Source organism: Cucurbita pepo, chromosome LG15 (assembly GCF_002806865.2).
Source record: "Cucurbita pepo subsp. pepo cultivar mu-cu-16 chromosome LG15, ASM280686v2, whole genome shotgun sequence".
In the NCBI taxonomy this organism is placed as follows: Eukaryota; Viridiplantae; Streptophyta; class Magnoliopsida; order Cucurbitales; family Cucurbitaceae; genus Cucurbita; species Cucurbita pepo.
Genome location: NC_036652.1, coordinates 6,162,538 through 6,301,169, shown reverse-complemented (window position 1 = coordinate 6,301,169; position 138,632 = coordinate 6,162,538). Strand labels below are relative to the sequence as shown.

Sequence of the window (138,632 nt, the reverse complement as noted above, 5' to 3'; positions counted from 1 at the left end):
CTTAACCTAGTTTTACGAGAACCCATAAATCAACTTAACCCATAAAATTTTTATTTATCTGAATTCATTTCTAACTCAAATAAGTTGAAAGGTGGGTGGATCCAATTTTCTTGCTTGATCATCAATTAGTGGCACTAAATTGGGAGCTATTACCTTAATCATCATCAATGAGTAGCATTAACTGCCTCTTGAGCTTCGATAAGGAAAAGGAACCTTGCCAGACTCAATATGCTTAACATCCTCCACAAGAACTTGGTAATGCCTTTTCACTTCCTCTTCAGTTTTTCCACCAATGGCCTTAGCAACATTCAGCCATCGATCAGGCCTGTCTTGATCATACATTGCCAAAGCCTCCTCAAACGCCTTGTTTTGCTTTGCAGTCCATACACCCGACCCATGAGCCGACATTGAAGCCATTGATGATAGTGCTAAGTTTGAGGAGATTTGGCTAAAAAAACAACACAAAAATGGGAAAGCTTTAATGGGTTTGAAAAAGAATTCAAATTTTGCAAGGAAAAGATGAATGGATTTGTGCCAAAGAGCTACACATTTGGTGCTCTTTATAAGAGGAAGCCAAAGGGTCATGAACCAAGTTGGGGGGTAAAGGGAAATCTTTTTGTGTAGTTGAAAAGGGAATTTCAATGATTTGTGTGTTTATAAACCACAAGATGTAGTAAGGACAAAACACAACAATTGGGTGATGGAGAATCAGTATCTTGCTTCCAAAATTTTGAGAACATGCAATATTATAATGATGTTTTGAAGAAATTGATATACTTAGAAACTAGAACATATCAATTTATTTTGTTTGATGATTTTAGGTTAGGGAATAAAGATGAGAAACCACACCAAAACAAGAGAGAGGTCCATCTTAAAGGTATATTTTTTATTATTATTAAAGATTTCAAGAAGAATGAGATGCTTGAAAAGGGTATGTATGGTAAAACTAGTGCTACAATTTCCTCAAAATATTAATGAAGTTAAAGTCATGAGAATAAATATGAATTTTCTGGTTAAAAGAAATTAGTTGTGAAGTCTCAGTAAATGAATCGAGACTGCTTTTAAATGAGAGTGATCATAAGAATAGGATGTCTATGAAAGGTTTAAAAGAATTGAAAGTTATTACTTAGTAGATATTGTCCGCTTTGACCCTTTATGTGATGTCCCACATTGGTTGGGGAGGAGAACAAATCACCAAGGGTGTGGAAACCTTCCCCTAGCAGACGCGTTTGAAAGCCTTGAGGGGAAGCCCGAAAGGGAAAGCCCAAAGAGAACAATATCTGCTAGCGGTGGATCTGGGTCGTTACAAATGGTATCAGAGCCAGGTTCCGGACGATGTGTCAGCCTTCTCGCTGTTCCCCGAAGAAGGGTAGACACGAGGCGATGTGCCAGTAATAACGCTAGGCCCCGAAGGGGGGTGGATTGTGATGTCCCACATTGGTTGGGGAGGAGAACAAATCACCCTTTATAAGGGTGTGGAAACCTTCCCCTAGCGGACGCGTTTTAAAGCCTTGAGGGGAAGCCTGAAAAGGAAAGCCCAAAGAGGACAATATCTGCTAGCGGTGGATCTGGGTCGTTACACTTTACTTATCGTCGTCAACTGTCGGGCAAGCCCAAAGAGGACAATATCTGCTAGCGGTGGATCTGGGTCGTTACACTTTACTTATCGTCGTCAACCTCACAGTTTTAAAACGCGTCTGTTAGGGAGAGGTTTCCACATTGTTATAAGAAATGTTTTGTTTCCCTCTCTCCAACTGATGTGGAATCTCACAATCCCTCCCCCTTGGAGGCCCAGTGTCCTCGCTAGCACACCACCCGATGTCTAGCTCCGATTCCATTATAATAACCCAAGCTTATCGCTAGTAGATATTGTCCGCTTTAAAGTCTTACATATCATTGTCAGTCTCACGGTTTTAAAACGTGTCTATTAGGGAGAGGTTTCCACACCCTTGTAAGGTTCACCTTTTTTTTTTCGGTAGTTCAATTATAAGAATTTCAAAGTCAACAATTCTATGTCGAATGACCTGTTCGGAATTTTCCTAAGAAGCATGTAAAGAGAAGTAAGTAACGTGACCATCTAATAGGGGATGTTGGAAAATGCCGGAGTTATCAAATGTCGAATCCTAGACCTGGGGCGTTACACTAGCAAGTGAAATAGTTTTATAGAAAAAAACAACCATTAGTTTTGGAATATCAATATAGTCCCTCATAAAGGTTGTATACTTCAATCAAATTGGGAATAATTTATTGATTTATATGCCCACTTTATGAATTGTATATGATTGGGGGAATTCAATCATACTCACATTATATTCTCTACTTATAAAAGAAAAGGAAACAACTTCATAAGGTATAGGGTTAGACTAAATATCTGTTGGAATATGAAATAGGCTTAGGGCAAATAAAGGCATCAGAATCGCAAAAGCTTGGTTGTCCTACTAGTGCTTTACTGCTGCAACTTGCCCAAGGATAGTCCCAACCCTACACGAATATCTTGTCACATTTGAGTTTATTCTATTGACTTTTAACATAGAATTCAAAAATTTTGTTGGGACATATTTAGCATGTGGAATAAAAAAAAAAATTAGGTTAGACGTGTTAAGATCAAAACTCTCGAGATAAAGAACAAGTTTAATGATCCAAGATTCTAATACTCTGTAAGATATAAACAATCCTACTTGAATGCTCTCAACTAGACGCGTTTTAAAACCGTGAGGCTGACGATTATATGTAACGAGCTAAAACAGACAATATCTCCTAAGATTCATCTTATTTTCTTTTTCTTCCCTTTAGATGTGCTTTCTGTGACTGAAAGAGAAAGAGAGAGCTGTTGGAAGGTCTTACTTTCGATTGAGATTCTTGGTTAATCGTCTGATCTTTGAGTTCAAAGGGACGGTTTGGTCTAGTCTAATCTCTTTCTTTACCCTCGGGATGTCTGTGCAAGCCTCCACAAGAATGAAACTCAAAGGAATTGACGGGTCGTAATGGCTCTGTTCCATGCCTCGTGTGAATCAGGATGCAGTGGGCTTGGGCTATTATAAATGGTATGAGAGCCCAGACACCGAGCAATGTGCCAGCGAGGACGTTGAACCTCAAGGGGAGTGGATTGTGAGATTCCACATCCGTTGGAGAAGATAACAAAGCATTCCTTATAAGAGTGTGAAAACCTCTCCCTCGTAGACTTATTTTAAAATCGTGAGGCTAATTGCGATACGTAACAGGCTAAAGCAGACAATATCTGCTAACGTACAAAACTTTTTATTTGCTTAACATAGAGAATTCATGGCACATACAAGTTATACTCTTTTTCAATAGACATATATGTATACAAGGTATGTCCTCTTTAGGTACCAACAAAAGAAATCAATACAACTTAGTTAGGTTTAACGTGTTATGTTAGGTTATTTAAATTTGTAATGACTCATACCTAGGATTCACAATTTGAATTCAATACCTGATGGTCCCGACATTTTCGTGCATCTCTTGTGACATGGTCACATTATTTATTCCTCGTTTTTAGGACAACACTAGCTTTTCGGGGATGCTTTGTCGTCACTTACATGCATTCTGAGAAAATTTCTAAGATATTATCCGACCTAGAATTGCTCCAAGCAAAACACGTTTAACTATGAAGTTCCTATAATTGAGCTACCGAACATATAATCAAATTATATCTTATTCAAATTAGATTTGTTTTAGCTTAAGCTATCTAAATTATTTGAATTTATGATTTTAGATTGCATAGATGAGTATTTTGTTCGNAGAGTTAGAATAGGAAAGACCGCTAGCAGATATTGTATTGTCTGTTTTGGCCCATACATTCCAGGAAAGACCGCTAGCAGCTACTGTATTGTTCGTTTTGGCCCGTTACGTATTGTCGTCAGTCTCACCGTTTTTAAAAGAAGTCTACTGGAGAGAGATTTCCACACCCTTATAAGAAATGTGACATCCCCTCTCCAACCCTTTGAGGCCCAGCATCTTCACGAACCCCTCGTCAGCCAATGTGAGATCTCATAATCCACCCCTTTGGAGATCGAGCGCTCTCATTGACATATCGCCTAATGTTTGATATCATTTGTAACAACCCAAGCCCACCGTTAGCCGATATTGTTCTTTTTAGGCTTTCCCTTCTAAGCTTCCCATCAACATTTTAAAATGTGTCAAATGGTTAGAGGTTTACACATTTGTAAGAAATGTTTCGTTCCCCTCTTCAATCGATGTGGGATCTCACAATCTCTACCAACTAACACGAGTTCTTTAGTTCATTCATATACACCACATCATTAGTGAAACAACTTATAATAACTTTAAGTATTCAGTGAGTTTATCTAACATAATTAACTCGAGCTAATTCCAAACTACAATAGATCATGCAACTAGCTCTTGTTGTCACATAATTTCACTCGCTATCGGAGTCTTGATTATTAACTTTTGGTAATTAGTCAAGGACTAAAGCTCTCTCATTGACAATGAACATAGTTATGGCTATCAATTTCCTTCGATTCATAGCTATTTAAGAAATTCTCCATTTAATTTTGAGGACAGAAGGACATAGTATTTTGGTCATGCGATGTTCTTAAACTCTTATCTTAAACTAAGTCTAACGTGACATAAAATATACAATGTCTAAGGTGGATCGCTTCGAAAATTATAATCATAGATGGATTGATCAGTTGTTTTTATTAGTAGTATTTGCTGATAAACTTTGGAAGGTCAAATAAAGTGGATCTTATTCGTTCAATGCTACGTTACAGTTAGAAGTACAATTGGAAGCAATTGGTTCTTCGTCTTCCTTCCTTTATTCTTCCATTACTGCATGAGCTAGCTCAATTGATCTTCGTGTTTCTCACGACCTGAGAACAAGGAAAAAAGAACAATTATTTGGTTAGGATGTTATATTCCTTAAGAAAAATGCAAGGATGTACAATGACATGAACACGGTTCGACAAGAATCGCTGAACCGGTACTCAGATCAACTGGAATATAGCTCAATTGATTCATGCATAAATACTCGATCAGGAGTACGAGTTCAAATCTTCCACCCAAACAAAACGGCATTGTAAAGTGAGAGTGATTTTGAAGCAAACTAGCATTGTAAAATATTAAATTTACTACTCATTCAAACTATCTCGAGACTATAGCGAGTAGATATTGTTTTTTTTTTATTTCCCTCAAGGTTTTAAAACGCATCTACTAGGGAGAGGTTTCCACACTCTTATAAGAAAATGTTTCATTCTTCTCCTCAACCGATGTGGGATCTCACAATCCACTCCCCTTTGGGGCTCAACGTCCTCGCTGACACTCATTTATTTCTTCGATCGATGTGGGACTCCCCAATCCACTCCCCTTTGGGGCTCAACGTCCTCGCTGACACTCGTTTATTTCTTCAATCGATGTGGGACCCCCCAATCCACTCCCCTTTGGGGCTCAACGTCCTCGCTGACACTCGTTTATTTCTTCAATCGATATGGGACCCCCCAATCCACCCCCTAGCATCCTTGCTGACACAGGCTCATGTCTACCTCCCTTTGGAGCTTAGTCTCTTCGTTGGCATATCGTCCAGTTCTGATACTATTTATAACAGTCCAAGCTTACCGTTAGCCGTTATTGTTCTTTTTGGGCTTTTCCTCAAAGTTTTTAAAATGTGTCTAGGAGAGGTTTTCAAACCCTTATAAAAGATGTTTCGTTCTCCTCTCCAATCGATGTGGAATCTCATAATTTCCTCTTCGATTAATACTCATATGGTAAGCCAACGAGTATGAAAAGGTATTAAATATTGATAAATAGTTAAACTTATCATAATTCATGGACTTAAGCTTTTGAATTCCGTTTATCGAACATATATTACCTTGTTCATCAGCACAATCTCGTAGAGCTTCTATAAGGAAAATTGATTTCACCAGACTCAATATGCTTAACATCCTTCACAAGTAGTTGATAATGCCTCTTGACTTCATCTTCAGTTTTTCCACCAATGGCCTTAGCAACATTGACCCATCTCTCAGGTGTGTCTTGATCAAACACAGCCAAAGCTTTCTCAAACGCTTTGTTTTCTCTTGCAGTCCATGCACTTGACCCATGAGCAGACATTGAAGCCATTGCTTAGTGCTATCTTGTGGCAAAACAAATGGAAAGCTTCAATGGGTTTGAAGTGAAGAGAATGATTGTGTTGTAAAGAGAAGAAATGGTAGGAGCTCTTTATAAGGAATAAGCCAAGAGGGAATTCATTGTGTCAATTGGGAAGTGGGAAATCTTTTGAATTTGAAAAGGAAGTTTGATGATTTGGGTCCTTAGCAACCACATGATGTTGTAAGAACAAAAGACACCAAACAATTGGAGATGGAGAATCAGGACCTTCCAAAGGTGATGGAAACTTTAGAACAAATAAGATTTGGTACCTGATGGTCCCGACATTCACCTGCACTACGTGGTCACGTTACCTACTTCTCACTTCTTAAGAGTGAAAACTATTCTCACATACTATCACGAGTTCTTCAAGTTCTTAAGCGTGAAGACTATCCCCACAGACAATCACGAGTTCTTTAAGCATGTTTTGTTCTCACTCACATGCATCTTATGGAGCTTTTATGATTGAGCATAAAAAAAAAATGTGCATCTTGTTGGTATAGATAGTGTCTTTAAATTCTTTTAAGTCTTTGTTTGTCATCTTATCCTTAAGATTACTTTCATTCAAATGTGGCATTGGTTCATTCATGTACCATTTTTTTACTCGGGTTCATTCATATCTCATCGACAAATGCACCAAATCACATCAAACAGTAATCATGAACCCACGACTTCAAAACCCATATGTGTAAGCCCCTCACGAACCCGAACAATAGCAACTTGAGCATATCCTGTGATGACCCATACAGATCTTCAACGAGAACTCTAATTCAAAACTCACTATTTTTTTATTAACAAAAAACTTAAACAAAGGAGGAATAGAAGTAATTTCGATAGCAAAAAGGGACTAAGACATGATTGGCCATGAGGTTCGTTTTTAGATTCGTTAGAGATGAAAAGTAGAAGTAATTTCGAGATGAAATGAATAGTGATGATTATTTGAAAACTACATGAAATAAACTTTATGCAACGAATATTTTCAAATGAAGTTGATAGGCTAAGGGCTTAGAGATACCCTCCTACCAAATGCTTAGAATCTTTTGTAATCCCTAATTCTCCTTCTTTTAGGGACTATTCCCTATTATTGTGGTCCTTAAATTGTTTAGTTCAAGCTAGAAAATGGTTTGTTCTTGACTTCTATTTCCCATATTGATAGATAATAAATACCACATTATGTTGACATACATGACGAGTCTGTCATTGACGACTCGAATAAGGACCGAACGATCAGTTCTCGAGAAAATCAAATTTTTGAAGGAAGATGACGTTTTCTCGATACTTATTCATCAAGCATTTGATTCATAAGGTTGTTTAATCTCATAGAATACAAATTCATATATTACACAAAATCAGCCTAATACGTGTGAATTTTACACTTATTAGGCTGATTTTGTAAACAATACTAATTTTAAAAGTTCATGAGTATTTTGTAAACATTGTACGATCAGTAGAATTGGTCTTGCCCGCGGGTTGGGGACGTCCCTAGGCCAAATTGTGTAGCATAAAGTCATGGCATAATTTGTGATCTTGATATCATTGCTTCCCTACATAGCCATTGTGAGTATCATTTTCTTATATTTAGAGTAGGCTATATAGCCTATGAAGAAGTGTCCTTTTCATTTGTAGGTAGAGAATATAAGATGAATGTGATTGAATTCTTCCCAATCATATATGTAATTCAAAAAGTTGATTGTAAATCTTCTCAATTTGACCCATTAAATTCATGATTAATTTTAAAGATTCAAAACTCGTGTTAGAAATGAGTATCTTTGTTGTGCTTGATGTTGATATGAGTATCTTATTGTCCAAGTTTTATTGACTTTTGTGAGAATGTAGGGTAAAGATTTCACTTTTTTTTGAGATCATATATACTCATTCTTATTGAAATTTATGTGAGTTCAAGAATAAAGTGGTTTGTTCGTCAAAATGAAAGGGTTACAAGACATTTGTTTTGATACCATGTTAAATTATTTGAGTTGTTGACGTCGAGTCGGTCTTATGCCGCTAGCTATGCCCTGAATTAAAAGCTAAGCCGGGTTGGGAATTCTGAGTCGACAACTCAATTTGATGAACTTACAAACTATCTCTTACCACGTGGTCACATTTACCTACTTCTCACATCTTAAGAGTAAAAACTATCCCCACATACCAACTCGCATCTTAAGAGTGAAAACTATCCCCACAAACCAACATGTTTTGTCCTCACTCACATGCATTCTAGAAAAATTCCTAAGAGGTCACGCAACATAGAATTGTTCCAAGTAAAACACATTTAACCGTGGAGTTTTGTTGGTATATGTAATAACTTTCATTTTCTTTAAGTCTTTCTTAGTCATTCTATCTTCCGAATCACTCTCATTTGAATGTGATTTCGTTTCATTCACGTACCCCTTTTTTATACTCGAGTATCACATTGAAGTTATTCAACTCATGTTACATGTAATTGCATAATCTAGTAACCTCAGTAATGAAGGTGCTTACCGGGTATTTTTGTGAGATTCCACACGGTTGGGGAGAAGACCTCTTCCTAGTAGACACGTTTTAAAAATCTTGAGGTTGGAAGCCAGAAACGGAAAGCCCAGAGAGGACAATATCTGCTAGCGGTGGACTTGGGCTGTTACAAATGGTATTAGAGCCAAACACCGAGCGATGTGCCAGCAAGAAAATTGTTCCCCAAAGGGGGTAGACATGAGGCGGTGTGCCAGCAAGGATGCTGACCCATAAGGGGGTAGATTTGGTGGGAGTCCCACATCAATTGGAGAAAGGAACGAGTGCCAGCGTGGACGCTGGGCCCTGAAGGAGGGTGGATTGTGAGATCTCACATTGGCTGACGAGAATAACAAAACACCTTTTATAAGAGTGTGGAAATCTTTCCTTAGTAGACGCGTTTTAAAAATTTTGAGGGAAAACTCGAAAGGAAAAGTCTAAAGAAGACAATATCTACTAGCTGTGAGTCGTTCCAATTCTTAATACTCAACATTTTATTTTAAATTTTTTAGATAATGATAGGAATGTATCGGGCGCATGGCGAGGTGACCTATTGATGGTGTCATAGGACTAGACAAGTTGTAGTTCAAATTATGAGTGATAGCTCACCAGAGGACATCCCTATCTGTGAAATTCAAGATTGAAAAAGGAAAAATTCTCCATCTACATCCTTTCCCCCTACTCTAAATTGGGAATTCCCTACCCATTTGAAGTCGGTCCACCAAGAATATTATGATAGCTTTACTCCAACAAACTTTAGATCACAAACTTACTATATAAATATACATTCAACTTCATGATAATTAGCTAAATTAGGAATTTTTTTTGACGTTAAGCGAAAGCGGGAGAAACTTTTCAACGAAAAATGGTATACCGTTCATCAATCCAAAAGCTTAAGTTGATAGGTTACACTCTTCTCGTTTATAGTCTCGAGTCGAACACGTGGAAATCAATGCTAATTAGAGAGTAAATGACGGTATAGAAGTTCAAAAACATGACTAATGTTATGATATAGTATTTATTCATCGCTAAATCGAAAAAATTAAGCTAATGGGTTATGTTAAATATAATTATATCAATACTTTAACACTCCCTCTTGTGGGCTTGAAAATCGATAGAAGGCTGACTATGTGACGCCCAAGTAAAAGAAGGGTACATAAATGAACCGAGACTAATCTGAATGAGAATGATCCTAAGGATAGAATGACCTTCCTTTTCCGTGTAAGAGCTTCAAAGTTAAGTATGTTTTATTTGGAGCAATCTTATGTTGAGTGACCTTCTATAAATTTTTCTAAGAATCATGGGAATGAGGACAAAACATGTTAGAAATGATCTTGATTTGTGAGGATAGTTTTCACAAGCGAGAAGTAACAAAACCATGTCCCTGAGGTATGTCTATAAGATCCCACATCGACTCCAAAGGGGAACAAACCATTCCTTATAAGAGTATGGAAACTTCCCCTAATAGACGTATTTTAAAACCGTGAGGCTGACAGCAATATATAACGGGCTAAAGGAGCTGTTACAAATAGTATCAGAACCAGACATCAAGCGGTATGTCTGCGAGGACACTGGACCCTCAAGGGGAGTGGATTGTGAGATCTCACGTCGGTTGAAAAGAGAAACGAAACATTCCTTACAAGGGTGTGTAAACCACTTCATAGTAGACGCATTTTAAACCCGTGAAGCTGATGACGATACGTACAGAGCGATTAGAGAAGAAAAAAGGTAAAACACTTTGAGAGAAGATGATTCTACATCTCAAATAATTCCAATTGTTTGTGCCATCTCTTTTGTTCTTACTATATCTTGTGGTTTTTAAAGATACAAATCATTAAAATTCCCATTCTCTCAAATGCAATAGGTTTCCCACACCTATAAACCCTACCATTTTTTCTTGCTTATAAATTGCACCAAATCCTCAACTCTTTGCCACAAAACCCCATTCAAACTTTGCTTCAATGGCTTCAATGTCCTCTCGTGGCTCAAATGCATGGACTCCAATGCAAAACAAGGCCTTTGAAAAGGCTTTGGCTGTGTATGATCAAGACACCCCTGAGAGATGGCTCAATGTTGCCAAGGCTGTTGGGGAGAAAACTGAAGAGGAAGTCAAGAGGCATTACCAACTTCTCCTACACGATGTCAAACATATCGAGTCGGGCAATGTCCCGTTTCCTTATCGAAACTCTAGCGATGATTTGCCGAGGAAAAGAGGTAACTTATAAGATTTTGTTCCCTAGGGAACGTTTCGTTTGATAACATTCGTGATTTAGAGGTGACACAGCTTGTTTCGTTAGGGTTATTCGAGCAGAAAACTGAATTGCGTACGGGTGAAACTTAGTCCTTTAGACCTTTTAAGTAGCTAAAACACGAAATAACGAAAAACATTATCAAATCAGCTCGTATTGTGTTACATTATCGTGTATTAAATAGGCGAATAGATTATATTTAACTTTTTTTTCTCTCTCCTCAGGATGAGTAAGAAGTTCTTCATTGATCCAGCTAGTGCAATTGCTGGAAGAATAAAAGAAAGAGAACCATTTGAATTTTGCTTCATGAGTAACCCTTTATAGTAAAAGAATAAATAAGAGTTTATTTGAAGTCTTGTTTCTCCCAAAATCTAGGAGATATTTGGTCTTGTTTTTCTCCCAAAATCTTGGAGATATTTGGTCTTGTTTTTCTCCCAAAATCTAGGAGAGATTTGGTCTTGTTTTGGTTGATATTCATATCTATGAGAAATGTCTAATTTAAGAGAAATGTTCGTCTTACTTTGCTAATTTGCTAGCTCGATTACACCCGACTCGAACTGAACTGGGTTTCGTTATTTTTGTATTTCTTATTATGAGTTGGGTCGGGTTGGGTTGTTTTTTTGGAACTGAATTGGCAAGGTTCGGATTTTGGGTTTAAGAAACAAAGTTTTGGGTCAATCCGAATCGAATTAGTCCATTATAATAATAAAAATGAATCATAACATATACTTCGAGTAGACCATAGTTTTACGGTTTTCTTTTGCACGCTACACCTCTGCATCACACGCTATCACCCACGCCCTCGCCACACTACCCCTCATATCCATCGCATCACACGCCGATGCATGTCACACCATCCCTCGCAACTGCATACTAGCACGTCGCTCGCTCACCATTGATTGTGTTAAATAATTATATACTGTAGATAAATATAATTTTTTTTTTAAATTGAAGAACCCGACAACCTAACCCGAAAATAAATTGTGGAATTTAGTTGTGAAACCATTTCGAGTTACTAATCCAACCAACTCGAAAATCGTGTACCCTATTTTCCTTATTTTTAAATTACACAAGTCGATTTCATGAGTTTTTATTTGTAATCGTAAAGTAATTGACCTTTAAAAAGTCATAAAAGTCGGGCAAAGCGAGGTCAAATCTATATTAAAAAAATAAATAAATATTCAAAAAGTCAAAGATATATATTAAACACATATTAAATTATTAACTTTTTTTTTTTGTATTTTTCATCTATTATTTTAAATACGCAATTAAATAGATACATGTATAGTCGACCGATAAAAATATATCTATTAATTATAGGTTCGAGGCTCGAATCCTAGCTGAACGAAAGATCTGATAACCCGTTTACAAACTGATGGGCTTCATGATATCCAACACCGTCGGGCCCATTTTTACCAAAAAAAAAAAATTATGGTTTTGGTATATTTATCTTTCAATTTTTAAATAAAATTTATTGTCGTTTAGACTACCAGAAGAAAGAAAAACGAGTTCAAGATCAAGAGCCAAAGAAGCGGACCGAGAAAAAGGAAGAAGTGTTTCATTTACTGTAAGCTCGGTTGCATTGTCTACCTCAACTGTCACTTACCTAATAAGCTTGTGGAAGACGAAGTCGTGTACGTTTTGATACTATATTTGAAGCAGTTATCTGAATTCATGAGTAAAAAATCAAACAAATCTGTAGGACAGTATACGACCGGGCTTATTTGGTAAATGTCCCGACTCCCTCCATGTTCCACACTCCCTACGAATCTCCTCGATGCTCCGACCATGTGGGTAAAATTGACATATCTACAAAGGCGTGAGTTGTAGTCTCGACCTAAACTTCTTGACGAGAGCTCCTTTGCTTCTGTGTTTTTTTTTTTTTCAGAAATAACGGTTAAAATTATTTATATATTAAAAAAATATATGATTAGATCCAATTTCTTTTATTAAAATAATAAATAAATAAATAAATAAATATACTTCCCATTGGGCAGTTGGATCTAGATATTTAGCATTAAATATTACAAGTAATTATAGAAGAAAAATCAGAGCATGCTTAACCACTCATTGGCAATGCATTAATTTATATTACCAAATATTATTATTTTTTAATATTTTTTAAAAATTCAATTTTAAATTTCCTACTTTTATTTCTTTAATTACCACAATAATATTCATTCATTTATTTCTTTTTTCAATTATTTAGATAGAAATATTTGGAATAATATATATATATATATATATATATATATTTTGTAACGACCTAGATCCACTTGGCAGATATTGTCCTCTTTTAACTTTTCCTTTCAGGTTTCCCCTCAAGGCTTTAAAACGCGTCTACTAGGACAAGGTTTCCACACCCTTATAAATGATGGCTTGTTCTCCACCCCAACCAATGTGGGATTATCACAATCCACCCTCGTTCGGGGCCAGCGTTCTTGCTGGTACTCTTTTCTTCCTCCCATCGATGTGGGACCGCCCCCAAATCCACCCCATTTGTGGTCCAGCGTCCTTACTGGCATACCGCCTCGTGTCTACCCTCTTTTGGGGAACAGCGAGAAGGCTGGCACATCGTCCGGTGTCTGGTTCTGATACCATTTGTAACGACTCAGATCCACCGCTAACAGATATTGTCATTTTATATATATATATATATATATATATATATATATATATATATATATATATATTTGGATCTAAATGCCATTTAATGAGGATTATGAGTATAAAATTATTTTGGCCTGAAATTTCAGATGCATCTTGTGTGGCTAAGTCAAACTAAGAATAAAATATTGGATGATAAATAATTTAAATTATAGGTGTAAGGGCAAATCTTATTTGTTTACATCTCGATATGGTCGTTTACGGTCAAACCCGTCGTTTGAAATATATGAACTACTATATAATCGAACGACAATTTGATAGTGTGTTTGAATTTAACTCGTAGAAGATCACAAAATAATCAACACGATCGTAGTTTAATGGTTAAGATAGTCTTAATTCCTCTAAGAACGGTTCATTCAAATTCCATCATCCTTATACTTAATCCGAGCATTGTTCAATAACCCGATAACCTAACCAACCCAAAAAATTGGTTTGGTTTGCTGGTTGACTTTTTGTTTTGTTGGGTCAACTTGACCCACCTGAAAGTAGGTTACAACCCAACCCTACTTTTGAAAAGATTAAGAATATTTAATGTTTGTAATTGATATCAGTGGTGTGGGATTTTAGTTATCAATGTAACATGTATTATAGATAAGTATAATTTTTTAAATAATTAAAAAAAAAACGACTCAGCAATCAGCATCAGCTCAACCCAACTCAAAAATAGAGGGTTGGGTTGTGAACTCTATACGGGTTGCTCGGGTCACCACCTGAACTTCCTTCACACAAGCTAATTTTGAATAATTCAAATACATTTATAAATCCAACCAATAAAAAACCGAAAATATGTTCCAATTTAATTTGGAGATAACATTTAAATTTAATATTTTGATAATTAATTTATATTAAATTAAAAAAAAATAAACATTAATATAAAAAAAATCAAAGGTATTTACTACGAACTGAAACTATATGAAATTACTGTAAAAAAAAATGGTTACTTATACCAACCAGATACAAAATTTTCTTAAAAATAAGTAAAAATTAAAGGTTAAATTTAATTTACTGTTGAATTCACGTAATGTGTCAAATTCGAATGATTTAATAGGACGGTTGGATTTCGATCCAACGGCTATAAACTCTCCATTTGTCTTCATCCTTATGGATCTTCATAGACTGCCATTGGAACATAGCCATGTGGTCCAACTCTTGGGCGTTGACTGATCTTATCGTTTACTTTTTTTTCCCTCCAAAAGACATAAATGTTTAGATATTAAAGGAAAAGCAAAGCAAAAAAAACTGATGGATATGGAAGCTAGCTATTCCATGTTTTAAATATCTTTCAAAGATCGGTCGATAAATCTACTTCAGATCATTAAAGACGTTTGATCTGACTAAGTCTTCAATACAAGGAATATACATATGTAGTCCAACCTCGCCGCTAGTAGATATTGTCTGTTTTGTCTCGTTACGTATCACCGTCAGCCTCAGGGTTTTAAAACGTGTCTTTCAGAGTTACGCAACGGAACCGAGGCTTTCCTTGAAAGTTTTTGGGTTTTCCTTTCTGGGTTTTTCGCTTACGCGTATATTGAGAGATCAAACTGCTCCGAGTAAAACATGCTTAACTATTGAGTTTCTATGATTGAGCTACCGAAAAGGAAGGTGTATCTTGTTGGTATAGGTAGTGACTTTCAATTCTTTTAAGTTTTTCTCTTAATCATCCTATCCTCTGGGTCGCTATAATTCAAATATAATCTCGGTTTATTCATGTATTTCTCCTTTACTCGAGTGTCGTACTTATAATTAGACATTATAAGTGTCGAGAAATACGAGTCGACTTATTAAAAAAAAAATTGTTAATGAGACAAAAGTGTTAGTGGCTTCACACTCACTAATTTCTTAGAGTGTTGACCACTAAAGAAATTATTGTCCCTTTTTCAACCACTTTCCAAAAATCACACACTTAAATTTAAAATAACAAAAAAATATGATGTGATTCATGTATTTATTAAAAGCAATATGAAGTTGGACAACTTTTTATGATTTTTTTTTTAAAAAAAAGTATTTAAAAAATAGACTTCAAATGATCGTTACGTGTTCGTTAAAAATTATTTAAATTGACGAGTTCGATTGAAAAAAAAAACATGAAATTAAACTAAGAGTTGTTGTGTCCGAAAAGAGGAACCAATGACCTAATCTGTAGACAATATAATAGAGATGAGTTTTTATGTTCTAATTTTTCGTAATGTAATTTAGGTCCTTGAGGGTATTACCGGTCTTTTATCTGTTACAATAAGGGTATACCTGATCCGATTTTGGTGAAAACTATAAACCAAAACCGACCCTGAAGGTTTAGAACAAGTTTGAATAAACAAAAAATTCTCATATTTTTCGGTTCATGTCTCGGCTTTAGGGAGGAGATGATTGAGGGAAAAGGAATAACGTCAGCCACAAATGCAAGTTTGTACAAAATATTGTGCCAACAGTAATAGTCATACTGTAACGTCTCATACCCAGAATTTGAAAACTGAATTTGGCACTTGATAGCCTCTATATTTTCCTGTATCTCTTGTGACTCGACCATGTTATCTACTTATCTTGAACTGTTACTAAGCTCGGTGGCTTGAAAAACACGATCAACTTAACCAACTATTTGAGTTACGTTATCAACTTATTTGAATTGAGTTGATTCAACTACACGAAAAACTTTATGAGTTGGATCGGTTCATGAATTCTCCTAAAATATTAACAGTTCAAGGGTACTAATGAAAAAAATGAAGTTCATGGATTGAGTTGGATCGATTAATGGCACTTTTGAATTTTTTTAAAAAGTTGAAGGGTATTAATGGAATTTTTCAAAGTTCAAGAATATTTTTAAAATAGAATATTAACAGTTTTCATCCAAAACTAACTGAAAGGGTATTTTTGGAACTTTTTTAAAGTTTAAGGTTCTTATTGAAACTTTTGAAAGGTTCGAGGTATTGTTCAGACAAAATACAACGTTTAAGAATATTTTTATTGATATGATCTTATTTTAATTTTTTTATTTTTAAAATTGAATTAAAATTTTTAATTAAACATCTAAAAAATATATACATTTTAAGAATAATTCAATATTTTTTAAAATTTATAAATACCTAAACATAAAAATTTTATATCCAAAAGATCGGTTATTAAATTTTTAAATATGTCAATAATTATATAATTTTAATTATATAATTGGTTGGAAATATATTTTAATTTATTTATTCCATATAATAATTTTAAACCCCAATATATTTTATTTTGGTCATAGTTAATAAATTTATTATATATATATATATATATATTGCAATGTGCTTAATGATTATACATAAAAACAATTGACTTATTATTATTATTATTATTATTATTATTATTATTATTATTTCAAGAATGCGTAAGAACAATTGACTTAGAAAACATTAAAAAAAAAACATTTATATTTTCTACTATTTTTAAATACATATCTTTAATAATAATTTTAAAATAATTACAAACGTCAAGTATTCCTAATCTTCATAAATATTTTAAAAGTACGATTAGGTTGTAACTCTATTTTTGAGTTGGTCGGGTCAAGTCGAAAACCGACCAAAATCTTTTCAGTTTTTCAAAACTTCAATCCAACCGAGACTGAAAAAAATCTAACCTAACCCAACCTTTATGATTTGAGTTAGATAGTCTAAGTTGGTCGAGTTCACGAGTCATATGAACACCCGTAGTTACGATGTTTGATCTAAAAATCCCCTCAACCGCTACATATTTTTTAGTCAATAATTTAAATTACTTTAGTCTTTGTTTAATTAAATCAAAAGTGACTTAATTTCGATCTTACAAGCAATCCATATGAAAAATTCCAAATAACATATATAATTAAAGTCTATATATATATATATATATATATATATAAAAGTAAACTATTCATGACTTATTGGAAAACTATTTTATTTTATTTTTTTATTATTCTAAATGGGTATATTTGATAATTTTTTTTTATCATTTAAAGATAATTAAAAAATTATTTTTAATTTTTTTTTCTATTTTAAAATAGTGAATAATTTTATTTTAATGTGATTTATTTGAATTTTATAACAAAAATAATGGAATAAATCAAGTTAAAATGTCATTATTAGGTGCAAATTGATAATTTTTAAAGAATAAATAAGCTTCAAAATAATTCTCACCTACCTAAAAATTTAATATAATAAATAATAATAATTATTATTATTATTATTATGATTGACAAGTTCATTATGTAAAAATAACAAAATGATTATAATTTGGACCTTAATTGTAATATAATTATAATCAAATCATCGTAATCAAATAGATTAGATGGCTCGAGATTTGGATCAGGATTCGGTACTTGAGGGTCCCGACGTTTTCCTGCGATATGGTCATGTTACTTACTTCTCGCTTCTAAAAGTGAAAGTTAACCCCATAAACTAACACGAGTCATTCCAACATGTTTTGTCTTCACTTATATGCATCTCAGTAAAAAATTTAATAGATCATAGAATTGCTCCAAGTCTAGCACGTTTAACCGTGTAGTTCCGTATGATTGAGTCACTGAAAAAAATGCATATTGTTGGTATAGATAGTAATCATCGTTTTCTTTAAGCTTTTCTTAGTCATTCTGTCTTCAAGATCGCTCTCATTCGGATTTGGTATCGGTTTATTCATGTACCCCTCTTTTACTTGGCTGTCACAATAATTTTTTTTTTTTTTTTTATTTTTTTNAACAGTAAGAATATCGAGCATTAATTCGATTGAGAACTCCTAACAAATCGAATGTATTTATGTATAAATATAGTGTAAACCGAACTGTAACAGTCCAAGCCCACTATTACCGGATATTGTTCTCTTTGGGCTCTTCTTTTAAGTTTCTTTCAAGGTTTTTAAAACGTGTTTGGTAGGGAGAGATTTCCACACTCTTATAAAAAATGTTTTGTTCCCCTCACGAATTGACGTGGGATCTCACAAGGGAAAACACCTCATATACGCACCACCGAAAGCCCGCCCAGGCACGAGGAAACAAAAACCGGAAAGATTAGGGATAGGAAGCCCACCTAATCCACACCCTTTCGGGGCCCAGTGTCCTCGATAGCACTCGTTCCCTTTCCAATCGATGTGGGATCTCACAATCCACCCCTTTCTAGACCCAGCGTTCTCACTGGCCCTCGTCTCTCTCTTCAATCGATGTAGAATCTCACGTGAACGAACGGAGGGATATTAGAGAGAATGTACAAAATGGAAGATATAGTTTTCTCATAAAATCAAAATCTACACTTACTCTCATTATCTTCTCGGAGGCATTTCTTCTTCACGAAAGGTAAGAATACGTTCTCTCCCTTCCATCTCTACCACTATCAGATAATACCCTTCATTATCGCTAAGGCCTCTCGACCTTCCATGTCGTTGCCAATAGCAACACGAACAAGCAAGGTGACGGGACATAATGGGAGGGAGCCATCGTGACAATAACAATAACGAGCTCATGTTCTAACTCCTCAAATGTCATTTATCGTAACGCTCAAACAAACACCACATTCGATATAATTTCGAAAAGTTAAGATAACCAAATGTTTGTAATATCTTGAAAGATGAGAGAGAGAAAATGGTCATACATGTTTTTATCTTGAAAGACAAGAGTATGAAAACCTTAAAACGGTGAGGTTGCAACAATACGTAACAGGCTAAAACAAACAATATCAGCTAGCAGTGGGCTTGAACTATTACAAATGGTATTAAAGCTAGACATCGGATGATGTTGCAACGAGAACATTAGGCCCCAATGGGGTAGATTGTGAGATCCTACACATCAACTAGAGAGGAAAACAAAACATTCCTTATAAGGGTGTGGAAACTCTCTCCAGCGGACGAGGCTACAACAATGCATAATGAGCCAAAACAGACAATATCTGCTAGCGGTGAGTTTGAGCCGTTACACGTAAGGTCTCATACAAAAGCCGAAAATATTATGAAATAAAAACGAGAAATATGATATATATATATATATATATATTAAAAAAAACTATATGATATGTAAAATTAAGATCTTATTATAAGAGCTCTAGATGGGAAAAAAGGGGTAAAAATATGTCTCCTTGGAAAGTACACCCACAACTAATAAACACCATGTGGCATGAATTATTTAATAATAACATTATTACTTTTATATATATATATATATTTTTTATGGAAAGGTAATTAATTTTATAATAAGAGTCATTTGGTCATCATTAAGCTCCCCTCCACCATACATCAAGGTTCATTATATTATAATTCTCACATGTTTTTATTTTTTCCATTTACTTTATTAATATATTTTTTAAAAGAATTATACAAAATAATTCATATTTATATTTTTTATATAATTTTTCCATCTTTAAAATAAAAAATATATATATAATTAAAAGAAGGTTCTAGATTCACTTAATTATATTTATATGTTTAAATATTTTTTTCGTCTATAAATTAAATTAAAAATTTAAGATTGATAAAATAATTTTTAAAGTTTAGAGTCGTATTAGATATGAAAGTTAATAATTTAAAATTTTATTAAATATTTAAAAAGTTTTTTTTTTTTTTTTTTTTTTTTTTTTTTTTTTNTTTAATGGCTTTAACCTCCCACACGATCAAAATTCACAACCCCTCTTCCTTTTTCTCCATCCACCACCATCAAATCGACAGCGACACAAACAAAGAGGGAAAAAAACAAGCAAACCCCACTTCATCGGCCCTGTTTTTATGCCCTCCTCCGCCGTGAACGGCTGATTTTCACTATCCTCACTCCACATTACCGGCCGGAGAATTGAAATTTCGTCTTACTTACTAAAATCCGCCGTGGACGGTGGCGGAGGTAGCTCGAAGTCGCTGTCGGCGTTTGAAAATCAAACCCCTAAGGTTTCTTCGTTCTAACTTTCCGGCAAGGCAGTTGGGGAAAGAGGGTTGGATTGAAAAGGAGAGGGAGAGAGAGTGATAGTCCACTCTTGTATTTGACTAATTTATCTCTCTCTCTCTCTCTCTCTCTCTCTCTCTAGAATTATTATATTACTGTGACTTTCTGATTATTTGGGGTTTTTTATTTGGGGGTTTTCGTTTTTCTTTGATACCCATCTCTGTGAATCGAAGAAATTTAGGAACGGAGGGTTTCTTAGAGATGAAGATTGAAGTGGAGAAGCAAATAAGAGGAAAAGGGTAAGAATCGTTATGGGTTTTTGATGAACAGGGGAAGAAGGTAATGCAATTTTGGGTGTTGGGTTATTGTAATCTTATGCTATTTGATATCTGTGATGGTAGAATAGGTAGCTATGTAGATATAGACAATGAAAACTTGTAGGATTTTAGCTTCCTGTTTATGAACAATCATGGTTTATAAGATACACTTTGTATTCTGGTTGTTCTTGTTGTTGTTGCTGTTGTTTGAGCCCACATTTCAACAAGATTCACCGGTTGAACGTGTTGAACGAGTTGCGTTACTTGAGCTCAGATCGTCGTTAGGTTTGAGAAGCAAGGAGTGGCCCATAAAGGGTGACCCCTGCTTAGTTTGGAAGGGTGTCAAGTGTCAGAATGGTAGGGTAACTGAGATCAATATTGCTGGATTTAGAAGAACAAGAATTGGTAAACAGAACCCTCAGTTTGCTGTTGATGCCTTGGCTAATTTGACTTTGTTGCAGTCCTTTAATGCCTCTGAGTTCTTGCTTCCCGGAGTCATTCCCGAGTGGTTCGGGTTGCGTCTTGGCTTGCTACGAGTGCTTGATCTGCGGTCGTGTTCTGTATTTGGTTCTATTCCATTGAGTATTGGGAGTTTGAACAACTTGACTGATCTGTATCTGTCTGATAATAATCTTACTGGGACTATACCTTCTAGTTTAGGCCAATTGTTGAGCCTTTCGTTGCTTGATTTATCTTGTAATACACTCACCGGAATGATTCCCTCGTCGCTTGTGTCTCTTGTTCATCTTTCTCTGCTTGACCTTTCTTCTAATTACTTAGCTGGGTCCATCCCTCCCGGTGTTGGGAGCTTATCGAAGCTTCGATATCTAAATCTTTCGAGAAACAGTTTATCTTCTTCGATACCTACTCAGTTTGGAGGGCTTGTTAGTTTAGTTCACCTTGACTTGAGTGTCAATTCTTTGTCTGGTTCATTGCCTTCGGAGTTAAGAGGATTAACGAGCTTGCGAAATATGGTACTCGGGAGCAATACGCTCGTTGGTTCCTTGACTTACGATATGTTCCACACTTTAACACAGTTGCAATACTTGGATCTGAAGGATAATAGCTTTACTGGCTCAATCCCTGATGGGTTGTGGTCTATGCCTGGATTGCAGCTTCTTGATGTGTCTGGGAATAATTTCACTGGGACACTTCCTAATTCTAGCTCGAGTTCGAATATTACTGGTGCTGTACTGAATATATCTAAGAATCTGTTTTATGGGAGGCTTACACCCATATTGAAAAGATTCAGTGTCGTCGATCTGTCGGAAAATTACTTTGAAGGCAAAGTTCCCGAATATCTACCCGCCAACGTATCTTTTGTGAGTAACTGCTTCACAAATGTGTCGAGACAGAGGACGTTGGCTGTATGTACATCGTTCTATTCTGCAAGAGGCCTGACTTTTGATAATTTCGGCTTCCCTAAGGCTACGCAACCTCGACAAGCGGAAGCGTTGAAGAAGAAGAGCAATAGAAAAGCTATTATCTTGGGCAGTGTTATTGGGGGAACTTCTCTTATCTTGCTAATAGTATTGCTGATGTTTATCTTCCTTAGGAGGCGAGCAAGAAGCACGACTACTCAACGAGGAGGAGGCGTCGTGGGACCAGTTCTTCCCGAGGACACTATTGAACCATCTCCTGGATTGTTGATTGACTTTGCAAGTTTAGGAGAAACGTTCAAGTATCAACAAATGCTTCAAGCAACGAATGATTTTAGTGATTTGAACCTTATCAAACATGGTCATTCAGGGGATCTCTTCCATGGCGTATTGCAAAATGGGGTTCGTGTTGTTATCAAACGGGTCGATTTGCGCGTTATTAAAAACGACGCTTATTTGGTCGAATTGGAATTCTTTAGCAAGGTTTCGAGTGTACGATTGGTTCCTCTTATCGGGCACTGCTTGGAGAATGAAGATGAAAAGTTCTTGGTGTACAAATATCTGCCGAACGGCGACTTGTCAGCTTCGTTGTTCAAGAAAATCAAGACAGATGATGATACTTTGCAGTCATTAGATTGGATTACAAGGCTTAAAATTGCATTAGGAGCTTCAGAGGGCCTTTGTTTTCTGCATCATGATTGTAGCCCACCCCTTGTGCACAGGTATTACAGAATCTTTCCTTTTCTATTGTCGATAATCATCGTTGTTCGTGTTCTTAGCGTTCGTTTGGTTCCTCGATATCATATTGGGCACCACGACACCTCCCGAACAATCACTAACATTGCTTTCTTTTGGTAATGAAGAGATATTCAAGCAAGTAGTATACTTCTTGATGATAAATTTGAAGTGCGACTCGGAAGCTTGAGCAACGTTTGTAGCCAAGAAGGCGATGGCCAACCGAGCAGGATTACAAAGCTTCTCAAATTGCCACAGTAAGTACATTCTTAAGATGAATCCCTTTTTATCGTTTTATGGTCTCAGTTTGAACTAATCGAAACTAGCTAACCCGTAAGCTGCTGAGCTTGAGCGACGTCTGTATCGCTCTGTGTTCTTACTAAAGGGTCTAGAAATGGATGGATAGCTTTATTTACTCTATTCTGTTTTTTAAGGAAGAAGTTCAGAAAAGAACATCGTTAGCAACCATTATATCGATGTTGTGGCGATCACGTTTCGTTCCGTTCATTCGGATGTTGTTTTTTGTATAAACGTAGTTTCGTGGCTGTATCTGTCGATCGGACTACAACTTGCATCTGCTCATATATATATATATATATGTTCCTCGCTTTGCGAAGACTTGATTATTGTGTAACGTTGTTCGTAGATTATTCTCTGAAATTAAACTTCCCTAAATGATGTGCAGGTCATCGGAGCAAGGCGCTTTAGGTACGTAAGAACTTGGTTTTTCGTTGTTATATCTATTTTTCGATCACGGTTCATGATTCGATTCACACGAGCAATTCATTTAACTTATATCATGGTCTTGATTAGCATGTAAACACTTGAAGGAAGAATTCAGCTCAACCATCTATTTTTCCTTAATGGGTTGTCTAATTAGGAGTGGAGTGACGTGTGGGATCCCACATCGGTTGGGGAGGAGAACGAAGCATTCTTTATAAGGGTGTGGAAGCCTCTCCCTAGTAGACACGTTTTAAAAACCTTGAGGGGAGACCTGAAAGGGAAAGCCTAAAAAAGACAATATCTACTAGCAGTGGACTTGGGCTGTTACAAATGGTACCAGAGCCTAACTCCGAGTGATGTGCCAGTGAGGAGGTTGAGCCCCGAAGGGGCGTGGACACGAGGTGGTGTGCCAGCAAGGACGCTGGACCCCGAAGGGGTGGATTGGGGGTCCCACATCGATTGGAGAAGGGAACGAGTGTCAGCGAGGACGTTGGACCCCGAAGGGGGGTGGATTGTGAGATCCCACATCGGTTGGAGAGGAAAACGAAGCATTCTTTATAAAGGTGTGGAAACCTCTCCCTAGTAGACACGTTTTAAAAACCTTGAGGGAAAGCCCGAAAGGGAAAGCCTAAAGAAGACAATACCTGCTAGCGGTGGACTTGGGCTGTTACAAATGGTACTAGAGCCTGACACCGGGTGATGTGCCAGCGAGGAGGTTGAGCCCTGAAGGGGGGTGGACATGAGGTGGTGTGCCAGCAAGGACGCTGGGCCTCGAAGGGGTGGATTGAGGGTCTCACATCGATTGGAGAATGGAACGAGTGTCAGCGAGGACGTTGGACCCCGAAGAGGGGTGGATTGTGAGATCCCACATCCGGTAAGGGAGGAGAACGAAACATTCTTTATAAGGGTGTGAAAACCTCTCTCTAGCAGATGCGTTTTAAGCGAAAGTATATACTAAATTCATCCATTCTAACAACCAGGTTTGCAGACAGCAGTAAATGCCTATGATGTTTACTGCTTTGGAAAGGTGTTGTTGGAGCTAGTAACAGGAAAGCTCGGGATTAGCGCCTCCCCCGATGCCGAAATCAAAGAATGGTTAGATCAGACGTTACCGTGCATCAGCATAAACAACAAGGAACTCGTGATGAAAATCCTGGATCCATCCTTGATTGTAGACGAGGATCTGTTGGAAGAAGTATGGGCTGTGGCTGTCGTCGCCAAGTCGTGTCTCAATCCGAAACCTTCAAGGCGACCCTTGATGAAATACATTGTCAAGGCTTTGGAGAATCCATTGAAGGTAGTAAGGGAAGAGAATTCGGGTTCAGGACGGTTTAGATCGACTTCCATTGGAAGTTCTTGGAATGCTGCTTTGTTCGGTAGCTGGCGTCAAAGTCTGTCGGATCTAACCGTGCTTCCATCAGCCTCAATGTCAAAAGTAGGTGGAAGTAGTTTCAAACGATCAGGAACAATGGGTTCGCAAGGAAGCGGACAGAACGGTGGCGGGGAACATTCGTCTTCTCGTCGACAGCATTCGAAGGAGATATTCCCGGAACCGACGGACGTCGAAAGATTGGAGAACGAGTAGCGGAAATACATTGGTTTGGTGTTTGATTCTTTGTTAATAACACAGCACACTCAAATTGGTTTTGGAGCAACTGAGAGAGTGAAATACAGAGAGAAAGAGAGAGAGAGGGAGAGAGGGTTCTGTTTGATTACTTGTTTTCTATGAGAAAACAAGCTGCATTTTTTCTGTAATTGATCCATTGGTTTCTTGTAGCTTTTGGAGTGTAAATTGTAAGTTGTTTTATATTCTCCATTCAAGCCATAAATGGCCCGGTTTTCGGCTGATCCCGTCGCACGTAAATCAATTTATGGCTCGACCCACGTAGAAAGCTTAGTTGGTTTGTCAGGGTTCTAGCTAGTTACACGGGTAGATTAGTTAAGGTATGGATATTATGTTTTAGATGAGGGTCGTAATTAATGAGTATCAGGAGTCCACGATTTTACTATGTTGAGGTACCAGTGGCCCACTACTACTTAATGAGTGTACTCGTCAATGCTACTCTTTTCTTTTTAGATGATACTCGAGTTTTCATGGCTTGTGGTAGATGATATTACGAGCTATGTGAAAAATATGATATGTAAATATTGACAGTTCAAATCCCGAATCACAATAAGAGCAATGAAAAACAATATAAATATCGACATTTCTTGTATCTGTTCTTAGAATTCATTATGGTTTTCTCCGAGAAAAACGTATTCATTTTCGTTGGTCTTCTCCTTATTAGCACGAACTTTATTGAAATTACAACAATGAAATCGAACGACTATGGAGTATCTCGAGATGGATGACTAAGATAAGATCAATGGTGATGGATATAGATATTCTTAAGATGATAAACCCGCGTAATTATGAAAAACTTAGAGAAAAATAGTAAATTCCACTCCTGTTTTGTAATTTCAATAGAAAACCATAAGTTTAGAAGAGATATTGGGAGAGTTTAATATTTGAACCTTAGAGGTCGAAAGCTCATCGGGGGAAGGACAAAGGAAAGCGTGATGCCTAATTAAATCAATCGATTCATCATGGTAGAGAAGAAAATCGTGACCTCATTTTTAACAAGGCATTCCTTCTCCAGAAGTTATGGGGCTATTCCGACCCCACAACAAAAGAAGAGTTTACTGGGTGAAGCTAGATAAATTCAATTATCAGACATTCTCGACTCAGTAACCCACCAAACGAAATCGGTGGTCTCTTAGTCACGACCCCGAACTATTTACGAGCCATGGCAAGGACTAGGAGGTTTGATTTTGGAACCCAATCCCACGAAAACCCAAACCCAAACCCATGCTCCAACAAATCCAAACTTGACCATAGTCCTATCTTCTTGACAGCCGCTGCTCCCGCCATTTCTGAGCAGAACAAAGCCATAATGTTATCTTCTTCATCTCTATACTCCAACCCACATCCCCACCTCCGTCCTCTTCATTTCCGCCCTCCCAATCCTCTCTCCAATGTCGTCCTCCACCTCCCCTCCAACCAGAAACCCAACGCCACCGTCGCCTCCGCTGATCTCCGCCGCAACAATCCGACGGAAAAACCATCCACCAACGTCTCCGATCCTATCCAGCCGGAACCCCGCAAACACAACTCCAAATCCGCCGCCCTTGTCAACCAGTACCTATCATCCGGCGAATCGCCAAATCCACAAAACCTAGAACCCCCTTTGCCCGAAGAAGAGAAAGTGAAGCTTCTCGAACTCTCGCTTGTGAGAAAACGAACCCCTCAATTTCCTGGATCGATTTATGTTCAATCCCCGAGTGATTCCGATGTGGGTTCTTCTCTTCCTCCCCTGCAATCTCTGTTTCGAAATGCAGGAAGTGAGTTCGATGGCGAAGATGACCGGAAGATAATAAGGAGAGCTCTAGAGATTCGCCGGAAGGTAACCTCCGAGATCTTCAAGGAGGCGATGCGGAAAGGGAAATTTGGAATCACTTACACCGACAATTTGCTCGGTTGGTTGCCTGATTTCATCGATTTTGTAATGATTCAAGCGGCGTCGATGAAGCAATTGCCTGAATTCGCTCATTTGTCGTTCAATCTTCGTGCCAAGACCGTCATTGAAGAATCAAATGTTGTACCTCTTATCAGGTAATGGCCTATCTCCAAGTAGTTCAAAATCTTTAAGCAATTTGCACCTTACCAAACTCACCCTTCTTCTTACAGGTGGTTGAAGCATAACTCATTGTCATATCCACAGATAGGGAAGCTCATATGCATGTCTAAGGGAAAGCTTGAATCGATTAGACGTCTTGTGGAATGGCTGAAGGGGATTCATGTAAAGGGAGGATATCTTGGACTTACACTCACTAAAGCTGGAGGGAATATATTGGAACGCAGCAATGATGAACTAGATGAAATTGTGAGCTACTTAGAGAGTAATGGAGTTAGAATGGTTTGGATTGGCTTTGTTATGAGTCGATGTCCTTATTTGCTGTCTTACAGTTTGGAAGAACTGAAAAGTCGTGTGGAGTTCTTCTTGAATATGGGTATGAATGAGAAAGACTTTGGTACAATGGTCTTTGATTTCCCTAAGGTGCTTGGTCAGTATACTCTTGAAGATATGAACCAAAAGGTATGTTCTCTTAAATTGTAACTTAGCATTTGAATTTTGAGTATAGTTTCTACTTAATCCATGAGGAGAGGGAAGTTTGGATGATAATGATTTAAGGATTTCTAGTTGTAGTAATGTTTTTGTAACGGCTCAAGCCCACCGTTAGCAGATATTGTCTTCTTTGGGTTCTCCATTTCGGGCTTCCCTTCAATGTTTCTAGAACGCGTCTGCTAGCGAGAGGCTTCTACACCCTTATAAAGAATGTTTTATTCTCCTCCCCAACCGATGTGGGATATCACAATCTACCCCCTTTAGGGCTCAATGTCCTCGCTGACACTCATTCCCTTCTCCAATCGATGTGGGACTCCCCAATCCACTCACTGACACATTGCCCGGAATCTGGATTTGATACCATTTGTAACAACCCAAGGCCACTTCTAGCATATATTTTTCTTTTTGGGCTTTCCCTTTCGGGCTTCTCCTCAAGGTTTTTAAAACGTGTCTACCAGGGAGCGGTTTTCACACCCTTATAAATAATGTTTCGTTCTCCTAATCAACTGATGTGGGATCTCACTCATTTTCTTGTCTTTGCTTTCTATCATCTCCAAGCAGTGGGAATAATGTAACTTAAGATTTTCTGTTCTATAACATGTAGTGATATATGAATCACTTTTCTGATCGGGTATTCGCTAACATGAGGTGCTAGTCGTCGTGTTCATCCAGGTCAACTATTTAAAGGAGTTCGGGCTTGAGATTGAGGATATAGGCAGATTACTGGCATACAAACCACAGTTGATGAATGGTAGCATTGAGGGTAAATGGAAGCCTCTTGTTAAGTACTTCTACTATCTTGGAATTTCCAAAGATGGTTTGAGGAGGATGCTTACAATAAAGCCAGTGGTTTTCTGCCTTGATCTGGAGACCATCATTGTGCCAAAGGTATTCCTTTCATGTTTCATGTTTCATGTCAATATTTTACGACAAAAGATGAACTGAGTAATGAAGAACGAACGAATATCTATGATTAAGATGTGTTTTTTCTTTTTTTTGTGTGTGTGTGATGAAGGTGCAATTCTTCAGAGACATAGGAGTTCGAGATGACGGGATTAGTAACATGCTTGTGAAGTTTCCATCATTATTGACATTCAGCCTGTACAAGAAAATCCGCCCTGTTGTGAGTTCATTAACCTCTGTATTCTGTCTTTTTATACTATAGTTCAGACTATTTATTTGTTGAATTGAACCCGAAGAAAGAATTCCCATATAAAGAGGTTGGGAAGTTATCTCCATAGTATCTTTATGGTGCGTGCATCCTTTCGTAAGATCCCACATTGGTTGGAGAGGGAAACAAAGCATTCCTTATAAGAGTGTTGAAGCCTCTCCCTAGCAGAAGCGTTTTAAAACCTTGAGGGGAAGCCTAGAAGGAAAAGCCCAAAGTTGACTATCTAAATTATCTGAAATATTTACTAGCAGTAGGGCTGGGAATGTTAAAACATCATTATGTTACAACGACTTTGTATAAGGAGTAGACTTTGTTCAAAATGTTCATAAAAGGCTGGTCATAATGTGGATCGGAGGGTTCAATGGGGCAAAAACTTTGAGATAGGGGGCGAGATAGCCCTCTTAAACGGTGATAACATGAGTGTCTTCTCTATGATGGCAATATAATCTCAAGATCGAGTTCATATGCTATCAACAAATGTACACTATAACACCCGAGCGAGATGGTAGAGAGTGCCTGAAATGTTTAGATGTGGACTTCCTTCGTCCTACTTCGTGTTACTTGGTTCTATTGGACTGATCATATCCATTTTTCACATTGTGGGCGACAAATAAGACATTATCTCATGCCAAATATGTTGAATGTTCGATGGTTTTTCCTTCCCAAGAACACAATATTGTCTCTTCTCTACTACTATAAGAGAAAGTTAAAAACTTTCATTAAGATATGCTCAACAGTCTTGACTGTAAAACCATGCAGGTCATATTCTTGATGACTAAAGCAGGAGTCAGGGAGAAAGACATTGGGAAAGTTATAGCTTTGGGACCGGAACTTTTTGGTTATAGCATAGTGCATAAGCTTGAGGTCAATCTAAAGTATTTTCTGTCACTCGGCATACATACCCGGACTCTAGGAGAAATGATTGCTGATTTTCCTATGCTGCTACGATATAATATCGACATTCTTCGACCAAAGTATCAATATTTGCGGAGAACCATGGTTCGCCCTCTGCAAGATATTATAGACTTTCCAAGGTAAGAATCAGCATATGCATATACTAACTTCTCATAAGCTTAGTTTGAAAATAATTCAGCTAGAAAACCGAAAGCAAAGGATCGAAAAGGTCGTTTGGTTCAATCGTGTTCATTTGATGTACAATGAAGCTCATAATTTTGTTGAGCCAAAAGTTCTTATGATATTATATACAGGTTTTTCAGCTATTCTCTGGAGGGGCGCATCATTCCTAGGCATCAAGTTCTGGTTGAGAATTGTATAAATCTCAATCTGCGTTCCATGTTAGCTTGCACAGATGAAGAGTTTAAGAACAAGGTTGCAGATATAGTGGAAAAACGCCAAAGATTTGAATCCGGTAATGTGGATGGTTCTCTCACCATTGTCCATACGACTCACAACTCTATCGACTCGACTACACTAGATGACTCGTCGGGTGAAACTATAGAAGATTGATTTGATGGTCTTGAGCTTTCAACTTCCCTCCCCACTTAAACGAATTTGACACAGAAGAAGAGCTCAAACTTGTTCTTATTCCACAACTATCGGAATGGATCGAGTCTTGTTTCTGTGATAATTCATAGCTATCCAAAGACATTAAAGAACAAAAGACTTTCATCCCAACAGAGAGAAGGTAAGGAATGCTAAACACCTATCAACTTCTTTCACCATGCTGTATACATATTGTATCAAATGATTTTCTTTCTGTGTGAATAGTTAAAGGTTTGAACAAAACTGTGATGATTTACGAGTCCTGATCAATCTGTAGCAGAGCGATTGCATAGCAAAAAAAACGCTATAAAAGAACTACGAGGACAAGTTAGACCAGCAGTCTCAACTCTAGACAAGGGTGGACACAACTGTGGCTGCAAGATATCACAAATGTACATGTCATAAAGTTCTCTGTTTTTCAGATGGTGCCACATTTCTTCTGTTTTTCAGCTCTTCATATAGGCTGAGGGCAACAACTTTCAATGAAAACAGTAATAGCTTCTATAAATGTTCAAAAAGAAAGCAAAAATGGTATATTGTACTATGAACAGACGCATGCAAATTCCTTATAATTTAATGCCTCAAAAGTGTTACTCTTATCTTAATTCTAACAATCACAGAGATTGATCCGTGAAGAACATTGAGGATATATTGATGACATTTTTCATACTTTAGGTACATTGCAACTGCATGAGAAACCATAACGTTCCCATTTTTATTGGGAAGAAAAACAGAACGCACCAAGAAAATTCCCAAACTTGGATCTTAGTAAGCAGCAAGAATTATGTTCTCAACTCATGTTTACCAAGAATGCAAAATAATTTCAACAGCATGCTCAGGTTTATCCTATTGTGAAGGCACTAAGAAAATTCAAATGTAGAGTGCACCGTGGGTAAATGTCTCAGCGATAGAGACTTTCAGATCTGAGGTTCTCTGCAATCTCGGTCTCCCAGCGGTCTCCGTTCTCGAGCAACTTTTCTTTGTCATAGAGAAGCTCCTACAACATCACGAAACTATGAGGCTAATATTCTTCAGCAAGTTTAGAAGCTTATCATAACATTCAAAACATAATAAGATCAACCTCGTGAGTCTCTGTGGCAAACTCAAAGTTGGGGCCTTCAACAATGGCGTCAACAGGGCATGCCTCTTGACAGAACCCACAGTAGATGCATTTGGTCATGTCAATGTCATACCTGAAAATTAAGAATATTTAGGGACATAGATATGACGATAACGAGATCGTGGGGAGGTGATCACCTTGTGGTCCTACGGCTACCATCTTCCCGTTCCTCAGCTTCGATTGTGATTGCTTGGGCAGGGCAAATCTAACAAGAAAATCAAAACAGAATGACAGACACAAGTTCAATGCCACAACTCGAAGTAATAATCAGCCAAACTTATGCACAAATGTAGCACGTTTCGAAGTAGCTAATTTATCTCCATGTGTACTTAAGAGATCAAAACCCAAAATATTACAAGCATTATCAAAGTTCTTTATAAGATTTAAAACGTGAAAATCTTATTATCCACAGTGTTACGAGGATACAGAGCAAAACTACTCTGCAGATGTAATGCAACCTAATAAACCACTGATGAGAAATATGAGCACAAATAGTTTTCAAAGTTTCATCTTTTAGAGAACTCATAACATTGTGCTCTACTGTGAGGATAACAGTGACTGAAAGTGCGCTTCAATGCATTAAGAGACGGTAAAACATCAACCAAGCTTTACCAAGCTATAGTGCTCTACTGCTACAGTCTAAGAGTAGGTAGGTGTAACAGCCTAAGTCCACCGCTAGCAGATATTGCCCTCTTTGGGCTCTCCCTTTCGGGTTTCCCCTCAAGGCTTTAAACGCATCTGCTAGTAAAAAGTTTCCACACCCTTATAAAGGGTATTTCGTTCTCCTCCCCAACCAATGTGGGACTCTCACAGTAGGAGTCCCAGAAGGACCAGAAGGAGCAGCATTTATTTTCACATTCAACTATGAGGATGGTTAATAGACAATATATATTATAAAATCAATGATGGCAAGAAATATACAGACTTCTCCAACATTTCGTTGTAAAATTATATTGTCCGAACAAAAATGACATAAACTAAAAGTTAAAAATATAGATTCAGATTCTATTCAGATTCTTACAGCTTCACAAAGTTTACATGCAATGCATCGTTCTTCTCCAGTTGCATATCTTCGGAGGGCATGCTCACCTCGAAAACGAGGGCTTAGGGGGCCTTTCTCGAATGGATAATTGATCTGTATAATACATGTACAGTAATCAGAAATCAGGATCAACAAGAATTTTAGCTTAGTGCCAAAGAATGTTGATTGGAAGACACTTACAGTGACTTTTTTCTCAAAGAAGTATTTAAGAGTCAGCATCAAACCCCGGACCATTTCAGTGAGAAATAACGTGTTTATGCTACGCTCAAAAACTACAAACGACCAGGAAATTAATTTTTGTAAGAACCATAAAAAATAATAGAACAAACAATTGAAAAGTATTTAAAAGTAAACAGTGAAGGAAGTATGGAAGGAAATATAAAATTACTTGAACTCCAATCCTTTGACATCTCCTTGGCAAGCTGCTCTCTTTCTTCATCTTCTGTACAAGTAATGAGATGGAAAAGAATTTTAAGCAAAGAAAAATCCATAGCACCAAGTATATGTCATGTGGATCATATACAAACTGCTTAAGTTCAGCTTCAGCAGTGATTAATTAGGCCAATATGATGAGAACCAGAAACAAAACCTCTTTTGGTACTGTACAAGTGTGCACTTGACCGTAGATCACGAAAAGGAGAACTTTGCAATGCTTGTCCAGAGACGGCCTAACAACAGTAGATTACACATAATAAATAAAACAAAGGGCAAAAAAGTTGTTACAACTTGAAGATACCCATCAAGTAAAGCTAAAGCTCAGGAGATAATATTCTTCATGAAATATCCAAGTGAAATATTCACAGCAAAGAAAATAACACAAAAGGGCCTTCAAAGGTTAACATTGAACAGAACCGTCCACCCCAGCATAGAAATAGATAAATAATGAAGATCACAGAATAAGTAACTGTTAAAGAAAAAGTCCAGAAACCATCTACCGATCTTGCGTGTGACGGCCCAAGTCCACCGCTAGCAAATATTGTCCTCTTTGGGCTTTCCCTTTCGGGCTTCCCCTCAAGGTTTTTCATTCTCCTCCCCAACCGATGTGGGATCTCACAATTCACCCCCCTTCGGGGCCCAGCATCCTCGCTGACACTCATTTCTTTCTTCAATCGATGTGGGATGTCACAATCCACCCCCCTTCGGGGCTCAGCGTCCTCGCTGGCACACCGCCCAGTGTCGAACACTAATATCATTTGTAACAGCCAAACCCACTGCTAGCAAATATTGTCCTCTTTGGGCTTTCCCTTTCGGGTTTCCCCTCAAGGTTTTTAAAACGCGTCTGCTAGGGAGAGGTTTCCACACCCTTATAAAGGGTGTTTCGTTCTCCACCCCAACCGATGTGGGATCTCACATTGCGATGCATATAGTTAATAGCCTACATTTTTTTCATAAAATTTCAGGAGATTCCATTGCATAAACACCCTAACCATCAACTGCCTAGTCTTCCAGTAGTTAGTACTCCAAGTTCCTTGTTCTAAACATAATCTGCCTCCATATGGGACATTTAAAATAACAAATCCATCATTGTTAGGGGAAAGAAAGAACAGACCGTCCCATTTCCAGTAGTTAGCAATGAAACACATTTACCATAACGATTCCGAATAACAATAATTGTATGATTAAATGAATACCCCATCTATTCTACGACTCGATTATCTAAACTAAAACAAACAAATTGTCACCCAGAAAACCTCGATTCAATAGAAAACGCATGAAATCACGAAACAGAACAAAATCTCAACGTAATCGATAATCAAGCAATTAGCTCTTATAAATCCATAGCCGGTAGAGTACAAAAATTTGGGCAAAGAGGAGAAGAATGCTTACAAGCTGACGAACACGAAGAGCGAGAAGGGATTTCCGAGCTAAGATCGCAGCCATCGCCAATGGTGGCTCTTTCTAAGCAATATTTTTCACCGCCACTCACAGGGTGGGATTCCGAAATGCTTCGGCAAAGGCTAAGCTCTCAGCTATGTGATCGCTGGAGTCCCGGCATCGCTCCGATTCCCGGTCGATAAAACGCTGCGTCTTGGGCTTGGGCTTGGGCTTCATACAGAAATTTGAGTAAGCCCAAATATAGCCCCTTTACTGGCCCAAACGGCCCATAATTTTTTTATTCTTGCCCAGATTTGTAGAGGGGAAGTTACCTTTTTACCCTTGAATTTTGGATTTATTTCTATTTAGTATTTAAATTTAAATTTTATTTTATATTTTTATAATTATATTTTGAATTTTTTTGGTCTTTTTTGTGGTAATTTTTATCGAAATTAGTTAAATAATTATTATTATTTTCACATCCGAAAGTTCCGACGTTATCAATATGAAACAAAATTTAATTTTTATTAATTTTATATAATTAAATTAAAGAAAATAAGTACATGTCAATTATCGTTGAGTTATGCTGACGTTAATTTATTTTTTTAATTAAAAATAATTAATAAATTAGAAAAATAAAATAAAAAGTAAAAATTTTATAATATGATTTAATTTTCAAAATTTATATATTTAAATATAAAATTGAATTTATATTTTAATTATGTAATTTCGAAAAATAAATTTATAAATAACTCCATTAAATATAAAATTATTACAATTTTTATTACTTATTAAATAATTAAAATTTTACTTAAAATATCTTGAAAAGAAAAGGCAGGAAGATGCTCACTATAAAGCTGGTTCCCAAACCCGCGCCTGTCGAAGCCTCCATTTGAAGATCAGAAATGGCTTCCGTTTGCCGATCACTTCTAGCGGCGGCGGCGGCGGGGGGTTCGAGGTCTATGGCCGGCCGTACCAGAACACTGGCTCATGTAACCCTAAAACCAGTGCCTGTTTCTTCTTCCTCCAGGGGCTTCATTTCCGTTTCCAGGTACTCCAAAGTTTGTAATTTCAATCAGTCGTTTACGTGCCGGAATTTCTTTGCGATCTTTATTAATTCTTAGTGTTTTTGGACTTTTTGGATCCTGAATATACTTGATTTGCTTCCAATTTCACTGTTCGTTCTTTGTTTTTTTTCAGGATTGCTTCATCTTTGGCTTCTGTGGACTCTCTGATGCCACTCCACAGCGCCGTCGCCTCAGCTCGGCTTAAGTCTAAAATTGCCGTCGACTCGCATTGCTGGAGCTGGCTTTCTGAAGGTTGTTTTCTTTTCTTTTCTTTTTCATTTCTTTAATTACGTTGCCCTTATAAACGTGAGTATGATCTGCGTAGGGAGAGGTTTTTTGTTCATATGATTTGGTTTTTGCTTTGTTATTGCATCCAATCTTCTTACTATCTGTTTGATTCTCGATACACTGCAAAAGTTTAGTTGAAGCTCCTCTAAAATTGATTCTATTTCCCAAACTTATCTCTCAACTTCCATATTTGATGTAAACGAAGTAAAAGAAGTTGGGAAATGAACTTCCTAGATCTGTATAACATGTAATATGCTTTCAGTTTGATTTCCTTGAACTCCGAATGCCATTTTTCTTGGACTCCATTCCATTCTAAGTTCATCCCGGTCTGAGAAGAATTTTGTTTTTGAATTTTTGTTATTTTTGAAAAATAAGATAGCTTTCCAGCTGCTTTATTTAGTTTTTTACATATAAAATCCTTTCCAAATGTTTGCCAAATTTCAAAAACCAAGAACATAAGAAGCACCGAAAAAAGATTTTATACTATAAAAAGTGAAAAATGCAAAACAAAATTGTTACCAAATGACCCATTGGTTACTGGCTAAGATTGCATCTTTTGTGTATGTACACTTCGGTCTATGAATTGCAATCAAGAAATGATACTTCATAACTTTCATCTTGAATGGTCAACCATATGTCTCTTGTATATCATATCAAGTTCATTTCCTAACTTCATTGTCTTACCTTCTCTTTCAGGATTTGCTACGCCTTTGTGACATAACAGTCGGTGAAGACAAATTGTAATTGCTAAAACAGCTTAGTGACCGGTAGCTGAAACGACCTTCCTTAGGACTTGCAAGGTTTTTCATCTTTTCAACTTATCTTTGCAAGATACCTTTATCACATGAAAGAATCATTTAGTTTTGATCATTGTATAATGCAATGCGGCCACATTTTCTGGATATGCAGAGAGCTATTGTTTTGAGCCTCTGACCACAACCCCTGAGAGATTGGATTTTCGTTAGGCGTCTCTTTGTTGCTCTTGACTTTGTTCAATACCATGCAATTGATTTTCTCTATTCTCTAAGTATGGGGTCTTGGGCTGATGTCCATTACTTTTACTACATTGTGCCGAATTGAAACTTCATAATTCTGTTGTAACTGGGTAGATTATCATTTTTCAGGCGTTCTTTATCCTTTAACGGTCATTAGATTAGATTTTATAGGGGGTGCTATAAGATTAGAATAGAATGATCTTAGCCAAAGATAGATGGATCTATTCTTTCAGTGGTTTTTTTTCTAACATTATCAATGAAAATCTGTTTCAGAGCCCTACTTGGATTTGGAATTAGATAAGTCCAAGTTAAAGGAAGACTTCGCCCCATCCCTATTGAAAACCGTGTAATGGGTTTTTTCTAATTTCTAATAGGCATGAGGCTGGATACTTGTAACAGCTCAAGCCTATCGCTAGCAGATATTGTCCTCTTTGGGTTTTTCCTTTCGGGCTTCTCCTCAAAGGTTTTTAAAATGTGTTTACTAAGGAGAGGTTTCCACACCCTTAGAAAGAATGCTTCGTTTTCCTCTCCAACCGATGTGGGATCTTACGCTCATATGTGACTGAGTTTGTATGATGAATTGTGAGAGGGAAGTAGTTGCAAGATGGAATTTGGCTAATAGGATAGGAAGTGTTTGCAAGATGACCTCATTGAATAGTTTTTCCCATCTGAAATGTTATGCAATGGATTAGGAGATGGAAATTTGTTGCGAGATGCAAGGGTGCAAGTAAAAATAAATGTTAACAAAGAAAACCCTTGAAATGAAAACTTTAAATTTTGATTGGTTTGACCAATCAGTATCAGTTGGTTCGATGTTCGATGTTCAGTATCAGTTGGTTCATATTTACACCTGAAAACATTCTGGCTGTTTTAGTTTGTTTGATCAATTTGGTCGCTTTTTTTTTTTTTTTTTTTTTTTTTGTAAGTTAGTTTTGATGTTCGAATTTATCATATCTGTCAGTCATTTGTTTGAGATTTTACGATTATGATATTTGTTATTGATAGTCTTAGACTCTAGTGAGAGAGAGATTATTGATGAGTTGATACGAAATATTAGTCCACCAATTTATGAGACTTGAAGGTATAAAGGCTATATTATATTACAAAAATCACTTTAAACTATAATATTACCTTTGACATCTCGTGAATATTTACAAACTTTATGCACATCTGTTAGAATGTTTAAGAAAAGTATCTTTGGGTTGAAATTATGATTGTTGTGTCGTTTTAAATCATTGTCATTAGTGTTATGAAGACAAATGCAAGAAAATTCATGTTTTTTCATAATTTAGTCTAATATAAATAAATTTATAGAAAGTTGAAATCCATCTCATGTTTCACCAAAAACCAAACCACAAAAATGTCAACGTTTTTGCAGTCTTTCTCTCGAAGCCAAAGACTTCACACAAGTGTTTGCATTCCTCCAAAAAGTTTTTTAGTGAAGGTATTGACATAGATGAGGTTTTTCAATATACCATCACGCTTAGATAGGCTAGGTAAATGTACCTCCCCCGCCTCTCTATCCGCCTCTCTATCCGACACAGTAAGATGATCGTTACTACCCTGGATTGTTACCTGTTCGCTGCAGTGATACGTAACGAAATTATGGTAGTAACAAATAACAATATTGGAGAACTCTGTTCTGAAATTATTGCCCAAGATGATTTGTACATGCTCAAAGGAGGAGACAAAGATACTCGCCAAACGATCTACATAATTACCAGCTTCTTAACTAATTACATCACCAAAAAGAAAGGAAAAAAAGAGTTTCCACTTCTGTTGCAGAAGGAAATCTTTCTGGGGTTTATATACAAGCTTTTAATTTCCACTTCGTATATGCACAATAGTGAAGAGATGAGAAGAAATCACCTCACAGTTCCTTTTTCGATTAAAGTTTCTCGAGCTGGGGTGGGTGTGTTGCACGTCGGAACCAGGTGTTAAACGCCTTGAACAGGTGAGGGCAATCGTCGACGTTTCTGGTGAAGCTAAGACACTGCTGCAACAACTCCTGTGCATCTGACAAGGGAAGTGTGGAAATGATTCTCAGGAATGTTTCCTCCAGCTCTATACATAGGTTCTTGTTGCTGGAGAGTAAAGGTGAATGGTCTTTGCTGACAAGCAGAACCGGAAGCCAATGCTTTACGAACCTCTTCCTAACCTGAGAAGTTGGAACCGGAGAACCAGGAACCACAAGAATCCTTAGTTAGAATGGGATTTCAACCCGAATCAGTTTTCGAATCAAGCAAAAACGTCCCAGTGGTAACTCTACTTCTGTAATCAACCGTTTTACAATGGATCGTCTTCGAAGACGAGGCAAAGCAACCCATCAAGGAACAAAAGTTAAGACAGTTGGGGGTCAAAGACAGGTTTGAATAAGAGCCTATCTTCTAATTAAACCAAAGAGAGAACATAATGAATCAACTAATATTTACAAAAATCCAAAAGACTAGAAGAAAGGATACTGTGACTAATTGTATCGCCTGATTTTGTTCTTTCCTTCATCTTCATGATAATTTGGTTTTCTTATAATAAATATAAAAAAAGGGATCTGTTACTTCTCAAATCTGCCTCTACACTAACTCATTACTCTCGACCTTTCAATTGTAAACACATGAGAAATAAATCTCTAGCAACGCAGCTCAAGCCCGCCACCAGCCGATATTGTTCCCTTTGGTTTCCCTTCCAAGCTTCCTCTCAAGGTTTTTAAAACGCGTTTACTAAGAAGAGATTTCCACACCCTTATAAAGAATGTTTTGTTCCCCTTTTCAACCAATGTTTTTTCTCACAATCCACCCCGCTTCAGGGTCCAACATTCTCACTAGCACTCGTTCCTCTCTCCAATCGATGTGGGACCTCACAATCCACCCACCTTCGGGGCCCAATGTCCTTGCTGGTACACTGCTCGATGTCCACCCCCTTCGAGCTCATTGTCCTTGCTGACACACTGTCCGGTGTCTAACTCTAATAGCATTTGTAACAACCCAAGCCCACCACTAACAAATATTGTCCTTTTTGGGTTTTCCCTACGAGAGGTTTCCACACCCTTATAAAAAATGTTTCGTTTCCCTCTCCAACAAATGTGGGATCTCACGCAAAAAGTTGGTAAAAGAAAAAATGGTGGGTCCAATTAGTTGAATAATTTAACTGGCGTGATTCAGAACACAAATCTGAATATTGATTCAATCAATTTCCAAAAGACAGCCTAGGTACCAGGCAACCAGCATCTAAATGCCACAAACCAGCCAAAGACAGAACTAATCCCAACTTAAAATGTCCAATTGGGTCAATGAATAAATAAAAGTATCCATGGTGTAAACTAAAGACTTATGTACAAGAACTTTAGAAGACTCAAAGACAAAATAAGAACTATATAAAGAATCATGAAAAGACTCCAAAGAAACATATAGAAAAGAGCTAAAAGCACAAGATATGCTCTACATCATCAACAGACAAGCTTCAGACAACGAAAATTTGATCTGTCAGCTTCAATTGCAATTCCAAAATATGAAAACAAAATCCTACCCACAATGTATTGAGACAATCAGATTAACACCAAAATAGAACTTTGACATCTTTCAAAAATCACATAGAAAGCACATGAATACCAAAAACTCAACTTAAAACAAAAGCATTTTACTCGTGCAAAGTGATTAGTACCTGTTTGGTGGCCAAAATGCTACCAGCAGCAACCGCATTGGCAAGCTTGGAGGTACATCGCAAAAGAACTGAAGGAAACCCCGGCACAATGCCCCTCCACCCATCGTCTCGAAATGCTCGTTGTAAATCTGCAGTGAAAGAAGCCTGTTCACTCCATGCATCCACAGCAACATCAGCCACCCTCAATTCTATCATCCTCTCAACCACCCACGACAAATGCTTAGCATTTGTCATTGCAGTGTGCAAATTGAGCCTTTGAATGGCCTCCGTCTCGTTATGATCTCCTCTAAAATTTGGGCTTGAATATTCCTCCAAAGACTCTTTCACGACCTTCAAGCTCATCTCGAATGCCCTCTTCAGCACTCTCTTCGCGGACTCCCTTGATGAAAAATCCTTCAAAAGCTTCGCCACGAATGCCTTCACGAAAGCCATATTGGGATAATTATGAATAGCAGCCAAAATCAGTCCCTGCAACATTTCGTCGCAAGAATCATTTCGGCCCGGCGAAACCCTAGCAAGAAGCTCCCTCGATTCTTCCTCCTGCAGAAATGGAATCAATCCCATCACTCTCCTTTCCTCCTCATCGGTCCACGGCACGGCCTCCAGAAATCGAACACAGGACTTCACACAATCCTCAAAAAGAAATTTAAGCGCAACAGGGAGGAGATCCAACGCAGCCTTCGTGCTATCAATGGATTCCGACATATCATCAACATAAAGAAGCTCAAGAACAGCCAAATGACTATCCATTGAGCCCTGCGCCGCTGGAACACTGAAACTCAACCTCAAAGGATCTGAATCATTGTCCTTCTTAGGCTGCCATCGGTCCGACAATAGCGCAGAAAAGTACTTCGATCGGCGAATAACACACGAATGAAGATAAATCTGAACATCGGAGGACGCCGGAGACTCAGAACCAGACGAATCAAAAGGAGCAACCTCCAAATATAGACGGAGGACAATATCAGCAGTAGAGGCGTCGTTGAAGGCGGCGATGGAGGAGAATGATGAAGTACGAGGGAGAGTGTGGGGCTTTTTCGAGACTTCGGTTGAGGACTTATCTGATAAAGGAAAACAGTCGGCGGCGGCGGCGGCGGCGGCAAAAACAGAGGAGTGACGGCTGGTGGAGGCAGAGTGTTGAACGTACTGCCTCTTCCTCGAAGATCCGACGGTCATTTCCAAGCAAATCGCCGGCGGAATATACAGTTTGCTTGCGGAATCAACGCTGCAAAATCAACTGCAAAGAAAGGAAGATGAAGAATGCATCACCTGAGAAAGAATCGGAGATCGTTCTAGATTTGGTCCTTCCATTGAACCTTGAAAGGAAGAAATGGGAAATTGGAAACTCACCGCAGTCTTTGATCCCTTTTGGGGGATTTATATCCAAATCTGTTTTCAATTTTCTTTTTTGTTTTTTTTTATTATTATTTAATTTTTTTTTATCGGGTCTAAAGAGCTCCTATAATAACACTCTCGTGCTCACTCGAACCCTTGACCTGGGTCGATGCAGCGTGTCTAAAGAGCTCATATAATTATAGTGTTGTGTCTATTTGAACCTCCGGCTACTGTTATTTCTATCTGAACCTCCGACCCCTGTCGATGCAGCGTGTCTAAAGTGCTCGTATAACTATAATGTTGTGTCTATTTGAACCTCCAACCTCAGTTGATGCAGCTTGTCTATTGTTTGAACCTTCGACCTCTATCAATCTAGCGTGTCTAATAAGCTCATAAAGTGTTGTGTTCATTTGAACCTTCGCCCAATGCAGTGTGTCTAATGAGCCCATAAAGTGTTCTGTTTATTTGAACCTCTAACCTCTGTTGATGCAACGTGTCTAATGAGCTCATAAAGTTATGTTGTGTTTATTTGAACCGACCACCTCTATAGCACGTCTAATGAGCTCGTAATCTCCTAATATTGTGTTTATTTGAACCTCCGACCTCCCGTGCAACGTGTTTAATAAACCCATAAAGTTATAATACAGTATTTATTTGAACCTTCGACCTATGTAGCATGTCTAATGAGCTCGTAATCTCCTAATATCGTGTTTATTTGAACCTTAGACCTCCCGTGCAACGTGTTCAATAAACCCATAAAATTATAATACAGTATTTATTTGAACCTTCAACCTATGTAGCATGTCTAATGAGCTCGTAATATCCTAATATTATGTTTATTTGAACATCTGTCCTCCCGTGCAGCGTATTTAATAAACCCGAATATTTGGCCGCAATAAAAATTTGAAGTTTATAAATCATAATAAAACAGTTCAACAAATATTATAAAAAAAAAATAAATTAAAAAAAAAAAAGTTTAATTATTTATTTTAATTTCAGGCTGTAATAAAAAAATAATTAAATATTTTCACTTTTTTTATTATTATTATAAAATATCTAGATGCAGTGATCCAGATAAGCATCAGACCAACAAATCATTATTTATTTATGTGTCTTATTTATTTATTTATTTATTTATTTTCCTTTTTTTTAATGATATGATACAGAACAGAATCACAGATGCTCCATAAATGGTAACCTTATCCAATCCAATCTTATCAACAATAACATATAATATAAAAAAAAATAACAACTGATTTGACCTTAAATTGAATAATTTTTTATTTCTAAAATTACCTTTAAATTATTTTTCCATATAAATAAAATTTTAGTGTAATTAATTTTTTTACTAACCTTTTTTTTTACTATTAAACAACTTCCACATACCCCGCTTATTCGACTCGAGCGAACGTCTTTCTTGTTATGTTTTGTCTCCACTTCTCTAAAAAGTCGCTCGATAAAAGATTATTCCAAATCGAGCTTGGTTAATTCGGGGAATGATCGTTTTTCAGCGTAAGTAGTAATTAATAATTTTTACCAATTTTTTTCACCATGCTTGCATAATTTGATCGATATAGTGTCGGTTTATTCATGTATTCTTCCATCTAGGTGTTAAATTTACTCGTGGGTCGATTTTAAGTACTCAAGGTTTGACTTTTACGGGTATTGGTAAATTTAAACAAATGGTAAAAATTGATATTTTTATCGTAATTTAAAGCCAAGTTACCACATCTAATATTGATTTAATTAATTATTTTTTTTAATGTGTAAAAATGATGTGAGTTAATGGGCCGAACCCACTGGCTGAGTTGGGCTGAATGGAAACATGGAGTCTAATGGGCCAAGCCCATCTTCAAATGTCCAAGTTGATGGTGAGCTCACAAGGTTCCCATTGAGTATTTTAATTAATAATTTTGTTTTAAAAAATTCATGTAATTTATGATATTATGGAAAATTAAAAATAAATATTTTTTATATACAAAAAATATATTATTTGGTAGAATGAACAAAATAAGCACTTTTCTCGTTTCATTTAATTTATAATTAATAAATATTGTTTAATGAAATTTTTTATATTGAATATGCCTCAATAGGTTAAAGATTTGTTTTTTTTTTATTGATTTAAATATTTTAATCTAAAAATAAATAATTTTGATGTGTATATATATATTTAAAAGTTTTTTAAATTATTTTTAAAATTTTAAAAACATGCTCAAATAATTAGTTTAAATTTAAATATTTGATCTTTAGAATAAATATTTAATTAGTTAAGTAGGTTAAAGTGATACTCCCATTCATATTTATATTAATATATTAATACATATATTTTAAGCCACGTCATCCATATATTAAATAAATAATTGATGATGAAATAATGTAAAAAAACTTAATTAATTAATTAATTAATTAATTAATATTATTATTATTATTATTTGAGAATTTGAGAAGGGAATTTGGAAAATGATATATATATATATATATATATAAAGAGAGGAAAAGGAAAGAAGAAAAAATAAAAGGAAATAAAGGAAAATAGAAAAAAAAAGTAAAAGAAAAAGAAAAAGGAAAAAAAAAAGAAGAATTAAAAGGGGAATTAGAAAAAAGAGAGAAGAAATAAGGGAAAAGGGGAAGGGCATTCTCGTAACATTAAGTTAATTAATTAATTTGTCGATTTTGACGTTTTATGACTCGATAAATGGATAAAAGCACGGAAATACCTTAGTCGGCACGGTCTAATTTCATTAAGTTTGGCTTATAGTTTAAGCATAGTATAAATTTTTATTGAATTTAAAGCATTCGAGACGCTATAGGTAGTAACTGGATTGTAAATAGACTTTTGTTTGAGGGACTCTATCAGCTACACGTTTCTATTTAGTTACTCGATTTTTGTTGACTTGTTGATTGTTACTGTAATTTAGCATGTTTATACTTCGTTATGCACGCTACAGTACCCTGATCGTACCTCCTAAATAAGTTAATACGAGGAGTCTATTAGGGGCTAGCTAACCAATCTCTAATAGCGAACTTGTCTTTAGGGATAAGGAACCACATAACATGGTGTAATAAACAAAGGCACGAGGTCCTCTCCGTTTGATTATGTTATCATATACATTGTGAGGACTATTAAAGGGTTGTCGGTTAACCGTAGTGAATTATCTAGATAGACGAGGTCCACATTGGTATTAACAAGTTGGTCGTGTTAGGGTTATGCCTTAGATGAATATGTCATGGTGTGCCATCAGGTTTGATTCAACTTGGTTCGGTTTCAATTTTCGGTTTACTTGGGCACTCCTACGATTCGTATCCCTAATCGTACATATTGTTGAACTAAAAAAAAAACATCAAGCAACACGAGTTTTATATATCATTGTACATCTCAAAACTCGAGAAAATAAATGAGGTAACAAAAAAAAAATTTACCGCAGTAAAAGAAGTTGTTACAAATTTTGAAGTAAAGAAATGAAATCTTTATATAATAAAGTTTAAAAAGTATATCAATAAAATTATTATTTTCACAAAAAGTTCATAAATAAAAAATATATTTTTAACTTTTTTTTTATATTAAAAGAAAATATGGGTTTGGTTGACATGATGTGGTTTTGTGGGAAGCCGTAGCCTAGTGCTTTGGGCCCGACCAACCACACCCAAAACATAATTACCGGTTTTTTTTTTGTTTTTTTGTTTTTTTTTTTTTTATATAATTCTTTTTCTTTTTATCGATTTTCGGTAATTCTTTCCGTAATTTTTAACCAATTCCAACGGCATTTTCAAAATCACGTTTCGAATTTGAATTTTAGATTTTCGAACATTTAAAATAATTTTTTTATCTATATATATATATATATATATATATATATNCACCCAATTTAGTCCTAATATTTTGATATTTTTTAAAAAAAATTACACATTTACTCGATAAAATTAAAAGCTTAGGATTATATTAAAAGTAAAATTCAAATTTATATCGGATTATTTAATATATATATATATATATATATATATATATATATATATATATATATATATATAATATGTATATGTATATATAGTTGAATTTAAAAGTATAAAACAAAATAATAATTATTATTATTATTATGTTTTGAAAACGGTGTAAATGTAATGTTGGTTAACGGTCTGTTAACGTTAAGGTCAAGATCAAGGGCAGTGGAAAAAGTAGAAAATGAGATTAGAGTAAACTGACGGCGTGAGGTAATGGTTAACGGTCCGTTAACGTTAAGGTCAAGATCAAGGACAATGGAAAAAGTCGAAAATGAGGTTAGAGTAAACTGACGGCGTGAGGTAAAAAATTGACGTTAGAGAGAATCAGATGGAGACGACATGTCGACAAATAACTAGTAGACCAAATAAACCACAAATCTTATTATTAACTAGGTCTTACCAAATATGGCTCATTAATTGAACGTTAACTAATATTTTATTTATTTAACCCCAAATTATTATTATTATTATTAAATAATACAGTAGGTGAGTTTGATAATGAAATTAGGTAAAAGAGAGAATCGGGTGTGTTTGAAAAAAAAAAATCTCGTTTTATTGCATTAATTTTCAAAACTACTAGGCTAGATGTCACAATCCATGGCAGATTGTGTCCTCGAGAAAGTCATTGAGGATGCTGACTCTGAACTTCGATTCCCCTTAAAGATTGTCTTACGCGTGTTAAGATCACGACACTACACGGTTAAAAATGTACGACGGTGACATTAGACATACGTATTTTGTAAAAAAAAAAATACTATGAAATAGTTTCGTTCTTCGACTATTTTTTAGGCATTTTCCACACGGGTAGATGATTTTTTTTTTTTTTTTTTTTTAAATGAGTGCCACTAGAACGTTCAGAAAATCTTATTTCTTATTTTGAGCGGTTACTATGTTCACTAGATACTGTACTAAGATTATTGCACGTCTTTCTTAAAAAAAAAAAAAACATACTCTCACGCGATCCACTTTTTCTTTTTTACCGTACTTAAAAATCAAAACGATGTTTGACTTCTACCGTATTTAAATATAACACGTCATATTAAAATCACGTTTGGCTTGAAATATCTAAAGATTGAAATTATAAATTAATCCAAAAAAAATATGAGCAAAATAATATATATATATATATATATATATATATATATATATATATATATATATATGTGATTTAAATTTAGTAACATTAATGCTACCAAATAAGTTAGTAGTATTTAATGGCCTCCATTAAAAACATTTAGTTATATATAAATTTTAACAAATTCTCAAATTAACTCAAAATTAAATGTGCCCTATCCCCCACAAATTATTCTCCATCTTGGCTAACAAAGTCAACGAATCTATAATAATAGTCAACCTTTATTTATAACATAAAGTTTATTAATAATGACTATAAAATTATTTATATAACTTTAATAAAATTATATATAATTTTAATATTATGGATTAAATTCCCTCTGTTTCAATGTTTTTTTCTGTTAAACAGGTGATGATGATTATTCTCTGTCCCGATTAATTAATTTTTTATTTTTTTATTAAGATAATTTTTTTTTTTCGTTTTTAAGCCGTTAGAAATATAAAAATAATGAAGCAAATTAGATTATGCTTTATTTTTTAAAATCCAACCATAGGTAACATCATTAGCATCTTTACTTTATACCATAGGGAATATATTTTTATGATGGGCATTTTGGGAACAATTATTATTATTATTATTATTATTATTATATTTTTATAAAAGTTTAAGATAGGCAAAAATTCTACATACATTTGTTTTTTATTTTTTTATTCAATAAAAATAAAATAATTATTTTTAAGTATAGTTTAAAAAAAAAAAAAAAATCTTAGAGTAAATAATTGTTTTAATGAAACTTATTAAAATAATAAAAAATGTCTCATAAATCTATAAATTTTTAAGTTTGTGTTTAATGAAATCTTATAATTTGACGTGTTTCGAAAACTTTGAGGGGAAGCTCAAAAGAGAAAGCCTAAAGAGGACAACATCTACTAGCGGTGGACTTAGACTGTTGCAAATGGTATTAGAGTCGGACACCGGGAGATGTGCCAGCGAGGTGGTTGAGCACTGAAGGGAGTAGATATGAGGCGATGTGTTAGTAAGGATGCTGGATCCCAAAGAGGAACGAGCGCGAGCGAGGAAATTGGGCTTCCAAGAGGGTGGACTGTGAGATCCCACATCGGTTGAGAAGGAGAACGAAATACCATTTATAAGGGCGTGACAACCTCTCGCTCTCGCTAACAGACATGTTTTAAAAACAAAGAAAAGCAGGGTGGTCAATTCATGTCCCACAGCCCTCCTCATGGCCGTTGCGACCATCGCTATTCAGTGGCAATTCCGTAATAATTTACTTTCTCGTACCCCAAAACTCAACAACGTTCCTTCTCTTTTCGCCTTCTCCTCTGTCACTTTTTTTTTTTTTTCTTTTTTTCTTTTTGATCTTCATATCCGTTGAATCCGCATTTCTCAATCTTTCAACTCCCTTCTTCTTCTTCTCCTCCAAATTCATTTTTCCTGCAAATTTTCATATTTTTCTCAACAACCCACGTTCCATCTTCTGTTCTGCTGCTTGTTCTCATTTCTCCTCGTTTCGCCGGGAACAATGGCGGTTTCCGGTAGCAATTCGACCCAGATTCATCCCTCCGACGAATCTTCCTCCAGTTCTTCCGAGAGTTCACTATCCAACTTGAAAGTCTACGCCGCGATCGGTATAATTACTGCATGTGTGATTGCAGCGTCTGCTCTGATCTTCCTCTGTATCCGTAAAAATAGGGACTCGAGGAAGCACAAAATGCGGGTGAAGCATAGTTCCGGATTAATTCCGTTGTTCTCCAAGGAGATCGCTGAGATCAATGAGTCCGATCGGAGTGTGGATTGCGAGAAAGGGGAAGTCGTTAGGGTTGAGAATAAGAAGGAAACTGAGTTCGAGACTGGAGTAGGTAAGAAGAGTCAAGAGAGCGACGTGTCCGGCGGCGGTCGAAGCGATGTGCCGGTGGAGGATCAGAACTTAGGGTGGGGACGGTGGTACAGCTTGAAGGAACTCGAAATGGCAACCAATGGGTTTCTGGAAGAGAATGTGATCGGAGAAGGAGGCTATGGCATCGTGTACAGAGGCGTTTCGCCGGACGGCTCCGTCGTCGCCGTGAAGAATCTTCTTAACAACAAGTAAGTGAATCAACGACATTCGCTGTAAGCCATTTCAGAGAAACTCTGCATTGTGTTTGGCAATTATTTGCTCAATACTTTACTCGAAAATGAAGAATTGCACGTCATTTTTGTAATTCTCAATTGTTTATTGTCATCTTGGTGGGTGGATAGTGGATTACAAAGATTCAACCATTTCATATTTGTTTATTGTATCTTGTTGTCTGGGAAAACTGCGTTGAATATCACTCTGTTTTGTTTATTATATTCCCTGTTCTGCTGCTGTGTTCATGCTCTAGTCTTCATTTTTCTTCCATTTTTTAATTTCCCCATGAAATTCTTGCTTTGACTGAAGAAACTTGGATCCGAACTTATTGGTACTGTGTCGGTAGTGGGCTTCCTTTGTCACTTTGTTCTTTACTCCAATGGTGAATTCTCATGAATTCTCATGAATTATCAGCAAATTTTTCTATTTCAAATCACAGAACTTCACCATATCGCTTGTGATTGTTACTTTTACCTTTCTTTTTCTTCCTGGTTATGAGTAGATTCTCTCTCAGAAACTAATATGGCCTACTGGATGGTGCTTGCTATATTTTAAGTTAATGTCTTAGGGCCGCTTTGGTGGGCAATCTAGAAACAAAATTTTGCATAAAGCGATGGAAACAAAGTTGCATTTCGTGTTTTAAATACGTGTTTGGTAATAGATCCATGAATTGTATCCCAATTTAAACCATAAAACTAGTTGTAGTTACCTGTAACACCTAAATCCACATCTAGCAGATATTGTTCGCTTTAGCCCGTTACGTATCGCCGTCAGCCTCACGGTTTTAAAACACGTCTACTACGGAGAGGTTTCCACACCCTTATAAGGAATGTTTCATTCCCTTCTCAAACCAACGTGGGATCACACGTTACCACTAAACATTGGGCGGAATATAAACTATCCCTGATGATTATGTATATGTTTAAAATTTTGTGTAATTATTAAAAACGAATTGAGTTTACATGCTATATTTATATAAATTTCTTTTAATACAATGTTTTCATAATTTGCACTATTTGTGGATAACAGAATCGAGAACAGTTCTAAAAACATCCCCAGACAACGAATCGAATAGCAGAAAATGAATGCAAATTGGCTACCAAACGTACCCTTAACTGTTTTCATAATTTTCTTACAGGGGTCAGGCAGAGAAAGAGTTCCAGGTTGAAGTAGAGGCCATTGGAAAAGTAAGGCACAAGAACTTGGTGGGTCTGATGGGTTATTGTGCCGAAGGAACACAGAGGTACATTGTTTTTTGAATTCCTTCAAAAGTTAACACGTGAGTCCAATAAAATAAATTTAACATCTGGGATTTTGTGGCCATTTTAGGATGCTTGTGTATGAATTTGTTGATAATGGCAACTTGGAGCAATGGTTACATGGTGATGTGGGGCCTGTTAGCCCTCTAACATGGGATATTAGGATGAAAATTGCCCTTGGAACAGCAAAAGGGTAAACTGTTTTACATTGACATAGAACATCTGGTCGTATTGGAAGTTGATTGTAATTATGTTTTGGTTGTGTTTTTGTTGCTGATTGACTCATTTCAATAACAGTTTGGCTTATTTGCATGAGGGTTTAGAACCGAAAGTTGTGCACCGTGATATAAAATCTAGCAACATTCTCTTAGATAGAAAATGGAATGCGAAAGTGTCTGATTTTGGACTTGCGAAGCTCTTACAACCCGAAGCGAGCTACGTAACTACTCGTGTAATGGGGACCTTTGGGTATGTTTCTACGTTACTACATTCTATCCAGTTTTGCAACTTCAGTCGTTCTGGTTTGCTGAGGTACTTTGTTGTGCTGTAGATATGTTTCCCCTGAGTATGCAAGTACAGGCATGCTTAATGAGGGGAGTGATGTATATAGTTTCGGAGTTCTACTTATGGAGATAATTACTGGCCGAAGCCCAATCGACTATTCCAGGCCTCCAGGAGAGGTAAGACCGTTACGCTCTAAGCACCATGTTAAGCCAAGTTTCTCACATGTTCCATACATATTTAAGTTTTCCAATTTAATTTACGATGATTCCCGTGTGCTAGAGGGAAGACCGGAAAGTTTTTGTTAAGCAGAAAGAAAGTAGGTTTTTGTCTTGGTTAAGCATTTGGTGAATGTATCTGCAGATGAACTTGGTGGACTGGTTTAAAGGAATGGTGGCGAATCGACGTGGTGAAGAGGTTGTCGATCCGTTGATTGAGATTCCACCCCCTCCAAGAACTCTAAAGCGAATGTTGCTTGTTTGTCTACGCTGCATCGACTTGGATGCCAATAAAAGGCCAAAGATGGGGCAAATCGTTCATATGATAGAGGCAGACGACTTTCCTTATCGCTCGGTAAGCACTTTCGTCCACCTATACTCTTTAAATTATTTGACTTAAGATGTGCTGATTGTCATCCTAGTTCATCTACATCAGCTGTTCTATCTACCCCCTGATTTCCAAAGTTTCAATAAACCCAAAGAAGATTATGCTTTAAATATCTGAATAAGTTATCGGCTCGTGTAAAATCTAATCGATTCAATGATGAGTTATTTACCTAGACCTTTCTGAATACAATCCAGAAAGTTATCTTAAGGGAGAATATGATGGTTTCAATTGTAAATTTATGTAGGTTAGTTGTGTACTAGTGGAATATGAATGATACTCTATCATACTATTGCAAGCCTGATGTTCTCAGACATCAATCACTATTCCAGAACAAAGTGATTGTATGAGTTTCAAACATGTGTTCAAATTGGAGAGTGAACCTATCTTTTTTTCTCCAGGAGCTTCGATCCGTGCGAGAGAAAGATAACCAGCCTTCTAGCTTAGACGTGCCGAGTAAACTCCCAATGAAGCATGCTGGTATATAGAGGACATGGAAGCAAGAAAGAGATGAACCTCATTGCTGCAAGAAAGAAGCCAGTTCTTCCAAGAGGTCAGATTATTTTGTACTATAATTTCTTCCCAATCAGTTTTCGAAAATCTAATACGAGGCAGCGCGGTGTATATCGATTATTTGCCTAATGTTTGTGCTGTTGTATTGGTGTTTATGGTTCTTTACAAACTTAAGACGTGAGTGTTTCTTTTGTATATAGGATGTCCTATTTTTTATATATATGAAATTTGTAGGCTTCTTGCAATAATTCTCTATGCGTTTCTGTTTGTGAAATTTTGAAGTTTATTCAAGAACTCTTAGGTTCATTCCAATTCAATGTGAACTTGTTCAACATTTAGTGAAGTCATTGCTTTGTTTCATCAACTTCAACTTTGATAGGTGAACTTGTTCAGCATTTAGCGAAAATAGTTCTCTGAGTTTATACTGATGCTAGATTGCGAGTATATGATTTTGAATCTCCGCCTATTAGTTTAGTTAGCGTGACATGTCATCGTGAACCATAATAGTTCTCTGAGTCTCTGCTGACACTAGAGTGCGAATATATGATTTTCAATCATTGCCTATTAGTTTAGTTAGCTTGGCATGTCATCGTGAACCGTAATAGTTCTCGGAGTCTATACTGATACTAGAGTGCAAATATATGATTTTCAATCGTCGTGTATTAGTTTAGTTAGCGTGCATGTCATCGGGAACCATAATAGTTCTCTGAGTCTATAATGACACTAGAGTGTGAATATATAATTTTGAATCGTTGCCTATTAGTTTAGTTAGCGTGACATGTCATCGTGAACCATATAATGACACTAGAGTACGAATATAGGATTTTGAATCGTTGCCTATTAGTTTAGTTAACTTGGCATGTCCTCGTGAACCATAATAATTCTCTGAGTCTATACTGACACTAGAGTGCGAATGTATGATTTTGAATCGTCGCCTATTAGTTTAGTTAGCGTGACATGTCGTCATCAACCATAATAGTTCTCTAAGTCTATACCGACACTGGAGTGCGAATATATGATTTTGAATGGTTTCTTATTAGTTTAGTTTACGTGACATGTCGTCGTCTAGGTGATAGCTTCCACCAACAAAATCCACTTCTCAGCAAACACAATGGGGCCATCATCTGCTACATTTCTACATTTCTACATTTCTTTCTCTCTTTGGCTACTTCACCAAAGAACCAAGCTTCCCTCTATTTGTCATTTGCTTCATCTCACTTTTCTTCTGTTGGTTCATAAATATCCATCACCCAAATCCACCCTAATTTGCTTAGACATATGCACATGCAATTTGTTTTATCCTAAACTCGACCTTATGTAGATTTCGATGATCTGAGGTCCCACTTCGGTTGGAGAAGAGAACGAAACATTCCTTATAAGGGTGTGGAAACCTCCTCCTAGTAGACACGTTTTAAAATCATGACGCTGATGACAATATGTAATGGGTCAAAGTGAATCATATATGCTAGCGGTGAGTTTGGCTGTTACAAATGGTATCAAAGTCAAACATCAGGCGATGTGCCAGCGAAGATGCTGTGCCCTAAGGAGGGTGGATTGTGAGGTCCCACATTGGGTTAGAGAGGAGAACGAAACATTCTTTCTAAGGGTGTGGAAACTTTTTTCCTAGTACATGCGTTTTAAAACAGTGAGGCTGATGGCGATATGTAATATGTTAAAGCTAATAATATCTGCTAGCAGTGAGTTTGAGCCATTACAAATGAATATTTCGATCTTTATCGAAGGCTACTGTCTTTTATGTGTTATGAAAAATCGCTATTAAGTTATTTTGACGTGAGTTTAATGAATTATAGTATGAAATTGTTGAGACTTCAAACAAAATTGACTTTTGAGTTAGACTTTTGCTTAAATTTGTTCGAGCTTTGTTCAAACAAGCCTTTCATTCCCTTAGTTCGTGACAAAATGTTAGTTATCGTTTAAATTAAACGGAAACAACGAATATGTGATAATTTGATTCAACCGTGAATTCAATGGTTTAGATATTTTCTTTTGGAAAAGTGTTATTAAGCAAAACATTTATTTTTGTTGGCACGTCTTAAAGAAAACTAATGAAGTATTTCATTAAATTTTTAAGTGAAACATTCCGATCGAGTTGGTTACCCGAGCAACTCAAATAGAGTTTACAACCCAATCTTGAGTTGGGTTGGGTTGTCCAGTTATTTCTTTCCCAAAATAAGAATATTATACTTATGTACGATATATGTTATATTAATAACTAAAATCTGGTAAATGTCAAATATTTTTAATTTTTTTAGTAACTTAAAAAAAAAAAGGTAGGGAAGTTTTTTGAATCACGAATGCGACACGTGGCAAGCAATTATTAGAAATTGAGAATAATCGTGCTGAAAAAATTGAGAAATTGCCACGTGTAATTCTTCAAACTCCCGGAATTGCCCTTCTGAAACCAAAACGAACGACCCCGCGCAAAGTTGTAGTAACTCTTCATCATTGAAACCGCCAAAAAAGAAAATCAACGAAACAACAACAAAAAGCCGAAGCTAAAGCCTGGATTTCGATTCCGAATCATTGAAATGAAATAGTCATCTTCTTCATCTTCATTGCATTTCTCCGTGGATCTGATCTTAGATTGAGTTTTGCGGTTGCGGTTGCGGTTGCGGTTGCGGATATGGAGGAGAAATTGATTCAACGCCTTGAATCCGCCGTGTGCCGGCTTGAGGCACTGTCGACCGGATTCTCCACTGGCAGTCGTTCGTTGGGAAGTGGCGACGATGCGGCGTCGGATCCTTCGATTTTGGCTTTTGAGGATCTGATGAGGAATTGCGTTCGGAAGGTGTCCGATGCTGCTGAGAAGATAGGAGGTCAGGTCCTTGAGGTCACGAGGATTGTGGAAGAAGCTTTTTCCGTTGAGAAGGAGCTTCTTGTCACGATCAAACAAACGCAGGTAATCGGCTTTTTTTTATGTTTTTTTTTTCCCTGTTTGAACGACGATTTGATGAATTCGTTGATCGATGAGGTCGTTTATCCTGTATATTCGTTTCCGTGGATGTTTAATCATGATTGGATGCTAAACGAATGAAACAAAAATTTGAGAATCTTCAAAATGTAATGTTAATTAACAAATTTTGGAGTATTGCTCTCGTGTTAGTTGTTTGGGGAAGATAGCGTCGCTATCTCAAGTTTGCAATGTCTCTCGCTCAGAACGAATTGCTTTATTAGGTCGAATTTTTTCCTATGATTTGCAGAAACCTGATCTTGCGGGATTGGCTGGATTTTTCAAGCCACTGAACGAAGTTATTCTGAAGGCAAACGCATTGACAGCAGGGAGAAGAACTGAGTTTTTCAACCATTTGAAGACTGTTGCCGATGCTCTCTCGGCTTTAGCCTGGATTGCGTATACAGGAAAAGAGTCTGGTGTGACGATGTTTTTAGTTATTCCTTCTACATTAGAAATGAAAATGTGTAGTTTCACTCGAACCTTCTAATTCCCCGATGATACTTTTCGTAGGTATGAGCATGCCTGTTGCACATGTTGAGGAAACTTGGCAAACGGCTGAGTTCTACAGCAACAAGGTACACTCAACGTGGCACATTAGTTGATATATTCATGATATAACAAGGAACACTAACCAACCTATGTAAATGTGTAAGAAAATTTTCCTATGTAGCAATACAAACATGATCAAAATGGCATTCGTAGGTGCTAGACTGAACCTTGTTTATGAATTTGTTATAATTTACAGACTCGTTTTATCATGTTTTCTCCATGGTTTGTCTTCCTTCTACTCTTAGCCAATTCATGATTCAACATAAAGAAATAGATGGGTGAACAGCAAATTTAAGAAGTGGATGTATCATTTGAAATTGATAGTCTTGATGCTCGTAGCTCTCTGTGAATTTATTATCTGTGCTAAGTAGCTGGACAAAGTATTTCCAAGGCTGTATTCATTCTTTGTTTTCCTAAATCCTAATCTAGATTCTCGTGGAGTTTAAGAACAAAGATCAAAACCATGTCGAGTGGGCCAGAGCTGTGAAGGAACTGTTCTTGCCAGGTTTGAGGGATTATGTTAAAAGATTTTATCCTTTGGGACCAGTTTGGAATCCTGCTGGCAAAATGGCGAAAGCTCCTACCCCAAGTGCTCCTGCTCCTCCACCTCCCTCAGCTCCCCTCTTTAGCACTGAAACTTCTCAAGCGTCAACACGTCCAAAAGAAGGAATGGCTGCTGTGTTTCAAGAAATTAGCTCAGGAAAGTCTGTCACTGAAGGTACAATTGATTATGTTTACAGAATTATATTCTTTAGCAAAAGGGTCAATTGATGTGTATACCAATTATAGATATGCTGCCCTACTTCTTACATATTTTTGTTGCATTACAGGTTTGAGAAAAGTTACTGATGATATGAAGACGAAAAACCGTGGAGATAGAACTGGTATTGTCAATACCAGTGAAATTGGTCGAAGAAATTTGCCTTCTTCGTCGAAGAAGTCAGTTGTCGCTCCCAACCCCAAGTTCGAGCTTCAAATGGGTCGGAAGTATGTCTGCTAATATTATCATCCCTACTGAAGAAAATGACATCCCTCTGATTCGTACACCTCATATCTTGCATCCTTGCAGGTGGGCCATTGAGAACCAAATCGGAAACAAAAATTTGGTTATATCAGAATGTGATGCAAAACAGTCAGTATACATGTATGGATGTAAAGATTCTGTGGTTCAGGTTCAAGGTGATTTCGCTACTTTACTCTCTTCTCTCCCACCACTCATTTGACATCACTAGCATGATATTGCGCAGCCACTTCAAAATTACTCTTGTTCCATGAGCAACTTACATCATCCTTAAAAACTATGTGCAGGAAAGGTCAATAACATAACAGTTGACAAGTGCACTAAGTCAGGAGTTGTGTTCACTGTAAGTGTGAAATAAGCAATCCGCACACTATTTCAGTTCATTGAAGTCAAACTCATAGGAACTAATTTAGGCTCGTTTGTTTATGGCAAAAAATAACAGGATGTCGTGGCTGCATGTGAGATTGTAAACTGCAACGGCATTGAGATTCAATGCCAGGTATCTTTTTTCCAACGATATGCTCCCATTTTGCATGGCCATATGATGATTTATTATACAAGGCATAAAGCATATAATAAAGGGAAACAAAATTATGATATCCGTAGTCAAATTATTTTAATATGTTTGTAATAAAGTAGTTTCTGGTTATTTTAGGGATCGGCTCCAACTATTTCGGTGGATAATACGGGTGGCTGTCAATTATATTTAAGTAACGATTCTCTGAAGTCTTCCATAACGACTGCCAAATCAAGTGAAATCAATGTTTTGGTGCGAGGAAATGATCCAGATGGTGATTGGGTACATCTCTATCTTGAACATACGTTGTTGTGTATATCTGTTTTTAATCAGATCTTCCCTATTTCTTAAACATACTTCCGGAAAGTGTTCTTTGTATAAACTTTGAGAACTTTTGTTCATGTCCCCCGTTAGGAATCACGGACTCCCACAATGTATCATCCACTTTTAGCAAAAACGCTTTAGGCTTCTCCAAAAGTCATCGTTCCAATGGAGATGTATTCCTTACTTATATAATCCCATGATTATTCTCTAAATTAGCCAATCTGGGACTCCCTCCCAACAATCTTCAACAATCCTTCCCTCGAACAAAGTACACTATAAGCCTCCCCTTAATCGAGGCTTGACTCCTTCTCTGGAGTCCTCGAACAAAGTACACCCTTTGTTCGGCACTTAACAAAGTATATTGTAAGTCTTCCCTTAATCGAGGCTTGACTCTTTTGGAGTCCTCGAACAAAGTACACCCTTTGTTCGACACTTGATCACTTTTGACTACACCTTCAAGGCTCACAACTTCTTTGTTCGACATTTGAGGATTCTGTTGACATGGCTAAGTTGAGGGCATGACTCTAATACTATGCTAAGAATCATGGACCCCCACAAAAATATAATATTGTCCACTTTGAGCATAAGCTCTCCTGACTTTGCTTTTGACTTCCCAAAAAGGCCTTGTACCAATCTTTACTTATAAACCCATGATCATTCCCTAAATTAGCCAACGTGGGACTCTCTCCAAAAAAGAATGTTTTTTTTAATAGATTAAAATTTTTCTTTTCGATTTTTTGTTTGAGTTGAAGAACGAGGGGATTTGAACCTCAGACATTTGAGGATATATGACTTAATTAATTGAACATGTGCTTAAGTTGGCATAGTAAAACATTCATTCATATTCCTTTAGATGACTTCCATTGTTTGTATTCTCGCAGGTGGAGCATGTTTTACCCCAGCAGTTCCTTCATGTACTTAAGGATGGTCGTATTGAAACAACACCAGTTTCTCACTCTGGTGCCTAATTCAGTTTAATTTTCTGGTGATCAACACATCTCTGAGCCTTTTAACTCTGCTTCATAAATCATTATAATTATTTACAGTTGGTGCCTTTCTCTTATGAAATAATTGTTTGTATATGAATTTCGATGGCTACCAATAACTTGTTTTGAGTTTTTATTTTATTTTATTTACTATTTATTTGTTATGAATGGCTGAGTTAATTTATACCTGCCTAAACTAATCTCTATTAGTATCTAATCATTCATCATTTTGGTTTTGGAGCGTGTAGAAAATACGTATACAAGATTTTAGTGCCTCAGGAAGGTTGGTGACATTGGTGTTCTTTTGTTGTGCTTTTTATGTCGTGAATGAAATATTTTAATGTTTAGATTTTAGCACTTGAGTTACATGGTTAGTTTAGATTTGATTTTATACATTTCAAATTGATTGCTTGTATTCACACGTTCTTGGTTTATGGCTGAAAATTTGTGTCTTCCTGTTTGTATTGCAGTTTGTTAATCAATTAAGTTATATTCGGTTAAAACTGACCTAATGTAGCATTAAAGTTACGTTATAATGCGGATTTTGTTTTGTTTGTGCGGTTAGTTAATTACATTATAATGTGGATTTTGTTTTGTTTGTGCGGTTAGTTAATTACATTATAATGCGGATTTTGTTTTGTTTGTGCGATTAGTTAATTACATTATAATGCGGATTTTGTTTGGTTCGTGCAGTTAGCTAATCTGAGCTTTTATCTTGATTTTAGGGATGATGTATTTGAACCATTATCTTAGTTTGAAGAATCATATTATGACGGAAAGTTTGAATGTAGGCAATAAGAATGCAGAACTTGAGAGCATCCCAACCAAAAATGATTATTCATATGGTATATGAGGCTAGAGGTTTGGTATGACTCAATTATTTGATTTGTATTTTTAGATTTTGTTTTGTTTTGCTTTCATATAACTCGATTATTTGATTTGTATTCTTAAACTTTGTTTGTTTTGTGAAAAGTTTCATTGTTTTGTTACGCGGAAAGCTTCATTTTTGAAACGACCATTTTCAAACCCATCAAAAAAATGATCTATATTAAGTTTGTTGTCATTTTTATCAATTAATTGAAATTTGTGTAGAATTGGTTTATAATTTTTATTATATGAATATTAGATTTAAATCAATTACTCCCTAGTTATGGGTGGTATTAAACCAATATTTATGATTTGGGGTATTTTATTCCTCTAATTTCCAGCTAAAATATTGCATTTTGACATTGATATATTCTTTTTTTGGTTTAATTTACTATTCACTAATAGTAAAATAGTCAAAGTTTAAATATCGTTAACTAAGCCTCATTTGGATATTGTTTATTTATTTTGAAACTATACTTTTCTAGCAACACTTTCGAACATTTTATTGGGAAATTTTAAAACCAAAAATAAAATTTTAGAATCTATAAACTCCACTTTAAAAATAAATTTATTTTTATTTTGAAGTTCATGTACTAAGTCACTGAAAATGACATCTTAATTGATCTAAATAATATCTATAAATTTTTCTATATTTTTTTTTCTATACTTTTTTTAAGTTACAAAAACTAAGACCATAAATTATGATCATATTTTTAATTCACAATCATATTTTTAATCAACTTAAAATATAATTTATCATTATAATCTCAGTCTATCTAATCTTTTATCTAACTGTCATGGTTCTACATTTTTTTATCGTGCGGCATCGTGATCTTGACACGCTCACGATTAGCCTTAAGGGGAATCAAGTCCCATATATATTTTTCGCCCCGGGTTTGTGGCTTCGTCGGACCTTAGGCGAGGGTTGTCTTCGCCCTAACATCGCCTGTGCGGAATCCAAGCTTGTTCGACCACACACGCCGCCTGTGCATGCATGTTCAATCGTCTGCGACACATCTGACTTGCCTCTACGCTAGGTCAAGTCATTCGGCTCGACCTTGTCTCTGCTCAGGCCAAGGTCTCTCCATGCAACATCGCATCTCGTCTCGTCATCTCGATCCCCATCGACAGAGTCCATATGTCTTGATGCCATTCCGAAAGACGCCATCGTCCCGATGCCACGTCAATTGTGGATATAGACTAGGTAGGCTAGTTGGAACGGAACGGAGTCTGAAACTATGGCGAGTCTCGGGATGTCGTCGACCATCATAACTCGTTCGGTCATGCCATCGAGAATGGGCCCGCGTGTCGTTCATCTAATCAAGACTTCTCGAACATCCGTCCATCCGGGTTCTATCGGAATAAATAAATAAAAAAATATATACAAATGTCTTATCTATTGAATTATTGAATTACTAGTAGTCAATTTTTAAGAAATGTTGAATTATGCAAAATACTTTTCAACTTTCTAACAAATTTTAATTATGTTCCTAAATTGTTAAAATAGCCCCTTTTTTTTTTTATTATTATTATTTTTAATAAGATGAAATGAATGAGACAACATAAAAAAAAAGCATCATTTATAATACTATTCTAAAAATTAATCAGGTAAATTATTTAACAATATATTATAAGATAAATAATAATAATAATAACAATAATATTAATTTTTATATAACTATAAAACAATATTACACATAACTTAATGTTGGTCATTAAGTATTAATATATATATATATATATTTGAATTAATTTAAAAGTTTAAACTTTAGGTTAAAAAAGGGAAAAATAAAAGTATATTGTTGTATAACTTTATCTAAATCACATTTTGCGGCTAATTAATTGAACACAATTATAGTAATTAAAGTGGATTTAATTATTAGATTTAGAGCCTGAATGGACCCCACATGACACGGTGTTTTACACGTATGGTTAGTGCAACACGTGGGACAGCGTGGGCCCCGCCGGCTTCAGTAGAAAAATAATTCTCCATTTTTTCGTCCCTTTTTCCTCTTCCTCTCGATCGCCCCAAAAGTTTTCATTTGCTCTTCTTCTTCTTCTTCTTCAGAGACGATCTTCAATCCTTCGCCTACTCCCGGACCTGCAAACCCTAGTTGTACCCTAGATTTTCGCTTCGATTTCCCCTCATTGTCCTGTTCAGTGCTCAGGACTTCTCTGAAGCTCGATTCGGGCGTGTGGATGGCGTTTCTTAGTTGAAAATTTTTGTTTTGAAGAAGCAAAATGTCTGTTTCCGAGCTTAAGGAGCGGCATGTGGCGGCTATTGAGACGGTCAACTCTCTCAAAGAGCGATTGAAGCAGAAGAGGCATTCGTTGCTCGACACTGATGGTGAGCTACTTCATCATTCTGGAGGTTTTTTCGTTCGGCGTTGTTTCTTTTTTCTTCTGATTCATGATTATATTGTTGTTACTTGGTTTCGATCTCATCCGTTTTGGTGGTTGCTTCTGCAGTAGCTGGGTATGTGAGGTCTCTGGGGAAGAATCCCGTCTGTTTTGGAGCTACGGATCTCGTGTGCTGCAGGACTTTACAGGGTCACACTGGAAAGGTACGTTTTGTTGGTTATCTATGAGGACGACCGTGTTTCATTTCCTCTTCAAGGTTGCCTGTTTTAGAAATCCTCTTACCACGTTGTGAACAAGATCTGAAATCGTTGCTTTACTGTAGACGTATCTTGGAAGGTTGAGATTGAATTACACTACAACACCAGTTGACTTTAAGACAATTTTGGATTATCTAGTTAAGAGGAATGGATTTGGTAGCGATTGCTTTATTAGTTCATTTATTACGTGTATGCTTTGCAAGAGATTTAATGATTCGACGTACAATCATACTTGTTGGTGGGAAAGATCTATGGCAGTAGGGGAGGATAGGCCTGTGAAATGATATAAAGAAACTTTCTTCAAGAGATAGCTTACTCTGATTTATGCTACATTATATATGTACTCTCAAGATCTGTTGGATGATGAAAGTCTCACATCGGCTAATTTAGGGAATGTTCATAGGTTTATAATCAAGGAATACTCTCTTCATTGGTATGAGGCCTTTTGGGGAAGCCCAAAGCAAAGCCATGAGAGCTTATGCTTAAAGTGGACAATATCATACCATTGTGGAGAGCGTGTTCATCTAACATGATCAAATTATTTTATCCCATTTTACTGGCACTCGACTCATTGTCTGGAATACAGACCCTAGATATTGAAAATGGTTCCTATTCTTGCGATGGAGTGTTTCTTATGCAATGATCCTACTCTCAATCATGTCTCTTTTTCTTTACAATTTAACCTTCATTCTCAATTGGGGTTGGAAAATAATTGTTGAAACTCCTGCAGGTGTATTCGTTGGATTGGACTTCAGAGAGGAATCGAATCGTTAGTGCATCTCAAGATGGGCGTTTAATAGTGTGGAATGCGCTAACGAGCCAGAAGACTCATGCCATAAAACTACCTTGCCCTTGGGTCATGACCTGTGCTTTCTCTCCTTCTGGTCAATCTGTAGCGGGTGGTGGTCTTGACAGTGTTTGTTCTATCTTCAACCTCAACTCTCCAACTGACAGAGATGGGAATCTGCAAGTGTCTAGAACGCTTAGCGGGCATAAAGGATACATTTCGTCATGTCAGTATGTTCCAGATGAGGATACTCACCTCATTACTGGTTCTGGGGATCAGACGTGTGTCTTATGGGATATTACTACTGGGCTTCGAACCTCTGTTTTTGGAGGTGAATTTCAGTCAGGGCATGCAGCAGATGTATTGAGGTATAACTGATTTTGAAACTTAATTTTGAGGGGTTTTATTCACATAACATCCTTAAGGAGTTGGTTTAGAGATGAATCTAGTTCATTGGAGTTCCATTGTCTGGGCTCATTCTTTTTTGATTGGATTGTCTTGGCTCATTATGATATAAAGTTCCGATATGAATATACAATTTTTTTCATTAACTTGTTTACTTGCTTATATTACATTTTCCCTTCTGTAAGCCCTTCTGATTTACGGTGTAAAGATCGATGTTTGTAATTGTCCAATGCTAATTCAGGGATATTTTATTTATTCATGTTGCTTTTGTAGATGTTTGACTAATTTGTTTTTCTGCATGTTGTAGTGTATCTATTAGTGGATCCAATTCCAGAACATTTATTTCTGGTTCTTGTGATGCAACTGCTCGCCTGTGGGACACTCGGGTAGCTAGTCGAGCAGTGCAGACATTTCATGGGCATGAAGGGGATGTTAATGCAGTGAAGTTCTTTTCAGATGGTAACCGATTTGGGACAGGTTCTGATGATGGAACTTGCAGATTATTTGATATCAGAACTGGGCATGAACTCCAAGTTTACCATCAGCTGCACAGTGATAATACCAACTCACACGTAACCTCCATTGCATTCTCTATATCTGGAAGACTTTTGTTTGCTGGATACAAAAATGGTGATTGCTATGTGTGGGACACCTTACTTGCAAAGGTATTTCATCTTGTTCAAATTAAGTTGATTAAGTCAAAGCTGTTGTCCAATAATTTTCTATAGCATACTTTGAGTAGGAAAAAAAATCCTATGTATATTACTTGATCCTTTAACAGGATATCTAATTGGGTGAAATGACACCTATTAATTTCTGTGACTGCAGATGGTTCTGAACTTGGGAACACTTCAGAACTCACACGAAGGGCGAATTAGTTGCTTGGGCTTGTCTGCTGATGGAAGTGCTTTATGTACAGGAAGTTGGGATTCAAACCTGAAGGTTAGTGTATTTGTTAACCTGGCATTCCTACTTCATTTTGACTTGCTCCTGCTTCCTACTTTCTCTTGATTGGTAGGACCCTTGATATTGCTTAAGCATCGAAAAGTGATGAATAAGTTTTGATAGGGTGGTAGGGATACATGATCATCTTCTTTTTGTAGTTAAATAATATGATGTCATTCATGGAATCATGGCCAAGAGATTGTTTGAAAATATGTTCTAAGATAATATTCCATTTTTCTTTTCTTTGACTTTTTTTTGTTTTGAAAATTGATTGGGACATTTATCATCTTGTTAATTTAAACCTTAAACTTAAATTAAACCTTACTTTCCCTTAAGTGGTGCAACTAACACCTCAAATTGAATTAAAAAATTACTCAAATCAACCAATAAATCTAACAAGATTCAGCAAACAAAACCCAAAGACGGAGCCATAGAAATGCCTAAACTAAACCACAAAAATTCTCGAACCTAGCAACAAATTCAAGTACAACAAAACCCAAAGATGAAGCCATAGAAACGCCTAAACTAAACCACAAGAACATTCGAACCTAGCAACAAATTCAAGTACATCAAAAAGTTATCAAACTTAACAATAAAATGTCCAAATCAAGTTAAACAGTATATTATCAATATTTCTTACTTAACTTATGGCTAGGATTTGATGAAATTTGATGAAATTTAAGGATAAATTTGACTAGCTAAACTCAAGGATATGGGTAAAAAATGAATTATTCTCCAATTGTCTTAAGATAAGAACCACGATCAAATGATCCGTAAAGACTCATGTTGTATATAACCAGACCTTTATTAAAGAACTTGTGATTTTGAATTGACGAACAATTTGGTTGCTTTATAAAAAACAGCTATTATCATTTTATGGAAGAAAAAATAAACAAATCAAAGACTGATCTAAACATGTTTTCATTCACTGAACTTTTGTTCTAAAAAGCATATAAATATTCTGAAAACTGCTCCTAAACAAGCTTTGAAGCTCCTAATTTTCGACTTTCCCCCGAGAATGAGAAAAACTGTCTTTGGGAATGAAAACTTATTTCTTTGTTCTTGCATCAATTCCTTTTCGAAGCTTTAAACTACATTTTAGTGTCTAAATATTGTGGCATTGGAATTATATTTCTATGGTGGTTGTAAGCAATTTGACTCTTGCTGATGATTGATGAATGATAATAGTTACGCATATCAATAATCATAATCTAGTTTGGTTAATATCTAGCTATAAACTTTTTTTTCCTTTTTTGTATGTAGATATGGGCTTTCGGAGGTCACCGGAAGGTAACTTAAGCACGGGGAGAGTTTAAAGGGGGTGCATTTTCTGTAATGGCTTCAGTTTGACTGCAAGGCCTGTGTTTAGTGTCTGCATGCAAATGCATTGTTCTTGCTTGTTGAAATCCTTCAAATTCTTGGTAAGTATTCCAGTCTTTGCCTTGTAAGTTGTAGTAACCCCCTCTAGAAAGATGTCCTATCTCAACATTCTGAATGATTACTGGAAAATGGTGAAAAAGAAAAAGGCTTTCATGAGCTAGAGAGTTCGTTTTGTTACATGCTGTCTTGTTTTACTATGATAATAATATAATTGAATTTTTATCAAAAATAAGGTTGTGGTTATTAAATGTAACGTTGTGTCTTGTCTATGATTTTGTTGCTTTGTGTAACTTGAAAATGAGCTTCAGTAGTTTATTGTTTTAGTTAATTTATGAATGCCTAATTACATTTCAACTTTTTTCTGTTATACCTTCTCATTTGATAAATTTACATGGGAGTAGCGGAGACCTTCGAGTCTCTAATGTACCCGCATCTTTAATTGTTTTTTTTTTTTTTTAAGACTCGTCAAAACTCAGACTCGTCAAAACTCAGACTCGTCAAAACTCAGACGTGGTTAGGCTAGCAAGTTGAACCGATTTCATTTTTAGTTTTCTGTTATTGAAATTTGTTTTTTCTCGATTTTCTTAGTATGTACAGTGGTTGCTGCAAACGTTTAATTGTAAAACATAGACTCGTTTGAACTTAAAATGTGAGTTTGTCCTGTCAACCTCTTCCTCTTCTTGGGTAGCTCGGATTTCATCTTTGTCTTCTTCTCCATATCGACGATTTCGGTTTCTGTTGGGATTTGATTTCTATGGTTTCTTCTTCAGTATCTTCTCCTTCCCCTTCGTGTAAAACCAAATTGACTTCATTCACTTCTTTGTTTTTAAGCTTCACATTTAATTTTAAAATAATAATAATAAATATGTTTTTTTCCTCATCAGCAAGTTATAAATTCTAAAATTATTAAGAAATGGGATTATGATTGAAATGTTGAGTTTGAAAACTCACATCATTCAAACAAAATAAAAAGAAGTTAAAAACTTTTTTCTATTAATTATTCAATACGATTAAATTATAATTATAAAAAATTTAAGCCAAACATGTTCATAAGTTGGACCCTTTTAGTCCCTAAATTTTGTATCAAAATAGTTTGGCTCAATAAAAGGTGTTCACTGAAAACTTACTGATGTATACACTTTTAATTAAATTGCATGAATTTTTAAGATAATTGTATACTTAAATTCACTCATTGAACTTGAGTTCAAATTTTTTAAGAGAATGTTTTTAGAATACAACCAATTCAAAGGTTTCAAGCCTCGGGGGATTTCATACTACTCATCGATCGCAACTCAACCCAACCCAACCCAACCCAACCAACAACAAAATCTTGCCCCATGAATTCCAATGTTGACATATCAGTCTTTTTTCCCACCGAGGGCGGGTCGGGTTGGGTTGAGATGAGACAGGATGGGATTTTCCAAATAGCGGGGCAGGACGAGGAAACCATTCTCAACAAAGTTAACAATTAAAACAGGATGAACAAATATAGACTCAAACTAACACAACAAACTCACCCCAATATATGTCGCCTATGTCCCGAATGAAGTGAAGTTTGGCTCAAACTTCCAACAAGATTCTTTCTACAAGATTTGACTGTTTATGTAGCCTATATCCCAAACCTGTGACCTAATTTCTTTTCTCACAAACAAAAATCAATAAAATTTAAATTCCTTACAATTCCAATTAGCCACAGGCAACTATCTCATGGATGGCATCACTCACATCTTCATCATCTGATCTAGCGGCCAGTTTCATCGCAACCTCTCTTGAAGAATCGATTCCAAACGATAATCGCACAAGTACCTTCACGTCGCCATAGTACACACCAGATAATAGGCAGGTGTGTGATCTTGAGTTGCTTGGGACAGCCTCAGTACCCTGAAAGAGAGAGAGCAAAGATTACTTGAATGGGAAGACCAATGATTCAGGAAAGAGTTGCTAATCCATGAATTAAGTATATCTAAACTGCATAAAAACACAGATTTTTGAGACCCAACTCACAAACCATAAATAAGTAAAGACAACACGAATCTCGAAATACGCTGCGACTGAAGACTACAAAAAATCAAGCTTTCAATCTCAGACGACAGAAATATAAGCCTTTCCTAAGATTGTACAAGTCGAACATTTCCTTCCCTTGATGATTATCCAGCATGATAACATAACAAACTAACCTCACAGGGCTGCATGCCGAGAAGATTTATGACAGCACCTACAGCTTCAGCCAAACTCTCCCTTGCCCCAAGTCCGTATTCGTCAACTCGCTCACAATCTGGACCCAAGCTTTCCCAAGCATTTTTAAAATTAGAGACCCCTACTTTCAACATGTAATCAGCTGCAACAACCTCCAGATCCTCCAGCTGATATTCATCCTCTACACCATCTTCTTCTGCCTCACCAGTGCTGGGGTCAACCTAGTATAACCAAAGAAGTGCAATATGAAATCAAAATCAAGCATTTGGATGCTCGGCAATGAACTTTTCCTAATGCATTACAAGCTTATATGAGACATGGACAGAATCCTCACCAATTTTAGCTCATTAATATGGTTAGGCCAAATTCATGAGATATTCTGTTAGATGTGGACCCATGACTAACTCTACAATTGGATTATAAATATTCAGTTCCTCACTCTGACCCATATAACTCTACAATTATACGGAGCCAATATGTGCTGATATTGAAGTATGGTGCTTGCAAACTCAATTATTAATACTTCTCATCCAATTCACCATCCTTATTTAATAAGTTTTTTCCGAGTTACCTCTTTAACAATAAATCTCAACATGTTTGAAAATTTCCCAACAGCGGGGATCCCTTCAGGCTTCTCAAATGCCACAAAGGTTTGTCCAGGTGAATCATAGGGAAGTGATCTGAGAGGCTTGGATATCACTTCAGTGAATTCCTCTGCTTCAGACGCATCAACAACAACAGTGACCTGGCAAGAAGGCAGAAATGATTATTACAAATCTTAATGAAATTTAACCAAAAAAATAATAATAAATAAATAAATGTAGACAATTTTCCTTAAATTGGTCAATACATTTTCAAGTAGTTGCTCTGGAATTGTATTCGTGCAGTTGTACTGAAACACAACATGGCTGTTAAAAATATGCTTAACAACATTAACTGCATATTCCGTTTCTGCTTCTGTAAGCTCCACAGGTGCTGAAGACTGAGAAGTTCGATACCATCAAAATTTCAACATTCAAGAAGTATTATTGAAAATATATACACATAAGTAGCACAACACATCACCATGCATGATTAAGAATAGTAACAACAGAACCTTGAAAAGCTTCCCAAAGTCGGCAAATTCTGGAATCGAGGAAAGTAGCTTTTCATATGCATCAACAGTGGATGTTGGGCCAATTGGAGGAGCACCGAGCCCAGCTGGCTTTTTACCTGGGGCTTTCTTCTCAGCAACTGGCTGAGACTTGATTTCCTTGGGCACGGAATTAATGTTAAAAGGTTCCTCAGAAGACACCTGCATCCATAAGCAGAACACATGAGTAATGGTCTCGGTGGTACTTGATATACTCACTAAAAACTTTCTTACATAATTCTTCAAACTTGTTGCTAGATTGATCAGTGGGACATCCAGAGACCCAAAAAGAAAGTCAGTGGCATCCTTCTCAGTTTTAGTAGCTGTATCATCACCTTCAAGTGTTTTTAAGTATAGGGTGGCCCTATCTCGAACCTGCCCAAGAAATCAACATACAGTTTGACGACCATATATATAAGCAAGCCATCAAATTTAAATCACTCCAAAATTTTAAAATAATATAGCAATAAGATACCTCATCATCGTTGTCAAAGAGACATCGTCTCAACAGAACATATATTCGAGGCTGTAACAGAGAGAGGTAAAAACATCATTAGTTGAGTGATAAGAATGACAAATAGAGTTCATCCAACTTACAAGAAAGAGAGAAGGGAATTTGTACCCTTAAAGATTCAACTGTAACACCAAATCTTGCCAATGTGCTCACAGCACTGGCACGAACCGTTGCATTTTCAAGATGTACTCGGTTGTATATGTATCGTATGTATTTACTAGGATCGGAGGTTTTGGGTCCTTCAATTCCAAGAAAGTGAAGGATCTGATATTATGGGAAATAAAACAAATTATAAAGGCCATATAGAACATGAAGGCGATGAGAATTAGAGCAAAATAGCGGCTGGAATAATGTAAAAATGTATACTAACCTGTGTCGATAGATAGGTGAATTCACAATCTTCAATAAATTCACACAAGTGAAGCAACCCACTCTCTTTTGCATCAGGAATATCTCTTATAAGAATAACAATTGAATCCACGATAGCTTTTTTATAATCAAAGCCCCCTTCTTCTCTGAGAATGTTGCTAAGGAAATTCATCCTGAAAAAGTGACAAAATGTGTCCTAGACTTACAATCCCAATATACATTGCCTAAATGATGCAACATATAAATGTTGAATAATAAAAAATTCTGTAAGAACTCACAGAGATCTATACTTCAATGGGAACTTCAAACACAAAGATTTAATAGCTTCTATCACGACAATTTTAAACTCATCTGCAATATCTGACATAAAGTTTGTTATCTGCTTCATTAGACGGTCCACACTTGATTCATTTCCTGTTTTTAGAAGTGTTGTTATTGCAAGAGTTGCAATGCTTCTGTTTTGATCAGAAATCAAGCTCTCCATATCAATATTGCAGTTAGTGACAGCCAATGGATGAATCATTGCCACCTGCAAGATTTTCAAATATATTTTCCAAATATCAAAAGAAAATTTAAAAGAGAGAATAATTTAAAAAAAAAAATAGTGGTAGATATAACCTTATTCAAAGTGCGGACAGCAGCAAATCTCAGCACTGGCTTTGAGGAGCTTAAAAAGAGCTGAAGAACAGTAATGGCAGGAGTCAATTCTCTGCTTGTTACACCATGCAGCTCAGTGATTGCTTTGGCAGCTTCAAAGATCACCATCTCTGCTTTGTGGCGCAGACAACCCTCAAGAAAATCATAGAAGGGTCGGTCACCAGTTTGAGTACTGGTAGCTGATTCACGAATAACCTGTTTGAACAACCCTCCATAAGAAAATAAACAAGCAAAGACCGTCATGTATATGAACCAGGAAATTACATGCCTGACTGGTATAGCGAATCAAGAGGCATTGAGCCAATGGAGACCGAACAGTACCCCTTGTTAGGCTAGTGACCAGTTTGCTAACGGCTAGACGATCATTTTGACGTATCTGCGAAGAAAAAAATTATAGTTTCTTTAGATTGAATAAATAGAATCTTTCTTTTAGAAGAGAAATGGAAGCCACTGATATCGAACGGAACAAAAAAGGGCCGGTGATTAAGAAAAAGTGGCAGGCAACAATCACAAGCTATGAACACTAGTTGGAATAATAAATTAACATTTTAATTTGGTTCACATACAATAGGAATAAGCAGTCAAAACAAACCTGAATAATCAAAGTAAGAGCAAATGTGCATGTTTAAGAAAATAACAATACATAAGCAGAAGTATATATATATATATATATATATTGGTAAGAACATAGGCAGAAATAAGATAACACCGAATATTTCATTGATAGGATTATCAAAATTGACTAATACTAGTAATAAAAACTTAGAACTTGAAATGAAATATTTCTATACCATACAGAACTAATCAACATTGATATATACTCCCATGTATTAGATAAAATTAGCTAAAAAGAATAAAACCTAAATCAATATGGGAAATAAATACTTTTTTCTATCAATGCCATGTGATAAGAGTCTATATATACTCCAGCCACAAAACAATAATGGCTAGCATTTACTTTTTCTGAATCAAAAGAAAAGTACCTCCTGGATTTCTCTTTCCAAGAAAATCACAGAAAATAGAGTACATTTATCAGGATTTGATTTCACTAATTAAGTCAATTACAATAGACACAACACCTAACCTTTTAAATTTCAATATAAAGCAGCCATTAAAATTACATAGTTCAGCTCAATAACCTTCCCCAGCATTCAACATAACACCAAAAAACGTGACACAAAAGGATGATCTAACATACTTGATGAAGCAATGCAAGAGCGTGAAATTGAACAAGCGCTGCCCTTGACTGAACAGCTTCCTGAACCTCATTACTCCATCGCTTGACAATTTCTGGATTTGTCTGCGGTTTTAGAAGATGCAAAGGGAGAGAGTAAGAAAAAGATGATAGAAAAAATTGCTCAAAGATGCATATTATTATTTACAATAATGAATACCTGGAGCAAATGAATACCACTAACTAAGGCGGCACTAGCTACCACAGGATTCTTATCTACAATTGCTTGTTTCAGATACCTCTCGATCTGGGTGAGAAGGGTTCCATCTGTAATCCGACAAAGGACACGAATGGAATTTGCCCGATACATATCAGTCTTACTATTCATATCCTTCATTAGGGAGCTAGTCACAATAATAACCTTAAAGAAAATGAAATTAAATGTGTTAGTTCATAATATTGAACGTACAACTCCAAAAATTTAAGTTAACCTGATTGTGGTGTTAACCTCATCAGCAGATGGAGAAATCTCCTTTATCATCAAATAAACCATTCTCCTCAACCCTATATCTCTCGACTGGAAAAGCTTTGTGACAGCAAAGAAAACTTCGGTGGCTTCAATCTATTAAAAACATTATTATACATCGTCAACATTGTCAACATTTGAACAGAACATGCATACATACATCAGCCGAGGCCATGCTTGGAAAATGCATTGACTAATACTAATGTTCGACGGATGGACTATTAAACTTGACCTTTGTGAAGTTTTCGCCCTGATTCAGAAGGTATAGAAGCTTCGTGATAACCTAAAAATAAGACATGCACCAGGCAGAAAATATTAATCATAGAACAATTGGGTGCGCAAAAGGGAGGTTGTTTCAAATAATTCCATAGTACAAAGGCCACACCTGAGAGCATCTTCTTGGATCTAATTGAGGATCGTTAAAAACCCTAGCTTCCTGAAGAACAGCACCCTTCTCAATCCCCAAAAACGGAGAATACTCAGCTGTAAATGCAAAAAACCGGAGTTAACATCATACGTCCTTGTGCTGATACAGCATAGTAATCCGGAAACAGGATACAAGACCCAAATGACAGCACTATCCCATCCACTCATCAAATTAACAAAACCACAACAAAAATTGCAAATGCACTTATCAATATCGTAATTAAGGCAACAGCCACAATACAGACTGCATCCAAACATCTCAACTTCTAAACCTAAACCAAATTGGAACAAAAAGAAATCAAAGACAAGAATCTTGCCGAGTTCAAAACAGAGCACGACAACACAATACATCAAGAAGTACTGCCAAACAACGAAGTCAAGTAGATCTACGATAAAAAAGACTGATCCAACCTCCCGGAACGTGAAACTCGAGGAATTAACCAATATTGAAGTGAGAAGAGAAGAAATTGAGTAACTATGAGGTAAATGGAAGGGATTTTGAGGGAGTGAAAGAAGACATTACCTTCGTCATCGCGGTCGTCGTCCTTCTTGATGAGAGGCTGAGCCATGGGCGACGTATTTGAATCTGAGAGATCTAGAGACGACCAGCAAAGCTTTCCTTACTGCCTGAGAACAAAGAAAAAACCAGAGAAATGCTGAAGTTTGTGCGATTTTGTGAAGGGCTTTTGCTTTGGTCGGAGAAGAAAGAGAAACCGAGACAAAGTGCTCATCAGAAATTACAATATAGGATGGGCCCTTCTTCAACTAACGAGATGCAATATGGGCCCTTTTTCCAACTAATGAGCTGCAATATGGGCCGTTCTTCAACTAACGAGATGCAACATGGGCCCTTCTTCAACTAACGAGATGTAATATGGGCCCTTTTTTAACTAACTAGATGCAATATGGGCCCTTCTTCAACTAAGAGATGCAGTATGGGCCGTTCTTCAACAAACGAGATGCAATATGGGCCGTCCTTCAACTAACGAGATGCAATATGGACCTGGCCCATAGTATGGGCCCTTTTCAACTAATGAGTTGCAATATGGGCCGTCCTTCAACTAACGAGATGCAATATGGACCTGGCCAATAGTATGGGCCCTTTTTCAACTAATGAGATGCAATATGGGCCCTTCTTCAACTAACGAGATGCAATATGGGCCGTCCGTCAACTAACGAGATGCAATATGGGCCTGGCCCATAGTATGGGCCCTTTTCAACTAATGAGTTGCAATATGGGCCGTCCTTCAACTAACGAGATGCAATATGGACCTGGCCAATAGTATGGGCCCTTTTTCAACTAATGAGATGCAATATGGGCCCTTCTTCAACTAACGAGATGCAATATGGGCCGTCCGTCAACTAACGAGATGCAATATGGGCCTGGCCCATAGTATGGGCCCTTTTCAACTAATGAGTTGCAATATGGGCCGTCCTTCAACTAACGAGATGCAATATGGACCTGGCCAATAGTATGGGCCCTTTTTCAACTAATGAGATGCAATATGGGCCCTTCTTCAACTAACGAGATGCAATATGGGCCGTCCGTCAACTAACGAGATGCAATATGGGCCTGGCCCATAGTATGGGCCCTTTTCAACTAATGAGTTGCAATATGGGCCGTCCTTCAACTAACGAGATGCAATATGGACCTGGCCAATAGTATGGGCCCTTTTTCAACTAATGAGATGCAATATGGACCCTGCCCATAGTATGGGCCCTTTTCAACTAATGAGTTGCAATATGGGCCGTCCTTCAACTAACGAGATGCAATATGGACCTGGCCAATAGTATGGGCCCTTTTTCAACTAATGAGATGCAATATGGGCCCTTCTTCAACTAACGAGATGCAATATGGGCCCTTCTTCAACTAACAAGATGCAATATGAGCCTGGTTCATAGTATGCGGTACTGCCTTTGATGCAACATGGGCCTGGCCCATAGTATGCTGTACTGCATTGATGCAATATGGGCCTGGCCCATAGTATGCTATACTGTCTTGATGCAATATGGGCCTGGCCCATTGTATGCTGTACTGCCTTGATGCAATATGGGCCTGACCCATAGTATGCTGTACTGCCTTTTGATGCAATATGGGCCTGGCCCATAGTATGCTGTACTGCCTTTTGATGCAATATGGGCCTGGCCCATAGTATGCTGTGCTGCCTTGATGCAATATGGGCCTGGCCCATAGTACGCTATACTGCCTTGATGCAATATGGGCCTGGCCCATATATGCTGTACTGCCTTTGATGCAATATTTATTTATTTATTACATGCTAAAAAGGATCACAATTTTTTTTTTAATTTTAATGAAATCTATAATATTTCGCCTGGCTTACACGTGGTTCTGGCTCGTTTTAAATAAATGGGTAGAAATAATTTTCTTTTTAAAATATTCTAAAAATATAATAAAAATAATAGTCCATCATCGTCACTCGTGACTTGGGACAACCAAGAAGTCCACTTTTTATTATTATTGTTATTTAAATATTAAAATTTAAATTAGTTTATAGATTTTGTATTTAATAAAATTTATATATATTAAAAAGAATTTTATAAATAAATTCATATTTAAAATTATACTAAAAAAGATTTATTAGACATAAAATTAAAAAATTAAAAAATTTATTGAAGAAAAATAAAAAGAATGGGGAAATGAAATGGAATAATTCATTGTTTTCCCATTCACAGATCACTACAGCTTGGCTTCGTCTTCTGATCAGAGAGAGAGAGAGACCAGAAGCCTCTCTTCTTCTTCTTCATCAATTCTCTCTGTATCTCTCTCGCTCTCTTTCAAGTTTCAATTGATTGAATTGATCTTCGTTCCCTTACGATGCCTTCCCGAAGAAGGACCCTCTTGAAGGTCATCATCCTTGGGGATAGCGGGTGAGAATCAACTGTTCTTCTCTTTCTCTTTTCCAATTTTGCTTTTGAGGTTACTGCCCTTTCTCTTTAATACTCAACGGATCGACTCAGATCGTTACTTTCCGAACTTGCGGAATTTTCTTTTGTCAGTTCTTGGCCTTTGATCTGGAACGGATTCAATGGGGCTTTAAGATTCTGTTTGCTCGGATTTAGATTGTTTGATGAAGTTATATGTTCTTGCTTCTTTTTATTCACCAGTTGATGGTTGTTAGTAGTGATTGGTTCTTGTTTTTGTTGGGAGAACTCGCTTTGTGGCTTACTTTCTATTTTTGGGCTTTTTTGGTTTACTTTTTGGAAATTGACTTTTGTCTTTGGCTGGTATTGAAGGTTCTGATTCGGGGAACTGACATGTTTGGATCTGTTTGTTGTGTTTTAATTTGTTCCTTCTCTACTGTATGGTAATTTGAAGCTTGTTTGTGAACTTGCAGGGTTGGGAAGACCTCTTTGATGAACCAGTATCCTACTTGATTGTTGAATTAACAATGTTATAGTGTACCATTTTCCATTGAAGATATTGATTCGAGTTTCTTTTTTTGTGACAATTCTTCTATTTTATAGAAGAACAGTTTCTTGATCCTCCGTGTGGTTTCTTTGAACTTTTAAAAACAGATATGTAAATAAGAAGTTTAGTAATCAATACAAGGCCACCATTGGAGCTGATTTTTTGACTAAAGAGGTGCAATTCGAAGATAGACTTTTCACTTTGCAGGTTGGTGATGGGGAAACTTCTATTTGCCTATGCACATGTTTTTATTAGATTAGGAGAATTGTCTTAAATTTGATCCGATAAAAACTGCACAAAAAATGTGAGATCCTACATCAGTTGGGGAGGAGAACGAAATATTCTTTATAAGGGTGTAGAAACCTCTTCTTAACAGACGTGTTTTAAAAACTTTGAGAGGAAGCCTGAAAGGGAAAACCCAAAGAGGACAATTTCTGCTCGTTGTGGGCTTGGGCTGTTACAAATGGTATCAGAGCCAGACACCGAGCAATGTGTCAGCAAGGAGGCTGAGCCCCGAAGGGGGGCAGACATCGATGGAAGAAGGGAACAAATGCCGGCGAGGACGCTGGGTTATGAAGGGGGGTGGATTGTGAGATCCCACATCGGTTGGGAAGGAGAACGAAGCATTCCTTATAAGGGTGTGGAAATCTCTCCCTAGCAGACGTGTCATAAAAACCTAGAGGGGAAGCTCGAAAAGGAAAACCCAAAGAGAACAATATCTGCTTGCGGTAGGCTTGGGCTATTACAAAAAGCACTTCACCTCAGTATACTGTGTAGTGTTTCAGACTTGGATTATTTGAAAAAACTACATAATTTCCTTGGGCTTCGTCTATTGTAGGGAAAATATGTATGAACTTAATCAATCCATCTGGGAAAATATGAATTTCTTGAATGATATTTTGAAAATGATAGCTGTGTCTTAATCCTTTATAATGAGCAAGAACTTGGCAATGGAGGCTGCATCTTCTCATGTAAGGGACTCAGTTGAACCTTCAATCTTTAGATAATGACATCCCATTGCCTTACAGATATGGGATACAGCAGGCCAGGAACGATTCCAAAGTCTTGGTGTTGCTTTTTACAGAGGTGCTGATTGCTGCGTTCTGGTGTATGATGTCAATTCAATGAAATCATTTGACAACCTTAACAACTGGCGGGAAGAATTCCTTATCCAGGTTCTGTTCTCTATGTTCATGAACTATAATCTTGTTACCAGAAACTGATTTACAGAAGAGTTCAAATAAGTTCAAAAGATAATAGAAAACCTGAACTTCTTTTGATGCTTTGGCATAACATCATCTGCAGGCGAGCCCTTCCGATCCCGAAAATTTTCCCTTCGTTGTTCTAGGAAATAAAGTTGACATAGATGGTGGAAACAGTAGAGTTGTAAGTATTACCTAAATTTCAGTATTGAATCATGTTCTCTTTCTACATTCAGAAGATTGTAAGCTGAAATTTTCTGTTTTTCGGAATACTTCAGGTTTCGGAGAAAAAGGCACGAGCTTGGTGTGCATCGAAAGGAAACATCCCATACTTTGAAACTTCTGCCAAAGAAGGCATTAATGTGGAAGAAGCCTTCGAATGCATTGCAAAAAATGCCCTCAAGAGTGGGGAAGAGGAAGAGATGTAAGTTCATATGCCAAACCAAATATTACTAACTCAGTCTCTCATTTTCTATTCTCAGTTATTTGTTGTACATGTGCATAAAATAGGAATTCATTGTTAGCTACATTTCACCAAGCAAAATAACTTATCAATTTCCACATCTGCACGAACTCGACGTGATAAGGGTTTCGGTTGGGGATATTTCACCTAGTTTTGTTGTTTCCCAAGCTGTGTCGCACGCCGTAGAAGTGAACAATGTGTGCAGGATCCGAATCCTCTATCCTATACCTTATAGAAAACGAATAGACGAATTAAGGTTTAGATCTAGCAATGGATTTAGTTAGTAGTTTTTGACCTGAGGCTGTGGATATGTAGAATCTAGCTCGTCCTAAATGGCTGTATTTTCTAACTTCCTTTGTTTCGAACTTTCTTCGTCCATGCTTTGTTGGTTTCTACTCTCCTGGCTATTAACTTTGCTTTCACAAAACCTTTTCGATTAATGGTTGCGATGGTGTACCGCAGATACTTACCCGACACCATCGATGTTGCGAGGAACAATCAGCCAAGATCATCTGGATGCGACTGCTGAGTTTAATACACTGAATCACCTCTTATTCTATTTCATTCTCCAGTAAATCTCAAGTCTTCTATAAAGGTCCTACAGACTCAGGCTTTTTATGCATATTCCGATTTGTACATTTGGCTTTGCATTTGAACAAATCCTGTCATTATCGACTCAGTTTGTGTTTGGTCGTTGCAAGTTGTGTTTACTGTCGTAGGGGTTTATAAATTATCCATCTCGTGACCGACTCTATGCCTGAGCCTCATTTGTTGATGACAATCAGTTTGTCGCATAAGTTTATGTAATTCTTCTTCTTAGTGAACGTATTGATTCTTGTTTATTTGCTAGGATTTTGGTTCCTCTGTTCATGCTTCAATATATTTTAGATCTTCAGCCTGGATAGTTTCTGCAATGGTCACAATTATAACTCATTTGTTAAACTATAATATGATCATATGGCTACGAAATGTCCAATAGAAAGATTTTGAACTATAATATGATCATATGGCTGTTCAGAATACAAAAGGACAATAAAGTCTGGCAGGCTGAATTAGATTCTTTTTCCTTCCAAATTTAAAACTGTTCCTGGTTGAATATAATACAACATTCAAATCAAATTGGTTACACAGTAAACTGAAGTGAACTCTACTGTATTAAAATGGTTGCGATCTCAACCTGCAAGCTAATATTGATTTACTTTGACCCAACAGAAGAAAGTGTGTCCTGATTTGCAGGGCGAAATGAACTCCCAGAAATTGTTGTACTGGTTGTTGGGTATTGGGGGTTAGGGTTAGAAGCAGGCATACCCGGCAGTCCCGACATCGGAGGCCTTTGGGGCACCATGCCCATTGGAGGCCTTGGGACTGTGTTTGCAAAGTTCATGGGCATCCTGTTTGTTGGTAATGTTGGTGCCCCACCTCGTGATGATGAAGCAGGTAAGCCTAGTCGAGCAGCGATTATCTGTGCACGTTCCTGGAAAAGCCTCTGCTTTGACCTGTCTAGTTGCTCCCTCATTCTCACCGTCACGTTTTCCATGTCGTTGAAGAATGCTAACTTGCTTTCCAACTTATGCAGCTATAAAAAAGAGAGGGTAGTGTAAGTTTTTGTTTAATTGTTTAAAATGTATGGGAAGGGAAACAACTTCAATTGAGATACCTGTTTTTCGATTAATATCATGGAAAGTTGACGGATTTGGTCCTCTTCTTGATTAGCCAGAATTTGTGCCTTCACTGCTGCTGCTGACAGTGTCGTAACCGCAGCACGCTTCAACTTATCGATTTTATCCTCCTTTTTACTCGTACAATTGGAGTTTTCTTCTTTGTTGTCCTTGCTTTGATTAACATCTGCTAAAGAACAAATAAACAGGTACTATAAAACAAATGCATTCTCGTATACTTCTCAGCAATTGAAACAAGATTCATTAATTTGCTGAATGTGTTCAACACTCCTAAAAGTCCAGAAAATCAATCATGCTTATAGTGTTCCTCACACATTTTAAAATTCAGCAGATCAGATCAAGCATGATACATAGTACAATGATACGACAACAGAAGGACGACAAGAAGTTATACCAACTTGAGCTAAAAAAAACCGAGCGAAATTTCGAAGTCGAAAGACTTTGCCCTCGATATAATCTTTTTAAAGACAAGTCATAAGACTGATCATCACCTTGAAATTTTTCATTGTACAGAAAATTTCTTTCTTGGGAAGAAGATAGACTTGTTTCAAAGACGTCTCCATACCTTAAAAAGATCGAGTTAATAGTCTCTGAACACTCTTGAAACGAGGTCATCAATTCTGAACTCGGCACATTACAACCATCAAAACTAAACAATACCTGCTTAGTCTCCTCAAGAGTAAAGGGCCCCTCCAAACTATCCCCTCTTTATACTACTCATTGGCCACCATTTTAACCCATCACAAAAACCCAAACAACTTGGGGTGGTACCATTATTATGTTTTTTTAATAAGAAAGAAGAGGGTTATTTTCCAAGGGAGAACAATAACAACCCAGGGCCGGGAGTACCTTCTATAAACCAATTGTCCACCTTCTTATGGAGGAAAAAAGAAATTCTTAAGTTCCCAACCAATTGGAAGAGACAAAGTCAATGGAGGAGCAGCTCCATATTCAAACACATCCTGCAACCTGATGGTGAGAGGAACCACCTCATACACTTTCAGTTAATCCTTCATTATTAACGAGAGACAAAGTTTTGTTTTTGTATCTCCCGAAACCGACAATTTTATGAAAGAAAGATTATGATCCCCTTCCTTTCCACGAAGCTCTTGATTTCTATTTCCAACTTACTCTCTCTGAACTTTGGCAATTACTTTCTTCAAGAGAATTAAGTCCCTTATGCAAATAAAAGTTTCTTGTTCCTTCATGGCTTACACAAATTTCACGAAAGATGGAGACGCATTCCGATCCCACAATAGTGACGACCTAAGGAAAGAAAGCCTTTTCATGAAATTAAACCCTTCCCACCTTTTCATTTGTTTTTCTTCAGTTCTTTCAGAAAAATATTTGGGATTTTATGTTTGCATGTTTCTGGATTATGTTGGGTTTTTCGCAGTTCACTAAAAGGAAATGTGGAACAATTAGTAGGTGGAACTTATATCAAGGGAAGAACTAAAAGTTGTGGATTGGTACGGGTAACTCAATACAATGGAAGATTCTGCTGGAAAGAAATAATTGAAAATTTAACGAGCCTTCAAGTGTTATTGTTCTCTCTTTCTCTCTCTTTGGGTTGGGGGGGGGCTGTNACCGTTCAAGATATCCAAATAACCCACACTCATCAATGGAAGCCTTGTCAAATCATAATCTCTGACTAAACACCAGCACTAAGTGCATAGACCAAGCCAACCTCCTAGCTCCTCCTAGAAACAATCCCTCTCCCGATACCTGGAGGGACTATAATCACATTTATGGAAGTGAATGAATAAATTCTATGATCCATGAACTACTCCCAGGCTAGGAAGGTTGTGAGTCCATACAACCAAGATGCCTCCAGAAGACCTTATAGGATCAAGGGATTCACTCAAAAAAACTGATCTCTCTAAATAATATGAATTGGATTCCCATGAACCCTAGAACACTTTGTCTCTTGAAGGATAAACAAGTCATGCTTTGCTTGAGACAATTTCCCTAAAAAGTCTCCACTTAACTTTCACTTCAAGCATGAATTTGAAGAGATATTTGAAAGACAAAATATTGGATGACTCGAGAAAAAAAATGCCTATCCTGAAATACTAAGTCAAGGGATCACCATGGATGAGGGAAAGTATGTCAAACAGGATTTTGCAGTTTGTTTCATTTAATTTCATCTCAAGAGTCACGATAATCTTTTGCGAGAAAGCATCAAGCTTGAAGGAAGAATGTCAAAACCAATTAGCAAAGAGAGCAAAGTTCTTCATCTCTAAATTCCCAACCCCTCTACACACCACCCCCTGGCCCCTCCAACAAAGTGGGCCATAATTTCTCTAACTTGGAATATGGTTGAAGAAGGACAAGAAATAAAGTGAGAGCTTCACTATCTGATTGCTTTTGTCAGTTACGTATGCTTCCCCCTAGAACAGTCCTACACTTTTGCGGTTCTTGATGATCCTTTTTTTTTCTTTTTTTTCAAGAAATATACATAGCAATACATGAGGAAGTTCATAAAAACAAATCAAAGTCAATACTATTCAATAGGAAATAACTTGTACTCACCATCCTCTTGGAATGTGCAACCTTTGGATAGCCTTGAATAATTTATTTAAAAAACAATTGAAAAATGCAATCTGAATTGGTGGGAGGTTCAAAAATACAAAATTATAGCTGGAAAAAAAGAAAAAGAAAAAAAGAAACACGTACCTGCTCCTCTTTCAATAACCGAAGTTGGTTTTACTGGTAGTGGGGTTGCATTCTCTGTTGAGGGCAAAGAATCAGCGTCAGCGACCTTGCTTGATCCCTGGTCAACCACGGATTTAGACATTTCAGTTTGTGCAGGTTCATTCTCATTGTGAGAATCAGGTATAATAGCTACATCTTTTGAGGCTTCTTTCACTGAATTAGCAGAAATTGTTGGTTGAGGCTCGCTTGCAGAGGGTAAATGATTTGGCTCGTCATCTAATTCTTTTTTAGTTTTGGCAGAATGAGATGGAACTTGCTTCTGAATCTCAGTTTTTTCAGCATGTTGCAAATCTGACATATGAACATCCTTTGGTGACAACTTCGGTTGTGATGGTTTTTCAGCAGAAGTTCCTTCTCCCAACTTTTCAACTGGATTTGATGTCGATTTTGATTCTACATTTTCAGATTCCTTCACAATGCCTGTTCTTTCAACCTCAGGTAATTCTGGTTCTCTCGATTCTTTCAAATTACTTGCTCTATCTGAATCATGATTAGTAATTGGATTGTGTTCTATAATAGCATCTGAAGACTTTTCATTATCCATAGTTTCCTTTGTCACCGATTCTCCATTTTTGTTATTACTGTCATTAGTTGATAGGGCTCCGTCATCGAGGACCGAAGTAGAATTGTCTGGTCTCTGTTTCACACACTGTTCCTTGTCATTTTTCTGAGCTTCCACATTGACAATACTGCACAAGTATCACTGTGATCAAAGAATAGAACAAAACTGAAACAAGCATGTCAAGTCTCAACGTCAAGTACCTCTCTGAATTAGCTTTGGCCTTCTGATCATCTGGTGGATCTTCTAAAATAAAGCAGTGCCTTGTAGCCAGTTCTAAACTGGGAGATTTCTGAGAAACGCTTTTCAAAGAAAAACGGGCCGATGCACTGGCAACATCTGATCCAACTAAGCGTGCAAGGAATGCAGCCTGAAAAGCAAATATTTAAATAGTTGAGCAATCAGGAATGAAATTTATGATTATAAGGAGTGCTAATGAAGGGCAAAGAGTACACGCTTCACTATTTCTGCTCCACCAATAAATATAATAAGCATGACAATTACTAACTGAAGGTCATCCTGAGCAAGGATAGAAGCCAATGAACAAATTATAACGATAGCTGCCAAAACTTGGTTCATGTACAGACACGGATGACAAAACAAAATCCTAGAATGCTAAGGCAGGTTCAAGATAAACCTTCATTTTCTAGTGGAGAGAATTATTTGAATTGAACATAAGAATAAAAGGGAAAAGATAGCAAGAATCTAGAATCAACGAAGTTAACATACACCTTCAAGCAAAGTAGTAAAGTTCATACAAAGTGAACGTCAAACTGCTCCTTTGCAGCGCAGACCTGGTGCATCTTATAGGCTAACAAGAAATAAGATGCCTGCCATGACATCCAAAAAATCCATCACGGAAGAAATCATCTTCCATCTATGAGACTTGAGAAAATTCCAGAAACCAAGTTCAATATATAAGGAACCAGCTTAAGTGATGACACTAAGTTTTTGTTTGCTGCACAAATCTAAATAGTGGTTTTACATTTAGATGTTTATTTTATGGAAAGCAAGGAACTTCAAAACCACACGACTAATCCTAACCTGATTCAGAACAACAATGAAATAACCATAAATTTGAGGCCTATCAATGAATAAAAACTATTCTAGATCGATTAAAGAAAATTAGGACTACCGATTTCATTAGTTCTTACATTCTAAATTTCCACTTACCAATGCCATGACAGGGTTCCCTACATCAGCAAATGATAGTGGGTGCTCAGGTGTTAATACGTAACCAATGGCTTCAAATGCCTCCCTCAAAGCATTCAAGGCAATGTCTTCAGAAACCTTCTGATCACCATCTTCTAATTTGGAGTTATCTAAAGCAGCTTTTCCTTCAACATCCTCTGATTTTGAATTATCCATCCCAACTTTTACCTCACCTGTATCTTCCTTGGTTCCAGTTTCTGTATTCGAAGCCTCTTTTTCAGTAGCCTTATTATCCATTGATTCAGTGATATCAGTAGGAACTGATGAATCATTTTCAGTTAAAGGTGGAACAGTTTCTTTTGCACCGTCTTCAACATTATCCTCAGATTCAAGAAAGGTATCCTCAATTGGCATTTGAATAAAGTGCAATATACATTGGGCTTTTGTTTTGGTAGCCACATGTTCAGCAATCTCATTCCAGTTTTCCTTATAAAGCTCTAAAGCCTCAAGGAGGAGGAGAGTTTCCTGATCTGTCCACTTACCTCCACTAGCACCAGGAACCCCGACAGACTCCATGAGAATAAAATCTGATGAAGACATATCGGAATCAAATTTCCCATTGTTAAAGCACTCCGAACATAAATCAAAATCTGCCTGTCAAAGATGAATATTATTAGTTGATATGTCAATGAATACACATAACTGTTGACTTATGAGACTACTGATGAAATTTAATGTCATGATTTTGCATCCATGAGATTCTAAAATACAAGTTTGATATTCCAACAATGAACTGTTTAAAGAAGGAATTTTGAATTGACAACCCACCTGCTCCTGGGTTCTATCTGGTATATGGCACTTTTTTTTTTTTTTTTTTTTTTTTTTTTTTTTTTTTTTTTTTTTTTNTTTTTTTTTTTTGGTAATTATAGGCTAGTCCTAATTCCTAAGATTGGAGGCTGATACTCATTAGTTTTTGTTGGGAGGGGGCCTTCTCATCCCCTTGCCCTTAGGCTGCTCCTTGCTTGTTAATAAAATTCCTTTGTTCCTAATTTAAAAAAAAAAAAACAAACAAACAAACAAACAAACAAAAGAAGAAAAAAGAAACCAACCTGCTTCTGGCAGTGGTAACGTTTCCGAGAGCAATCAGCAGAGCATGAGTTACAGTGGTACTCAACAGATGGACCCTCAGGCCTCGTCATCTCTTCAGAAATTGCAGATTCTCTAAGCAATCTAGGTGGAGCTGCAGTGGTAACATTGATCTTCGGAACAATAGATGGGCAGGATTCTAATGTTTCAAAGTGAAACAACTTCTCAACCAAAGAGTCCTTTTGACTTTCATCGTCAAGATCACTTGTTGAAATTGATTCTGCAGATAGGAAAGGGTGAAAATTAATCAAACCCCAATGGTCAAGAAACTCCATCACCTCCTTTCTAGCATCTAGCTCTCCAACTTCCAGCTCTGATAGATCTTTTGCTTCAAGCTGCGTACTGGGATTTGCATGGAATTTTTTCATAATCCAATTACGTATCTTGATATATATATCAGGACTTCGAGTGCCATCCTTTCCACTGAAAAAAGAAGGCATCGAACGTTCCTCAATTGGATGGACTTCTGTCCATGAAAACCAACCTGAAAACAAAGACCAAACCATAATCAATAAACTTGTGGATCTCTCATTCTCTCTTTACTAATTAAGAAAGAAAGCCTAAGATTAAGCTTGTTCCTGGAACCAGAAAGGAATAAATGAAAATTCTGCAAAGCATTGAAGAATTTTACTTATTGCATGGCTGGTTATTAAAGTAGCACTTGATAATTTCGCCCACTACATACTCTAGAGAATTAAGAAGCTGTAAGAGACAAACCATGCACATGAAATAGAAGGCCAAAAGAAAGGGAATATTGGTTGAGACTTCGTCTTGAAGAAGATCTATGTACTTTTCCAATCCAAGACAGCAGAGATATTTCAAATAATTTCACATATCAGAAGATTTTTATTTTCAGAAAAATCTTTCAAATAAAATCTATGATCTTTCAAATAATTTCACATATGTACTTGTCCAATCCAAGCTGTAAGAGACAAACCATGCACATTTTCTTGCATCCTCACATAGTTTCAGAAAAGCAAAAGAAGCTCAACATGTAACCATTGTTTATTCCAACATCTCTTTAGACTACCCTCAATTTGCTAAGAAATTTTTGACAAAATAAAAGGATGCACTGAACTTCCAATGAAACAGATACACAAAGCCTGATTACGTTTAGATATGCACTACTGAGATACTGAATTCTTAATCACAACAAAGAAAATTGGGAAGCTTTTCTTCACGGTACAAAAATACCAAGCCCTTAGTTCAAAATTTCCCTTCTCTCAACATGGAGGTCATTTCGACAAACCCCTACCAACGCTTGGCACAAATCAGGATCTCGAAAAAGAGTAAACGAAACTCACCGCAATGATTCGGAACTACATGAGAATTCGCACTCCGAGATTTAATGGCTTCGAAATCAGCTTCGAAAGACGCCTCCAAATTCGCCAATCTAGTCGCCTTGTTCAATTCCTCCGCCGCAGCGACCAACGCGTCTCCACGCTGAACTTCAGAATGAAGTAAAGAGCCTTCCGTCTTAACTGATCCGGCGGCGGAGGCAAAACCTCCATTAGCCGATGCTGCTCCAGCAACATTGTTAGGGCCAAATCGAGCTCTGGTGAAAGGGCCGTTATGATTTGGAGGATGTGAAAGCGCAGATTTTTCGCGAGTAACGCGTTTCGAGGGCGCGGATGAGGAGATAGAGCCACCGAGAGTACTTGCCTTTCGCTTCTGAGCTCCAGCTCGACGACGAGAAGAAGGCGGCTCCGATGACGGAGAATCGGTGCTGTTTGCCGGTAAATTTCCGGCGTCGCGGCGCTTGTCCTCCATGTGAGGATTTTGCTGGAAATGGAATCAGTTGTAGATGATGATAGTGTGTACTTTTGAGAACTCCATTGTTGCTGATTATATTGCTATTGGCATACCCAACCTTGTTTCTTCCATGATGCATTGAACTTAGAATTCCAATTCTTACCCAAAAAAAAAATAAATAAAATCCAATTTTTATTTTTATTTTTATTTTTATTTTTATTTTGAATTTTTAAATTTCTAATTTTTTTTAATTAAATATAGAATAAGATTGAGCTATACTCTGTTGATAGTCATTATCACGACTCAATTTTCAAGGTTTCAAATCACAGATCATGATTTAAAAGACGGGCTAAAAACAAATAAAATAAAAGATAAAAATGTCGTGAAATTTAAATAAATAAATAAATAATACCACGATTAAATACGAAATAAAATTCAATTATAAGACGTTTTTGTGTAAATTTATTATAAAAGAGAAAATGAGTTTATGATACAATTACAAAATGAAATACAAAGACGAATTGACGCTCCAAAATGACCCCCTTTATGACGGTACAACTTCAAACGCTCCTCCATCTTGATTCGTATAGAAATGCTCACTAACCAATCTATTTGTATGCTCGCATCGTATTCTTGACATAGTAGGTATTCACTTGGGTTTACTCGGACTTTAGGAAGTTCGAGCCTAATCTCTACTGATATTTGAGCATCTAGGGTGCATTGAAGTTTCGAACGGTACCTTAAGTGCTCAAGGACCCACTTTGCGTTCGGAGGAGTGGTTCACCCTTTTTTGTCGTTCTAGATCTACGGAGCGACAAGTCTCATCTTTGAAGTGAATTACTCTACTGTTCTTTAACTTAGGGTAGCTTACCTTGTCTATGTAATGTGAAACCGATGTCTCAAGTTGAAGCACTACTCGTGGAACCGATGTCCCAAGTTGAGGCACTATTCGTAGAACTCTCTCAGCGAGACGGGATGGTCGTGTGCTAGTCTACTCATCCATCCATGCTGGCGAGCCCTTCTCGTAAGACAATATAGTCACCCCAAGTTGGGGAGTGACCGGATGTACTTGCCAACTAATACAATTACCTACGTGATTTCAAGCCCTCTCTTAGGACAGATCCGTACTTGACAACAACATCAAATACGTTAAAAAAAAAATTAATAATTTAAAATGTGTTTATTATAATTTATTGAATAATTTGGATGATTAAAAGTTTTTAAATATTAATAATTATTTTAGCTAATTGATTTTATAAATTTCTTCCCGAAAAGAAGATGGTTGATTCCTGCAATGCTCGAGTAAAAAATGACTACATAAATGAACTAAGACCACATCCGAACGAAACTGATCTTAAAGATATGATGGTTAAGAAATACTTAAAGAATTTATAGTCACGGCTTATTCTAGGGACGTGCACCTTCATTTTTCATGACACAATTTTAAGAACTTTAAGGTTGAGCGTTTTTAGTATTTGAGTAAGAACGAAATATCTTGAAAGGATCCGTGTTGGTGCGCGGGGAATAGTTTTCATTCTTAAAAACACTTCAAGACGAGTAAGTAGCGTGATCTGTTGCGGGAATACAGGAGAATCCCGAGCCATCAAGTGTCAAATTCGATTCCGATGTTTAGTTCCTTGAGGAGTTTCCCGCGTTTGATTTTTGGAAAGGAAAGATTTCCAATATTATTGAACAGAAAAGTAAATTACACAAACAGTAAACACGTTTGATCATAGCTTAAGGGATTCGTAGATCCCTTAAGAGATCAATTATTCTCGTGTATTTCTATGGCATGTTTTGACATAACATTAAGCGTGTACGACCTGTTTGGCAGCTTTGTCATGGTGAGCATCAACCCAGAAATCTTTAGCTCTGAGGTTGTCGTGATTGTGATCTTTGACAGAAAGATTTGTTTCGTTATCATCTGGATAAAATGAAGCACTTGGTCGTGGTTGTATGTCTTTGGAAAGAAGTTCGACTTCAACAACATCCGGATAAAATGAGAGGTTTGGTCGTGGTTCTATATCTTCAGCGACAAACATTTTCTTGGTATTGTCTGGATAAAACGATGCACTTGGTCGGGGTTCTATGTCTTTAGAAAAAAGTTTAGTTTTGACAACGTCCGGATAAAATGAGAGGTTTGGTCGTGGTTCTATATCTTCAGTGACAAACTTTTTTTCGGTGTCGTCAGGATAAAATGATGCACTTGGTCGGGGTTCTATGTCTTTAGAAAAAAGTTTAGTTTTGACAACATCGGGATAAAATGAGAGGTTTGGTCGTGGTTCTATATCTTCAGCAACAAACTCTTTTTTGGTATCATCGGGATAAAATGAAGCACTTGGTCGTGGTTGTATGTCTTTGGAAAGAAGTTCGACTTTAACAACATCCGGATAAAATGAGAGGTTTGGTAGTGGTTCTATATCTTCAGCGACAAACATTTTCTTGGTATTGTCGGGATAAAACGATGCACTTGGTCGGGGTTCTATGTCTTTAGAAAAAAGTTTAGTTTTGACAACATCAGGATAAAATGAAAGGTTTGGTCGGGGTTCTATGTCTTTAGAAAAAAGTTTAGTTTTGACAACATCGGGATAAAATGAGAGGTTTGGTCGTGGTTCTTTAACTTCAACGACAAACTTTTTCTTGGTGTCGTCTGGATAAAATGATGCGCTTGGTCGGGGTTCTATGTCCATAGAAAAAAATTTAGTTTTGACAACATCGGGATAAAATGATGCACTTGGTCGAGGTTCTATGTCCATAGAAAAAAGTTTAGTTTTGACTACATCCGAGACAAATGTAGCTTGTGGTCGAGGCTCGAGATTTTTGACGAAAAGCTTTCCATCTTCAAGCTTCAAAGTTTCGGTGCAATCTTCTGTTTCCTTTTCAGAAAGAAGTGAGTTTGGATCAGAATGGATAAATTCTTCAATTTCTTCATGCAACAACTTGTTGTCGATGAAATTTCTCCAGTGATGATCTCCTGGCTCGTACCTTGATTTTACAGTGTTTGCAAGCTAAATTCACCGCAAAAAAGCATAAATCAAAACATGTTCGAGTATACGAAAATAACTCAATTTCAATACGAAATGGGGTTAGAGCCGGAATTAGTAATTAATTACCAAAATAAGTAAGAAGAAATTGATGAACACGAGTCCCTTCATGTTTTGATATCACTTCGTTCCTCCTTTGTTGAGTTCCCTTAAAAAAAACCCACAAACTCTTCCTCTATATATACCTTTAATATGTTCATTTATTAGGTTCGAACTCCGATAAATTTTATATTTAGCTACATTAATAAAAATATCTCTAAACTGTCTCAAAAATGTTTCAATAATAACTTTAAACTTAAAAAAGAATTCAAAAATAATTTTACTGTTGATTTTGAAACAGTTATTACTTAATTTCAAAATACTCTTAAAACATTTTTAAAAATTTTAGAAATACCTTTAAACTTTTTTAAAAGTTCAAAAATATTATTAGCGTTACAATATTTCAAAGAATATCCATAAACGTTTAACTTTTAGAAAAAAAATTTAAATTTTTTTTACTGTTGATGCCCTTAAAATTGAAGAGGGAAATAATCTATGAGATGCAAATAGACGGCTTATATTCACATATTAATTATAATAATTTTTTAACAAATTTTCTATAAAAGTTAGGGCGTTAATAATATTTTTAAAAGTTCTAATTATTTAAAAAATTCGATTGACATAACTCAACCAGTACGTTCGAGTTGGATTATGAATTTATTTAGGTTGGATTGAATTTAAATAAATGAAAATTTTATGAATTAGATACGTTTATGTGTTTCAAGAAAACTAAATCAGGTTGAATTGAACCACCCTGGTTAATTTTAAATACATATATTTTTTTTTTTGGTTGACGATACAATTATATTTATTTAATTTTATTATTATTTTTTCTCCAACGACTCTATAAAATAATTTTTAATTATTTAAGAGGTAATTTTTAAAATATATATTGAAATAGAGTTGGTAAATCTGAATGAAATACTTAAAAATAAATAAAAAAATATTTTATGAACTAACATTTTATTTTTATTAAAAATAAAAATTTAAATAAATGATCCGAAATCTATCCCTTCTAAAAATTTTGTATTTAAATTAAATTTGGATGAGATCATTAATTAATAAAATTAATTTGAGTTGGATTATTTGCATTATTGTCATTTATGGTTGATTATTGCATTATTGTCATTTATGGTTGATAATGCAAATTAATGGATACTTATAACAAGAGAAAGGAGACTATATAGATGGAATTTATGAATGACTAATTATAGAAAGTTTTACAAACCTTACTTGTGAGGTTAAATAAAATTTAAATTTTTAATTTTTTTTAATTAAATATAGAATATGATTGAGCTCTGTTGATAGTCATTTGGGTTTTCCCTTTCGGGCTTTACGTCAAGGCTTTAAAACGCGTCTGCTAGGGGCTTTCGGGCTTCCCCTCAAGGCTTTAAGCATGTCTGCTAGGGGAAGGTTTCCGCGTGTCTGCTAGAGGAAGGTTTCCACACCCTTATAAATTGTGATTTGTTCTGGAAGGGGTGGGGAAGGTTTCCACACCCTTATAAATTGGGTTAAATTGTGATTTGTTCTGGAAGGGGTGGGGAAGGTTTCCACACCCTTATAAATTGGGTTAAATTGTGATTTGTTCTGGAAGGGGTGGGGAAGGTTTCCACACCCTTATAAATTGGGTTAAATTGTGATTTGTTCTGGAAGGGGTGGGGAAGGTTTCCACACCCTTATAAATTGGGTTAAATTGTGATTTGTTCTGGAAGGGGTGGGGAAGGTTTCCACACCCTTATAAATTGGGTTAAATTGTGATTTGTTCTGGAAGGGGTGGGGAAGGTTTCCACACCCTTATAAATTGGGTTAAATTGTGATTTGTTCTGGAAGGGGTGGGGAAGGTTTCCACACCCTTATAAATTGGGTTTCCACACGCTTATAAATTGTGATTTGTTCTGGAAGGGGTGGGGAAGGTTTCCACACCCTTATAAATTGTGATTTGTTCTGGAAGGGGTGTGTGCTAGGGGAAGGTTTCTGGAAGGGGTGTGTGCTAGGGGAAGGTTTCTAGAAGGGGGGAAGGTTTCTGGAAGGGGTGTGTGCTAGGGGAAGGTTTCCACACACTTATAAATGGTGATTTGTTCTGGAAGGGGCCTAGCGTCCTCGCTGGCACTCTTTCCTTTCTTCAATCGATGTGGGATCACCCCTAAATCCACCCCCTTTGGGGCCCAGCGTCCTTACTGGCNCTAGAAGGGGGGAAGGTTTCTGGAAGGGGTGTGTGCTAGGGGAAGGTTTCTAGAAGGGGGGAAGGTTTCTGGAAGGGGTGTGTGCTAGGGGAAGGTTTCCACACACTTATAAATGGTGATTTGTTCTGGAAGGGGCCTAGCGTCCTCGCTGGCACTCTTTCCTTTCTTCAATCGATGTGGGATCACCCCTAAATCCACCCCCTTTGGGGCCCAGCGTCCTTACTGGCACACCGCCTCGTGTCTACCCCCGACACTCTTTCCTTCCTTCAATCGATGTGGGATCGCCCCTAAATCCACCCCCTTTGGGACCCAGCGTCCCTACTGGCACACCGCCTCGTGTCTACCCCCCTTCGGGGAACAGCGAGAAGGCTGGCACATCGTCCGGTGTCTGGCTCTGATACCATTTGTAACGACCCAGATCCACCGCTAGCAGATATTGTCCTCTTTGGGCTTTCCCTTTCGAGCTTCCCCTCAAGGCTTTAAAACGCGTCTGCTAGGGGAAGGTTTCCACACCCTTATAAATGGTGATTTGTTCTCCTCCCCAACCAATGTGGGACATCACAACGATTATGATTTAAAAGACAGACTACAAACAAATAAAATAAAAGATAAAAAAGTGGTGAAATTTAAATCGCAATAAAAACAAAAATTTCTCGATTGAATATGAAATAAAATTCAATTATAAGAGGTTGTTGCGTAAATTTATTATAAACGAGAAAAAGAGTTTAGGATACAATTAGAAAATGAAATACAAAGATGAATTGACGTTCCATAACGTCCCCCTTTATGACCGTACAGCTTTCGAACACTCCTCCATCTTGACGGGTAGCCTGCGAGCACCGGACAAAAAAGAAGGGTAAAAGGGTGACTATAAAAATAATCAGTAAGCAACCTATTTGTATGTTCTTATCACATCCTTAACATAGTAGGTATCTACGTGCTTTATTTTGGAATAAAGGAAGTTCGAGCCTAGTCTCTATTGCCACTTGAGCATCTGTGGTGCCTCAAAGTTTTGAACGGTACCTTAACTGCTAAAGGACCCACTTTAGGTTTAGAGGAGGTGGTTCACCTTTTTCTGACATTGCAGGTCCGTGGAGCGACGAGTCCCATCTTTGGGTGAATTACTCTCTGTTCTTTAACTTAAGGTAGCTTACTTTGCCTATGCAGTGTAAAACCGATGTCCCAAGTTTAGGCACTGTCTCGTACAACTCTCTCTCTAGTGGGGACAGTATGATGTGTGTGCTAGTCTAATCATCATCCATGAAAAGTTAGTTGGCGAATGTTGAACACAACTCTCTGTGGGAAACACTCGCACACTTTATTAAGAACAATCGAGTAGAGATTTACAAAACAATCTAGACTACTACTCTGTATTGCTTTGGATTTCTTGGGATGATGAACTAAGTAGGGTGGAGGGTACAGTCAATTTATTTCTAAATTTTTAAATATTTTTCTTAAAATATCTAAATCATTTTCGTAAATTTATTAGTAAAATTCTAAATCATTAATATAATTAGTCAGTTGGGCTTAACCCTATTGAGCTAGGGATGATATTTTAACGGCTAACCCTTCCCATAAGATTATATAGTCACGGGGAAGTGACTCCATGTACTTACCAGCTACTAAGACTACCTATGTGATTTCACGTCCTCTCTTAGGACGGATCTGTACTACTTATACTTAAAGAATTGATGGTTAAGAAAAACTCGAATAATTGGTAGTCACTACTTATACTGAGAACGTGCACCTTCATTTTTTTTACTAAATCTGAAGAGCTTTAAAGTTACGCGTTCTAGTATTTGAGCATGAACAAAATATCTTGAAAAGAATTTGTATGGATGCATGGGGAATAGTTTTCATTCTTAGAAATACTTCAAAGCGAATAGGTAGCGTGATCATGTTGCCGGGATACATGAGAATCTCGAGCCATCCAATGCTAAATTCGATTCCAAATTTGGTTCAACGGTGTTATAATTTTTAAAATTTATTACTGAAACAGATCGTTAAAGTAGATCATATACTCATTCCATTCGGTATCGATCACTATTACATGAAATGAAAATCTAAATAGAAAGCATCCCCGCAGATAGCTTCCTCGTAATATTATTCATGACCACAACTTATTTTTTCGACATTCAAACAGAAAAGTAAATTACACAAACCATAAACATGTTGGATCATAACTTAAGGGATTCTTAATAGATATTTTTCTTCCTTTCTCTTTGGACATAGCATCAAGCTTGTGCCACTTGTACGTTAGCTTCGTCACGGAAAGCATCGATCGAGAACTCTTTGACTTTGAGATTGTCTCGATGAAATGTGGTACGTGATCGTGGCTCTATAGGTTTGATAAAAAGATTTGTTTTGATATCATCGGGATAAAATGTGATACTTGGTCGCGGTTCTATATCTTTGGAAATCTTTGTTTTGATATCATCGGGATAAAATGATGCCCTTGGTCGTGGTTCTATATCTTCGGCAATCTTTGTTTTGATATCATTTGGATAAGATGTGAGACTTGGTCGCGGTTCTATATCTTTGGCAATCTTTGTTTTGATATCATCGGGATAAAATGATGCACTTGGTGGTGGTTCTATATCTTTGGCAATCTTTGTTTTGATATCATCTGGATAAAACGTGATACTTGGTCGCGGTTTTATATCTTTAACAACCTTTAATCTGATATCATCCAGATAAAATGATGCACTTGGTCGGGGTTCTATGTCCATAGAAAAAAGTTTAGTTTTGACTACATCCGGGTCAAATATGGCTTGTGGTCGAGGCTCGAGATTTTTGACGAAAAGCTTTCCATCTTCGATCTTTAAAGTTTCGGTGCAATCTTCCATTTCCTTCTCAGAAAGAAGTGAGTTTGGATCAGAATGGATAAATTCTCCAATTTTTTCATACAACAACTTGTGGTCGATGAAATTTCTCCAATGATGATCTCCTGGCTCGTACCTTGATTCTATAGTATTTGCAAGCTAGATTTACCACAAAAAAAAATCGAAATCAAAACATGTTTGAGTATACGAAAATAACTTAATTTCATTACGAAATGGAGTTAGAGTAAGGGAAGATGAATGGAATTGCTAATCAATTACCAAAATAAGTATTGAGTCTAATTCAGTAGTTAGATACACACCCTCTAGCTCTAGCTCATTTGAGTTTATCTCTGTTGGAGGAACACGACTCTCCACAATGGTATGATATTGTCCACTTTGAGAATAAGCTCTCATGACTTTGCTTTGAGCTTCCCAAAAGGCCTCATACCAATGGAGTTAGTATTCCTCACTTAAAAACTCATGATCAATCCCTAAATTAGCCGATGTGGGACTTCCATCATCCAACACCTCCCCTCGAACAAAGTGCGCCTCCCCTTAATCGAGGCTCGACTCCTTTGGAGTCTTATTCATTTTTTACTGCCTTCGAGGAGGGGCTTGGCTCCTTTTCTTTAGGAATTCTTTGTTCGATATTTGAGGATTTACCAATCTATTGACACGACTAAGTTTAGGGCATGGCTCTAATACCATGTTAGACGAACACGACTCTCCACAATGGTATGATATTGTCCACTTTGAGAATAAGTTCTCATGGCTTTGCTTTGGGCTATCATTAATGTCATGTAACTCAACTTAAATGATCAGTATCGTATAGGCTGGCCCATATATGAAATTTCTCTCGATTTTTTTTTAATGAGAAATTACTTCAACATCGCTTGATCCACCCTCTAATTCATGCTATTTTCGATTTTTCTTTTTAAATTTCAAATGTTCATTATTTGTGATTCCGTAAATTATAAATAACAACAAGTTTGATCTTGATTGTTTGTGTAACAGTTAAAGCCAACGCATTTTTAGGGAGAGATTTTCACACCCTTATGAATAATGTTTCATTCCCCTCTTTAACCGACGTGGGATCTCACAATTTGGATAGATTAGCACGTATGTCTAATAGACAAAATCAATTGATTCTTAAGCAATTTATCCCCGTTCTTTAACTGCCTTAATTTTCGTATGTTATTTTGACAATAATTGTTTTTTAAAATAATTTTAGACCATTATATTCATGGCACTCGAGTAAGTTAGATAACCCTAATTTGGAGGACAATGCTTTTTACACGGATCCATATATTAAAACTTTACATCATAAACTTTCGATAAGCTGTTATACTCAAAAAATAATGAGCACTAAGATTTACGTAGAAAATCATTGATATGAAACCCTCTCTCGAAACCGATACGAGTGAGAATTTTGGATGGAAGAAATAACAATATTATTAAAATTAATGAAATTTGTTAATATTTTTTTAAAAGTTAAAAGACCTTTTAGTATCCACTTAAGAATTAAATTTGTAATTTAATGAAAAAAAAAAAAAAAAGTCTCAATTTAAGTTTATGAATTAAATTTGTAATTTAATGAAAATTAAAATATGTGACCTTAATAATTAATTGTAATAATACAAGCCTAATTAAAATGAATTAAATGGGAACTGAGAAGAAGATTATATTTTCAATTTCCGCCCCCATCCTAATTATTTATTTATTTATCTATTTATTTATTATTTAGCAATAACTTGTTGCCTCATTTTTTAAAATTATATTAAGTTTAACGTATTAAATATAAATAAATAAATAAATAATAATAATAATAATAATAATCTTATTATTATTATTATTCTTTTATAATCTTTTTAAAATAGTTATTGTAACTGTTCAAGCCTTAGTCCGACTAGTATCTCGCACTGTCGGATGACTGACTTTTATACTCTATTTGTAACTGTCCAAATCCACCGCTAGCAAATATTATCCTCTTTGAGCTCTCACTTCTGAATTTACTCTCAAGATTCTAAAACGTAAAACTATCCATCGATCCAATTTCCTAGAAATGAAGATTAAAATAGCTTACAAGAACGAGCTAAAAGTTCCCATAAATAGGCATATATGAGCTCCTTTGGAAGCTTATACCACCCAAACCCAACAAAACATGGAGGAAACTAAAAGGATGGGTAGCACCAGAATGGCTTCTTGCTTCATCTTCCTACTTCTTCTCTTGCCAATTCTTAAGGTAAAGTTGGACCTTTTTACTTCAAAATTTAAGTGTTCTAAATATTGTGGAGCTCTCGAACCGCCTCTCGTTAATTGACTAAGTTAAGAGTATGGCTCTGATATCATGTTAGAAATCATATTTGGAGCCCTCGAACAAATTACACCCTTTGTTCTCCACTTGAGGATTTTATTGATATGTTAAGAGCATGACTCTAAGTTAAGAGTATGACTTTGATATCATGTTAGAAATCATATTTGGAGCCCTCGAACAAAGTACACCTTTTGTTCTCCACCTGAGGATTCTATTGACATGTTAAGAGCATGACTCTGATATCATGTTAGAAATCACGAATCTTCACAATGGTATGATATTGTCCATTTTGAACCTAAGCTTTCATGACTATGCTTTGGGCTTTCCCAAAAAGCCTCGTACCAATGGAGATGTATTCTGTTACTTATAAACTCATGATCATTCCCTAAATTAGTCAATGTGGGACTCAATCTCAACAATCCTCCCTTCGAACAAAGTGCATTATATGCCTCCCCTGAGACTTATGGAGCTCTTGAACAAAAGCCGCTTGAGGATTCTATTAACATGGCTAAGTTAAGGGCATGACTCTGATACCATGTTAGAAATCACGAATCTCCACAATGGTATGAAATTATCCACTTCGAGCATAAGCTCTCGTGGCTTTGCTTTGGGCTTTCCCAAAAAGTCTTATACCAATAGAGATGTATTCATTTACTTATATACTCGTGATCATTCCCTAAATTCGTCAAGGTGGGACTCACTCTCAATAATCCTCACTTCGAACAAAGTACACTATAAGCCTCTCCTGGGGCTTATAGAGCTCTCGAACAACCAGCCCTTAATCGAAACTTGACTCCTTTCTCTGGAGCCCTCAAACAAAGTACACTCTTTGTTCGCCACTTGAGAATTCTATTGACATACCTAAGTTAAGGGCACGACTACTCATTTCTCTTGAGCCCTCAAACAAGATACACCATTTGTTTACCACTTGAGAATTGTATTAATATGGCTAAGTTAAGGGTATGACTCTGATACCATGTTAGAAATCACGAATCTCCACAATGGTATGATATTGTCCACTTTGAGCATAAGCTCTCATGGGTTTGCTTTGGACTTTCCGAAAAGATCTCGTACCAATGAAGATGCATTCCTTTACTTATAAACTCATGCTCGTAAATTAGCTAACGGGGGACTCACTCCCAACAATCCTCAACAAATATCACCTCACAACGCTCATATTTTGCAGTTTACCGAAGGAAATACAGAAGCCTTAAATGAAAGCGATGAGAAGAAGGATCCCAAGCTCATACAAATGGTGACCAAAATAGACCCAAAACTCATAGTTTTCTTCACCATAGATGACCTAAAACAAGGCAAAAAACTCCCAATTTACTTCCCCAAAAGAGACCCATCAAAATCCCCTCCATTATTCCCCAAACAAACCCCTAATTCAATCCCTTTCTCCCTCAAAAACCTCCCTCAAATCCTCTCCTCCTTCTCCTTCCCCCACGCCTCCCCTCAAGCCCAAGCCATCCAACAAACCCTCCACCAATGCGAGCTCAAACCCATCAAAGGCGAGACCAAGTTCTGCGCCACTTCCATGGAATCAATGCTAGCCTTTGTAACCAATGCATTGGCCACAAAACCCCCTTTCAAGCTTCTCAAAACGTCCCATCTCACAAACTCCAACGTCCATTTCCAAAACTACACGTTCCTCGAACCCCCTAAGAAAATTGCAGCCCCGAGGCTTGTGGCGTGTCACACCATGCCATATCCATACGCTGTTTATTACTGCCATTACCAAGAAGGTGACAATAATGTCCTGAAAATTGCTTTGGAAGGTGATAATGGAGACTTGGTTGAGGCTTTGGCGATTTGTCATATGGATACCTCCCAGTGGAGCCCTAGTCATCCGTCGTTTCGTGTCCTTAATATCCAACCTGGGTCCGTCCCCGTTTGCCATTTCTTCCCTTCTGATGATCTTGTGTGGATTCCTCAAGGTTAGGTCAAAGGCTCGAATACTCCTACTCCTGTTTGTCAAACTCAATAAATAAGAAATAAGAGTACGGTCGTATGGTCGTACGGTCAAACGTGCTTTCAAGTGGTTAGAGTATTAGTATGTCGTCGGTCGAACATGTACGTAAGTCTAAGTTTGATTTCCGTCTTTTAAATTATGTAATGCATAAAAATAAAATAAATTGAAATATCCTTCAACTTTATCTAATCAATATTAGTTTAGAAAAAAAAATAGAAAATTTAATAAATTTCTAAATTATATCCATAGATTCTGATTTGGCAATGCTCCGTCAGCAATTTATCCAACGGTCATTAAAAACGAGATAGATTTGGAGCATCCAATCCAACGGTTGATAGAAAACCACGTCATAACTAGAAATGATCATCTCTACCAAAAAATGGCTACTAACAACCATAACGACGACCTTCAACTCTCTCTCGCCCTCCGGACGGCCGCCGCTGCCGCCACGGACGATGCAGCCTCTGAGCGACACTTAATAATCTTAATGAGAACCGCCGACAATTTAGAATTTCACCGAAGATCTCTCCGTCATATGAAATCTCAAACACCGAGAGAGATGGGGCCGATCGAGCCACCATAGCCATGGTCGACGAACCAAAGAGCGGTGGCTCATACACTAAACTATATGACATCGAACCAAATCCTGACGATCACTGGGGAAGTCAAGTGTCACCATTGTCAGAGAATTTACGAGATCGAATACGACATTGTTTCGAAGTTCAACGAGATCGGGAGCTTCGTAGAGAACAACATGGAATCGCTCTAGGACCAGACGCCAAGGTCGTGGATATGGCCGGATTATCCGACGTGTCGGTTTTGCGGGACGGAAAAAGGAGTGAGGCTGGTGATTCCAAAGGAATGTGAGAAGATCAATTGGGTGTTCTTGCTTTTGGGAGAAATGGTGCTATAACATGTTTTCATAACTGTTAAATGATCATTCTCCAATATGAGGCTTTTGGGAAGGATAGTCAAAGTGGACAATATCATACTATTGTGGAAAGTCGTGTTCGTCTAATATGGTATCAGAGATATGCCCTAAACTTAGTCGTGCCAATAAATTGGTAAATCCTCAAATGTCGAACAAAGGACTCCAAAAGAAAAAAAATGAGTCAAGCCTCCTCGAACCCACGAAGGCAGTCACAAAATGACCAAGACTCCAAAGGAGTCGAGGCTCGATTAAGGGGAGGCATGCTTTGTTCGAGGGGAGGTGTTGGATGATGAAAGTCCCACATCAGCTAATTTAGAGAATCATCATGTTTTTATAAACAAATAATACTCTCTCCATTGGTACGACGCCTTCTGGGGAAGCCCAAAGCAAAGCCACGAAAGTTTAAGTGGACAATATCATACCATTGCGAAGAGTCGTGTTCGTCTAACAATAACAACTTAAATAAGCTATAACTTCATAATCTATTATAACATCCATTATACGTCTAACAAAACGCTATAAAAAGTATACATAGGACGGAGTGGAGAGAAAGGTTGAGATTATATTCCCTGTCTCGATCCGATTCTCCAACCCGAACCGTGCAGAGTAGATAAAGATTAAAAAAAAAATCTATATCACAACAACCTATTTGACCAAAAACCTTTGGCCATTTTCTTTCTCATTATAAACCAATAAAAACTAACCCAAATTTTTTATCATCAATTTCATACGCCAAAAATGGCTACTAACATGATACACAAGAGTAGCAAGACTAACAAACGGGCTGTTATCAGCTGCCACCGCCGCCGTCGCCGCCGCCGCCTACGAGGAAACCAAATCATAACCATTTGAAACATGAACAGCTCCGATACCTCACTGATCAAAACCCTAATCCAAAATTCCATTCAATTCAGTAATAGAAGTGTCTATTGTAGGGTTGAAGTTGCTTACACAAAGTAAGGTACGTGAGAAAAACGAGGCGATCCTTAGCCCCGGTTTGATGAATTTTAGTATGGGTGCAGAAATATTTGAGATGTTTAAGTTTCAAAAGTCCAATTAATCGTCCCAGGAGTAAAAACAACCAATTTATTCGTTCGTTATCATCCTCGATTATCACGGGCTCTACGCACTTTGCATGCATGCACAACATGCAATTCGCTAACGTTGGTTTCGTCCATGATTGTGGAGCTCTACTATGGAGAATATCTCGATTTCTCTCAATAAAACTCGCTATTTCGTTGAACTTCTCCACCAAATCATACCCCATGTTGTAACTTTCTTTGCATTGGTTGCATTTGACGTCGCCCGTGATTGTGAGGATGCGGTTCGCTCGAAGGTAGGCGAGTTCGTGGACTACGGCTCGACGGGTTGTGGACCATGGATACGGTGGTTCGATTGGCGTGTTGTTTGGTCTACTTCTTTGTCGTCTTTGATTGGATTGTGGAGCTTGAGGGGAGTGATGTGGGATTACGACATGTTGGGGTGATGTTGATGGTGTTGGGTCGATACTTGATTGTTGTAGTGAGAGTGTTGATGGTGTCATTGTAAATTGGGGCGGTGGCGATAGCGACGGTGGACGTAACTGGGGTGGTGGCGACGGTGGATGGAGAGAGGGCGATGGTGACGGTGGATAGAGAGAGGGCGGTGGTGACAGTGGACGGAGAGAGGGCGGTGGTGACAAGGGACGGAGAGAGAGTCTAAGTTCGAGATCGATTGGAGTGTTATTTTCTAGATTTGTCATCGAAAATTATTGGAGAATGTTGGTACGGATACGAATAACTAAGTTAAGGGTTGAAATTTGTGACGAGAGAGTAAGGTATTAGGTAAAATTTAAAATCTGTCCCCGTCCCCTTAAAAAGAAAATATTATAGATAATTTAGCAAAATCTTCTATCAAATTGTAACACTAAAATTTTAATTAAAAATCCATAAAATAATTATATCTCGTTTCAAAAATTAACAAATATATCAAATTATTTTTAATTAATTAATTAGAAATTAATAGAGAGTATTAATAAATAAAAAATTAGATAAAATGAATTATATTTAAATTAATTTTCATTAATTTTTTGATCACTATTATAATTAATTAAAATTTCTCACATTAAATTATTTTTAATAATTAATTAGAAATTAATCTGAGTATTAATAAAAGTTAAGGGCAAAAGGGTAAAATATTGAAATATAAGAATTATATAAAAACTACCTTTAAAATTTAAGGGAAAAATATAATATTTTAAAATTTAAATACGAACCAAAAAAAATTAAAAAAAAAAGAAACTTAAAATTTAAAATTAAGTTCAAATTTTAAAGGTACAAATATAATATTTTGATAACAAAAAAAAAAAAAAATTAAATTCCAAAGTAAAATATAAATTTCTGTCTTAAAAAGATTTAAACAATCTTTTATTTATTTGAGTATTTTATCTCACTCCAAATTATTTTGACTATTGTATTAAAATAAATATAAATAAATAAATTGTAACGACTCAAAATTTTCTATTTAATTTAAAGTCGCAATTGTATACGTACCATAAACATTGAATGCGGAAAACTTCATTTAAATTCCATAAAACATAACCTTTAACTTAAAATACACCATGGACTTACGTGTTTCGAAAACATCTCTAAAACGACACAACAAAAGACCCGAAATAAAATAAATAAGCGTTTAAGTTTAAAACATCCTATTCTAGCCTAAGTCTAAGAAAATAAATACCACTATCCTATGCATGTGCCATGATCTCGAGTTGTGATGCCGTCGTCAGCCGTACAAAATGTCTTGCCTTAACCTGAAAAATTTAGTAGCACATTGCTTGAGTATTTAAAAAAATATTCAGTAAGTGACCCCACTATTGAGGTTAAGTGCAACAATCACATGCAATGAAATGATGGGACCTAGCTTTAGTTTTGTTTTCCCTACGGTGCTGTCCTAACGGGTAATCGTGGACGAGTACCATATACTCTACACGCAGCCCNATACATATCAATATATAGGACACGTGCAGAACCATAGTGCATGTGTGTCAACATCAAAATATAACCATGCTGATAGTAAGGTCACTTACCTGGCTAGCTTNTACTGGGCCACTTTCTTTATCCGGTGGGCATACTCTGGGAGCCCCTTGTGCCGGGACCTGTTANGCTTGAACTCTACAACATTATCTCTCTAATTTGAAATTCGATTCCATTCTTAACATAAGAGTATGAAATGTTATATATCTATAATTATATTTTTATTAAAANTGTGCCGGGACCTGTTAGAACTAGTAACCGTCACGGCAGTGCTATGCAAAGCATAACGANTCTCATGTTGTATAAAAAAGTAGATACACCTATTTCAAGTTATTCTCCCCTTTACTACTTTCTATATTTACCCTCTGTGTTTACCTTTCCCTATTTCAAGTTATTCTCAAGTTATTCTCGGCTTTACTACTCTCTGTATTTACCCTCTGTGTCTACCTTTCCGTCTGTATTTAGTTTGTGGCTTTTAATTCCCCAATCTCTTTTTTTTATCTGTTGCCTTTTAATTGTGTTCTCATGCATTCCGAATTTCTAGTTGATCTCTGTTTCCAAATTTTTTCTTATCTAAAAATTTAATCTGATATTACTAATCTGACGTGATTGACTAGAATCCTATAAATGAATGACATTTAGTTTCTAACTCAAAGCTAGATCATCGTAATAATTCAATGAAAATCTAACTATAATTGGTTGTGATTTCTAAAACATAGAATAAAAGAAAATGAAGATTTAATATATACCTTATTGATCAGATCTATCTTCACTAAATCTCTTGTGAATTTCAACTGGGTAAAGGGCATTTTCTTTTTTTTCTCAAGTAAATCTGACAATTATTGTTTTTCTTTTTCTTTTTGGAGCAACTGTTACTTTCTATAGATGGGTTGAGGAGATATAACTGTGGGAAGGGATGAGAGGTTAGTGGAGAGAACGGGGAAAAGTTTTTATTTTTATTTTTTTTTAATTTATTTATTTTATTATTATTATTTTAACTATTTTTATTTCTTTATTTCTTTATTTATTTTTTGGGCTATTGCATAAATAAAGTCATTTTTATCTTTATATACAAAAATGTTAATAAAAATAAATACTTTTTTAATTCATTTTTACCCGTAATCAAATTTTTACGTAAACGAAAGAAAATAGGAAATCTCAACCGATATGAAATATTTAAGAAAAGAAATATAAAAACAAAAATTTTAAATTTTTACATAAACTAAAGAAAAAAAGAAATCTCAGCTTATATGAAATATTTATGAAAAGAAATATAAAAACAAAAATTTTAAAAAGAAAATATTTAAAATCAATAACTAAATTTAAAAAAAAAATCAAATTTGTTTTAAAATGACATTAAAATCCTTTAACCATTAAAAAAACAAAACGTTTTTGTTAACTAAAATTTTATAATTTAGCAAAATCTTTTATCAAACTCAAACACTCAAATTTCAACTAAAAATCCATATAATAATTATATCTCATTTTAAAATGGAGAAATATTAGGTAAAATGGGTTATAATTAAATTAATTTTCATTAATTTTTCATCACTATTATAATTAATTAAAAATTTCCCATCAAATTCTTTTTAATTAATTAATTAGAAACTAATTGAGTATTAATAAAAATATTAGATAAAATTGGTTATAATTAAATTAATTTTCATAATTTTTCATCACTATTATAATTAATTAAAAATTCCCCATTAAATTAATTTTGATTAATTAATTAAAAATTATTCAAAATAAAGCATTAATAAAAATATTAGATAAAATTGGTTATAATTAAATTAACTTTCATTAATTTTTCATCACTATTATAATTAATTAAAAATTCTCATATCAAATTATTTTTAATTAATTAATTAAAAATTAATCAAATATTAATAAAAATTAAGGACAAAATCGGAAAATATTGAAATACAAAACTATATAAAAACTACATTTAAAATTTAAGAAAAAAAAAATATAATATTTTAAAATGTAAAGACAAACAAAAATAATTAAAATGTAATTTTTTAAAATTTAAGGACAAAAAATTCAAAATTTAAAATTAAGTTTAAAATATAACATTTTGATGACAAAAAAAAATTAAATTAAATTTCAATATATATATATATATATATATATATATATATATATATTGTTATTTTAATCTTTATATACACAAATTTAAACAAAAATAAATACTCTTTTAATTCATTTTTATCTATAATCAATTTTTTAGAAAATATTAAAAATAATCCTAAAATTTTTATTTGAAATTTGGAAACCTCAACTCGATAGGAAATATTTATGAAAAGAAAAATTTTAAAAAGAAAATATTAAATCAGTAACTAAATTTTAAAAAATCAAATTTATTTAAAATGACAAAATTTATAATTTCTTCTTAACTATAAATTTTAAAATAACTAAATTTATAATTACATTGAATCAAAAAAATAAAAATAAAGAATCAAAATAAATTAAAATTAGAATCTAAATATTTTTTTAACATGAAATTTAGTTTTAAAGATTTTGCGGGGAAAAAATAAAATTTGAAGATTTTATTCTTATCTGGTTCATCTGACGGTCGTGGGTAATTGAAAGATTTCAAACCTATATCCGACGGTCATGATTTTTTCTATTTATCCAAACAATTATTTAACTTTAACTGTATAAGATGGTCAACCAGAATGAGTAATATCTGATTTCCACATGGTCTAACACAATGAAGACTATAGAAGGTAATAGCCAAAATAACAATGATCCCAACCTTGAACTCTCTCTCCGTATGCCATCTCAGTCTCCACTTGAATGGGGGCAACGGTCGACACCGACATCGACACCGGCATCGTCCCAAACTCCGAACCAACCGGTGGCGGTCCCTTGCTCCATCGAGCAAACTACGAACCAACCGGAGGCGATCCCTCGCGCTATCGAGCAAATTTTGAGTCAACAAGTGGCAATCACTCGAGCCAATGGGGAAACTCCGAACCAATTGGTGATGACCCCAAACCCTGTAGGGGAAGCTTTGAACCAACCGGTGGCGATCCCTTGCGCCACCGAGCAACGCCGGTTGGTTCGAAGTTTGAGCCTACCGGCGTCAATCACTCGGCCCATTGGGAAAACTCTGAACGAATTGTTGGCAATCCCTCACACTGTAAATGAAACTTTGAACCAATCGGTGGCGATCCCTCACGCCATCGAGCGAACTTCTAGCCAACCGGCGACAATCACTTGGGCCATCGGGGAAACTCTTAACCAATTGGAGGAGATCCCTCACAACATAAGGGAAACTTCGAACCAACCGGTGGCGATCCCTCGCACCGTCGAGCAAACTTCGAGCCAACCAACGACAATCACTCGAGGCATTAGAGAAACTCTGAACCAATCAGTGACAATCCCTCCCGACATAAGGGAAACTTCGAACCAACCAATGGAAATCCCTCGCGCCATCGAGCAAACTTCTAGCCAACCGGCGACAATCACTTGGGCCATCGGGGAAACTCTTAACCAATTGGAGGAGATCCCTCACGACATAAGGGAAACTTCGAACCAACCGGTGGCGATCCCTCGCACCGTCGAGCAAACTTCGAGCCAACCAACGACAATCACTCGAGGCATTAGAGAAACTCTGAACCAATCAGTGACAATCCCTCCCGACATAAGGGAAACTTCGAACCAACCAATGGAAATCCCTCGCGCCATCGAGCAAACTTCTAGCCAACCGGCGACAATCACTTGGGCCATCGGGGAAACTCTTAACCAATTGGAGGAGATCCCTCACGACATAAGGGAAACTTCGAACCAATCGGTGGCGATCCCTCATGCCATCGAGCAAACTTCGAGCCAACTAGCGACAATCACTCAGGCCATCAGGGAAACTCCGAACCAACCGGTGGCGATCCCTCATACCGTAGAGGAAACTCCAAACCAATCAACGACAAACCCTCAAGCCACAAATGGACACTCTACATCAAGACCGAGACGAAGACGAAGTAGAACGAGAGCAGACACGAGGAGGATCGAGCCACCGTATCCATGGTCAGCCGAGCAACGAGCATCAATCCACAATCTCGAGTACCTCCAAGCAAACAACATCGTTACGATCAAAGGCGATGTGAGGTGCAAAAAATGCGAGAGATATTACGAAATCGAGTACAATTTGATGAACAAGTTCGATGAGATAGCAAGATTCATAGAAAGAGAAAGAGATAAGATGCATGATAGAGCTCCAATTTGTTGGAAAAACCCTATTTTACCAAATTGTGAGCATTGCATGGAAGAAAACTGCGTAGAGCCAATGATACCCGACGAGGAGGACGACAACCAATTCAGCAGAATCAATTGGCTGTTCTTGCTTTTGGGGCAATTGATTGGACGTTTAAAGCTCAAACAACTCAAATACTTCTGCGCTCATACCTACAATCATCGAACCGGGGCTAAGGATCGTCTCATCTTTCTCACTTATCTTGCTTTGTGTAAGCAACTTCAACCCTCCAATCGTCTCTTCAATTGCTAATTCGTATTAACATATTATGTGTTTCTTTTAGTGATATCCTTTTTGTTTTATGTTTCCCTTTGGATTGAAATATTATTTAGATTCAAAAAAATTGATGTTATTTGGAGTTTTAAAAAAATTATATTTAAATCCAAAAAATTTATAGTTGGGTCGAGTTCATTATCTTATTTGGGTTGGAAAAAATTGATGTTACATCCAAGAAGAAATGAAGTTTTATTTAATTTAGGTTACATCTACCTAATGACTGATTATGGTCATCAAGTATGAATGTTACAACTTTTTGGTATGCTCATTTTGAGGCTATATAAAGCCATGAATATTGTATTTGTAAGGAGACTTGGAAAATATAATAAAGAAGCATTTGTGATTTTCTTTAACCAATGACTAAGTTTATTTGCAATTCTATGTAGTTTAGATTGCATGTAGAATCATTCAAGCTCGACATGATCAATCTTGCTTGTGGAGTGATTCGAATCTCAAACAAGTGTTTGAGATATTTGATCAACAAGAGTCATTCAAGCTAGANTGGTTTCTTATCTTATCAATTTGTGTTTGAATATTTTAAATATTTAGATAAATTTTGTACATAAAATGAATTTATATTATTTTAAAAATAACGTGTTGGAATGTTTGTTGCCTAAATTTTTCTTTATTATTATAAAAATAGTATGTTTAAGATTATATTTGGTCTCTTCTTCCTCTTTTCCTTTATATATATATTATATTATATTATATATATTTCTTTAGATAAAGATTATATTTTTCCTTAACGTTATATATATACACCATAGAAAAATTAATTTATTATGTATTTATATTATATTATATATATATATTTGTTTATATTTATATAATAAAAAATGTAATTACCGTGAATTATGTTATATTAAGATTTGAGTGGGTAGAAATTAAGTTATAAAATATTATTGAATTTATAAATATCTTTTTAAAATTTTAATAAAAATTATATTAAAAGATAAAAATTATCAACTTTCAAATGTTTTTAAAAAATGAATAACTCTTAAAAATAAATATATATAAAATAAAAATAAAATTTCTAATTGAAAATCACGTGAATTTGAGTTTGGCAAAATAAATGGAGAATTGGTAAAGAAAATTAAAAAAATGTGAGAAATAAATAAAATTTCCTTTAAATATGAAAAAAAAAAAAAAATCTTAATTTCGGGACCGAAATTAATTGGAACCTAAAGATTTTGACGAAATCAAAGGCTCGACTGTGTAATCCGATGCAGATGATCAAAGCTCGACTGTGTAATCCGACGCAGATCGATCGAATGGCAAGCAAATTTTTTTTTTTTTTTGAGAGTTTTCAGGAACAGAGAATCGGTGAGCTAGATTAGGGGTGAAATTCTCTCTCAGTTCTGCTTAGTTTACGCCATGGAAGCTTCTTTTCGAGCTAGGAGTTTTGTTGTCTGACATTAACGCAATATTTCACCCAGTTGCACGAACGTATCGTTTGTTTTTTCAGATTTGGTTGCAATGGACGCGTTGATTGAGCTCTGCGACTTGATCGCGCAGAATCCAGCCTTGTTCTCTGAAAAGCTCTCGTGGATTTGTAGTCGATGTCCTCCATCTGAGGCTATTCTAGCTGGATCTCCTGCCATTTCGCGTTCTCAGCTCAATGCAGTGCTTGCGGTTGCTCGACTTCTCTCTAAATGCCCTGAATCGGTTGGTCTACGCCCCAAATCTGTCGTCCTCGAGTTTCTTCGTTCAATTCCTCTCTCTTTCAGCTTATCTTTCTGGCCACAGTCGTTTGGAAATGATGCTATCGCTTCGTTTTTTACCGAATTCTTGAATTATACGTCGAAAGCCTGCGAATTATCGACAGATTTTGCCATGGAGGTTTCGGGATTCACTAGTGAGGTTGTGTTGTCTGCAATTAGTGATTGTAGTGAAGGTTCGGCAATTTCTAGAGCTTTTCTTGTGGCTCTGTCGAAAAGTTTTCTCCCAATTATCCCTTCCGATGCAGATAAGTTGGTTAGTTGCATTCTTGATCTTTTTTTGATATCAGAAGTTGTCCCTGGAACGCCCAGGGAACAAATTCAGGCAAACTCTGAGCCCTCATCGTCTCAGAGTTCGCCATTGAGTGTAAGCCATCAGCCTTCGAATGGAGGCTTAAGCCCTGGAAACGAGAACGGCCAAGTGTCGGGTTCCTTGAGTAGCGGTGCTTCACGCATCACAGACGACGCCACTAGTGCGTCCTCAAGAGGGTCGGGGATGATGAACGGAAACAGCATTCTTTGGAAGAGTGGTTTAGACCAATTAGGTATGAATTTGGGAACCAGTGAGGGCGGCCTAACTTTCGTTAGGCAACAAGTTGCCTTCTTCGAGGACGAGTCCATCGAGAATTTGGAGAAGCAGGAGATTGCCTTTAAATTAATGACCCACATTTTAGATAATTCTTCCTTTGATGCAAGGCTCTGGGAACAGATGAGAGCATTGGCTAAGAAGCAGCTCCAGACATTGCCAACTTTCCTAAAGGTTAACATTTTCATTGTCAAACTTGCAAGAAATTGTCTTGGCAAAACTATACTTTCCAAAATGAATTTATGTGGACAACGTTTTAGATAGAAGAAAGTTCAATAGTAATTGTTAAACTTGCTGATTGACATGTGCAGATTAAAAAGCGAGATTGGAATGAACAGGGTTCAGTTTTAAAAGCAAGAATCAATACTAAACTCTTGGTTTATCAAGCTGCTGCGAGGTTAAAAATGACGACCGTTGCTTCTCTTGATTTTGATGGGAAACCGGCTAAGAAGTTAATATTTGAGACTTTTGCATTATTGATGGATGCTGCTGAAGCCTGTTTACTCTCTGTGTGGAGAAAGTTGAGAATCTGTGAAGAACTCTTTGGTTCCTTGCTTACTGGACTGGCACAGATTGCTGTTACTCGTGGAGGTCAGCCATTACGAGTGTTGCTCATCCGTCTTAAACCTCTAGCTTTAACAGTGTGTGCACAGGTAAGCGTTCTTGATTGGTTTAATTTTTTCTATATGCAGAGAAAGTGTAACAAGATTCCTATATCAAATCTTTGTTCGAAACTCAGAGGAAATGGTTAACAATTTCGCAATGTATTGAATGTATTTGTTCCAGGCTGATACTTGGGGAAGCAACCAGGGAGCAATGTTTGAAAGTGTCTTGACAACATGTTGTGAGATAATAGAATCTTGCTGGACCAAAGATCGAGCTCCTGTTGACACATTTATCATGGGATTGGCCACGAGCATCCGTGACCGGAATGATTCTGAGGAGCAGGTTCGTTATTTGAGATTGCTGAGTGAACAATAAGCGGTTACACATTGCCTTTTTTTCTTTTTTCTTTCGTAGGAAATAAAAGCTTTGTCATTATTAGATTTCTTGTAAAATTGTGCTGATATCTGAAAAATCTTTAATGCCCACGAATACAATCTGTAAGTAAATCTCATTGGTTCTCTCACTTTTCTACTTAAGCTCCCCTCAGTACTGTTTTAGTGGATGGTCTGGTTTGTTTAAGTTGTTTGATTTTTATTGCAGTTATCGATGGGTATCTATGGCATTAAAGTTTTTCATAAATCCTCAAAACCTTCTATGAAACGTATAATGTTTCTGTTTGTTTAATTTTACAGTCAATTACCAAACTCATAATGATTTGATGTACGCCAATTTCAGGATGACAAAGAGAAACAGGCAGTTCCTATGCAACTTAATGTTATTCGCTTGTTAGCTAAGATGTCTGCTGCTGTTAACAAATCTGAAATTGTGGAGATGATATTACCCCTTTTCATTGAGAGCTTAGAAGAGGGTGACGCGTCAACTCCCGGTTTATTGCGACTTCAAGTATGGGAACTTTTATTTTGCTAATATTATTTGTGGATGTGGATTTATGACATTTCGTTGTTACTAGTTTGTTTATTACCTTCAGTTGATGGCTTTCTATTATCGTCCCAACATTGTTTCTACAGCTTCTTGATGCTGTATCTCGCATGGCAAGCCTGGGTTTTGAGAAGTCTTATCGAGAGACAATAGTTCTGTTGACAAGAAGTTACTTAAGTAAACTTTCTAGCATTGGGTCATCTGAAAGCAGAACAGTGGCTCCGGAAGCAACTACAGAACGTGTTGAGGTGTGCATATTTCTAAATAATGTTATGTGATTATTTTGTTCCAGATGCCCAATGAAATGGATGCTCATGGTTCAATTACATTCTAGATACTTCCCGCAGGATTTCTTCATATTGCTAGTGGTCTTAAGAGTGCTAAACTACGACTGGAGTATCGTCATCGGTTACTCTGTTTATGCTCAGATGTTGGCCTGGCTGCTGAGTCTAAAAGTGGCAGGTAGAGGTGCTTTTAAATTTTTGTTACATCGCACTATTTTGATTATTTATTTTTCCCTTGCATATAAAATTCCATATTTAATGCTCTTCAAGTCTTACAGAAGTGGAGCGGATTTTCTGGGACCTCTACTGCCTGCTGTCGCTGAAATATGTTCTGATTTTGATCCCACAATGAATATCGAGCCGTCCCTTTTGAAGTTATTTAGAAACTTGTGGTTTTATATTGCACTGTTTGGCTTAGCTCCTCCCATACAAAAATCTCAACTTCAGACAAAATCAGTTTCCTCTATGTTAAACAGTGTGGGAAGCACGGCAATTGCTCTGCAAGCTGTGAGTGGACCATACCTGTGGAATACACAGTGGTCATCTGCCGTTCAATTTATTGCTCAAGGGACTCCTCCACTCGTGAGTATTTTACGCTTTCTTCTTTTGTTTTGGGATTAGTTTTAGTGCGGGAAAGAGGGTTATAAATGACTCCATCTATATTCTGCTATGAAGATTTTGAATTCTTATTTCAAGAAACTTTCCCTTTGTTGCTTAATGTTTGAAGAGTCTTGCTTGTAATCATCGTTTTTAAAGCTATTTAGTGGAACTCTTTTTTTTTTTAGGTTGTAAGTTCAGTTAAGTGGCTTGAGGACGAGTTAGAACTCAATGCTCTCCACAATCCAGGTAGTCAGCGAGGGAATGGTAATGAGAAAGCTGCTGTAGCCCAAAGAGCTGCACTTTCTGCTGCTTTAGGAGGCCGAGTTGATGTTGCTGCAATGAGCACAATTTCAGGTAAAATTTTGTCCTTCTCATGCTTCAATATTGATGTTTGCCATGGTTATAATATTCAAACGTGAAATATTGTAATAGCTCCCATGGGCAGGGGCGATCTCCTCCTCTGACTCCTAATCACACCCACACCCACACCCACACCCACACCCACACCCACACCCCACATATATTACTGAAAGTTATATTTGTATTTAAACTATGTTTTTGTTATGTGGCTGATGCAATCATATGGAGAATTCTATATTTTGCGGAGCTTGAATAGGGAAAAAACAATCCATTTTTTTCTTATGGTCCTTAAGATCTGAAGCAGATTAACATTGTTGACTGGCTTCAGAGAATTGTTTTTACCTTTCCTTGTTGCTCAGTTGGTTATTTCTTTGTCCAAAAAACGGAGAACATGGACCCTTCTTCATGTTTTGGCCCTTTGTTAAGACTTATATGGCCTTTTCAAGGATTTTTTTCTTAAGATTCTGCTGGCCAAACAACCTTCATGATTTCTTGCATCAGATTTAGTTTGGCTATAATTGTAAGAAAAAAGAAAACAAAATGTTAAAGTTCCTTGGTGTAGTAATATCATAGTGACTATTGTGTGGCCTATTTGGCTTGGAAGAGCAATTATATTTACAAGATGTATAGATGTGAATGAAGATTTTGAAGTCCTTGCAAATATGATGCAATGTCTCCTCGCCCATGTTTAGTACAACAAGAGGGAGAGGTGTGTGGAATTTATTTATTTATTTGGAAATTGCACAAACCACCCCTGGAGTTGTTGCAATCACATACTCAGCTTTCAATTTTATGAATCGCTTCCCCGAACTTATAAATTTTTTCCAATTATACCCTAATGTTATAACTCCATGAGTGACATACTGCCGAATGCTCAAACTACCCTGTACCATAGAAACTATAGAGATTGTTACTATCAAATCTTCAGGCTACAGGGATTATTACCATCAAACCCAATCTTTTCAGCTCTATAAAAATTAAAACTAAAATAAAGATGTGTCTTTTATGGTTGGGTGTAAGTGGATTGGTTTGGATCGGCATTTGGCCTAGTTGAACCAACCTATAGAAAATAATAAACTGATGTCATGTGGGTGTGTGTTATCATGTGGGAGCTTTTAGGCGAGAGAAATAACAAAATGTTCCGAGGACATGAGAGTTCTTATATCAAGGTTTGATTCTTTATTAGATCATCAATTTCTTTATGGGCTTTTTGTTTCTAGGCTATTTTTGTAATTTTACACTTGGTCTTGGTCTTATTTCTCTGGTTCTTTATTAGATTTTTTGTTTCTTTTTGGGCTTTTGTTTCTAGGCTCTTTTGTAATTTTTCACTTAACTGGACTGGAACTCTCACTTGTAATTTGGCTCCTTTTTCTGGATTTTCTTGTATGCCCGTGTATTTTTTTTTTCATTTTTTCTCAATGAAAATCAAGTTCTTTTTTTTTTTTTTTTCATAAAAAGAAAAAAAACTGAAAATTTGATTCCCTTATTTGGGCCATCCCCGCTACCTTTCATGATTTTAAAAAAGAACGGGAAACTCAGACGAATGTAGAAAAGAAAGAGAAACTAGAAAAGATAGCTTCTGAGAATTTTGATTATGCCTCTCATCCTACCAGATGGGACCCTCCTCTAAAAGGGGAAAAATAATTCTAGGTTACAGACTGTTTGACTCCAAAGGGAATCGTGTAAGAACCATTTTGCCATTAGGAACTCATCACAAAGTCTTAGGCTATTGATTCACAAGCTCCTAATGTCAACTGCCCTTAAAACAACCTCCCAACTAATCAAATGATCCCCTCTCCTTCATCAATGCCTTCTCACAAAATGTCTCTAAGAATTTTCACTAGACTTCTAACAAAAATAGAAATCATAAAATAAAGATTGAGAGTAAGTTAGTATCCCACTCAAGACCGGTTGAATAAGAGTTGTCAACCTATCATCTTTAGAGAACAAGCTTGACCACAGTTCTAATGACATCGATGGTGGTCTTTAAAGTGACAGACAATAGCGAGAAAGCGATTGAGAATTGGCTGATCTAGAGTTAGTCAACCACCCTGAGATATAAGGATTTTCCTCCACTTCCTTTTGTATCAGTTGCCTATTAAGCAGTTTCTTGTTTGAATATTTTTCATTACTATGATATTTTCATTTTTCCCATCTCATCTCATCTTTGTTTCATTTTGTAGGTGTCAAGGCTACATATCTCCTTGCAGTATCTTTTCTAGAGATTATACGTTTCAGCAGCAATGGGGGCATACTTAATGGTGGTTCAAATGTAAATGCTGCTAGAAGTGCCTTCAGTTGTGTTTTTGAGTATCTTAAAACTCCAAATCTTTTGCCTGCTGTCGCCCAATGTTTGACAGCAATAGTACACAGGGCCTTTGAAACTGCAGTTTCGTGGCTGGTATGTCCTGTATTCTTTACTGAACTTCTTTGGTTTGTATTTCTTCGTATCCTCACTCTATCTTTTACTTTACTGCTATTGATTAGTACACCTGCTAATGCAAGATCTATTCTCTCGATGCACCAGCTTCTGCATATTTAAGGATCCATGTTAAGCAACTTGTCAACTCTTGTTAAACTGTCAAGTTCTTATATACCAACTTTGAGCGACTTATATGATTAATTTGAAAATTTCAAATTAGTTAACCCTCTTAACCCTCATTTTGAGGATAAAGAGAGTTCTTTTGCTGCTTTTTTTTTTTTTTTTTTTTTTTTTTTTTTTTTTTTTTTTTTTTTTTTTTTTNTTTTTTTTGCTATTTTGTGGAGAATTTGGCTTGAGAGAAACTGTAGGATCTTTAGAGGGGTTAAGAGATCATGGGAGGAGCCTTAGGAATTGGCTAGGTTTATTTCTTCGTTGTGGGTGTCTGCTAATTGGGCTTTCTCTGACTACCATGGTCACATTCTTTTTGATTGCGGTCCATTCTTGTTGCTAGTGTTGGCAAAGAAATTTAAACAATAATTTCTCTTACTTTATTAGGAAAAATATGAGTAAAAGAATAAGAGTTAAACCTAAATGATGCAACCTGTGTAGTTAAGGATTTATTTTCATTTTTAAGTTTATCATCAACTTTACACCCTTTCTTTATATGTGAATGTTGTTTTGCCTTTGGGCATCAATCAGGAAGATCGGATATCTGAAACTGGTAATGAAGCTGAGGTCAGAGATTCGACTCTATATGCTCATACCTGTTATCTTATAAAGTGTATGTCTCAAAGGGATGAACATGTTCGAGATATTTCTGTTAACTTGCTGACACAGCTCAGAGATAAGTTTCCCCAGGTGAAATCACGTCTTTGATTACAAATTCTTTTCTCATGCATTTTCATTTTCCTAAAAATCTTGAAATATGTGCTTTCAGGTTATGTGGAATTCGGCTTGTTTGGATTCCTTGCTCTTTTCCATGCATAATGATGCGTCTTCAACTGTTGTGAGTGATCCTGCTTGGGTTGTAACAGTTCGTTCTTTATACCAAAGGGTAGTTCGGGAGTGGATCATCAAATCACTATCATTTGCTCCTTGCACTTGCCAAGGTCTCCTACAGGTTGATCAGTGGGAATAACATTCGTTTTTTTCCTTTTTTCTGTTTTGCCCGTCTCAAGTTTGTCTTTTAACATCATTTTCTTAACTACACTGTCTTTCATTTCTCCACATAAAAGCTTGGTTTCTCAAAAAAAAGAAAAAACGTAATTCTCTCAACTCTGCAAATTGTAATATTTCTTTTTAAGCCAGCTACTTGGCATGTGAACTACAAAAAAGGGGGAACAGTAAACCCAAGTTGGAAGTGGTTGCTAGAAAGTTGGAGTAAAATGGTATTGTCGGATAATGTTGTTAGGGCTATCTTTCAGTTTATTTAGTTGGAAAGGAATAGAAGATTTTCCAAGGAGTAGCCTAAGATTGAAGAAAATTTGGGAGTCCATGACTTGTATATCTACTTTCTGGAGTTCCTCTTCCTAAGTTCTTGTTTTTATAATCATTCTCCATCGTTGATATATTCCCATTGGAATGCCTTCTTGTAACGTCCTTGAAATTTTTTGCACATTTGATTTTACTTGATAAAAGGAATCTGAAGTGGAATGTAGTAAATTTTGGAAGGAACACTAAAAGATATCTGAGGATAAGAGGTAATGACTGGACGAACGGATTGTGTTATTCGGAGACACTTAACTGCATCTATGATTCTATATGGGCTTCAAGGGGAAAGTACAGGATATAGTTATCCGTGAATTGTATAAGCTTAATCTTTTATATCGGGATGTTGACAAACTTGACGGCTTATTGATGTCTTGTCATAAATCTCTTGCATTATCTAATTGATACTCACAGAAAAGGTTTGTGTATAAAATTGAGGCAAGATCTTTGCTGCCATTGATTTTTAGACCAGGCTAGACACAAATCCTTTCAGCAATACAGCTTTCTTTTCTTCTCTTGGTATTTCATCACAGTGATAATTGTTACTCATCTGTCCTGTGGTGACTTTTCTCTGGCAAGATTTTTATACAGTTTTAGATGTCAGTTTTCCTCTTCTTGGTGTATCAAGACTTTGTATACGAAGGGCTGCACATCAGTAATAAAATGTTATTGTTCTTCGTACTACCTCTTGGTCTTTTGCGTCTAAGTTCTTTTGTAATTATTCTATCTACTCTACAAATTAAATGGGGATTCTTTTTGGTAACTCCAATGGTTTTGCTGGCTTTTGTACGTTTCATTTATTCGTGAAAATGATTGAACTTCCAGAATTACTTCTACTATAATTGTAGAAATCATCTCTTGCAAATCTTCTTTCTGCTTGTTTTGCTCAACCCTCCTTGTCGGTTGTCACCTTCTTGCCAACCTGTATAAGGTTAAAATCACCAAGAAGATTAGATCCTTTTCATGATTGGTAGTCTTGCAGATGATCAACACCATGAATTTCATCCATAGATCTTCACCTCCGGTATTATCCCTTCAATGGTGTGATCTGTAATGGTAGAACGATCTGGGTCATTATAGATATGTCAGCATAACATAGGATGCTCTTTGTGGTTGGCAGTTTATTTTCTTTGCTATTATTTGGTAGATCGGCTAGAGAGAAACATGAGAGTATTTTGTGTTGCTTTTTCTGGTGCATATTTTTATTGAAAAATCATAGTATGCGACACATAGTCAAACTCAACAAGCTACATGGGTCGGAGCACTATTTCCATGGCTTCCTCGTGCAGCTTGGCAAAACGACAGTGGCTCTTGTGACCTTTTTCTTGCTAGAAGGATCTAGAACATTATTATATTTTAGTTTAGCGTACCTGCTTCTGTAGAAACATATTGAAGCCTTATAGAGCGTAGTGCAGCACTTAAAATCAAGTTCTATAGTGGGGATTTTTGGTTAAGATAATTGGGTTTGTTGTATTGAGATTATTAGATCAGAAGCGTTAAAGAGGAATAGTGCAAACATATCAGATGTTCCCATTCTGGGAAACTTCAACCTTTTTGAGAAACTATAACCATATCTTGACTTTTAATAATAAAGTTCCATCACATTTTTTTTGAAGCATTCACTTTCAAGTTTTTAAGAATTATTTTTAATGGGGATGATTCAGGAAAAGCTATGCAAAGCGAATACATGGCAAAGAGCCCAGCATACACCTGATGTGATTTCTCTTTTATCTGAGATACGGATTGGCACTGGAAAAAATGATTATTGGACTGGCATACAAACAGCAAATATTCCTGCTGTCATTACTGCTGCAGCTGCAGCTTCAGGGGCTGACTTAAAATTGACAGAAGCCTTTAATTTGGAGGTGCTAAGTACTGGTATGGTCAGTGCAACAGTTAAATGCAACCATGCTGGAGAAATTGCTGGTATGAGAAGGTTGTATAACAGCATTGGTGGATTTCAGACTGGTGTTGCTGGTCCAACTGGCCTTGGTTTTGGTCAGGGCCTTCAGAGGCTGATCACTGGAACTCTTCCCCAACAACCGCAGAATGAGGATGATTCATTTAATGGGATTTTGATTATGAAATTTGTGCAGTCACTTCAACAATTTGTTAGTGGAGCAGAAAAAGGTTGTGGCCTCGACAAGTTGAAATTTCGTGAAACTTGTTCTCAGGCAACTGCCTTACTTCTGTCAAATTTGGTATGCCTCTTGCTATTCATGGGTAAATGCATTTGAAGTATCCTCTTGTCTGCATGCATTTTTTTTCTTATAATATCTACTCATTTTTCAGGCTTCTGAATCAAAAACAAATATAGAGGGCTTTGCACAACTTATACGCCTTCTTTGTTGGTGTCCAGCATACATTTCCACTCCTGATGCAATTGAAACTGGTGTGTTTATTTGGACTTGGTTGGTTTCTGCTGCACCTGAGCTTGGATCGTTTGTCCTTGCTGAGCTTGTTGATGCATGGTTATGGACAATTGATACTAAGCGGGGTCTCTTCGCTTCGGAGGTCAAGTATTCAGGACCCGCTGCCAAGTTGAGGCCTCACTTATCTCCAGGGGAGCCAGAATCGCAGCCGGAGATTGATCCTGTTGAACAAATAATTGCTCATAGAATATGGCTTGGATTCTTTATTGATCGCTTTGAGGTTAGAATTTTCTTAGGCATCCTAAATATTTGCAGTTTTGCTTTGATCATTGCATGGTATACTGTGGGTAAAAGTTGAACATAAATTGAGGGTACGTGCTGCTCAGTGTCTTCCCATGAGTTTTGGCTTATTGTCTGATACCAAAAGTCAGTGCTTACCCATAAGTTTGTTACCAAAAGTCAAAACACATAAAAGGAAGGTTATGACAGAAACCAATATTATCCTAGCTGCTCCTATGATTTCCCTTAGGAGACAACTGCTAGCACTTTTTCAAGTGTTTCTTTGGCGTGACTAATATTTTATTTCTTTGTAGGTACAATATCTTTCATTCTCATGTCATTTTTCATTTTTTTTTTTTTTTTTTATTGTGCCTGCACAGTGCATGCATATTGGGCATTGTGCATAATTTTTGGGTAGTTCACCTTTCAAGTCCTGGTGTGATTACGTTATTGGGATCTTACTCCTTGATCCCTCATCGGATATGGACTGTAAAGCTCTTCAGCATTTAGCATCCTTCCTTTTTGAGTTCACTATCTCCTCTCATTTATTTATTCTTTCATATTAGCAATGAAATGCTTGCCTTCTATAAGCATGTTTTCACTGAATCACTTTCCTGAAGAAAAAATTGTTAACACTTGATATGTCTGCTTGGACCTACTCTAGTGGTTTAAAGTTTGCTTTAAGCTTTAAATTGTAAGAATATGCCTTAAGCTTTAAATTGTAAGAATATGCCACTATTTGAAAACGAGATATATTTTAAATCTTTTACCTTATTGTTATTATTTGTTTCATTCTTACCAATCCTAATTGGCTTGTCTGATAAATGAATCCTTAATATTGTTTTTAATATATGACTAGCCTCTTCAATTTTTTTGTTGGTTCACTAGGTAGTTCGACATAACAGTGTTGAGCAACTCTTGCTCTTTGGTCGCTTGCTACAAGGGTCCACTAAGCCGCCATGGAACTTTTCACGCCATCCTGCAGCAACCGGTTCCTTTTTCACTCTGATGCTTCTAGGGCTTAAGTTTTATTCATGCCAATCTCAGGGCAACCTACAGAATTTTAAAACTGGACTTGAGCTGCTGGAGGATCGGATATATAGGTTCTCATTATTATGCTCGTCAAATTTTCTTTTCAACCAAATTAAGTATTGCATTAGCGTTTGTGATGGTATATAATGATATATTATGGTATGTCTAAGGCTTTGATTCAACTATCTGTTTTGATTTGTATGAGACTTGAACTGTCTTGATATCTCTGCGGGACTACTGATGTTCTGTGATATGTATATATTACGTGTGTTGGAACCAGTTACTGATGTTCTGTGATATATATATCAAGAAAATGTGATGGGACTTCATTAGGATTCAAGTAAGAATTTGATGTCTAATCAATTAGCCAAGCACTACCTTCCCTTGAGTTTTTGCATGAATAATATTATCCATAATTATTAGGATTTGTTTTGTCAGTCTTCAGCTTTTTACATTATAGAGATATCACCATATTCATCGATTATGTATCTTTTTACTTGGTAATATACAGTAGCTTACTGCACAAGCAATTTCATCTTTGTTATTTCTCTTGGTTGCCTCATCATTCTTCAACCAAAGAGAACTTGTTTTCTTAGTTTTTCTTATCCTAGTCCACTAATTATCTAAAGATTGATATAACCACACGATTATTTACTCACATCCTTTAGAATGACTGAATTTACAAATTTCTAGTTTACAGTGGTTGATATAATGATATTGGTGAAGTTTTGGTATTCCGCGTTTCTGTTTTCTCTTCATAACCATTATACAATGCCACGCATTTTGTTATATTTTATTCTTCTCGCCTCTTGTAGTTGCAGTTCACTTTTTATGTTTGTTTTGTGAAAACCACCCCAATCTTTATTTGAAATTAAAACATGTGTTTGCTACTTCTTTCAGAGCATCCCTAGGATGGTTTGCACATGAGCCAGAGTGGTACGATGTAAAACATGTGAACTTTGCCCAAAGTGAAGCTCAATCTGTATCCATATTTCTTCATTACCTTTCAAGTGAACGTGGAAATAGTCTACAGTCTGATACAAAAACACGTGGGCGCGAAAATGGTATTTCTTTGGTTGACTCGGTAAGATGATTGTATCTTCAGCCATTCCTCCTGTCTTAATAAATGAACCACTAAGAAGATATGTCCTGCAGAATGGAACAGTGTCTAGCGTGTAACTTTTAAATTTTGCCCAAGTTTCTGGTATTGTTCGAGTTCTTCAACTTTTTAATTGAGTGGTTTAAATTTTAACAGAACGATCAATATCACCCTGTCTGGGGCCATTTGGAAAATTATGCGGTGGGAAGAGAAAAAAGGAGGCAACTACTTTTGATGTTGTGCCAACATGAGGCCGATAGACTTGAAGTCTGGGCACAGCCAAATATTAAGTAACATATGTGCCACTGAATATTTTCATTCTTCTGATATACAGAATTTGCATAATCTGGAAATCTTACATGGAATATATTGATTATTTCAATGTTTAGGGAGAGTACACCTGCTCGACCCAAGCTAAGTGCTGAAAAATGGATTGAACATGCTCGGACTGCCTTCTCTGTGGATCCACGCATAGCCTTTTCTATGGTCTCTAGGTTTCCAACAAATGCATTTCTAAGAGCTGAAGTGAAGCAACTAGTACAGGTTTTTGTTTCCTAATTTTTCTCTAAGCTAAAGTTCATGAACTTGAACTTCCTGTGCATTAGATACCATTGTTTTTGTTGTCTATAATTGAAGCTGTAGTATAAGCATGCAAGTGTCCTTGTGCTCATGGTTAATAATTATTTAAGGTGAGCTATAGCTGGATGAAGAAAGGGTCACATTTGTGGTGAAGTTGATAGGATAGGACATATGTTTGATGCCATGACAAGTATATTTTCCCCAGGCTTAATAGTAAGCACAAATTCTCTTATGACATAATTGAGCAATTTCTCTCCTACTGGAGAGTTTGCTGTGGGAGAGTTTGCTGGATTAATGAATCAGATAAGTTAGGTTTTACTAGGTCCTAAAATATGGAATAATTGACGTGTAAGATGGATTTGATATAAGTTACCAAGATGGGATAGATAAGTTGATCTGTTTAATAAGTTTAGCTATTGTTTTAGTTAACATGATTTCGAATGCTAAATGCTCTAAAAGATCTAGTTTTCCCCCCTTGTATAGGAACCTGAAGTTTGTGCTCATAGACATTGTCTTCGTTTTGAAAATGTGAAAAACCATGTTCATCTATTATTCTGCACTTCCCATTTTACCGCCAGCTACCTGTCAAGCTCTTTAATATGTGCCCTTCAATGACCAGCATGTTGCCTTAACAACTATTTAATCAACACCTCTTTGTTGGCAACGTTGGGGTTCTGTGTACTAACAAAATCAAGGAAAATTGTTGAGAATCTTGCACTTCGAGAGACAAAATTAGCCTATTAGACTATTTAATCAACACCTCTTGATCAATGTGTTTAGTAGGAAGCTTTGAACTTCTCTACTTCCACACTGACACTCGGACAAAATTAACCTATTAGATAATTAGTAATGCACCGTGCCTTGGCTGGTTTCTTTCGAACTTGTGTACGCTCACACCCAAATAGATAAATGAGCCCAGAAGATCAATGTCATTTTCTGTTATCTTTTCTTATATTCTTCACTCCGATAAATCGCCAAATTAGGGGATTAACGGACGTCGACTTTCTTGGACCAGCATTTTGTGAGTAGAATATCCCTTTCAAGAATTTCAGAGGCAACAGACTTAATCGATAACCAACTTTCACTTGAAAATTTTGTCTTATTCTTTTGTTTCTAAAATTGATCCTTGGACAAAAGTTTCTCTTAATCTGCGTCTGCAATTTTTGTCATTTCTTCTACTGTTGCTTAATGAGCCTTTGCTTGATTTTTCATCTTCCTGATGTGGTTTCTTGATGCAGTTGCACATATTGGATATTCGTTCCATTCCTGAAGCATTGCCTTATTTCATCACACCAAAAGCTGTTGAGGAAAATTCTGAACTTTTGCGACAGTTGCCACATTGGGCTGCATGTTCGATTACACAAGCTCTTGAGTTCCTCACTCCTGCCTACAAGGGGCATCCACGTGTTATGGCATATGTTCTTAGGGTATTGGAATCTTATCCTCCTGAAAATGTTACATTTTTCATGCCACAGCTGGTGCAAGCTTTGCGATATGATGAAGGGGTATGTGTTCTTAATGAACTCTCTTTCTATTTATTCTTTCACAAATCCTTGTTAGTGTTGTTTTAGTTTAGTTGTTGGGACTTGGATGAAGCTCTCTTTCCATTGATTTTGTTGATTTTGATTTTTGTCAATATATCAACCGATTCAATCATATTACTAAATCTTGGGTGATATTTTGTGATGCTGTGGTTATTCACACTTCTCCTTATCGAGGTGTAGATTTTTCTATAAAGCTGGGTTTAGATTTTTTTTTTTTTTTTGTACTAATTGATATGACTAAATATATAATCCTTTGGATTTTGGTTTACTTTTGCCTCGATATCTTTTGACATGCAAATATTATTATTATTTCCTCTTAAGAAGTTTTATTGTCTGCTCCTCTTTTAATTATTGAGAAATACTAAAGTTAATCAACTGATGTTTTTAGGCCAATAAAAAGACGCACAAAATTTCACCTTTACTGGATTTAAGCAAGATTCAAAATTTGCTGACTTGAACATTATCAACGCTGATTGACGTATTAACTCCTCTGCATTCTAAATTCTCTAGCTTTCTTTACATGATATCTGATTCACTTGCTTTCCAGAGGTTGGTTGAAGGATATTTGCTTAGAGCAGCTCAAAGAAGCGATATATTTGCTCATATCCTGATCTGGCACCTGCAGGTTTGTGAAATTTCTCGTGGTTTTGTATATTCTTGGAATTCTCTTTATATATTTTATGGTTTTATGGGTCATAAAGTTATATTCTATTTTTTTTATTTTTTATTTTCTTGACGTATATTGGGTGTGAGACTGCATTAGGGATTCTGCTATAGTATATTTGGCTGTACATATCATAAATTGAATTGATGACTTGCAGGGTGAGACTTCTGTACCAGACTCTGGGAAGGATGCTAACTCTGGGAAGGTATGTTTCTATTGGTGTTTATGAAGTCAAGTCTGTTAGCGTTTTTCTTCTTTCACACTCTGAAACTTAAACAAGGTATCGTTTTATCATCTAAAAAATAGACTGAGTCGTAAGAGGAAGACATAACACATAACCAGTCCCACCAACCACAATAAGGGATTCCAATCCAAGAAGCTAAAATGTAATTTATAATTACAAAACACGTCATAAATAGAAGCTCACACAGAGGCATAAAATCTAATGCTCCCATATCTCCTCCCAAGACCTCTCTCCCTCTCTAAAAATTCTATGGTTCCCCTTTAACCAAATATCCATAAAACCACGAAAAAACTAGCCTACCAAAAGAATCCGCCCTTATACTTCTAAGGAAGATGTAGTAGGACCTTTCCAACACTGTCCTATTATCTCTATAATGACTTTCATGCCATCTGAAACACTATAAGACTACAAAAAGTAAAGAACTCTAAAGAATATGATCAAGATCCTCTAATGATCCTCATAGGGTACACCATGAGGCCCCGAGAAGCAAGAAGAATGCCTCTGCACAAGGTCTAGGGTATTAACTTTTCCATACAATATCTGCCTAACAAAGAATTTGATCTTCTTAAAGATTTTAACCTTTATAAACCAAGGAAAAAAAGAGGCATCAGAGGGGAGCGAAGGAGCACATAATAGGGGGAAAAAGGAGAGGCAGGAAAAATGTTTTGTTTGATAGATGGGAGTCTCAAAGCCACGTAATCCTACCTGTCGCAGTGTGGCTAGATTTTGGGAAATATGATCTAAAGTCAAAGACTTTGTTGGTATCATTACCCATTACAAAATCATTCCAGCACCTTGTGGAATTGTCATTACCAACCAAGTTTTAACTATTCTGAAGATCCAATCTTGATGAGTAAGAATATATCTACGAAGCCTAGAGAAATATGGAGAGAAGTAGCCAACCAAAGACCATGTTTGGTGGAGCCAATTTTAGCTACAATGATTTTCCTCAAAAAAAAAAAAAAAAAAAAAAAATGGTGGCCTTTCTCAGGTATACTTATTCTTGATTATCATTATCCATTAGACCAAAAAATTTCCTAATGAATTCATTTTTGCTTACTGTACACTATGTTTCCCGAGCATGGTGATTATATTTTACTTTGCACTTGGTTGGATATAAAGTATCCTTGAACTGCTCTTTTCATTCTATCTTTATTTTATCGATATTTTAGTTGTTTCTGATTTAGTGCTCAATGATCCTGTAACGTGCTATTTTCAGAATGCATCATTTCTAGCGTTACTACCAATTGTAAGGCACCATATTATTGATGGTTTCACTCCCAAGGCTCGTGACTTATTTGAAAGAGAGTTTGATTTCTTTGACAAAGTTACGTCTATATCTGGTGTTCTCTTTCCACTTCCCAAGGATGAACGTCGAGCTGGCATCAGGAGGTGTGTTTTCAACTTTTGGTTCTGTGGCTCACATTTCCTAGACTGCTTGTTAACTGAAAAAGATATTAAAATCATTTGCCTAGGGAGTTGGAGAAAATTGAAATGGAGGGTGAAGACCTATATCTTCCAACTGCCACAAACAAGCTCGTCCGTGGTATTCAAGTAGATAGTGGAATACCCTTGCAGTCAGCTGCAAAAGTTCCTATCATGATTACATTCAATGTGGTTGATCGAGATGGGGACCCGAATAATATAAAGCCTCAAGCTTGCATTTTCAAGGTGAGTTAACTACAAAGTAACACGTCATTCCAATATAATTTTGCTTGACTGCTACAGTTCTCTCTATTCATTATTTTTTTTTTTTTTAATAATTAGCCAATTTTTCTTAACGTCTAGGATCAGAAATTAAGCAATCATCATTTATAGCAGCCTCGTTATTATTTTCCTTTTTAGCATGCTGATAACCATCATATAATACCCAGAAATTTTCAAATTTGGATTAAAATGTTTGAGTGCTTTATAAACCTCTGAAGAGACTTATGAAATCTCGTTACATTTACAAAAGAGCATACTCTATGTTTTGAAGGATTTCTATATTGAATTATGTCTGGCTGAGAGGAGACTTTGACATGTTAAGAATTAAATTTAACTTTGGATAGTGGTTAATTGAATTGACGTGTCATACAGATGTTAGAAAACTCTTAAATGCTTGGATTTTAACTAGGCACCCTTTTGTTTTTATGAAGTTGACGTTCAGAGAAAAAAAAAATCTGATTCTCAAGCCTGAGCTGAAGTACATGACATGTATATCCTGATTGATTTTAAAGAAATAACTTAATCAAATTCTAGAGAACTGAATTGCTTATGCCCGTGGATTGCTCTGTTTTTCTTTTATTTAAGGTTGGAGATGATTGCCGACAAGATGTTCTTGCTCTGCAAGTGATAGCACTTCTTAGGGACATCTTTCAAGCAGTTGGCCTTAATCTCTATTTGTTTCCATATGGCGTCCTCCCGACTGGCCCTGGCAAAGGCATAATCGAGGTAACTTTTGGAAACTGTATGATTAGTTATGGACTATGCTTTTCTCAGTGCATGCTCTCTGCTCAAAGCATATGTGCTGACGGTAAAATATAACCTGAAAGTGCAAGCTGACAAAAAATAAAGTTGGATCTAGTTTTTACTTCATTAAGCCAAGTTATCAATTCCATGTTTGTTTTTATGCACTTGAGACAGACTTGCATACTGAAATTACTTGCGTGATTGGATTAAACACTATCACCTATACTTCACATTCTGCTTTTGTTTATTAATCAGAGCTATAGCTGTATGGCCTTATTTATTCATGAGTGCTTCTTCTTCTCGCATTGATCTTGTTAACTTATAGCTCACCTAATGATTGACCATTCTCAGGTGGTTCCTAATACACGAAGCAGAAGTCAAATGGGTGAAACCACTGATGGGGGCTTGTATGAGATCTTTCAACAGGACTATGGTCCCGTAGGCTCTCCTAGTTTTGAAGCAGCTCGTGAGAACTTCATCATTAGTAGTGCAGGTTATGCCGTCGCTAGCCTGTTACTTCAACCAAAGGACAGGCACAATGGCAATCTTCTATTTGACAAGTATGCTATCCTTTCCTCTAGTTCCACCCAAATATAACTTTCACGACATAATATGGGATTTAATCCGCATATTAGCATGTTATTTAAAATTTCGTGTCGTATGGAGCATGGCATGGGAGTTAAAATAGTTGTGGATGATGCAGTGTTGGGAGGCTGGTCCATATTGATTTTGGTTTCATACTGGAGACATCGCCTGGGGGAAACATGCGGTTTGAGAGTGCACACTTCAAGCTAAGCCATGAGATGACTCAACTTCTTGATCCCTCCGGGGTTATGAAGAGTGAGACCTGGAACTTATTTGTTAGGTACAGAAGTTTCTTCCTCTGCTGCATATCTATATTCTCTTGTCTGTGCTCGGAGATTGATTGCGCTAACTCGTGTGCATGTCCATAGTTTGTGTGTGAAGGGGTACCTCGCTGCTCGACGCCATATGGATGGGATCATCAACACCGTATTACTGATGCTAGACAGCGGATTACCATGCTTCAGCCGTGGCGATCCAATCGGAAATCTTCGGAAGAGATTTCATCCCGAAATGAGTGAGCGTGAAGCAGCCAATTTCATGATCCGTGTCTGTACCGATGCATATAACAAATGGACAACTGCAGGCTATGATCTCATACAGTACTTGCAGCAAGGCATTGAGAAGTAAAGGTAGTTTCAAATGTATAGGCTATTTATTGAGTGATTTTTCTCAACTGTAAAAACGGCTATAATATAAAATTAAATGGATAGGGTTGTTTCAATCAGAGTGAGTTGAGTCATCATTCTGTACATTTTAAATTGTTTATCTGATTGAACGTTGAACGTGACTGAATATCTATAGATATAGAAGCCTTTTCATGACACCCTATTCTTAGTCCCTACTTCTAAATGTGTAAGATTTATCCCGATTGACTCTAATATTCGTATAAAGTCTAACACATGGATCGTTGTAAGATAAAGAAATAGTTTTACAGAAGTGTCACGTACAAGTAAATCAATTTCTCTACTAGTTGCCTATATGATGCTAGACTACTTATTGTTCCCTACAATAATCAATTCATTCACATAAAATAACACGGTCTGAGTTGAGTTCGTCTCCTATATGACACAAATAGAGAATAGCAAAGGGTCGTAGTTAAGCATACAAAGAAAAGGGATAGTTGCCTTCGGGTAGAGGGTCAACCCGGCTAGCACGTTAACTATAACATTCAACTACCAAGATCCAGAAAAAAAGAGAGGGTTGAAGGCTCGAGGAGGGTGGCGAAGGAAACCCATAATTAGAATGTAGGTATCCAGACTCGAGAAAGCAGGAAGAGAATAGGCTAAGGGTCGTATTATAAAACCCGAGAAAGGGTGGCGAAGGAAACCCATAATTAGAATGTAGGTATCCAGACTCGAGAAAGCAGGAAGAGAATAGGCTAAAAAGAGTCGTATTATAAAACCCTAATTCTTTAACGATGATTACAAATTTTTAAACCACCCTAATTCTTTAAGGATGTTGACAATTTTTTAAACCAACACCGGGGAGCTTGTTGTAGACCATACAAAGACTTTTTCAACTCACAAACCATATTAGGATCTAAAACTTGGAGGAACATTCATACGAACATTCATATAAACCTCCTCATTCGGGCCGATCCCTACATCCTTGCAACATGATTATGTTACTTATCTCCCGGTCACCCATTTTAAAATTGCTCCAAATTAAGTAAACTTTGAAATTAAATTACTATGATTGAGCTAACAAAATAGAAGGTTTAATCTTATTAGCACAGACAATAACTATCAATTCTTTTGAACATTCTTAATCATTATGTTCTCATGATCCCTCTTTCGATACAATAGTTATAAAACAAGTGGGTCGTTTTATGGGATAACTTTGCCCTCGAACTCGAGGTTTTAATTTTTTCAGAGTAGTACTTCGGTTGACTTCCGCTTCACTAATGACTAAATCTGCTTCGTTGAAACCCATATTACAACAAACATTTGCTGTTGCAGAAATAAACCAAATCAAAAATAGGATAACATGCTCGATAAGGCATGAGTTTGAGTATTACCATAGTAGAAACAACCACGAATCTAATCAATTACTCTTCTCGCTTTAAGTACCTTTTCAAAATTTATAAGTTCATCTTTAATTACATTTAACTAAATTTAACTAAATTTTTATTTCCAACTAATATAAATTAACTAACTAAACAAACACCATAATCCCTAAACCACAGCCTACTTTTTAGAAATTTACCCTAAACCCTAATTCTCTCTCCATCCCATAATAGAGTTAGACTAATGACTCTTTCCATATTGTCCACTGGTACGATATTGTCCACTGGTACGATATTGTCCACTGGTACGATATTGTCCACTGGTACGATATTGTCCACTGGTACGATATTGTCCACTGGTACGATATTGTCCACTGGTACGATATTGTCCACTGGTACGATATTGTCCACTGGTACGATATTGTCCACTGGTACGATATTGTCCACTGGTACGATATTGTCCACTGGTACGATATTGTCCACTGGTACGATATTGTCCACTGGTACGATATTGTCCACTGGTACGATATTGTCCACTGGTACGATATTGTCCACTGGTACGATATTGTCCACTGGTACGATATTGTCCACTGGTACGATATTGTCCACTGGTACGATATTGTCCACTGGTACGATATTGTCCACTGGTACGATATTGTCCACTGGTACGATATTGTCCACTGGTACGATATTGTCCACTGGTACGATATTGTCCACTGGTACGATATTGTCCACTGGTACGATATTGTCCACTGGTACGATATTGTCCACTGGTACGATATTGTCCACTGGTACGATATTGTCCACTGGTACGATCGTATAAGCTTTCATGAGAGAGGATTCATGGATTATAAACTATAAAACTCATGAAAATTCCCAAAATTAGTAGATGTGATACTTTCATCCTCCAACAAATAGAACTCAAAATTACCCGATGTGTACTCCACATACATATATTATCAAACTTACCCTAAAAAATAAAAACTAAAATATCTTCTATTCTTTTTTTAGTATCCAAAATAACTTCTATAATTTACACTAAAAAATAANAAAAATTGATACTCAAATTGGAGTGAAACGACCAGAAGGATGAATTTGGCGGCACAAAGTGATATAAGTGAGATAAACAAGACGATCCTTTGAACCTGTTCGATGATTCTTCGTGTAACTGCAAAAGTATTTCAAATGATTCAATCTCAAAGCTCCAACCATTTCCCCCAAAAGCAAGAACACCCAATTGATCTTCTCCCATTCCTTTGGAATCACCGGCTTCACTCCTTTTTCCGCCCCGCAAAACCGACACGTCGGATAATTCGGCTGCATCCACTCCTTCGGCGCCCGGTCCCGGAACGACTCCATCTTGTTCTCTACGAACCTCCCAATCTCGTTAAACTTCGAAACAACGTCGTATTCCATCTCGTAAATTCTCCGACATTGTTGGCACTTCACTTCACCGGTGATCGTCACGATTTGGTTCGATGTCAAATAGTGTAGCGTATGAACCACCGCTATTCGGTCCGTCGACCACGGATATGGTGGCTCGATCCGCCCCGTCGTTGGAGAATTACACTTCCTACGGCGGAGAGATGTTTGACGGACTCCTAAATTGTTGGGGGTTCTCAATGAGGATAGTAAGTGTAGCTCGTAGGCTGCAGCGGCGGTGCTGGCGGCGGCGGTGGCGGCCGACGGGAGGGCGAGAGAGAGTTTAAGGTCCATTTTTTTTTTGGGAGAGATTATGATTTGTTGGGTTAGTTCTTAGTTCATTTATAATGAGAGAAAAAACAAAGAATCCAGAGAAAATAATGGAGGGTTTGTTATGATGTACTACTTTTCTCTACCCTGCACCGTTGGATCTATTATGGTTATGACGTGGCTTTCAAATCTATCTAGTTTTCATTGACAGCTGGATAAATTGCTGACGTGGCATTGCAAATTCAGAATCTGTGGATTTTTTTTTAGAGAGAAAATAAATTATTTATTTGTTGATACAAATTCAAAATAATTATCTAATTTCTTTTTTTTTTTCGAAAATCCATTAATTAACTAACTCAAAAAATTTATTAACCGCTTTGATTGAGTTAACCGATGAATCACCCCGACTTTTGAACATCTTTAATGTAATAGCTCAAAAATAAATAAATAAATAAAAATGATTACTTAAAAAATAAAAAATAAATAAAATAAAACTTACCGACCTCTCTCCGCTAACCTCTCATTCCAATCCCATCCTCTCCCCTCAAATAAATAAATAAAAAGGCTTACTCAAAAATAAATAAAAAAATAAAACTTACCGACCTCTCTCAGCTAACCTCGCATTCCAATCTCATTCTCTCTCCTCGACCTACTGCACAATATCACAGTTAGTTCAACAAATAAACAGAAATTCTCTCTCCTCAACCTACTGCACAATATGACAGTTAGTCCAAAAAAAATAAACAGAAAAATGTAAGATTTGAGAAAGAGTAAAATGGCTCTCAACAGACGCAGATTGCAGATAGATTTAGTCTGTTATTATAGTAAAATTTTATTTCAGATTTCCTTTTTCATATAGTTATGGTTATAAGAAATTAATTTAGGATAAGATCTTTTATCTTTTATCCAATATTTTACCTGAAATAATCAAATCTTATTTTCACGTATCCAATTAATAAGATTTTTATTGGCAGTTATATAAATCTATAATTAGACGAACAGATTAAAATTGGCCAATAATATCTGTTTAGAAAATAAATAGAAGTATTGTCTGTTTAGATAATGAAAATCTATTTACACAAGGAGGGAAGATTGAGAAAAGAAATATGAGAGGACAAAAGCCATTAAATTTTGTTGAGTAACAATATATTCTCTATAACAGTAATAATAGAAAATAAGATATTTAGTGAAAATACTATTTTATATATATATATATATATATATATATATATATATTGTGTTTATGTTATGTTATAATATGTGAATTGTATGATAATAATTGCGGTACGGTGTGTTAAGGATATGTTTGAGATAGGATACAAGAAGGATGCACAAAACGAAATGTAATGATAGGAGTAAGATACGTTCATGAAACATTAAGGTTAGGTTACATACCGGAGTGCTATGGATAGGAGAGATTGATGAAAGAATATGGGTAGAAAAGGATAGGTTTGTGATAGATTGATAGAACGATAGCGTTATGATACGTTCTTGTGATGATATGACTAAGGTACATTCACATAACGATATGACTATGATAGGTAAAGAACATTAAGGCTATGATAAGTTAGGAAACGATACGACTACGAAGTGTTTACGATATGACATGTTATGATACGATATATTGTGATGTGATGTGATGTGTTATGTTTAGATTGTTTTGTGTGACCATTGAGGTAATTGTTGTATGAATTGCATGTTATGAAATGACATGTTAAAAGCATGGAGCGTTATGTTATGTTTTCTAAATTGTATGTATACAGCATGTTATGAATGATATGATATCACGATAAATGAAATGAAATGTAACCCCGTTAGGATTATGTATGATACGTAGACTGAAAAATGAGAAATGACATGTTAAGCATGAAAGATGATAGCGGGGTTATATTCATTAATGATAAAAGTAGAAATATTGGGGACCTCATGCATTATGTGTGCTCATGCATTTGGGGGATACCCCTATTCCATCACGAGGGTACGGACGTGTACATCCAATGGTAGGACAATAATCTTTATGTTTTGCTTAGTGTTGCCCTGACGGGTACTAGTTCTAACGGGTGTCCGGCCTAAAGAGCTCCCAGAGTATGCTCGCCCGACAAGGAAAGTGGCCCAGCGGTGTGCTAACTGACTAGTGAGCCCATACTCACATGTATGAGTTGTGTGTAGAGTATATGGTACACGCCCAAATTACCCGTTAGGACAGTACCGTATGAAAAGAGATTGAAAGGATAGGTCCCGTCATTGCATTCACATATTCTTGCATTTAACCCCTAATGGTGGAGTCACTCACTGAGTATTTCTTCAAATACTCAAGCCATGTGCTACTACATTTTTTAGGTTATGGCAAGACATTCCTATACGGCTGACGACGGCATCGCAACTCGAGACCATGGCACATGCATAGGATAGTGGTATTTATTTTCTTAGACTTAGGTTAGAATAGGATGTTTTTAACTTAAACGCTTATTTATTTTATTTCGGGTCTTTTGTTGTGTTGTTTTAAAGATGTTTTGGAAACACGTAAGTCCATGACTTTGTTTTAAGATAAAGGATATGTTTTATGAAATTTAAATGAAATCTTTCGCATTCAATGTTTAGGATATGTATACAGTAGCGACCTTAAATTAAGTAGAAAATTTTGGGTCGTTACATCGAGAGTGAAATATAAAAGCCTATCAGCTGACATTATCAACGGTGTGATTCGAATGTGGCACATGGAGCATCCTCCATCATCACTTTCTTAAACGTCCCTTTATCTTAACATCGAGAGTTCGGTCTGTTTTATTTTCCTAAAAAACCCTATGTGAATGATATCACAAATGAACCATTATAAGTACGTAGCATGTATATTTGAGAACATCGTATTAAACAATTTTACAATTTTACCCTTCAAACACGAATTTTTTTTAACTCAAAACTAAATAATTATTTTACTCACGGTCGGAGAATTTCCATAGTAAATTACCAAAAAGCCCCTCTACATTTTCCAAATCCATGCCACGTGTCTCCGGGAACACCACGTAAAAAAACGCCCACCCTACCAACGCAATGCCAGCGTAGAGGAAGAACGCGCCACCAATTGTAATAGCACGATACAGGGACAAAAACGTCATTGTCACCACTGCGCCTGATAACCTATTCATGATAAGCCCCACGCTCACACCTCGAGCGCGTAGCTTCAATGGGAAAAACTCCGAGCTGACGTAGCACATGGGACCCATCCCAATTGAGTAAAACGCCACGTCGGATAACACCATTGCAATGCACAGCCCCACCGTCCACGTCATTTGCTCGTCTGACTGTTCGATAATCGTGAGCGTCGTCCCTAAAATAATTAGCGAAATTGTTTTGCCGGCGACGCTCGTCAGAATCAACGGCCGCCGTCCGATCCGGTCGAACAAGAAGGTGGCGATTAAGACAGAGAGTGTCTTGGTCAACCCAACAGCCGCCGTGGCGAGAAGCTTGTGGTCGGAGGACGAGATTCCGGCCTTCTCGAAGATTCTGGGACTGTACAAAACGACGGCGTCCATGCCAGTGGATTCCAGGAAGAAATGGAGACCAACGACGGTTATCATGATGTGGCGGACAGCCGCCGTCGGGTGGAGGAAGAGCTCCTTCCAAACGCCGTTGCCGTGGCTGCTCTGTTTTGGGATTTGAACGACGTCGTTTTCACAACTCGCCGGAATTCCGACAACTTTTTTTATGTCGGCAAGGCGCTGTAGAGATTCTTCTATGGAATCTGAGGTTCTGATGAGGACTTTTTTGGCTTCACCGACACGGCCTTGTAAAATCAACCACCGGGGAGATTCCGGCATTATGAGAATCGCGACGGCAGCCAAGAACACCGACGGAATTAACCCGATTCCGAGCATAAATCGCCACCCCAGATGAACAGGGAGCTTGGAGAATGCGTAATTCGAAATGTATCCCAATAAAATTCCGAAATTAACGAACACCTGTAACAAATCGACAAAAATGGCTTCAAAATAATGAAATCTAGATTGAAAAAAACAGAGGATTCAGAGTAGAAACCTCCGGGAAAGTGGAGAAGCAGCCGCGAGAGGATGCCGGAGAAACCTCGACGGTGTAGACAGAGGCAATCAACGGGGCAAATCCCATGCCGGCGCCGGCGAAGAATCTTCCAAACATCAGAAAGGCGTAATTTGGGGCAAACCCCATGAGAACAGCTCCGACGAAGAGGAACCCAGAAGCCAGAACAATGGTATACCGGCGACCGATCCAATCGGAGGTTCTGCCGGCGGCGGCGGCACCGACAATTGCATAGAGGTTAATAACTCCGACAAGGACCTCCACTTGAACATCAGAGATCTTGAAATCGTCTTTAATGAAGATTACAGCTCCACTCATTACACCTAAATCTGTTTAAACCACCAGAAATTTGCAGAAATTAAGAAGATGAAAATGGAAACGAACGCAAAGCGATGAAAATGGAAGCTAAATTTCTGACCATAACCAACCAACACGGAAGCCATGGAAGCGATGACTGCACAGAGTAAAGCAAAGGAGTTTCTTCTGGGCTTGTGGGGACGACGGAGTGGTTTAATTAAGGGACTCCGGAGGCCGGAAGTTGCAGAAATCTCATCATTCCGGCCGCCCATTCTCGGTGGCGAAATGAATTGTTCAGTGCGAAGGCCGTTGGGTGAGTACTAAACAGACCTGCAACTTTGCCTATGCGAGTAGAGCCTATAAAAACTGTGGACCCCACTCTTCAGTCTGTTATTGTTAATTTTTAAAAAATATAATTTTGTTATATATATATATATATATTATAATAATTGAATACAACTCTTTTTTTGTTTGAATTAGTTATAAAATATAGATATTCGTAATCATCTAATATTTAAAAAATAAAATATATAATATTAATAATCATTTAATACTTAAAAAATATATTAACGAGGAATATATCTTAGTATATATATTCGTAATCATCTCATATTTGAAAAATATAAAATATATTAATTAGAAAATATATCTCAGATTTGATGGTATCTTTATCCTATTTTGAGTAGATATTGGGTTATATATATATATATATATATTTTTTTTTTTTTATTTCATATTTATTTATTCTATAACCGCTTTAGAAAATAATTTTTAACTAATTTTTCAAATTATTACCTTACAAATTTTAATTAAATATTTCAAAAATAAATAAATTGATCACGTAAATTAACATTTTATTTTTATTAAAAACAAAATTTTGAATAAAATTTATTTTTTTAATAAGAATCGTTTGGGTTGAAAAAATTAATAATTGGGTTGAGTGTAAAAATATCTTAAGCTGACACAACTCAACCCCACGATGTTTTTTTAGGATTGTTGGGAGTAAGTCTCAACTAATTTAGGGAATGATCATGAGTGTGAGACGAATACATTTTCATTGATACGAGGCCTTTTGGGAGCCCAAAGCAAAATCATGAGAGTTTATACTCAAAGTATAATATTATACCATGTGATAGTCGTGATTCCTAACAGATTTAAACTACATTTTTAACGTCAATTATTAACAATCTAAGTAATATAAATAAAAATATAGTTTATAGTTTATTGATACTAACCTAATAGCATATCTTAATTAATTAATATTTAACGTCAATTATTGATATTAAGATGCGTAGAAAATAAATAACAAAATAATAAATTTTTTGAAATTATTATGTACATAATTTCAATGAGGTCCCTACCTAAAGTCACAAGTCACCTGCTCTTTATAATACCGAAAGACCCACGTGATTAATTATCCACGACTAATTCCATTAAATTTTGGAAGACGTAGAAATTTCTCTTGATTTGAATTATAATCTTTGTCTCGGGACATTATATTATATTTTTATTTATTAAATATTATTTAAATGTCTTACCTTCTTTCAAATTATAAAATAAAATTTTAATTTTTTAAATAATATTTATGTTTATTTGTTCGTCAAATATATATTTGTGTTCATTTGTTTCTGGTTCTATCGAGATATTAGGAGACCTTAGCCTCGAATAAAGGCAAGGTCGACTCGAATGACTTGACCTCGAGTAGAAGCGGTGGGCCTAACGTCCTCGTTCTCACTGGCACACCGCTCGGTGTCTGGCTCTGATTCCATTTTTAATAGCTTAAGTCCACGGTTAGCAGATATTATCTATTTTGCCTCACGTATTGTCATTCTAACTTTTGAAGGACTATGTTCGAGTACGGGTGAAATCCTGTATAACGTTATATGAACCCTCATCCCACCTTCTATAAGAATTTCGTATAACCCGAACCCGATCGGTTGGAATAGGTCTAAAAACTGACCTAACTTGACCCAAAATTTCTCATTGATCATAGAGTGGTGAGGGTGGATGGTTCGCCTTTGTATCCATCCAGCAGAAGAACTGAATTCAACTTTGGTCTTCGAATTTCACTTTCAGTAGTCCACTGAAAGGTTTGGAGATTGGAAGCCATGGAGAGCAGTGCTCGGAGGCGGATCAATTTGATTCATCGTCACCTTCTTTCGCCGCCATGTGAGTTCAACAACGCTCTTAATCCGGTTAGCATCTCTTCACTCTTACAGTCTCTTTTCCTTCAATATTCAAGCTGTTTTAGAGGCGAGACGTTCTTTTTTTTTTCTCTTTTTTGCGATCTTGATGATATTGTAAGTGTATTTTAGGCGCCAACGAATAGTGGAAACCAATTGGAAATTGGTGTGGCTGAGCCTGTGATTGTTGGAGGTATGGTGCTGGATATTCATGCCATACCATCCATTTCCGCCGTTCCGAGGTCAACTACTCCCGGAAAGGTAATTTACTAATTGCTATTTAAATATGAATTTTTTCAAAGATGGGGAAATCATTTGTGGAGCTTGGAATAGTGTGGCTGTTTGTTGTAGAATATTGTAGATATGAGAAGGAAATTACACCAGCCTATTTTGAATTGGTATATAATTTTTATTAGGGACGTACAGATTTTGAATTGTTATCCAACTATTGTAGACCTCTTATGATATAATGCTTGAAAGTTTTTAACATTAATTGTTGAGGGATCATTAGGTTCCCCTAGAAGAAGCTGGAGCTAATGGTTGCATAAGTCATGACTGTAAGTTGCCTTATATTCGAGTCAGTGAGCTATCTTGTGCTCGTGGAGTTTCATTTTCTCTTATTGTTCTATATAACTAAGGACTCAAACTACTGGAAAACCTGGCACATGGATTTATAGATGAAACGTATTCTTTATTTTAAAATGTTTAACACGCTCGATTTTCGAAGAAAGTAAGAAATATTAGAAATGAATTAGAGGTTGTGTTTTATTGTCTTTCTTAGTGATTATATCTTTAGAATCGTTTATGATATTCTTAATTTTAGCTTCAGTGGGTAACTTCATCTGAAAATTCCGTTTGAAAGATTTAGAGAAATAGTCGCAACTAGGATATGGATGAAAGTATAACGACAAATCTATCCATTTCTGGGTTCAGTCCAGTAAGTAAGATGGCACCGTGACTGCCATAAATCCTCATTTTCATTGGCTTGTTGGTATTTGGTGCTTTTGTTTTCTGGCCAGTGTTCTATATTTTTACAATAAGTTGAGCTCATTGGTCATCTGTATCATCATAATGACAATATTTTCTTAGTGAATCTATTGTTAGTTTCTATATTTCCACTCTTACCTTTGAGAATATGCCTTTTCAGATCAACTATATATTAGGAGGCGTAGCACGGAATGTTGCTGAATGCATGTCAAAGCTTGGGAGCAACCCTTTTATGATTAGTGTGGTGGGACATGACATGGCAGGTTCTTCTCTGATCTTGTATCGTTTTGTTTTTGTACGTCTACTGTGGCATGTGACATTCTAGAGTGGCAGATTGGTTTTTTTCACATTCATGTCTTTCTTGGTTCAATGTAACTCAGATGGATTCACAGTTCATTATTTATGGTCTCCTCCCTCGAATTTTGGAAAATATTTTATACAGATATTACGAAGAAAAAAGACGTTTTAC

At 36.5% G+C, this 138,632-nt stretch overlaps 21 protein-coding genes across 28 annotated transcripts in view; 11 read left to right on the top strand and 10 right to left on the bottom strand.

Annotated features, from left to right (window-relative positions):
- LOC111811887 (protein RADIALIS-like 1) overlaps window positions 1–554 on the bottom strand; it is a 1,389-nt gene extending 835 nt beyond the window's left edge. The window contains exon 1 of the mRNA XM_023698937.1: window positions 154–554. Coding sequence (XP_023554705.1) covers window positions 178–417 — 240 coding nt within the window. The 5' untranslated portion in view covers window positions 418–554 and the 3' untranslated portion in view covers window positions 154–177. The remainder of the gene's footprint in view (window positions 1–153) is intronic.
- Window positions 555–5,849: 5,295 nt separating this feature from the next.
- On the bottom strand, window positions 5,850–6,195 carry LOC111811917 (protein RADIALIS-like 1). Its single transcript, XM_023698976.1, has one exon. The coding sequence runs from the start codon at window positions 6,097–6,099 to the stop codon at window positions 5,857–5,859; it is 243 nt and encodes an 80-aa protein (XP_023554744.1). The 5' UTR covers window positions 6,100–6,195; the 3' UTR covers window positions 5,850–5,856.
- Window positions 6,196–10,553: 4,358 nt separating this feature from the next.
- On the top strand, window positions 10,554–11,370 carry LOC111776264 (protein RADIALIS-like 1). Its single transcript, XM_023655671.1, has 2 exons — window positions 10,554–10,827; window positions 11,087–11,370. Exons 1-2 carry the CDS (start codon window positions 10,575–10,577, stop codon window positions 11,089–11,091), a joined length of 258 nt encoding a protein of 85 aa, XP_023511439.1. The 5' UTR covers window positions 10,554–10,574; the 3' UTR covers window positions 11,092–11,370.
- An 8,756-nt stretch (window positions 11,371–20,126) lies between these two features.
- LOC111811580 (probable LRR receptor-like serine/threonine-protein kinase At2g16250) lies at window positions 20,127–25,390 on the top strand. Its single transcript, XM_023698501.1, has 4 exons — window positions 20,127–22,806; window positions 22,948–23,076; window positions 23,505–23,527; window positions 24,523–25,390. Exons 1-4 carry the CDS (start codon window positions 20,858–20,860, stop codon window positions 25,125–25,127), a joined length of 2,706 nt encoding a protein of 901 aa, XP_023554269.1. The 5' UTR covers window positions 20,127–20,857; the 3' UTR covers window positions 25,128–25,390.
- A 902-nt stretch (window positions 25,391–26,292) lies between these two features.
- LOC111811172 (transcription termination factor MTERF2, chloroplastic) lies at window positions 26,293–30,981 on the top strand. 3 transcript variants are annotated; one of them, XR_002817507.1, is made up of 7 exons: window positions 26,293–27,194; window positions 27,270–27,678; window positions 28,381–28,596; window positions 28,724–28,831; window positions 29,639–29,913; window positions 30,088–30,524; window positions 30,660–30,981. XR_002817507.1 is itself a non-coding variant. In XM_023697922.1 (6 exons), the coding sequence occupies exons 1-6, from the start codon at window positions 26,329–26,331 to the stop codon at window positions 30,344–30,346; spliced, it is 2,133 nt and encodes a 710-aa protein (XP_023553690.1). In that variant the 5' UTR covers window positions 26,293–26,328; the 3' UTR covers window positions 30,347–30,981. The 3 variants fall into 3 exon arrangements, 1 of the variants encoding a protein (XP_023553690.1); XR_002817506.1 differs by having other exon boundaries at window positions 30,608–30,981; XM_023697922.1 differs by having other exon boundaries at window positions 30,088–30,981.
- A 32-nt stretch (window positions 30,982–31,013) lies between these two features.
- LOC111811173 (NADH dehydrogenase [ubiquinone] iron-sulfur protein 8, mitochondrial-like) lies at window positions 31,014–34,538 on the bottom strand. Its single transcript, XM_023697923.1, has 8 exons — window positions 34,372–34,538; window positions 33,134–33,212; window positions 32,933–32,986; window positions 32,725–32,816; window positions 32,524–32,637; window positions 31,640–31,707; window positions 31,464–31,575; window positions 31,014–31,379 (listed from the first exon to the last, which is right to left on the bottom strand). The coding sequence occupies exons 1-8, from the start codon at window positions 34,423–34,425 to the stop codon at window positions 31,284–31,286; spliced, it is 669 nt and encodes a 222-aa protein (XP_023553691.1). The 5' UTR covers window positions 34,426–34,538; the 3' UTR covers window positions 31,014–31,283.
- Window positions 34,539–35,218: 680 nt separating this feature from the next.
- Window positions 35,219–36,741, top strand: LOC111811171 (protein NUCLEAR FUSION DEFECTIVE 6, chloroplastic/mitochondrial-like). Its single transcript, XM_023697921.1, has 3 exons — window positions 35,219–35,410; window positions 35,560–35,678; window positions 36,411–36,741. The coding sequence occupies exons 1-3, from the start codon at window positions 35,265–35,267 to the stop codon at window positions 36,428–36,430; spliced, it is 285 nt and encodes a 94-aa protein (XP_023553689.1). The 5' UTR covers window positions 35,219–35,264; the 3' UTR covers window positions 36,431–36,741.
- Window positions 36,742–38,334: 1,593 nt separating this feature from the next.
- On the bottom strand, window positions 38,335–41,740 carry LOC111811170 (BTB/POZ domain-containing protein At3g05675-like). The gene is made up of 2 exons (XM_023697920.1): window positions 40,367–41,740; window positions 38,335–38,867 (listed from the first exon to the last, which is right to left on the bottom strand). The coding sequence occupies exons 1-2, from the start codon at window positions 41,540–41,542 to the stop codon at window positions 38,598–38,600; spliced, it is 1,446 nt and encodes a 481-aa protein (XP_023553688.1). The 5' UTR covers window positions 41,543–41,740; the 3' UTR covers window positions 38,335–38,597.
- Window positions 41,741–48,108: 6,368 nt separating this feature from the next.
- Window positions 48,109–52,028, top strand: LOC111776518 (probable receptor-like serine/threonine-protein kinase At4g34500). The gene is made up of 7 exons (XM_023655985.1): window positions 48,109–48,878; window positions 50,042–50,146; window positions 50,233–50,355; window positions 50,460–50,630; window positions 50,713–50,842; window positions 51,027–51,236; window positions 51,668–52,028. Exons 1-7 carry the CDS (start codon window positions 48,316–48,318, stop codon window positions 51,752–51,754), a joined length of 1,389 nt encoding a protein of 462 aa, XP_023511753.1. The 5' UTR covers window positions 48,109–48,315; the 3' UTR covers window positions 51,755–52,028.
- A 2,194-nt stretch (window positions 52,029–54,222) lies between these two features.
- Window positions 54,223–59,139, top strand: LOC111776293 (cyclase-associated protein 1-like). Of its 2 annotated transcripts, none has more exons than XM_023655714.1 (11): window positions 54,223–54,699; window positions 55,001–55,169; window positions 55,264–55,328; window positions 55,732–56,020; window positions 56,133–56,289; window positions 56,372–56,481; window positions 56,611–56,666; window positions 56,766–56,822; window positions 56,979–57,122; window positions 58,046–58,149; window positions 58,942–59,139. In XM_023655714.1, exons 1-10 carry the CDS (start codon window positions 54,424–54,426, stop codon window positions 58,130–58,132), a joined length of 1,410 nt encoding a protein of 469 aa, XP_023511482.1. In that variant the 5' UTR covers window positions 54,223–54,423; the 3' UTR covers window positions 58,133–58,149; window positions 58,942–59,139. The 2 variants fall into 2 exon arrangements, with proteins under 2 accessions (XP_023511482.1, XP_023511481.1); XM_023655713.1 differs by having other exon boundaries at window positions 58,876–59,139.
- Window positions 59,140–61,030: 1,891 nt separating this feature from the next.
- On the top strand, window positions 61,031–65,331 carry LOC111776263 (guanine nucleotide-binding protein subunit beta-2). The gene is made up of 6 exons (XM_023655670.1): window positions 61,031–61,364; window positions 61,487–61,581; window positions 62,366–62,790; window positions 63,135–63,492; window positions 63,656–63,769; window positions 65,036–65,331. Exons 1-6 carry the CDS (start codon window positions 61,259–61,261, stop codon window positions 65,069–65,071), a joined length of 1,134 nt encoding a protein of 377 aa, XP_023511438.1. The 5' UTR covers window positions 61,031–61,258; the 3' UTR covers window positions 65,072–65,331.
- Window positions 65,332–66,601: 1,270 nt separating this feature from the next.
- Window positions 66,602–72,868, bottom strand: LOC111811479 (coatomer subunit gamma). The gene is made up of 18 exons (XM_023698350.1): window positions 72,670–72,868; window positions 72,106–72,203; window positions 71,953–72,003; window positions 71,703–71,816; window positions 71,415–71,615; window positions 71,219–71,320; window positions 70,289–70,396; window positions 69,982–70,215; window positions 69,642–69,892; window positions 69,365–69,536; window positions 69,103–69,258; window positions 68,956–69,006; window positions 68,715–68,855; window positions 68,445–68,642; window positions 68,199–68,330; window positions 67,920–68,093; window positions 67,330–67,569; window positions 66,602–67,033 (listed from the first exon to the last, which is right to left on the bottom strand). Exons 1-18 carry the CDS (start codon window positions 72,713–72,715, stop codon window positions 66,839–66,841), a joined length of 2,664 nt encoding a protein of 887 aa, XP_023554118.1. The 5' UTR covers window positions 72,716–72,868; the 3' UTR covers window positions 66,602–66,838.
- Window positions 72,869–74,824: 1,956 nt separating this feature from the next.
- LOC111811378 (ras-related protein Rab7) lies at window positions 74,825–78,139 on the top strand. Its single transcript, XM_023698190.1, has 7 exons — window positions 74,825–75,035; window positions 75,503–75,529; window positions 75,684–75,783; window positions 76,605–76,751; window positions 76,882–76,962; window positions 77,057–77,202; window positions 77,704–78,139. The coding sequence occupies exons 1-7, from the start codon at window positions 74,983–74,985 to the stop codon at window positions 77,768–77,770; spliced, it is 621 nt and encodes a 206-aa protein (XP_023553958.1). The 5' UTR covers window positions 74,825–74,982; the 3' UTR covers window positions 77,771–78,139.
- A 72-nt stretch (window positions 78,140–78,211) lies between these two features.
- On the bottom strand, window positions 78,212–86,366 carry LOC111811377 (SWI/SNF complex subunit SWI3D-like). Of its 2 annotated transcripts, none has more exons than XM_023698188.1 (7): window positions 85,797–86,366; window positions 84,456–84,976; window positions 83,368–84,000; window positions 82,398–82,564; window positions 81,597–82,324; window positions 78,899–79,089; window positions 78,212–78,817 (listed from the first exon to the last, which is right to left on the bottom strand). In XM_023698188.1, exons 1-7 carry the CDS (start codon window positions 86,260–86,262, stop codon window positions 78,437–78,439), a joined length of 3,087 nt encoding a protein of 1,028 aa, XP_023553956.1. In that variant the 5' UTR covers window positions 86,263–86,366; the 3' UTR covers window positions 78,212–78,436. The 2 variants fall into 2 exon arrangements, with proteins under 2 accessions (XP_023553956.1, XP_023553957.1); XM_023698189.1 differs by having other exon boundaries at window positions 78,899–79,086.
- Window positions 86,367–87,903: 1,537 nt separating this feature from the next.
- Window positions 87,904–89,430, bottom strand: LOC111811956 (protein PELPK1-like). 4 transcript variants are annotated; one of them, XM_023699037.1, is made up of 3 exons: window positions 89,358–89,430; window positions 88,793–89,252; window positions 87,904–88,594 (listed from the first exon to the last, which is right to left on the bottom strand). In XM_023699037.1, exons 1-3 carry the CDS (start codon window positions 89,397–89,399, stop codon window positions 88,053–88,055), a joined length of 1,044 nt encoding a protein of 347 aa, XP_023554805.1. In that variant the 5' UTR covers window positions 89,400–89,430; the 3' UTR covers window positions 87,904–88,052. The 4 variants fall into 4 exon arrangements, with proteins under 4 accessions (XP_023554805.1, XP_023554804.1, XP_023554803.1 ...); XM_023699036.1 differs by having other exon boundaries at window positions 87,904–88,730; window positions 88,797–89,252; XM_023699035.1 differs by having other exon boundaries at window positions 87,904–88,760; window positions 88,827–89,252.
- Window positions 89,431–93,744: 4,314 nt separating this feature from the next.
- Window positions 93,745–94,356, bottom strand: LOC111776415. Its single transcript, XM_023655851.1, has one exon. It carries the CDS (start codon window positions 94,354–94,356, stop codon window positions 93,745–93,747), a length of 612 nt encoding a protein of 203 aa, XP_023511619.1.
- Window positions 94,357–96,476: 2,120 nt separating this feature from the next.
- On the top strand, window positions 96,477–98,814 carry LOC111811961 (BURP domain-containing protein BNM2A-like). The gene is made up of 2 exons (XM_023699043.1): window positions 96,477–96,574; window positions 97,833–98,814. The coding sequence occupies exons 1-2, from the start codon at window positions 96,494–96,496 to the stop codon at window positions 98,589–98,591; spliced, it is 840 nt and encodes a 279-aa protein (XP_023554811.1). The 5' UTR covers window positions 96,477–96,493; the 3' UTR covers window positions 98,592–98,814.
- A 9,756-nt stretch (window positions 98,815–108,570) lies between these two features.
- Window positions 108,571–127,573, top strand: LOC111776482 (phosphatidylinositol 4-kinase alpha 1-like). The gene is made up of 26 exons (XM_023655934.1): window positions 108,571–109,572; window positions 109,710–110,051; window positions 110,185–110,346; window positions 110,740–110,907; window positions 111,033–111,191; window positions 111,278–111,405; window positions 111,506–111,809; window positions 112,013–112,181; window positions 114,371–114,588; window positions 115,309–115,467; window positions 115,547–115,729; window positions 117,762–118,298; window positions 118,390–118,749; window positions 119,637–119,851; window positions 120,681–120,864; window positions 121,036–121,169; window positions 121,269–121,422; window positions 122,697–122,963; window positions 123,550–123,627; window positions 123,824–123,871; window positions 125,130–125,302; window positions 125,386–125,581; window positions 126,203–126,343; window positions 126,713–126,921; window positions 127,065–127,226; window positions 127,315–127,573. Exons 1-26 carry the CDS (start codon window positions 108,571–108,573, stop codon window positions 127,571–127,573), a joined length of 6,111 nt encoding a protein of 2,036 aa, XP_023511702.1.
- Window positions 127,574–130,013: 2,440 nt separating this feature from the next.
- LOC111776409 lies at window positions 130,014–130,667 on the bottom strand. The gene has a single exon (XM_023655847.1). It carries the CDS (start codon window positions 130,665–130,667, stop codon window positions 130,014–130,016), a length of 654 nt encoding a protein of 217 aa, XP_023511615.1.
- A 2,780-nt stretch (window positions 130,668–133,447) lies between these two features.
- Window positions 133,448–135,328, bottom strand: LOC111811351 (polyol transporter 5-like). The gene is made up of 3 exons (XM_023698159.1): window positions 135,115–135,328; window positions 134,679–135,025; window positions 133,448–134,602 (listed from the first exon to the last, which is right to left on the bottom strand). The coding sequence occupies exons 1-3, from the start codon at window positions 135,263–135,265 to the stop codon at window positions 133,577–133,579; spliced, it is 1,524 nt and encodes a 507-aa protein (XP_023553927.1). The 5' UTR covers window positions 135,266–135,328; the 3' UTR covers window positions 133,448–133,576.
- Window positions 135,329–136,934: 1,606 nt separating this feature from the next.
- The window catches only part of LOC111776408 (putative pentatricopeptide repeat-containing protein At3g18840), a 7,839-nt gene continuing 6,141 nt past the window's right edge, over window positions 136,935–138,632 (top strand). The window contains exons 1-3 of the mRNA XM_023655846.1: window positions 136,935–137,188; window positions 137,309–137,437; window positions 138,324–138,426. Coding sequence (XP_023511614.1) covers window positions 137,102–137,188; window positions 137,309–137,437; window positions 138,324–138,426 — 319 coding nt within the window. The 5' untranslated portion in view covers window positions 136,935–137,101. The remainder of the gene's footprint in view (window positions 137,189–137,308; window positions 137,438–138,323; window positions 138,427–138,632) is intronic.

Coding starts and splice junctions, on each gene's coding strand:
- LOC111811917 (XM_023698976.1), bottom strand. CDS start 6,099: ATGGCTTCAATGTCTGCTCATGGGTCAAGTGCATGGACTGCAAGAGAA.
- LOC111776264 (XM_023655671.1), top strand. CDS start 10,575: ATGGCTTCAATGTCCTCTCGTGGCTCAAATGCATGGACTCCAATGCAA.
- LOC111811580 (XM_023698501.1), top strand. CDS start 20,858: ATGGTTTATAAGATACACTTTGTATTCTGGTTGTTCTTGTTGTTGTTG. Junction 22,807..22,947: donor AGCCCACCCCTTGTGCACAG/GTATTACAGAAT, acceptor TTGGTAATGAAG/AGATATTCAAGCAAGTAGTA. Junction 23,077..23,504: donor AAGCTTCTCAAATTGCCACA/GTAAGTACATTC, acceptor AATGATGTGCAG/GTCATCGGAGCAAGGCGCTT.
- LOC111811172 (XM_023697922.1), top strand. CDS start 26,329: ATGGCAAGGACTAGGAGGTTTGATTTTGGAACCCAATCCCACGAAAAC. Junction 27,195..27,269: donor AATGTTGTACCTCTTATCAG/GTAATGGCCTAT, acceptor TTCTTCTTACAG/GTGGTTGAAGCATAACTCAT. Junction 28,597..28,723: donor AGACCATCATTGTGCCAAAG/GTATTCCTTTCA, acceptor TGTGTGATGAAG/GTGCAATTCTTCAGAGACAT.
- LOC111811173 (XM_023697923.1), bottom strand. CDS start 34,425: ATGGCTGCGATCTTAGCTCGGAAATCCCTTCTCGCTCTTCGTGTTCGT. Junction 31,708..32,523: donor CATGTAAACTTTGTGAAGCT/GTAAGAATCTGA, acceptor TTTTCTTGTTAG/ATTTGCCCTGCCCAAGCAAT. Junction 31,576..31,639: donor GGTAGCCGTAGGACCACAAG/GTGATCACCTCC, acceptor CTTAATTTTCAG/GTATGACATTGACATGACCA.
- LOC111811171 (XM_023697921.1), top strand. CDS start 35,265: ATGGCTTCCGTTTGCCGATCACTTCTAGCGGCGGCGGCGGCGGGGGGT. Junction 35,411..35,559: donor GGCTTCATTTCCGTTTCCAG/GTACTCCAAAGT, acceptor GTTTTTTTTCAG/GATTGCTTCATCTTTGGCTT. Junction 35,679..36,410: donor CTGGAGCTGGCTTTCTGAAG/GTTGTTTTCTTT, acceptor CTTCTCTTTCAG/GATTTGCTACGCCTTTGTGA.
- LOC111811170 (XM_023697920.1), bottom strand. CDS start 41,542: ATGACCGTCGGATCTTCGAGGAAGAGGCAGTACGTTCAACACTCTGCC. Junction 38,868..40,366: donor GCATTTTGGCCACCAAACAG/GTACTAATCACT, acceptor CCAACTTCTCAG/GTTAGGAAGAGGTTCGTAAA.
- LOC111776518 (XM_023655985.1), top strand. CDS start 48,316: ATGGCGGTTTCCGGTAGCAATTCGACCCAGATTCATCCCTCCGACGAA. Junction 48,879..50,041: donor AAGAATCTTCTTAACAACAA/GTAAGTGAATCA, acceptor ATTTTCTTACAG/GGGTCAGGCAGAGAAAGAGT. Junction 50,843..51,026: donor ATTCCAGGCCTCCAGGAGAG/GTAAGACCGTTA, acceptor ATGTATCTGCAG/ATGAACTTGGTGGACTGGTT.
- LOC111776293 (XM_023655714.1), top strand. CDS start 54,424: ATGGAGGAGAAATTGATTCAACGCCTTGAATCCGCCGTGTGCCGGCTT. Junction 55,329..55,731: donor CTGAGTTCTACAGCAACAAG/GTACACTCAACG, acceptor ATCCTAATCTAG/ATTCTCGTGGAGTTTAAGAA. Junction 57,123..58,045: donor ATGATCCAGATGGTGATTGG/GTACATCTCTAT, acceptor GTATTCTCGCAG/GTGGAGCATGTTTTACCCCA.
- LOC111776263 (XM_023655670.1), top strand. CDS start 61,259: ATGTCTGTTTCCGAGCTTAAGGAGCGGCATGTGGCGGCTATTGAGACG. Junction 61,582..62,365: donor TACAGGGTCACACTGGAAAG/GTACGTTTTGTT, acceptor AAACTCCTGCAG/GTGTATTCGTTGGATTGGAC. Junction 63,770..65,035: donor GTTGGGATTCAAACCTGAAG/GTTAGTGTATTT, acceptor TTTTGTATGTAG/ATATGGGCTTTCGGAGGTCA.
- LOC111811479 (XM_023698350.1), bottom strand. CDS start 72,715: ATGGCTCAGCCTCTCATCAAGAAGGACGACGACCGCGATGACGAAG. Junction 72,004..72,105: donor ATCCAAGAAGATGCTCTCAG/GTGTGGCCTTTG, acceptor TCTTATTTTTAG/GTTATCACGAAGCTTCTATA. Junction 68,856..68,955: donor TCTTTGACAACGATGATGAG/GTATCTTATTGC, acceptor TTTCTTGGGCAG/GTTCGAGATAGGGCCACCCT.
- LOC111811378 (XM_023698190.1), top strand. CDS start 74,983: ATGCCTTCCCGAAGAAGGACCCTCTTGAAGGTCATCATCCTTGGGGAT. Junction 75,784..76,604: donor ATAGACTTTTCACTTTGCAG/GTTGGTGATGGG, acceptor ATTGCCTTACAG/ATATGGGATACAGCAGGCCA. Junction 76,963..77,056: donor ATGGTGGAAACAGTAGAGTT/GTAAGTATTACC, acceptor GGAATACTTCAG/GTTTCGGAGAAAAAGGCACG.
- LOC111811377 (XM_023698188.1), bottom strand. CDS start 86,262: ATGGAGGACAAGCGCCGCGACGCCGGAAATTTACCGGCAAACAGCACC. Junction 84,977..85,796: donor TGTAGTTCCGAATCATTGCG/GTGAGTTTCGTT, acceptor CTTTGTTTTCAG/GTTGGTTTTCATGGACAGAA. Junction 79,090..81,596: donor GGTTATTGAAAGAGGAGCAG/GTACGTGTTTCT, acceptor TTTGTTCTTTAG/CAGATGTTAATCAAAGCAAG.
- LOC111811956 (XM_023699034.1), bottom strand. CDS start 89,399: ATGAAGGGACTCGTGTTCATCAATTTCTTCTTACTTATTTTG. Junction 89,253..89,357: donor ATTTCTTCTTACTTATTTTG/GTAATTAATTAC, acceptor CGGTGAATTTAG/CTTGCAAACACTGTAAAATC.
- LOC111776415 (XM_023655851.1), bottom strand. CDS start 94,356: ATGGAAGATTGCACCGAAACTTTAAAGATCGAAGATGGAAAGCTTTTC.
- LOC111811961 (XM_023699043.1), top strand. CDS start 96,494: ATGGAGGAAACTAAAAGGATGGGTAGCACCAGAATGGCTTCTTGCTTC. Junction 96,575..97,832: donor TTCTCTTGCCAATTCTTAAG/GTAAAGTTGGAC, acceptor CATATTTTGCAG/TTTACCGAAGGAAATACAGA.
- LOC111776482 (XM_023655934.1), top strand. CDS start 108,571: ATGGACGCGTTGATTGAGCTCTGCGACTTGATCGCGCAGAATCCAGCC. Junction 114,589..115,308: donor AAACTGCAGTTTCGTGGCTG/GTATGTCCTGTA, acceptor GGCATCAATCAG/GAAGATCGGATATCTGAAAC. Junction 121,170..121,268: donor TGGGCACAGCCAAATATTAA/GTAACATATGTG, acceptor TTCAATGTTTAG/GGAGAGTACACCTGCTCGAC.
- LOC111776409 (XM_023655847.1), bottom strand. CDS start 130,667: ATGGACCTTAAACTCTCTCTCGCCCTCCCGTCGGCCGCCACCGCCGCC.
- LOC111811351 (XM_023698159.1), bottom strand. CDS start 135,265: ATGGGCGGCCGGAATGATGAGATTTCTGCAACTTCCGGCCTCCGGAGT. Junction 135,026..135,114: donor TTCCGTGTTGGTTGGTTATG/GTCAGAAATTTA, acceptor TGGTTTAAACAG/ATTTAGGTGTAATGAGTGGA. Junction 134,603..134,678: donor GCTTCTCCACTTTCCCGGAG/GTTTCTACTCTG, acceptor GATTTGTTACAG/GTGTTCGTTAATTTCGGAAT.